At 48.9% G+C, this 136,921-nt stretch overlaps 10 protein-coding genes and 2 non-coding genes across 24 annotated transcripts; 2 read left to right on the forward strand and 10 right to left on the reverse strand.

Annotated features, from left to right (window-relative positions):
• Positions 1-14,633: 14,633 nt before the first annotated feature.
• Positions 14,634-16,896, reverse strand: RPP25L (ribonuclease P/MRP subunit p25 like). Of its 4 annotated transcripts, none has more exons than XM_019966448.2 (2): positions 16,761-16,896; positions 14,634-16,038 (listed from the first exon to the last, which is right to left on the reverse strand). In XM_019966448.2, the coding sequence occupies exon 2, from the start codon at positions 16,003-16,005 to the stop codon at positions 15,514-15,516; it is 492 nt and encodes a 163-aa protein (XP_019822007.1). In that variant the 5' UTR covers positions 16,006-16,038; positions 16,761-16,896; the 3' UTR covers positions 14,634-15,513. The 4 variants fall into 4 exon arrangements, with proteins under 4 accessions (XP_019822007.1, XP_019822008.1, XP_019822009.1 ...); XM_019966449.2 differs by having other exon boundaries at positions 14,634-16,035; positions 16,761-16,883; XM_019966450.2 differs by having other exon boundaries at positions 14,634-16,035; positions 16,799-16,859.
• A 1,686-nt stretch (positions 16,897-18,582) lies between these two features.
• Positions 18,583-27,008, reverse strand: DCTN3 (dynactin subunit 3). Of its 2 annotated transcripts, none has more exons than XM_019966451.2 (7): positions 26,853-27,008; positions 23,374-23,458; positions 22,458-22,544; positions 20,787-20,870; positions 19,760-19,818; positions 19,103-19,162; positions 18,583-18,910 (listed from the first exon to the last, which is right to left on the reverse strand). In XM_019966451.2, exons 1-7 carry the CDS (start codon positions 26,946-26,948, stop codon positions 18,821-18,823), a joined length of 561 nt encoding a protein of 186 aa, XP_019822010.2. In that variant the 5' UTR covers positions 26,949-27,008; the 3' UTR covers positions 18,583-18,820. The 2 variants fall into 2 exon arrangements, with proteins under 2 accessions (XP_019822010.2, XP_019822011.1); XM_019966452.2 differs by having other exon boundaries at positions 18,583-18,940; positions 19,066-19,162.
• On the reverse strand, positions 23,598-23,670 carry TRNAY-AUA (transfer RNA tyrosine (anticodon AUA)). Its single transcript has one exon. It is a non-coding gene; the product is annotated as a tRNA-Tyr (tRNA).
• A 1,154-nt stretch (positions 27,009-28,162) lies between the features above and the next one.
• Positions 28,163-35,342, reverse strand: ARID3C (AT-rich interaction domain 3C). 2 transcript variants are annotated; one of them, XM_019965728.2, is made up of 7 exons: positions 34,914-35,342; positions 33,008-33,080; positions 31,065-31,248; positions 30,632-30,915; positions 29,467-29,649; positions 29,149-29,238; positions 28,163-28,692 (listed from the first exon to the last, which is right to left on the reverse strand). In XM_019965728.2, exons 1-7 carry the CDS (start codon positions 35,244-35,246, stop codon positions 28,592-28,594), a joined length of 1,248 nt encoding a protein of 415 aa, XP_019821287.2. In that variant the 5' UTR covers positions 35,247-35,342; the 3' UTR covers positions 28,163-28,591. The 2 variants fall into 2 exon arrangements, with proteins under 2 accessions (XP_019821287.2, XP_070651124.1); XM_070795023.1 differs by lacking the exon at positions 29,149-29,238.
• A 6,878-nt stretch (positions 35,343-42,220) lies between these two features.
• On the reverse strand, positions 42,221-44,992 carry SIGMAR1 (sigma non-opioid intracellular receptor 1). The gene is made up of 4 exons (XM_019966453.2): positions 44,709-44,992; positions 44,376-44,576; positions 44,150-44,242; positions 42,221-43,246 (listed from the first exon to the last, which is right to left on the reverse strand). The coding sequence occupies exons 1-4, from the start codon at positions 44,857-44,859 to the stop codon at positions 43,020-43,022; spliced, it is 672 nt and encodes a 223-aa protein (XP_019822012.1). The 5' UTR covers positions 44,860-44,992; the 3' UTR covers positions 42,221-43,019.
• A 4,296-nt stretch (positions 44,993-49,288) lies between these two features.
• GALT (galactose-1-phosphate uridylyltransferase) lies at positions 49,289-52,739 on the forward strand. The gene is made up of 11 exons (XM_019966458.2): positions 49,289-49,457; positions 49,745-49,914; positions 50,202-50,277; positions 50,368-50,416; positions 50,541-50,670; positions 50,821-50,877; positions 51,037-51,159; positions 51,436-51,568; positions 51,671-51,754; positions 52,131-52,285; positions 52,567-52,739. Exons 1-11 carry the CDS (start codon positions 49,433-49,435, stop codon positions 52,645-52,647), a joined length of 1,083 nt encoding a protein of 360 aa, XP_019822017.1. The 5' UTR covers positions 49,289-49,432; the 3' UTR covers positions 52,648-52,739.
• Positions 52,740-54,371: 1,632 nt separating this feature from the next.
• Positions 54,372-63,979, forward strand: IL11RA (interleukin 11 receptor subunit alpha). 5 transcript variants are annotated; one of them, XM_019966454.2, is made up of 14 exons: positions 54,570-54,590; positions 55,383-55,498; positions 57,484-57,583; positions 57,875-57,935; positions 59,157-59,326; positions 59,461-59,575; positions 59,726-59,758; positions 59,844-60,010; positions 60,694-60,857; positions 61,940-62,081; positions 62,407-62,526; positions 62,645-62,741; positions 62,989-63,071; positions 63,568-63,979. In XM_019966454.2, exons 3-14 carry the CDS (start codon positions 57,484-57,486, stop codon positions 63,582-63,584), a joined length of 1,269 nt encoding a protein of 422 aa, XP_019822013.2. In that variant the 5' UTR covers positions 54,570-54,590; positions 55,383-55,498; the 3' UTR covers positions 63,585-63,979. The 5 variants fall into 5 exon arrangements, with proteins under 5 accessions (XP_019822016.2, XP_019822015.2, XP_019822013.2 ...); XM_019966457.2 differs by lacking the exons at positions 54,570-54,590; positions 55,383-55,498 and adding an exon at positions 54,372-54,390; XM_019966456.2 differs by lacking the exon at positions 55,383-55,498 and having other exon boundaries at positions 54,497-54,590.
• A 69-nt stretch (positions 63,980-64,048) lies between these two features.
• CCL27 (C-C motif chemokine ligand 27) lies at positions 64,049-66,878 on the reverse strand. The gene is made up of 3 exons (XM_019966459.2): positions 64,689-66,878; positions 64,419-64,551; positions 64,049-64,225 (listed from the first exon to the last, which is right to left on the reverse strand). Exons 1-3 carry the CDS (start codon positions 64,756-64,758, stop codon positions 64,069-64,071), a joined length of 360 nt encoding a protein of 119 aa, XP_019822018.1. The 5' UTR covers positions 64,759-66,878; the 3' UTR covers positions 64,049-64,068.
• Positions 66,879-67,026: 148 nt separating this feature from the next.
• LOC109563198 (uncharacterized) lies at positions 67,027-68,762 on the reverse strand. 4 transcript variants are annotated; one of them, XM_070795029.1, is made up of 4 exons: positions 68,744-68,762; positions 68,335-68,402; positions 68,029-68,088; positions 67,027-67,905 (listed from the first exon to the last, which is right to left on the reverse strand). In XM_070795029.1, exons 2-4 carry the CDS (start codon positions 68,379-68,381, stop codon positions 67,749-67,751), a joined length of 264 nt encoding a protein of 87 aa, XP_070651130.1. In that variant the 5' UTR covers positions 68,382-68,402; positions 68,744-68,762; the 3' UTR covers positions 67,027-67,748. The 4 variants fall into 4 exon arrangements, with proteins under 4 accessions (XP_070651130.1, XP_019822019.1, XP_070651129.1 ...); XM_019966460.2 differs by lacking the exon at positions 68,744-68,762 and adding an exon at positions 68,675-68,737; XM_070795028.1 differs by lacking the exon at positions 68,744-68,762 and adding an exon at positions 68,675-68,726 and having other exon boundaries at positions 68,335-68,462.
• Positions 68,763-89,919: 21,157 nt separating this feature from the next.
• Positions 89,920-90,026, reverse strand: LOC139184735 (U6 spliceosomal RNA). The gene has a single exon (XR_011568290.1). It is a non-coding gene; the product is annotated as a U6 spliceosomal RNA (small nuclear RNA).
• A 623-nt stretch (positions 90,027-90,649) lies between these two features.
• CCL19 (C-C motif chemokine ligand 19) lies at positions 90,650-92,593 on the reverse strand. Its single transcript, XM_019966462.2, has 4 exons — positions 92,374-92,593; positions 91,302-91,428; positions 90,983-91,076; positions 90,650-90,892 (listed from the first exon to the last, which is right to left on the reverse strand). Exons 1-4 carry the CDS (start codon positions 92,432-92,434, stop codon positions 90,866-90,868), a joined length of 309 nt encoding a protein of 102 aa, XP_019822021.1. The 5' UTR covers positions 92,435-92,593; the 3' UTR covers positions 90,650-90,865.
• Positions 92,594-117,225: 24,632 nt separating this feature from the next.
• Positions 117,226-118,408, reverse strand: CCL21 (C-C motif chemokine ligand 21). The gene is made up of 4 exons (XM_019966465.2): positions 118,252-118,408; positions 118,015-118,135; positions 117,738-117,920; positions 117,226-117,658 (listed from the first exon to the last, which is right to left on the reverse strand). The coding sequence occupies exons 1-4, from the start codon at positions 118,322-118,324 to the stop codon at positions 117,634-117,636; spliced, it is 402 nt and encodes a 133-aa protein (XP_019822024.1). The 5' UTR covers positions 118,325-118,408; the 3' UTR covers positions 117,226-117,633.
• Positions 118,409-136,921: the final 18,513 nt, after the last annotated feature.

Below are 136,921 nucleotides of genomic sequence, written 5' to 3' on the forward strand. Positions count from 1 at the left end.
CTAAAATCATCCACTCCTATGGCAGCTTCCCAGAAAGGGCGGCGGGAGAGTGGCCGGCGCTGTCCCGAGGCCCAGGACATGGCCCCCCTCCCCTGGGCGAGAAGCCTTCCCTGAGTTGTTTTCCTGGTCTCTTCCTCTTGGATGTTTTTTTGATTATTAATCACATTTTCCATCCGCAAGCTCGGTCCAGACCCCCTCCCCCTGGGGTCAGGGCTGGACACAGGGAGGAGGAGCAGTCTCTAGGACAGGATGGGCAGTGACCTGGTCTTGGCTGCCCTAAAAGAGGTCGACAGCAGCATGTCACAGATCACACCTCCACCACCCCAGGAGATAATAAGATGTCAATCAATACGAGCGGAGTAAACGAATGAACAGGTGTCCAGCTTTCACAACATGCAGCTGGTACTGAAGGCAAAGCCCCCAGTATCCCTCTCTTGATGGCACAGACAGGGAATCCGCTCAGAGAGGGAGAGTCATCTGCCCAGAGTCACACAGCAAGTTAGTACCAGAGCCAGAACAGGACCCCAGCAGTGCTGATGGTTCCTCCATCCATAAGGCAGTCAATAAATATGTATTGAACACTTAGTATATACCAGGCATTGACTTAAGTGAGAAGACAGTAGTGAACCAACCAGATGAAAATTTCTTCCCTCTCAAGGCTGTGGAGCAACTAAAACTCCACACGCTGCTGGTGGGTATATAAGTTGGTTCAACCACTTTGGAACACTGTTTGGTGGGATCTTCTAAGCTAAACATATGTATATCCCATGACCCAGCAATTCCACTCCTAGATGTATAGCCAAAGGAAATTATTGTGCATATTTACCAAGAATGTTCTCTGCAGTTTATTCATTATAGCCTCAAGCTGGAAACCACTAAGTGAATGAATAGATTGTGATAGAGTTCCAACAATGGAAAAGGACCAACTATAGCTACACACAACAAAAATGGATAAAGCTCACAACCAAAACATTGAGCAAGGGGGCGGGGAAACAAGAACCAAACAGGAAGGAGTATGTATTGAATGATTTCACTTCTATAAAGCTCAAGGCAAAGCTGATTTACAGTGAGAGAAGCCAGAATTGCAGTTACCTTTGCTGGGAGTTGAGGGGGGCTAGGGAGGGCAGGGAGGTTTCCAAGAGCATACATGCGTATGTCAGAATTTAAGTTGTGATCTTAAGATGTGCGCACTTTATTGTTTACTTTTTGCCTTTAAAAAATAAAAAAGATGTTTAAAAATCTCCTGGCCTCATGAGATTCACATTCTAGTCGGGGAAGATGAATACTAAATAAAATAGGTAAGTGTTAAGTCTGTCCATGTAAGAGTGCTGAGTCTGACTCCATAGGCCCCTCGGGGAAGGAGCGACAGCCTACATGTCACCTAAAAGAAGCCTGGATAAGCCCCTCTGCCCTTCCCCAAAAGGCCACACTCTTTTCCCCTAGAGTAGTGAGCGCTATGTTCCACTACCTATCTACTTGGATGGCACCTGTGAGCTCCATGAGGGTGGCCCTATGGCCGCCATCTCCAGGCACCTAGAGCTCCTACATGGGAAGAACAGATGCTCCTACCATGGGAAGCAGAGCTAAATAAATGTCGAATGAGTGAGTGAATGACTGATGCAAGCAGGAACTGGGGAAGTAGAGTCCCAGGACACAGGAGAGAGAGCCTGTCTGGATGGGTCACAACCTCCAGGGATGGGAAACAGGGTTTGGTATTCAGTAGGGGGTTGAGCAGAGACCTCGAAGGCAGAATGAGGTTTTCTGAGTGGCTCAGAGACCACATCCTGAAGCACCTCTGGTGCCAAGGCCACACAGGCCTGAAAAGGCATAAAGTAGGTAAGGAACAGACCCAGATTTGCCTTCTAGTGGGAAAGTTGAGCCTGCCAGGAAGAGGATGGCAAGAAGGTCTAAGACTGGAGGTGGGGCAGCTAGGGAGGAGGTGTTAGCAGTGACCAGTGGGAGAGAAACCTCCATCCTGATTAGGGGCAGGGCCATGGGGCAGAAGAGAGAATGCCGGGCTTTGGAGGAGGCAGGGAGCATGGGCACTCAGATTCATCTTCTTCAGCTGCTCCCATTACCACTAGAGGGAACCGCACCCCCTCCCCACCCGTTGCCCTATACACAGAGAGCAGGATCCCCAGACACTTAGTGTCCAGGGTCTCTTCTCCCGAGGTCCCGAGGCCCAGGTGATCCTAGGCTCTGGGCTATCTGGAAAGAGAAGTAGATGGTCAGGGATTGGGGAGAGGATCCAGAGCGGGTGGGGAGAGAGGGACAGAAGAGGACAGAGCAACTAGGGGTTAGCCGCTCTGTGTGTTGGAAGGTGGGAGCAAGAGCAACAGACTTGCACAATCACAGATGCAGATTTCCTCTTGTGTTGCAAAAAATGTGCATGAAACTAATTCCCTGCTCAGAAACACCCACCCCCATGGGCCCTGATCCCCCTCCCCTCCCCTTCTTCACAGGGGAGGCACACGTCTTTAAGGATTGTCCCCCTGGAGTGCCAGCCCAGAGTCTGCCCTTGATCTCTGCTGCTGTAGAGGTGCCTCCAAGATAAGAAAGAGGGCTGGGATTTCCAAACCAGAGGGCCATGTGGCCCCAAGACCAGCTCCCTCCCTTCATCTCCCGAAGCTCCATTCCTGGACAGCCTGTGATTCCCTGGGGCAGAGGGAAAGGGGAGAAAAGAGGCCCCACTTTCCCCCCAGAAACTCAACTGTGATGATTCAGAAGATAGAACAGGATTAGAGATTTGGAGACTGAATGCCAGAGACACCAAATCCCAGGGAAACAGACAGAGGCAGCAGGGGAGTTCAAGAGAGAAAACTGAATTAAATTCACCTCAACAGTCATTTATTAGCACCTATTGTGTGCTAAGCCCAGAGGAACATTTGTCTACTGAAGCACAGAGGACTCCCAGGTTTTTGGTATGTGGCTGGGAGATGATGGTGCTTTCCACAGGGCTGGAGAGGGGATGGGGCTTGATGTGGCCCGTGGAAGGGCCTGTGGGATGGTGGCCAGCAGGGGTGTGGATGGGGAGAGCAGAGAACTTGAGAGAGGGTGCGTTGCTGGCGGGTGCAGTCCCTGTCCACAGCTCCCCTACTCTCTATGCCAGCACGTGTCGGCTGCACGGACATTCATCTCAGACTGACCTGGGCACTATGAAGGTGCTGGAAGCAGGCAGGGTAGACCAGGGAGCAGGGAAAGGCAGTGATGAGGGGGAGGGGAGGAGAAAATTGAGGCTGAAACCTTGGGAAGCATGATTAAAAGACAGAGAGAGCAGAGAAAGGGTGGTAGCCCCAGAGGGAGAAGGACAGCCAGGAGGCAGGGTTGTCACAGGACCAAAAAGGAGCCTGGTGAAGCCAAGAAAGAGCCCTGGGCTTTAGCAGCCAGGAGTCAGGGGAGGCCAGCGGGGCCAAGCTGGTGCTCTGGAGTTCGCTGATACAGAGGCCTGTGAGCAGAGGGTGGGACCCCTTCCCCAGCCTCCCCGTTGTCCCCAGAGCCCTGCTTGGTCTGGCAGCACCTCTCTCAGCCAGGGCCAGGGGAAGAAGAGGATGAAAAAGCTCCCCCACCTCCAGACTGCCATCCCTGTGCCCCTGGACTTCCCAGGAGGGTCCTGAGCCCGCCTTGAGCTTGGGAGCCTGAAACAGTCTGGGACCCTTGGGGACCCCGAGGGTAATTAAAACCAGGGCTAAGACATTAGAAACCATAACGCCGACTCCCCGGCTCCCCCAGGCTGGCTCCTGGTTTTCTTCTTGCCAGATCCTCTCTGCTGCTGACAGCTCGGCTCTCTAGGCCCCCACCAGCTGGGCTGATGACCCTCCTCCACAAACCAGGGGCCTCTAACCAGAAGGCCCCCAAAGCCAGCCTGCAGGGACCTCCTTTCTGTGCTCAGACAACCTCAGTGTATACTAGGCTGATCCCCATATCAAAGCATCCCCCATTTCAAATCTGGGTCCCTTATTGCAGAAGCTATCCTAGGGTGCTGAAGGAAGACCATGGGAAGGGTTTCTTGATAGGGAAAGGAAGGAGAGAGGAGGAGACGTGGGGCAGAAGTGCCTCTCAACTAGAGGTGTTCCACAAGGGTGTGGGAAAGAAAGAATGAGTCTTCCAACCTGGGCCCCACCAAAGCCGGGTGTCGGCTGGGCCGAATCTGAAGCAGGGCCAGGACAGGCTGCACCCCAGGGTGGCAGGAAGGAGGGAGGTCCACTCGGTTCTATGGAGTTCCCCTTCCCCCCTCTCCCTGCCCTCATGTCTCTGACAACAAGGTCAGGAAGCCACATGTTTGCTGGTCTGATGGGAAGGGCCCTCCTCCTACACAGCTGTCTGGCGATTTCAGGATTCCCAAATTCCCTGGGAGTGCTGCCGTGGGAATCTGTCTCCCCCTCGGTCTCTAGGTCTGCCTCACTCCTTGGCTCTTCAGGGAGACCAAAGGGATCAAACACCTTGTTTTTGTTTTAGTCGCTGAGTTGTGTCCAACTCTTTTGCGACCCCATGGACTGATGCCCACCAGGTTCCTCTGTCCATGGGATTCTCCAGGCAAGAACACTGGAGTGGGTAGCCATTTCCTTCCCCACGGGTGTCTTTCAACCCAGGGATCGAACCTGAGTCTCTTGCATTGGCCGGTAGATTCTTTACTGCTGAGCCATCAGGAAAGCCCCGTCAAATACCTACTCCATCACTTACTGGCCTTGTGGCCTCAGGCAAGTGACTTACTGTCTTGGTGTCTCAATTACCCGAGGAGTGAAATGGAATCAGAATCGCGCCTAACACCTAGGACTGTTGTGGAGATTCAGTGAAATGAGATAATCCAGTCTAGTGATCCGGCACCAACCTAGTGGGTACTAGAGCCCCGTCTGGCTTGGGCTTTCTCCCCATCCATGTCTCCTCCTCTGTCTGTTGGTCTTTCTCTCCATCTGGCCATCTATATCACTCTGTTTCTCTCAGTCTTTGTCCACCTTTCTCTCTCTTGTCCTCTCCCCACAACCAGCTCTGTCCAGACAGCCCTGGTTGACTCTGCTCCAACCCATGTTGATACAACCAGCCCAGGCCGACGGAGGTGGGGTGTCCGGGAGGTTTTTAATTCAAACACGGAATTCCCAGCAGCAGGATCATGCCTGGGCCTGAACATGGGTGAATCACAGTTGGTGGGAAGAGCGATTATGTCTGTATCCTTTCTGGAGGGGCAGGACTGGGGGCTCAGTCTGGCAGCCTCTTGGAGGAGAGGGGACTTGCCCTGACTGCGCTAGCCGCCCCCACACCTGGGCTCAAGCCAGATCCCCCGTATTCAGGGCCTGTGTGGAGGTAAGGCAACCTCCCCAGAGCCCAGGACCAAAAGGGGAAGCCCTCCACTTCAACGTGGAGGTGGTTTGTGCAGGTTTAGTCTCTAAGTCGTGTCTGACTCTTTGCAACCCCATGGACTGTAGCCCGCCAGGCTCCTCTGTCCATGAGATTTCCCAGACAAGAATACTGGAGTGGGTTGCCACTTCCTTCCCCATGGACTGGTCTACCTGCCCTCAAAACACTCTCGTCCACCCTCACCCCCAAGTCTTGTTCTTAGCTTCCCATAGCCCATCCCGAATCCTGTATAGAGGCATGTCTCTGTCTCAACCTTGATCTGTGACTTCTGCACCCCCAAACTTAGGCTACCAAGGATAGGAAACTGTGGGGGTTGAAGAGTCTAGGTTCTTCACTTGGACCAAAGAGTTCCTTCTTGGGAGGGTTGGGGGAGACAAAAAGTCTAGATGTCACTTTTGATCACTGTGGACCTGTGAAGGCAGAAGGCATGCATGAAATAGGTGTTCTAGAAACATAAACCAAATGGAGGAGGGGGATACAAAGGACCCCAAACAGGGAACTGGATGGCTGAGGCTGCAGCAGGCAGAACCATGAGTAGGCTGTGCAAAGGCTGCTGTTTGATTCTGTGGCTCAGCAAGGAATCTTCTCTGGGGGCCAGGATTGGTCTCAACTAGTCCCAGATGCCCCCATACCTGGGTCCCCGCCAGGCCCCTCATGTCAACCCTTGGGAAGAGGGCCAGGGTTGAGGTCAATTCCCTATTCCCAGTGCATCATTGTCTCAAGGTGCCCACCAGCTTCGTGGAGCGGGAGCTGGAGCTACAGATCCAGAGAGGGAGACACACCAGGCAGGGTCACACAGCAGGCAGAGGCTGGGAGCCCTGATGTCCTGGCAGCCAGCCTGGGTCTGTCACGGGGATCCTGTGCCAACACTGTGACAGGGGCCAGACCAAAAACAGGCATTTATGTGGGGAGAGAGCCGAGGAATCCTTGAACATGTTGGCAGCTGGGCCAGGGCTAGAGCATCCCATCAGGCAAGGACAGATGTGCAGTTTCCTGTCTTTCCCATCAGATGGAGACAAGCACTGGGATAAGGGGTTCCGAGAGGCAGAGCACAAGAGAAGAGAGAGAGAACCTTGGGAGAGAGACCAAGAAATAGACACAATCAGAGTCAGACACAAAAATAGAGATATGGAGAAATAAGATGTGAGTCAGAGACACAGAGATAGGGAGATGCAGAAGGAGGGAGAGCTAGGGAATTAAAGACACAGAGACCAAGATTAGGCAAGACACAGAGTCAGAAAAAACTGTCTTCGAGTCTCAGAGGAACCATGACACAGTGTCAACAATATACAGACATAGACAGACACTCAGAGACTAGGGAGATGGAAAAGAAAAACAGGAGGGAGAAGTAGAAATGAAGATGATGGGGAGACAGACAGAAAGATCCAGAGAGGCAGAGCAATGGAGAGAGGGCAACGCAAAGGGGGACAAAGAGAGAATGAGGCAGAGAGTGAGGTCAGCAGCAGGCATGTGGAAAGCAGGTGACAGAGGAGAGTCTCCCGGTCTCCAGTCTCTCCAGCCTGGTCTCTCCAGGGTTTGGACCCCCCATCCCCTTGCTATTCTCTGGTTTCCATAGAAACAGGGAGGGCAGCGCTGAATTTGCATATACATCTACACCCTTTCTATCTGCATAATTCAACAGGTTTCCGTGCATATTCATGAGACCATGAATGAAGGTGACTCTTCCAGTCCCTGCTCAAAACCTGGCTGTGACGCCCCCTGGCTTGCAGTACACAGGAATGGCTCTGGGCCCAATCTCACAGGCACTGACTTGTCCCTGCCAGACCCTGCTAACAACATTCCCTCTCACCCTGCTCCCCAAACACTCCCCCTGTACTTCCCGACCTCCCGACCTTTCCTCAGGTGAGGCCCCTCTGCTTTCCAGGGACGCTGATGTCCTTTTCTCAGCATCAGTCCTGCCGACAGTACACACGCACACAGGCACTTCGCACACTCACTTGTGTGTGCACACATGAACTCTGGTGGAGGGGGCATGACAGCAAGGGAGCAGTGCTCACCCTGGTTCCCTGGTGGAGGAGACCCCTCAGTCACACTCCCATCTGGAGTCAGAGAAGAGAGTGCATGAAGGGATCACCTTCAAGAGGCTGAGGTCTAAGCAGAGCTGAAGGCCACAGATACACCAACAAAGAGGGACCGAGGACATTGTGGCCTCCACGTGGAAACTGACAGAGACCTGCAGTTCTGGCAAGAATAACCCGAGGAGCTAGAACAGAGCCTGAAGGAGTCTCCAGAACAGAAGGACTGAGGTGGCTCAAATGGTGGGGGAGAGGCTGCCTAGGGACAAGAACCCTTTCAAAGTGCCAAGCCTTGAAAGTTCTTGCAACCTGGGCAGGGCTTCTCCAGGGCCTTCTCCAGCCATAATTTTGGTGTCACCATCTCCCCTGGATCCCTGCAGCAGCCTCCTCACTGCTCACTCTGCCCTGTGCCCTGAGTCCACTTTCCACCCTGCGGCAGCCAGAAGTCTCTCTGAAACAGCAGTCAAGTATCCCCCACCACTCCCTCCTCTTCACCCTTCAGAGACTCTCCATCACTCTCAAGAAAGCGTGCAAGCTCCTCAGCCAGGCACTTGGGCCTTTCCAGTCTGGCTCCCACCCATCTCTAGCCTCATTCCTCATACTCCCTGCTTTGAATTTCACAGTCCAGTGATCATTTCTATGCTCTTCTCACTTCTATGCCTTAGCTCATTCCTGCCCTTTACACAGAACATCCTTTCCACTCTTCTTCCAGCTTTTTTGGGGGGCCATGCTACATGCCATATAGAATCTTAGTTCCCCAACCAGGGATCAAACCTGCATCCCATGCACTGGAACCATGGAGTCTTAACCACTGGACTCTCAGGATAGTCATAGCTCTTATTCGAGATCCTACATATGCACTACCTCCTTCTCTTTGAAGCTTTGCCTATTCCTAAAGACTGGATGAGGGACTCTGAACTCCTGAAGTCTAATGAACTTGCCTAATTTCTATACTCATCACACCAATAATGAAATCACTGATATATATGACTTATAGCCCTTATGGGGCTGGAGCTTCCAAGCCCAGTGACTATATTTGTCACATTATGGGTGATAATTAGCTATTTGTTGAATAACTGAGAAGTCACTAAGCCTGTGCTAGGTCGCTTCAGTCGTGTCTGACTCTTTGCGTCCCTATGGACTGTAGCCCTCCAGACTCCTCTGGGGATGTCCATGGGGATTCTCCAGGCAAGAATACTGGAGTGAGTTGCCATGCCCTCCTCCAGGAGATCTTTCTGACTCAGGGATCAAACCTAAGTTTCTTATGTCTTCTGCATTGGCAAGCGGATTCTTTACCACTAGTGCCACCTGGGAAGCCCTGAGAGGTCACTAATCCTATGGAAGGCCAAATTTCAGGCCTTGACTACCCTCTCTGTGTCCTAACTGCACAGATCCTGCAAACGGAAGAAATGCACTATTCCTTCGCAAATGATGCCATCTTGTGGACACACTCAAAAGTGCAGCCAGACATTACCTGGGAGTGGTTCAGTTCAGTTCAGTGGCTCAGTCGTGTCCGACTCTTTGCGACCCCATGAATCACAGCACACCAGGCCTCCGTGTCCATCACCAACTCCTGGAGTTCACTCAAACTCACGTCCATCGAGTTGGTGATGCCATCCAGCCATCTCATCCTCTGTCGTCCCCTTCTCCTCCTGCCCCCAATCCGTCCCAGCATCAGGGTCTTTTCCAATGAGTCAACTCTTCACATGAGGTGGCCAAAGTACTGGAGTTTCAGCTTTAGCATCATTCCTTCCAAAGAACACCCAGGACTGATCTCCTTTAGAATGGACTGGTTGGGAGTGGTTATGTTCTGTCAAACCGGGGCTGATCCTGGAGCTCCAGGCAAATGGTGGGGAGTGAGGAGCTAGGCTCTGAACAGGGAGTGACACTGGTGTCCTTTGAAAAATCTTGATGAGCTCTAAGCAGAAAGAATGGCAACACCAAAGGCTCAGAATCAAGACCAAAGGCTCAGAAGCAGAAAAATCTCATGACAAGTGGGAAGAGTAGGGAGTTAGTGTGGCCAGAGCCCAGGGTCCAAGGGGACTGAGTCAAAGTCCATCTTACTTCCAAGACTCCTGGATGGAGGGCTAAATTAGGATCTTGGGATTAAAACACATCTGCAAGCTAAGTCATGTTGTATTCAGTTGTGTTCAACTCTTTGCAACCCCATGGACTGTAGCCCGCCAGGCTCCTCTGTCCGTGGGATTCTCCAGGCAAGACTACTGGAGTGGGTTGCCATGCCCTCCTCCAGGGGACCTTCTTGACCCAGGGATCAAACCTGTGCTTCCTGTGTCTCTTGCATTGCAGGCAGATTCTTTTCCACTGAGCCACTGGAGAAGCCCTGAAGACTCTTGAGAGTCCCTTGGACTGCAAGGAGATCCAACCAGTCCATTCTGAAGGAGATCAACCCTGGGATTTCTTTGGAAGGAATGATGCTAAAGCTGAAACTCCAGTACTTTGGCCACCTCATGCGAAGAGTTGACTCATTGGAAAAGACTCTGATGCTGGGAGGGATTGGGGGCAGGAGGAGAAGGGGACAACAGAGGATGAGATGGCTGGATGGATCACTGACTCGATGGACATGAGTCTGAGTGAACTCCGGGAGCTGGTGATGGACAGGGAGGCTGGCGTGCTGTGATTCATGGGGTTGCAAAGAGTCGGACGCGACTGAGTGACTGAACTGAACTGAACTGAACTGATAGCTCCTCCAGTCATATTGTTCTGAAGTCCCCACTTCAAGGGTACTCACTGTGCATGCCATCTCTCAGGCAGGTAGTGAGAATGCTCAGCACATTCTATCCTGGATGGTCCCACCTCCTCAACATACCCATGATCGCCCTCCCCAGCCTCTTCAATTCCTCAACCTCATCTTCAGTGACTTTCCCTCTAGACCACCAGGTATCTACTCTCATGCCTACTATCAAATCCTGCCAGTTCCTAAAACTCTCAAACTCACTGATTTCATTTCATCCTTTGGCTACTATGAAGTGTTGAATTGCATCCCTCCATAAATTGCATCCCTCCATTATGTTGGAGTCCTAACCCTTAGTACCTCACAATGTGACCTTATTTGAAAATAGGACCTTTACAGAGGTAAGTTAAAATGAGGCCATTGGGATGGGCCCTAGTCAAATATGACTGGTGTCCTTATAAAAAGGAGAAATTTGGAGACAGAAACAGACACAAAGGGAAGACGGATGTGTCTAGAGTAAATGTGAAGACGGATGTGAAGACGGATGACTGGAGTAAAGCAGCCAAAAGCCAGGACCAAAGACTGCTGGCACACTGGAAGCTAGGAAGCATTAAGGAAGGATTCCCAGGCAGGTTTCAGAGGGAAACAACTCTGACACCTTGATTTGGGGCTTCTAGTCTCCAAAACTGTGAGACAGAACAGTTCTGTTGTTCTAAGCCACCCAGTTGGTGGCCCTTTGTTATGGGTGCCCTAGAAACTGGTACCACTATGATGAAACTGAAAGTGAAGTCACTCAGTTGTGTCCAACTGTTTTCAACCCTGTGGTCTGTAGCCCACCAGGCTCCTCCGTCCATGGGATTCTCCAGGCAAGAATACTGGCGTGGGTTGCCATTTCCTTCTCCAGGGGATCTTCCTGACCCAGGTATCAAACCTGGGTCTCCTGCATTGCAGGCAGATGCTTTACCCTCTGAGCCACCAGGGAAGCATACAATACTCTGTCCCACTTCTCTCACATAGTCTACCTCACTCCACCCCGTTTTTATAAGGACTTCTAGGCCACTGACCCCTGCCCCTTGCTAGCTTCACTTCTTTCCCAACCTAGGTTGGATTCCTTGGACCTTCTTCACATACACTGTCTTGCCAGTCTCACTATTCCTGCTTCCCCTGAGTCTTCACTTGGCCTGTGGGTGCTGCTGGAGTGCACTCTGACTGATGATATTACCAGTTCATGGGGCTTGTACAAGCTCATCTGGGCTTCTGGCTCTGCCTGGTCATCCTCCTATACCTCATTAGCTGCCTTCCCCAGTTGAAACAACTCTCTACCAGCCTCCTTGCTCCACTCTCAGCAGCAGAGCTGGACTTCTGCTTTGAGATTAGAAGCCTCTGAACTCTGAACTCCGTGTCTCACCTTTACCTCTATACCCACCTGCATGCATAGCCATCCTCAACTCTGTCCCTCCTGCTACAGGCAGACATCTCTCCTCTGCCCTTTGCGAGGCCCGTGCCTCCCCACTCTAAGACCCATTCCCTCTCATCGCCCCCAGGAGTCTCATTCTGAGTTAGCCACAATCCTGCATCTCCATGCCTTTCCCTACTGGCTTCCCCCATCAGCCTACAAACTAGTCTCTGCTAATTTATTAAAAATAAACAAGTAAAACTCTCTGTATCCCAGAATCATCTCTCTCCTCCCATCACAATAGTTTGTTGAAAAAGCTATCTCTACTTCCCTACCTTTTGTGCCAAGGTATTACCTTTTCTCGGAGAAGGCAATGGCACCCCACTCCAGTACTCTTGCCTGGAAAATCCCATGGATGGAGGAGCCTGGTAGGCTGAAGTCCATGGGGTCGCTAAGCGTCAGACACGACTGAGCGACTTCACTTTCACTTTTCACTTTCATACATTGGAGAAGGAAATGGCACCCCACTCCAGTGTTCTTGCCTGGAGAACCCCAGGGACAGGGGAGCCTGGTGGGCTGCCGCCTATGGGGTTGCACAGAGTCGGACACGCCTGAAGTGACTTAGCATAGCATAGCATAGCATTACCTTTTCTAAGAGATTATGGAGGAAGACGCTCAGAGTTGGTGATGGACAGGGAGGCCTGGCGTGCTGCAATTCATGGGGTTGCAAAGAGTTGGACACGACTGAGCACTGAGCGACTGAACTGAAGGAGAAAGTGAGAAGAAATTGAATTGGCAAATGTACGTAGTACTTATGCTCCCTCCCTCCTAAGCTTGGTCAGAGAATGGAGTTAGGGGACTGGAGGCCTCAATAAGGGCTTAGAGCAGGCATGAGGGGACCACAGGACCAGCAGGCTGTGGTCAAAACTTGGAACGCTGCATCTTTTTCTTTTCACAATCAAACTATTGTGATGGGAGGAAAGAGATGATTCTGGGATACAGAGAGTTTTACTTGTTTATTTTTAATAAATTAGCAGAGACTAGTTTGTAGGCTGATGGGGGAAGCCAGTAGGGAAAGGCATGGAGATGCAGGATTGTGGCTAACTCAGAATGAGACTCCTTGATTCTGAAGGCCTCTCTCTGGCTCCCTCCCTGCCATTCCTCTGGTAGGACTCACTTGGGCCCCCGCAGTGGCCAAGGAGGGAAAAGGCCCCAGATTCACTAGCCGTTGCTCCCCAAGCCTGTGTCCTATCTTCTGACTCTCCAAGTAGTGGCAGATCCTGTTCTTCTCAAGGGATTTTGACTGCAGCTCAGTTTCTCTCCACATTCCCCCTGCCATCATCAAGACCCCAGGTAGTGCCTTAATGAGGAGCTGCCCGGTGGGGAGTTCATCCTTCGAGTCCCAGAGCCTATGATGCTGCCTAACTGGATCACTCCCTCAACATAGTCACCACGCTTAGTTCACATTCTCTTTCCACCCTGGCCGCCACACACTGGATCAAGATGGGATGCTGAGCCAAAGATCAATAGTCTGCAAGAAGCCTGGTCCCAAATCTCTGGGGACCAATGATACACAGGGGACTGTTGATGGTAAAGGACATGCAAGTAGAGATGTTCAGAGAAATGGTGATATGCAGAAGCTGAGCAGGAGCAAAAAACGTGAATTAGACATAGAGAGTAAATCAGGCAGTTGCTGGTAGCCAGACACTGAGTCAGGACCACAGCCATTAGGACAGTATTAGATGCTTCATGACCTTCTGCAGTTGAGAGGCCCAGCTGGGAAGCTGCAGAGGGTTTTTCTGTCTTATCTAGTATGCCCTGAATCTCTCACCCCTCCACTCTGGGCAAGAAAAAGATGCAGTGTTCCAAGTTTTGACCACAGCCTGCTGGTCCTGTGGTCCCCTCATGCCTGCTCTAAGCCCTTATTGAGGCCTCCAGTCCCTTAACTCCATCTCTCCCAATATTTCAACCCCACCTGCCTGGACTCAGCCAGACATCACTTCAACACCCTCCAACTGCTGTGCCCATCCTGCTACATGGTCCCAGAAGAGTCCACCCTTTGTGCTTTCCTAGTGATTGGACACCCAAGCTGTGGACACAATGGAGAACATAAACTCCAGTGGAACACCCGATTTGCTCAGCTCCTTACTGAGTCCACCACTGCCACGATCCTGCTCTGGTCCCCTCAGCCTCCTGGCTACCACTGCAATCTTCACCTTTCCTTATGCTTCTGACCTGTCCCTGGTGAACCTGAGCCTACAGCCAAGGTGAGACAGAAGAGGAACCGCTAGGGGTACAAGGATGAGAACTGAAGGGGGAATGTGGAATTGAGCTTATGTTTTTAAGGAAAAAACATGTTTGTAAGCTGACTCATTCATAATGCGGGCAATGAACATTTACAGTCATCCCTCGGTATCCTCAGGGAACTGGCTCTAGGATCCCCCATGGATTTTTTTTACCAAAATACTCAAGTCCCTTAAATAAAAAGGTGGAGTACAATCAGCCGTTTGTATCCATGAGTTCTACATCCACAGATATGGAGAGCTGAGGGTATACAGGCCCAGGTGATATTTAAGAATCATATGTATATTTCTACATTTAATCCTCATAACAATCCTACAGGCAAGTATTACATCTTGTTCTATGGATGAGAACACTAAAGCACAGAGCAGTAACTTCCTAGTAAGTGGCAGAACCAGGATTCAAATCCAGACAGTCTGGTGACCAAGGCCATGATCTCAACCACTATACTGTAATACACGCATACCTCAGAGACATTTTGGGTTCAGTTCCAGACCACCTCAATAAAAGGAAGATCTCTATAGTGCGAGCCACAGAAGTTTACTGGTTTCCAAGTGCTTAAAAAAGTTATGTTTACCCTATGAAGTGAAGTGAAGTCTCTCAGTCGTGTCCGACTCTTTGTGACCCCGTGGACTGTAGCCTACCAGGTTTCTCCGTCCATGGGATTCTCCAGGCAAGAATTCTGGAGTGGGTTACCATTTCCTTCTCCAGGGGATCTTCCCGACCCAGGGATCGAACCCGGGTCTCCCGCATTGGAGGCAGAGGCTTTAACCTCTGAGCCACCAGGGAAGCCCTATACTGTAGTCTATTATGAGTGTGACAGAATTGTGGCTAAAAAACAATCTACATACATACCTTAATTTTAAAATATTTTATTGCTAAAAAATGCTAACCATCATTTGAGCTTTCACTAAGTTACAGTAGTAACATCATAGATCACTATAACAAATATAATAATAATTAAAGTTTGAGATATTTGAGAATTACCAAAATGTGACAGAGACACTAAATGAACACTGTTGGAAAAATGGCATTGCCAGACTTGTTCAATGCAGGCTTGCCACAAAACTTCACTTCTTATGTAAGAAATGTAATATCTGCGTGCAACAAAATGAGGTATGTCTCTATGCTGCAGGTGGAGAAAAATGCAGAGTCCTTCAACCAGCCCCAAACAGGAAGCAGACAGCTACCCAGGGATCTAGACAGTCAAGTTACTGTTTGAGGCTGCATCTTCAGTCCCAGCACCCATCTGAACCTACTTTTCTTGTCTCTAGACTGGGAGCTCCTGGGGGTCAAGGGCAGGAACTCCCACTCCCTTAATCCCACTTCCAACAGCAGGCCAAGCAGAGGTTCATCAGACAGACAGACAGAGCCTTTATTTCCTAACTCACTCCTTGAATCTCTGTCAGAAGACAGATGAGAGGCACTGTATGTAGAAGGCAAAGTAACCCTTCTTCTTTCTCTACATAATATTGTATTTTATTTATGCTGTGGCAAGTTGACCTACACACTGACTTAGGATGTTGCTTCTTAAGCAATCTAGAACCCGGCAGAGACTCCACACCTGTCACTCTTCACAAAAGTCCCTTTCCAGGAGCCAGAGGGAAGAGGAAGCAGGATAAGGAGGCCCACTTTCGTAAACTCAAGTTTTGTTGGAGACCTTGAGCAGTTAGAGGCTTCTCAAAAGTACAGCCATCCTAGACACTCAGTCTAGACAACAGCTTGCCCACAGGTCCTCAGAACCGGGTATCTCGAGCCCTTCTTCTAGGCTGAGGGCCACAGCTGGAGGCAGGTGTGGGCCCGAGGTCAGGGGGTGCCCCAGGGGGCTGGTAGCCATACTCATTGGGGTCCAGGGGGTCTCGGCTCAGCAGCACCCACACTGCAGGCACATGGCTGCGGACCGTGAGGGGATCCAGACCCGTGTCAGGTGAGGTAGGCACCCAGCTGTCCTCGGTCTGCAGGAAGCGCAGCTTGGTAAGCTGGTACAAGCCTGGTACCCGCCGTTTAACAATCTCAGCACAGCTGACAGCCTTGCCTGCAGCGCGGCCAGAGCCTGAGAATACCACGTGGCGAGCGCTGCCGCCCTCCAGCCGCTCCAGCGCCAGGCCCAAGAGGTTGCGGATCTTGCTGCCGGCTCGAACCCGCATCTCCAGGGTATCAGGAGGCAGCTGGGGCATCGGGGAAGGTGCGGGGAGTTCCACAGAGCCAGCTTTCCGATAGTGCTCCATCCAGCCTGCTGTCGTGTCCGCCTCGCTGCCCTGCTGCAGGGAAGTCAGAGGATGGTGGGCACTGTGTCCCAGGCCACCCCACCCTGCCTCCCTAGAGCGCTGCTCCGCCCAGATTTCCCAGAAATGGGACCTTAAACCCCTGATCCCCAGGACAAGGGGTCATGCCTGCCTCCCCCTAGCGGGGGATGTACCCCAGTCCTCTGGACGGGGCCATAACCCTCCACCGACCCTGAACACCGGCCAAGCCCCTCCATCTCTAGCTCCCTGGCACTGGGAAATGAACCTTCCTCATCTGGGGTTCCTGGGGACTGGATCCAGGCCCTCACCCAAGACTCCCTAAGCACAAGGCTGAGTGCTCCTCACCCTGGGCTCCCCACGGGGCGACAGGGCAAAGGCGCCTCACTTCGTGCTCCCAGAAATCAGGGCCAAGCACCCCCCACCCCGCCCCCCACACCCCATACTCCACCAAACGGAGCCAAGAGCCCTCATCCAAAAGCTCCTCAAAGACAGAAACGATCCCCTCCCCAACTCCTGGACCCCGAAGACAGGGTCGGGCACCGCTCTCTCATCCAGAGATTCTAGGGTCGATCCCCCCCAACCTAGGGTCCCTCAGACACTGGGAAGCAGAGGCTTGACGCCAACGGCTGCTCGGGCCACCCCTGGCGTCGGGGCCGCGAGAGGCCGGGCTCCGCGGTCCCCACCGCCACTGGCCACCGCAGAGGCCCAGCACCCGGCCTCCCCTCTCCTCCTCGCACCTCCAGGCGCCCCCGCCCCGCAGGGCTCCGGCTCTCACCGCCGCGGCCGCGCACTCCCTACGCTCGATTTGAAGCCAAGATGGCGCGGGCCGAGAGCGCGCCGAAGCCGCGGGGCCGCGCACGCCGGACGGGGCGGGGCCTGAGTCCGGGTTCGCAAACTGAGAGGTGCCGGACGCCGGGGAGTGAGCTAGCCCCGGACACGCGGATCCGCTGCACGCGGGGTGTCTTCGCTGTTATGCCCCGGGCAAGGAGCATTCCTTTGCAAGCGGAGAGAGCGCTGCGGGGGAGAGGAGCGGCCAGCAGAGGAGTCCCGCGTCCGAAGTCCGCGTCGGAAGGATGCGGAGGAGTTGGCCCTTAGACAATGCGCAGCGGGCGTTATCTGCTGAGCACACCGCAGTAGTAGAGGCAGAGTGGCGGGTTTCTCTTTGGACCGGAGCTAGAGGTGCCGGGTGCTGCGGCTACTGTGGGGGCGAGAGCCTTGATCATCGAGTTCTGAACTTTAACCTCACCCTGTGGGCACTGGCGAACCACAGGGGGCTTTCATCAAGGCGCAAGTCAAACCTGTTCGTGTGCGCAGCTCTCGGGCCTCCCTCTGGTGACTCCTGGCCGCATGTCCCAGGGGCCTGTCCGCGGTGCTTAGCAAATTGCCCCGCCTATAATAAGTGCTCGAATATTTGTTAAAGCATTTGTTGAAAGAATGAGCCAGAGAAACAGCAGTGGGAAGGGGGAAAAGTAAATTAAGTTGGAAGATACTACGAGGTGGGTTTGGCGACTGTTTGGATGGAGGAGGCAAGAGTCTAGGATGGCTCAGTTTCAGACGTGTTGGATTTGAAATGCCAATGAGACCGCCTCGGTACGGTGGCGGGCAGGCCGACGTAAAGGGGCCTGGAGCCGCAGCAGTCCCGGAGACCGCAAGGGGACAGCAAACACTTGGTGGAGTGAGGTGCCATCGGTTTCTTTGCTCTTTAATACGCCAACTCTCCCTCCTTTCCAGCCACAGCACCGCCCCGCCCCGTCCCCGCCCCAAAGCCCCCTGCATCCTCTTTTAGGCTCCTCTTCTCTTCTCATAGCACCAGGAGAGCAACATAGAGGCTCCCCTCTACTTTGCACATGCTGCTCCCTTGGTTCTCAAAGACCCCGCATATCACTCTCCAGGGCTACCAGCCACATCCCTTTTTCTTCTGTGCCCCCAAAGAACCCTTGTGCCACATGGTTCCCTCCCCTTTTCCATGACTGTTTCCCCAGCTATCCTGTACAGGGCAGGGATCAGGTGGACCCTACCTGTGACCTCCCCACCTGGTATGGCATCTGACATTTAGAGTGTACTTGGTAAATGTGGGATAAATGGATACAAAACCAAATGTTCCACTCAGATCAAGCAAATGAGAGCATTCATCCTGCTGCTGCTGCTAAGTCGCTTCAGTCGTGTCCGACTCTGTGCGACCCCATAGATGGCAGCTCACCAGGCTCCCCCGTCCCTGGGATTCTCCAGGGAAGAACACCAGAGTGGGTTGTCATTTCCTTCTCCAATGCATGAAAGTGAAAAGTGAAAGTGAAGTTGCTCAGTCGTGTCAGACTCTTAGCGACCCCATGGACTGTAGCCCACCAGGCTCCTCTGTCCATGGGATTTTCCAGGCAAGAGTACTGGAGTGGGGTGCCATTGCCTTCTCTGATTCATCCTGAGAGCTCTATATCTCCCAGGAAGCTAGACTAGAATGGGTATAGCTGGTGGTCCAGCTCCTAGGAAGATGGACAACTCTGGCCTCTACCACCCTCATCCCCACCACCATACCCATCCAAGACCAGGAAGCTAACACACTCCTGCAGTGATCTCTACAGTTTTATTGTCACTGGAACAGGACACTGATGAGGGGAGGAGGTGCAAAGAGCAAATCTCAAGTAACCAGACCTCTGACCTCAGAGCCCCACCTGAGTGCAGCCAGGTAGGTCTTGGATCCAATAAATACAGAGCCACCTCTTTTCTGCTCTGTTACAAGGGCAGGCTGGCACAGGTCCTGGAGCCTGGCTGCCCCAGCCCACCCAAGGATGGGACGTGCCATTCACTCTTCCACAGGCTTCACTTGCTTGGCAGCTTCTAGCTGGCAGAGAAGTTCATCCCATTGCACAAACTGCTTGGAGAGAAGCATTGTCTGGTCACAGGTCAAGGTGAGAATGAGAATCTGAGAGAGGGAGAAGAGAGATGTTTGCCTCTGCCTAAAGGTAGGGGGAGCTGGGGAACAGACAGACTGGTTGGGATGGGATGAGAGACAGAACTAGAAATGGAACAAAAGGCCAGGCTCCATACAGCACTCCTCAGGGGTCCAGCTGAGCAGAAAGGATACAGTCTTGTTGTATTCCTCCAGGAGCGCCTTGGACTCCTCAGTGATCTCCACACACTGGTCCTGTGGGGCCAAGGTGGGGCAAAGAAAGGCGTTAGACAGAGCCCACACTCCCCACTACCTGCCTCATCAGTGGCCCTTGCTCCTCAGAAAAGGTAATGTTTAACCTCAGAGCTAAAAGGAGCAAATTTCTAAAGAGGCACTTTCAGGCTCTGCTATGGGTAGCCTAACTGCAGTCCTGAGGCTGATGGAAGAGGGAGCGAACCACACATTTAAAGACCTATTCCTACTGGTATATGCCTCCTTCTCCCCTGTCCCCTATATCTGAACCCTCTTTGAACTTCACACTAGAGCCTGGAAATAGTGAAAAAACAGTTCCTCCACCTATGGTCAAGGACACATCATCCCCAGGAATTCTTGGGTACCTCCCAACATCAATCCTCTGGTGTCTCAGGATAGCCCTAATCTGGAGGCAGGAGGCCTAGATTTTACCCGAGGCAAGTCCCTTCCCCTCTGGAAGGTGCATGCAAGACAAAGGAGAAACCCTAAGTTTCCCCTGAAGCGGACATCAGCTCCTGAGGCTACTTTCCCAGGAGACAGGGGTGGGGACAAGGAGCCTCACCACCTCTACTTTCCCACCTGGCCTCTCCCCTCCAGTACCTGCTGCTGGATGTGGATCTGGGCCAAGCGCTGCAGGCGGGCAGCATGCTCAGGAACGGCTGTAAAACACAACGCACACTGCCCAATGATGCTTGTGTCTTCCCCCGGGACTGCTCAATAGTCTATTAGGTCTTCGGCAGGATTAGAGTATTGAGTGGAGAAGCTAAACAAACGCCAGCTTCATCGACCGCTGCAGCCGGAGGTGGTGGTGGTGGGGCTCCCTGTCCACCCCAGTCCTACTCTAGGACCCAAAGGGGAGGGGAAGATACAGGCCCCTAGAAGACAAAACCTTGGGGTTCCCAGAGTTGCCCCATATACCCACCCCAGTGCTGTGAGCAGGGCAGGTAAAGAAAGCTTTGATTATTATAGGATCTGTTCCTTTGCTCTCAGCCCAGCAGGACCAGAGCTGCCTGGCCCAGGGAACAGGGAGCCTGCAGGTGGGCTGAGGACAAATGCAAGGTCCCTAAGCTGGTCACTTGGAACCCAATACCCAGAGCCTCAGCCACCATGCAGGGCCCACAGCTTAAGGCTGTCAGATGCTCAGCAGAAAACTGATCAGGGGTAGGGAGGGGGAGCTGGAAAAAATACCTCCAGAGACAGACAAGATGGATATCTGGATTCAATTAAAGTCACTGTCTGCTTGTCAAAATCCGGGCCCAGGGACTGCCCTAGGCAGTGCGGCTGGAAGAATTCACACACATTCACATAAACCACCCCCGCCCCCGCAGGGACTCTTACAGAAAAACCTGGCCTCTGCAACACCCTGAAGGACAGATGCTGAGGGGTGGGGTAGAAAACGGAAGGAATCCTAGAGTGGGAGGCCACTGGGCTTACCTGAGTGTCCTTAGGGCCAAACTGCCTGAGTTCTGAAGCTGAGCTCTCTGCCTTGGCAATTTTAATCCAGTGCAGGTGGCCAGTACCCCCAGGTGAGGGTAAAGACAAGGAGCAGAGCCAGTCTGAGCCCAGGGAAGTCCTGCCCATCCTACCTCCCCACGTAGAGCAGAGGAGATGCAACCCCAGAAGGTACCTTTGATGTGAGTGCTGTCCAGCATGGGCACCAGAGCCTCCACCTGCTCCAGAAGTGCAACCTGCGAGAGAATGAACTGCTCCTCTGCGGCATGAACAGACAGAGAGTAGCAGTGAGGCAGGCCCAAGCACGGCCACTCCCAGGCGAGGAGCTGGGGACCAGGCCAGGGAGAGGACTGAGTCCTGGAGCCAGGGCAGCCACTCTGCCCACTGCCCCCTTCTTTCTGTGCACACTCCCCAAGTCTGCCTCCACCTCTCCTGGATGCCGCTGGTCTGACCTATCTTGAGCCCTATCTCTAAGTGCCTCCAAATCCAGCCTTTCTCCAAGTTTTAACTCTGAGGCCTCTCCCTCTAGCCTCCTATCCATAAATTCAGAGAGCCTCTCCTAGGCCACAGGAGACAAAGTACTTCAGACCTGAAGTAACCAAGGGCTCCTGGGAAAGTCTGAAAGAGGGGACTTGTGCAAGATACCAGGCAGGTAGTGCTCAGTGGGTCAGAGAGGCACAATTACAAGTTCCTGGACAGCTGGGATAGTAACAGGAGAGTCCAGTGACAAGCACAGCAGGACTGGGATGGCCCTGTGCACAGGGGGTTTCAATGACTGCAGAGTGGAAGGGCATTCAAGAAGGGAGGACTGTTACGTCAGTCATCTGACGGCAAGAATGCATGTCAATCAGTAGAGGCAAAAGAATTCAATTGGCTGAACTGGAGCAAGGAGAGCACAGGAAACAGCTAGATGGGAGGGGAGATCCGGCAGTCTATAGGGAGCTTTGCATGGTAGGCTAAGGAATTAGGAATTTATCCTAGTAGGAAGAGAAAGATACAGACACGCTGAGGTTCCAAAGTAAACATGGTGGCATGCTGGAAATGTGTTTTGGGAAGATGATAGTGAGCCACATGCAAGAAGTGGGAAACTGGGGTCAAGAAGAGGACTTAGGAATAAGCAAAGGGAAAAAAAAAGAAAGAAAAAAATAAATAAAAAAGAAGAGGACTTAGGAAACTGTTCAAGTGCCTGGGGATGAACACAGAGATAGTGTCACAGGGAGGGGTGGAGAGGCTGGACTCAAGAATTGGTGCAGGAGAAGACCTCCTGAACTTGGTGTCTGAGCCACAGCAGTGGTTCAGGGATGTTCCGGTTCACCGCTGTATACCTCACACCTTGGATGTCCGGATCACAGCAGATAAGCACTTGAATGCATGAACAAACACAGGGGGTGGCAAACCATACCTCGTGGAGTAGCTAACTAACTGATAAGCAAACACTGCTAAGACAATAGTTCCTGCCTAGAACTCCGAAATCCCAGCACTTTCCCACCTGCAAGATGCTGAAACCCATGCTTATATCCTCATCTCTCCCACGGCAATGCTCTCTGCCCCCACCCTTTCCTAGAAACTCTATGTCTACCGAGAAGAAGTAAGGAAGGTTCTAAAGGAAAATCCTAGAGGCATGCCATAGATAGAACACTGGAGTTGCTTCCACAGTGGACGGCACTCTGGTCTGCAGCTGGCTCCAGGGTCTACTGTACCCAGTGCCGACCACAAGTCCACCTCCAGCCACAGTCCAGATTCCAGAGAGCAGCTTCCCAGGCTGCATCCAGGAGAGGACTGAGAGGGAGGCCATCTCTGTGCCCAACTTCCCCCAGATGCATGTGCACATCCTACCCAGCACTACCTGCCAAGATGAACTGCAGCTTGGAGGCATCAGGTAAGGCAATGCGGTCAATGTACTCAGGATCCAGGTATTTGATCAAGTCTTCAACTAGAAAAGTAACAAGATGGAAAATGGAATAAGGCTGGGGAGTGGGGATCAGTCTTGTTAAGGAAGGATATCAGGGGAAGGGTCGGCCTTGGGGAGAGCCTTGAGTGAGGAACTGATACCCACAGGGTCCACCAGGCCCCCATCCCCACTTCCTTCTCTTCCCTCTGATCACCTGCTGTTCAGTCACTAAATTGTGTCCGACTGTTTGGACCCCATGAACTGCAGCATGCCAGGCTTCCCTGCCCCTCACTATCTCTGGGAGTTTGCTCAGATTCATGTCCATTGAGTCAGTGATGCTATCTAACCATCCTGCTGGCCAGAGTCAAACTTTACAGCTGGGAACACAACTGCCTCCAATACCCTGGGCCCTTAGCATTTTCACTGATCTGTCTTCAAGGGTAGAAGGTACCTTGCCCCTCTGTGCCACTAAGACATGCCAGAACTTTATCTGATTTCTAGTTACTGAACAGGTTGCTAGCTCTGACATGATCAAAAAGGCCTGGCTGAGCCAAGGCTGGGGCTCTCAGTGCCTGATTTCTTTCCTGCCTCTGAACCTTGCCTATGGAAATTCCATACTCCGCCTCTCTCCTTCCTCAGGGGACTTTCAGGCAGAGCTCTTATCTCATAACTTAGGACATTGCCATGGGCTTGGGGTTTAACCACAAAGTAGAAAGCATACCCCAATTCACCATTTCATCAGGAAAATGTCTTCACCTGCTATCCCCAAAGTGAAACTCCAGTGACCTATTGGGCTTAAGGGCCTGGGCAGGGAACCAGGAAGCATAGGCTTGAGAAGGAGGGCAGGCAGGCACCTCATGGAAACACTTACTCTTTTTGTACAGAACCTTCACCCTCTCCCTCTTGCTGGCGATGTTCCCCAAAGCCACCTGCACCTTGACCAAGCCATCAGCCACCTGTAAGGGGAAGTGAAGTCGCTCAGTCGTGTCTGACTCTTTGTGACCCCATGGGCTATAGCCTATCAGGCTCCTCTGTCCATGGGATTTTCCAGGCAAGAGTACTGGACTGGGGTGCCATTTCCTTCTCCAGGAGATCTTCCCTACCCAGGGATCGAACCTGGGTCTCCCGCATTATGGGCGGACGCTTTATCCTCTAAGCCACCAGGGGAGTGGAAGTTAATTCCAAGATTTACCACTTGGCTCGAGGCTTGGAAGAGATAAAGAATCTTCATTTCCTCAGACTCCAAACTTCCTTGTCCCTACAATTACCCACTTCTCTTGTATTAAGAGACCCAAGTCCACTTTCTGGGAATCCTCAGTATGAACGGGTAGATAATCATGTACTCCTCGGGGAGTTTCATGTGTGACTGGGGAAGTAATGAACTACTTTAGGGTTTATGGGGCACTAGCACATACTATCGGAGAAGGCAATGGCACCCCACTCCAGTACTCTTGCCTGGAAAATCCCATGGACGGAGGAGCCTGGTGGGCTTCAGTCCATGAGGTCGCTAAGAGTCGGGCACGACTGAGCGACTTCACTTTCACTTTTCACTTTCATGCATTGGAAAAGGAAGTGGCAACCCACTCCAGTATTCTCGCCTGGAGAATCCCAGGGACGGGGGAGCCTGGTGGGCTGCCATCTATGGGGTTGTACAGAATCAGACATGACTGAAGCGACTTAGCAGCAGCATCAGCAGCAGCAGCACATACTATTGGAGAAGGCAATGGCATCCCACTCCAGTACTCTTGCCTGGAAAATCCCATGGATGGAGGAGCCTGGTAGGCTGCAGTCCGTGGGGTCGCTAAGAGTCAGACACGACTGAGTGACTTCACTTCAAGCATTATTTAATACCATCCATTTTTATCACCCCCAAAGATGCACCATAGTCATTAACAATCACAGCCCATTCCCCCTCATCCTAGCCCATAGTAAACATTATTTTCTGTCTCTGTGGATTTGCCTTTTCTGTACATTCATATGAATGGAATGATACAATATGTGGTTTTTTGTGTCTGGCTTCTTTCACTTAACATAATGCTTTCAAGATTCACCCACCTTGTAGCAGGGTATCAGTACTTCATTTCTTTTTATGGATGAATAATATTTCTTTCTACAGATATGCCCCATTTATTAATTCATTCATCGTATAGCCTCTCTTCCTCTGGGCTATACGTCTCTACCATGTGCTTTTACAGCCCCCACCCAGTGTTTCCCAACCCCATCATAGGTCACTTAATATAGTAAATGCAGGCCTACGTACCAGTCTGTATGCCCTCTTAATAGTATGAAGTAATGTTAGTCACTCTGGAGAAGGCGATGGCACCCCACTCCAGTACTCCTGCCTGGAAAATCCCATGGACAGAGGAGCCTGGTGGGCTGCAGTCCATGGGGTCTCGAAGAGTTGGACACGACTGGGCGACTTCACTTTCACTTTTCACTTTCATGCATTGGAGAAGGAAATGGCAACCCACTCCAGTGTTCTTGCCTGGAGAATCCCAGGGACGGGGGAGCCTGGTGGGCTGCTGTCTATGGGGTCACACAGAGTCGGACACGACTGAAGTGACTTAGCAGCAGCAGCACATACTATATATTCGCTGATCCCTTCCTCTTGGCTGAATTGATCTAAGCTTTAAGGGTAGAGGGTGAGGAATTCCAGTATTAAAGGGTTGAACAGAGGGAGAGACTATGAAAGTAAATGATCTCACATAGGTTTTAGGTTAGAGGGTAAGGAATGCTGATATTCAAGGATGAAATACATGAGGAGGTAAATCAGTTCAGTCGTTTAGTCGTGTCGGACTCTTTTCGACCCCATGAACTGCAGCACGCCAGGCCTCCCTGTCCATCACCAACTCCTGGAGTCCACCCAAACCCATGTCCATTGAGTTGGTGATGCCATCCAACTATCTCATCCTCTGTCGTCTCCTTCTCCTCCTGCCCTCAATCTTTCCCAGCATCAGAGTCTTTTCCAATGAGTCAGCTCTTTGCATTAGGTGGCCAAAGTATTGGAGTTTCAGCTTCAACATCAGTCCTTCCAATGAACACGCAGGACTGATCTCCTTTAGGATGGACTGATTGGATCTCCTTACAGTCCAAGGGACTCTCAAGAGTCTTCTCCAACTCCACAGTTCAAAAGCATCAATTCTTTGATGCTCAGCTTTCTTTATAGTCCAACTCTCACATCCATATGTGACTACTGGAAAAACCATAGCCTTGACTAGATGGACCTTTGTTGGCAAAGTAATGTCTCTGCTTTTTAATATGCTGTCTAGGTTGGTCATAACTTTCCTTCCAAGGAGTAAGCGTCTTTTAATTTCATGGCTGCAATCACCATCTGCAGTGATTTTGGAGCCCAGAAAAATAAAGTCAGCCACTGTTTCCACTGTTTCCCCACCTATTTGCCATGAAGTGATAGGACTGGAGGCCATGATCTTAGTTTTCTGAATGTTGAGCTTTAAGCCAACTTTTTCACTCTCCTCTTTCACTTTCATCAAAAGGCTCTTTAGTTCTTCTACACTTTCTGCCATAAGGGTGGTGTCATCTGCATGTCTGAGGTTATTGATATTTCTCCTGGCAATCTTACTGAGTAAAAGCAGCCAGAGAGATAGGAGGAAAATCAGGAGGATTTGCATTATAGATGTCAAAGGGAAAAAAAAGTTTTGAGAAGTCAGTTCTCAAATGGGACACAGTCTGGTGACAACTAATACCACAAGCAGTGTACGCATGGACGTCATTACCTCTGAGGCACTTAACTCCAGGGTATGCCCGATACAGCCACCTTCAGTGAAAGGTCTTTCCATAGGTAAAAACGGGGATGGACGGGAAGTGAGCTATCAAAATTCAGCCACTAGAGGAAAGACTGTCAGTCCATATCTGAACACTCAGTATTCAATCCTTTTCCCTCCTAATCCTGGCCCTCTCAGACTCATCCCTAACTCCCTGGAGGCTTCCTTATCCATCTCTGGTCTGCCTCTTTTGGGGTCCCTTGGACCTCTCTTTGCACAATTCACTTAGCAATTAGGCAAGGCTCTACCACGTCCCATTCACTGTGACTTAGGCTCTTACTGAAAGCTCTTACTCATTAGTCAGTTTCTCGAGTGTGTCAGGTCTCCCCAACTATCCCGCGAGGGTAAAGACGGAGTCTCCTCTTTGAGTCCACCTCAAGCCCACAGTTCCCTCCATGGCAATGGATCCCGAGGGTCCGATATGCTCTGGGAGGTCTCGGACCTTTCCTATTTCAATGGCCTAGTTGCGAGCAACAGGGCTGGAGCTGCAGCATCCATCTCCAGGACCAGGCCAATAGGCCACTCCTCTTTGCCCCAGAGAGGGACCACTGGACCCAAGATCGCTCACCTTCCGCGAGCCCCGAGACCCGCCTGGTCCGTACACCCAGCGCTCCAGCTCCTCCACCCGGGCCTGTAGCCGCTGAACATCGGTCACAGCCGCCATGGCTCCCGCTGCCCCGCCTCAGCCAGGAATAGCCAGAGGGCAGGACATCCGTCCAAATAGAGAAGGCGGGCCAATCCGAGTGGACGGGAGCCCTTGCATACAGGAAGTGACGCAACGATTCAGCCCTTCGATGCGGAAGTGGCAGGCAGGGCCAACGAAAAGCTGCCTGGTATCCTAGGCAACGGCCACCTGTCAGGCGCTAATTTCCAGCCCTTGCTTGTCAAGAGGAACTTTGCCTCTCTTCTTCCAATTCCAGGGTACCAGAGAGATTTCCCCTGCCCTTTCCCCGAGGTTGCACATATAAATATACCCATTATTGTAAGATTGGTCCATTCCCATAGAATAGTAGGAAATTCCGTGAGATACTTTTGGAATCTTCTAAGAGACTTTATTTTTTTAGGCTCCAAAATCACTGTAGATGGTGATTACAGCCATGAAATTAAAAGACGCTTACTCCTTGGAAGGAAAGTTATGACCAACCTAGATAACATATCCAAAAGCAGAGACATTACTTTGCCAACAAAGGTCCGTCTAGTCAAGGCTTTGGTTTTTCCAGTAGTCATGTATGGATGTGAGAGTTGGACTGTGAAGAAAGCTGAGTGCCGAAGAATTGATGCTTTTGAACTGTGGTGTTGGAGAAGACTCTTGAGAGTCCTTTGGACTGCAAGCAGATCCAACCAGTCCATTCTAAAGATCAGTCCTGGGTGTTCTTTGGCAGGACTGATGCTAAAGCTGAAACTCCAGTACTTTGGCCACCAAGAGTTAACTCATTGGAAAAGATTCTGATGCTGGGAGGGATTGGGGGCAGGAGGAGAAGGAGACGACAGAGGATGAGATGGCTGGATGGCATCGCTGACTCGATGGACATGAGGTTGAGTGAACTCCGGGAGTTGGTGATGGACAGGGAGGCCTGGCATGCTGCAATTCATGGGGTCGCAAAGAGTCATACACGACTGAGCGACTGAACTGAACTGAACTGAAGGTTCACGTGATTAAGCACCTTGCCCAAGAACACTTAACACTGTACCGATGTGGCAGGATCGAGATTTGAACTCAGGTAGTCTGATTCATGAGACTGTGTTCTCCTATTCATGGCCTTTGCTATTCTGTCTTCCTCCTTGAAAACCCCTGGCCCAACACAGCCTGTGTATGCCACATAATTCCTGTTCCTCCCCAACCCACAGACCCAAACAAGAAGGAGAGGAGGCACTTGGGAGGGAGGGATCACAGCTTTATTATCCAGATATGAACTGAGGGACATCTCCTTTACAACAACCCAACCCATCCCTTCACCTGGCTCCTGAAGAGAAGCAGGTCTAACTTGAAGAGGTGGCGTTCTAAAGATGACATTGGCACAGGGGAGCACATGAGGAGATGATGGTAAGAACTCTTATTATTATTGGGGAAAGAACTCTTTGGTAGATGCTGCTGGAGTTGGCCAGGGAGGAAGTGCCCCCCTTTTGCAATGAGGTAGATGTAACATCAAAAGAAATCTCTTTGGCTTCAAGTCCATATGGCAGTGGGGGGTGGGAGTGGGTAGTGGTCACCTCCCAGGGCTGGGTCCTAGAATGGGCACGCTGGAAGAATGGGTCTCCTTCCCCCTCAGCAATGGAGTCGGGACTCTCAATTTCAAGTAAGAGTTCTCAGGGTGAGGTGCTGGAAGGGGGCCCTGTTGGGAGTTGGGGTGCAGGGTTGGTTGGGCCCTGGGAAGCTGGTACAGGCTGGCGACGGGCAAAGAGGACACCTAGCAAAGAGATGAGGAATTTGTAGAGGGCAAAGACAAGTAGGAAAAGGTAAGGCAAAGAAATAGAAGAGGGAAACAAAAGTCAGTGTCCTGATTGCTAGAATATCACACACAGAGCCCTGTCACAACCAACGAGCACAAGTCCCTTGAATCAGTTAGAGACTCTTGTGCCCGTATAGATACCCTCCAACATGTAAACAAGAAACATTTACACTGATACACAGCCCATGACGAGACATCCCATGGTATTCATGCCAGAGAGGTCATGCCTTGGACCCCATGCCATGTAGACATCCCCTTTAATCCAGGCCAGTGTAGCAATTCCCCAAACCCTATGTTACCCATGCAGGTTTGGATATCCCTGAACCTCATGCTAGTAGAAAAAGTCTAAAACCTCCATGCTGGCATAAATACCCCTGACCTCATGCGATCAGAAACAGCCTACAGGACCCATACCAGTGTAGACCACCCCGTTGATCTCTAGGGCCATGTTGATACTGCTGATACCAGTGCCTGCCAGACTGAGAGGCCCATCCAGCCGCTCTTCTGTCCCGGAGGGAGCAGGGAAGTCACATTTTGGGGAATTAGATTTTAGCTACAAGCTCCCCCCTCCATCCCTGTAGACAGCCCCCATCCCACTTCAGCCCCACACCTGTAATCACAGAAGTGTCTACTGAGGGATCTATCTGCCCCACCTCCAATGCCTATTGGGTGATGAGTCTGTCCTCCCTCATTGCACAGGCTAAGCCCTCTCAGCAACAAGTCCCTCCTCACCCCTAAGGGGAACCTTGCCACGGGGCAGGAAACTGGGGGGTGCGCTGTGTCGAGGTAGGTCCATGGGCCCCATCAGCACAGCCCTCTTCTCTGGGGGTTCCTCTGGTGCCACCTTCTCACGTGCAGGTCCAAAGGCCAGGCCCACAGGCAGTGCCAGTCGAGGGGTGGGAATTCTGCTCTCCTCTGAAAAAAAAAAACAGATCATTTAGCTCCCCTGGCCCAAACAACTTTGTCCCTGCATCTAGTTGTCCCCATAGCCTGGGACCAAGGGAGGTTACCCAAGTTCAAGCACCAAATTCAATCTCCCCTCCCATCCAGTCTCAGCATAGAGGCTCTGAAGCTGGAGAGCTCAAAAAGGCCAATATACCTGACTAGGTTGGTCCAATCTGGGGGAATTCCCTTGCTTTTTTTTAAATTTATTTTTTAATATAAATTTATTTATTTTAATTGGAGGCTAATTACAATATTGTATTGGTTTTGCCATACATTGACATGAATCCACCACGGGTGTACATGTGTTCCCCATCCTGACCCCTCCCACCTCCCTGCCCTCCCTTGCTTTTGATTGTTAAATAATCCAGGGGAAATAGCAGGCATAAACCACATGCAGATAGAAGCCATCACTGAACAGGTGTGGAATGAAGCTGCTCTGGATAAAGGACCTTTCTCTGAGCTTCAGCCCCACACCGCGCAGTAACCCATACCCCAGAGTTCCCAAAGTTTCACTGATCCCAAACATCACGACACCTAAACCTTAGCATGCACCAAACCTCAGTGCCCATCAGTCCTTATTGTCCCCATATTTCGATGCCTCCCAGACCTCAGAGTTCCCATATTTTAATGTTCCCTCTATCTCAGCACCCTTCTAAGTCTCTGCTGCTGCTGCTGCGTCGCTTTAGTCGTGTCCGACTCTGTGCGACCCCATAGACGGCAGCCCACCAGGCTTCCCCGTCCCTGGGATTCTCCAGGCAAGAACACTGGAGTGGGTTGCCATTTCCTCCTCCAATGCATGAAAGTGAAAAGTGAAAGTGAAGTCACTCAGCCGTGTCCGACTCTAGCGACCCCATGGACTGCAGCCCACCAGGCTCCTCCATCCATGGGATTTTCCAGGCAAGAGTACTGGAGTCTCAGAGACCCTCAAAATTCAGCCGCTCTACCCTCACACCTTTCTTAATGGGGCTCGGGCTTAGCTGAGCGCAGGCGTGGGCCGGCAGGCCAGAGGCGGGGCCTTGAGCAGAACGTGGGCCGGGCGTAGGCGGGGCGGGCCCGGGCTCAGGGGCGGGACCAGGAGTGCCCCGAGGTGGCTGCCCAGCCAGGCCGAAGAGCGGGGCTGCGGTGTAAGCCTGACGACGGCCCTCGCGCCGGTTGCTGTCGATGGCAGCCTGGAGCTCCCCAGGGGAGCTGAGCGCCCGCGTCTCGCATTCGTACGGGTACAGATACTTCATGTACCTAGGAGCGGACGGGGTGGGGTGGGGTGGGAGGCTGGGCCCAGCTGATCAAGCCTCACACCCGGACAAGAACCCTCGGGGGAGCCCCCCAAGCCCCCGGCCCCCAGCTCCCGCGCCTCTCTCCCACCGCTCGCGCGCGTCTAGCCTCACTGGGTGCGTAGAGTGAAGGCGGCCGACGTGATGGTGGTGGGCAGGCTGAGGCCGCGCGTGACCTCCCGCCACACCTTGCGATTGATGACTTCCACTAGACCGCCCTTGGCCGTCACCAGGCGGAACAGCGCGTACAGGTCCAGCACCTGCTTCGCCATAATGGGCACACGGTTCACGGGTGTCCCTGATAAGGGGTGAGCAGAGAGTCAGGACACTAAGACCCTGTCTGCCGGCATCCTCAGAGAGTGGAGGAATCGGCAGCCTGGACCTGTCTTGGCGAGGCCCTGGCGATGAGGAGGTGGGACTGCAGGCGGAGCCCACAGCCTCCAGAGCCTCCACTGTAGCAGGAAGGACGGGAGGCTAGACTAGGGGGTGGCAAACTTCTTCTGTAAAGGGCCAAATGGTAAATGTTTTAGACGTTCCAGGCCAGTCTCTTAGAGCTACTCCACTCTGCCATTGCAGGCTGAAAGGATATTTAAAGGAATAGAATACAGAGGATATTTAAAGGAATGAACGCGGCTCTAATCCAATAAAACTATTTTCACACTCTTAAATTCAAATTTCACACGTCCAGAAAGGTTATTCGTCTTTTAAATTTTCCCCTTATTTAAAAATGTGAAACCCCCTTCTTTTCTCGTGGGCGATTAGCTTTGGCCTCCTGGCTTTAGTTTGCCGCCCCCTGGGGTAGACCATAGGAAGGACTTCCTGACAGTGCTGAAGAGCCAGACTCCTCTAAGTAGCGGCCCCTGGGTGGCTGCAGAGGCCGGGGATGGTGAATGGAAGAAGCAGCCCCCCCCGCGGCTCGCCGACTCCGCAGTCCCCGCCGCCCCCGCCGGCCGGTCCTGACAAAGGGGCCTGTCTGCGCTGAGCGATGGGCCCCAGTTAATTCCTTACCGATCTCGGCCCCTTCCGCTGCCGCCTTTGGACCCGAACAATTAGCTGCGGTCTGATTAATGGGGGGAAATTATCGGCCCCGCGGGACACCCTCCCCCGCACAGGGAGCAGAGTAAGGCAGGGACCTGAGGGAGGCAGAGCTGGGGGGAAGAGGGAGCTGGGATCTGCTCAGACCACACTACCCCACCCAGTGGAGGGGATACCAGGAGGAAGGGTCAGGGAGGGGACATTGGGATCAGAATGACCCAGACTTCCTGGGGAGCAAAAGGCCCTGGAGCCCCACTGAGGGTCCCTGGTTGGGAAGGGACCTGCGCGGGGTGCTGGCCTGGCCCTGGGGTGGGGGCCTGAAGGACTTTGGCCGCCAGCTGCACTAAGGGGGTGGGGGTGGGGGCCAGTGCAGCCAGTTAATTAGCGGCTTATCAGGCCGCTCTAGGAGTGAGTTAATTAGCTTTGTAGAGAGAGATAATGAGTCAGTCTTCTGGACCCATGAATCTGGGGAGAAGCTGAAGTGATGAACTGCCGCCCACCCTGATCCCTTCATGGACCCTTGTTGCATTCACTTCTGGCTCTGAGATTTCTGGAAAGGAATTCCTTCTCCTCCACAGCACCTCCTACCCCTCAAGAAGTCCTTCCTTGGGTCTAATTCCAGTCCTTCCTGCTGCAAAACACATTGGATGTTTCCTGCCTGAAGCAAGGGGAAACTGAGGAGAGACAAGGCTGGAGGAAGGGCCAGGGAAGAGAACCAAGGCATTCCCAGTCCCCCAATTCTGGAAACCCCCACACCCCAGGCTAGCCCCCTACCACTTCACCCTCCCACCCTCCCAATTGATCCCACACTCATTAACCTGCCAGCGGGCTGCCCGCTAATTAATCCCTGGGTGGAGAAGGGGCGCAGGGTCAGAGGTTAAAGACGCTATTGAGGACCCAAAGGATAGGTGCTTCCAAGCCCAGATCTCTGCAAAGAGGACCCAAACTGAGGACTAAACCCTGGGGTTTCCCTTTCTTGAACCTGGTTCGTGAGGGTCCCTCCCTTATATCAACCCACTCACCCCTCTTCTGCATGAAGCTAAACAGGTCATCCAGAAATTCTTTCCTCTTGGGGTCTGCATCGAGCTCGTACAGCTGGGGAAAAACTGAGGTCACTTTCCAGCTCTGTATCCACCACCCCCCCCCTCCGCACTGGGACCCCCTTCAACTCGAACCCCTGGATAAAGGACCCCAGCTGAAGGGGCAAGGTGGTTCTGAAACATAGACTTTCTGAGAGAGCATTGAGCTCTTTGCCCTGGGGGCAGGTAGGGACACTTTTTCCGCCCCCGCCCCCATACATACAGACACCCTCTACTGGCTAGTAGTGCTGTGCCCTGGGCAGTTAACACCACCCACCTGGGGAGTAAGGGAAGAGAAAGCTGCAGAGGTTCTGCCTGCCTTCCAGAGCCCCAGGGAGGAAGTCAGGCTGGTGCTATGTTCTACATTGAAGAAATTGACAGATATGGCTGAATCACTCATTCATTTGTGCTAGGGTTTCTTGCCGCTCACACGTCTGTGTGCCAGGACTGGGGATGAGGGGCGGAGAGGCCTCTAACCCATCCCTCTGGCAGGATGGATGCTCAGGAAAGCTGGATTGAAACCTAGGGCCTCTCAGCCCACATTCTGGTCTGATCTCCTTCCAGGACCAGTTTCCTCTACTTCAGAAGCTGCCACAGAGCCAATGGCTCTGGACCACCCAAGACCTGTAGGGTGAGGACTTGAAAGGCCAGGGATCCTCCCACCCCTTCTCAGTCACCTACTTCCAGTATCAGCTCTCAAATACCCCAAGGAGGGACAATCCCTAAGGTAACAGTGTCTTTTACCCAAGTAACAATCCCTGAGAAACACCGACAGGTAACACTCCATCCCCCAATAGGAACTCTCAGAGTAAAAAAATACCCATGAGTAACAAACCCCAGAGATGCACCTTTAGCTCTACACTCCCACAAGAACTGAGCCCTAAGTCTTAAATGGATACCTGCAGATAACACGCATGCTTTCCAAGTAATAAGCCTCTGAATTACACCTAGGAGAAATAGTCACTAGAGCCACATCTCCAGAGTAACAGAACCCTGAGAAACAGTCCAAGTTTTACACAAAAGCCACAGAGTCTAACCACAGATTAACACTTCGGCAAAATACCCCAAACCAACACCCTATGAGTAACACCACCAGAATAGCACACCTAGAATCAGTGCCCTGCATAACACCTTCTAATGACAGCCTAGAGTAGTGCCTTAGAATAACATCCAGATGGGTTCCCAGGGGATGAAGAGCCTCAAATTAAGGCCCTGTGAGGAAGGCCCTGTCATTCCCAGCTGCCCAGGGGCCCTTCAGTCCCAATGTGACTGTAGTGGTCATCATGGGCTGGCAACTGTCACCCCATAGGACTCAGGCCAGAAAGAGGATTTGGATGGGGAGAAGGGGACAAGAAAGAGACGAGGTGGATATCAGCTTGCCAAAGGAGTGGCAACCTCCACTCCACTTTTAAAGATGGAGGTAGGCATCCCAGGACACCCCAACTGGTCCCTGGACTTTGACCTTGTGACTTGATGTGGAGAAGGTGGCATAGTGCTGGCACTGGAATCCCCAGTTCCCAGATTCCCCTCCCTCAGAATTTTTGAAGATTCCTACACCCCTCCCACTTGCCCTTCCAGCCTCAACAACAAGTGCCTTCAGTCTGTCGGCCTCCATTTTTCTGGGTGTCTCCTGCACCTCGTGGTGTGCACCTTCTTTCTGTCTCTCGGCATGTCTGTCTCTCCCTCCCTGTCACTGTCTCTCCCTGTCTCCCCACTGTCTCTCTCCAGGTCTCTATCTCTGTCCTTCCATCCTGCAGAGCACAGTGGGGGTGGGTGTGCTATTAATCCCCTTGCTCTGTTTTGCCCAAAGACTAGGGAGGGGGAGGGCCTGACACTGAGAGGGTCCTACCTGCTTGAACTGCTCCTCGTAGGTCCACTCGTGGGGATGAGGTCCAGGGGGCTGGCTGGAAGGTGAGCTGCTGCCCCGGGTCCCTGGCCGGCTCTCCTTGGCTGCCTCATCTTCTGCCCCAGCTTCTTCTTCCTCCTCATCTTGGCCATCCTCTTCTTCCTCAGCTCCAACCTCCCCCAACCCCTTCTCAGGGGCCTCCAGGGTGTGGGATCCAGGAAAGGAAGGCCCTGGTGGTGCTGCTGGTGGTGGTGGTGGTGGTGGTGGGTGTGGAGGGGCCAATGGCCCCACCCCCTGGGCCAGCCTGGCTGCCTGCTGTCTCTGCAGGGCTTCCATGACAGCTTCCAGGCGCAGTCCCCCCACGGGTGGAGGGGCTGGCACCAGGCGGGTCCCTGAGGAAAGGGCTGCCTGTGGGGAAGGGAATGATGGGCTTTGGATCCAACCAAGGGGAGGTGGTCATGGATTCAGGGAAGCACCAGGGGGGGCATGGGGAAAAAGTCAGAAAGATCGCTTTCTCAGAAATCCACCGAGAGGTAAAAAGAGCAGGAGAGGCAGGGACCGGGCCCAGAGAGACAGAAACGGACATTGACAGAGCACAGGTAGAGACTGAGCAGATCAAAGAGGGTGACAAGGACCAAGAAACGGAGAGAAATGGAGGGGAGAGAGAGAATGACAGGGAGATGTGAGGATAGAAATGGAGATGGGACCGAGAGATGGGGAGAGACAAGAGACTGAGAGGGACCAAGGTGGAGAGAGGCAGAGATAGCAGGCAGAGACAGAGATGGGGAGAGATGAGATTAATAGAGACATCAGAGAGAGAGACTGGGAAGGTAGGAGATAGAGGAGTAAGAGAAAAAAATCAAAGACCTGAGTGACAGGCTGTCCAGGGAGAGTCACAGAGAGACAGAGGCAGACAAATAGTAAGACCAGGGTCGAGAGGGACCAGAGAAGACCGACGCAGCAGGAGACAGAGACAGAAGAAAGACATTAGACAGAGATAGGGCAAAACAGTTAATAGGCAGGAGGGCAGAGACAGGGGAGAAGACGGAGACGGGGCAGAGAGGCTGAGGACTAGAACCAAGGAGGAGCGGGAACAGAGGATCCCCGAGACAGACCCCGGGAAGGGGCCGGGGACGCCGGGGTCTCCTCGCCCGCTCCCTGGCTCCCAGCTGCCACACTCACCAGCCTGGCGCGGCCCGCTGCTCCCGTAGTCTCCACGGCGCTCCCTCCGTTCAGCCCGCCTCTCGGGCGGCCCCTGTCGCGGCTCGGTTCCCTGCGCAGGGTCCCTTGCCGTGCGCTCCTGCCGCCGCGCGCCCCTCCGGCCTCCGTGCGCTCACTCGCTGCTCTGCTGGCGGCGGCCGCGAGGGCGGGACCCGAGCGGGGCAGGGCGGGCGGGGAGGCAGGGGGAGGCCCCGGGAGGTGGGGGGGCTCTGCGGCTTCTAGCCCCCCAACAGGTGTCTCCCACCCTCCATACAGCCAGATTCGAGGAGGAGAGGGCGCTGGAGAGCTGCTAGGGATCGTGCAAAGGAGAGTGAGGCGTTCCCCATCACTGAACTCCGGTCCGGGGTCCTTCCCTGGCCGCACACGTCCGGGGTAGGGGCCCCACACCAGTCCTCCGTGCCCGGCATCCAAACACCAACATTCGTGTTCACACACCAACGCACCCTGTCCCGAGTTCAAGGCACACAGCCGCCGTGTCTCACACACTTGACTACAAGGATGCTGTGGCGCCAATGCCTAGACTGGCTGTGATCAGGAGGGGAATCGCTGCAGGGTTCTGGGGTGACGGTGCAGGGCCTGGACAGAGCAGAAACTTCCCCTTGCCCTGCTTAGGTGCTGGCCCCAACTGCAGGCACGCTGCAGCTTGCACCATACTCGCACATGGTGAACTCGCTTCTGCACTCACACACTCAGAGGTCTCTGAGCTGATTGCACACCAACATCAGGGCACACATACCACCTGCAGGTACAAAGCTACACCCCATTTAGGTCTTTTGACGTTCTATTATGGAAAATGTCAACATATTCCCAAGAAAAGTGACTAGAATAATGAGCCTCTGGCACTCCTCACGAATTTCAGTGGTGATCAGATTTTGCCCATTTTTCCAGACACCCTCTACCCATGTTTGCATAACTATCTCCAACTGCTCCAGGCTCACCTCAACCCCCGGTTATCCTCCAGATGAGGAGATGCCATTCCTTAGCAACCTGGACCCCACTCTTAAGCACCCTCATACATTCCACAGTTTCTTCCTATGCCCAAGGAAATCCGACCTACTAAAAGCACCGAGGGTCACCCAGAGGTGATGCCAAGTGCGTGAGTGAACATCATGCCTCTGTAGGAGTGATAGCTGGCATGGTTGTGAAACTCTGCTGCGTCAAACGCAGCACTCGGCACCTGACGTCATTCATACTCACTGAGGTACACTGGTGCCAGGGCCAAGATTCCTCTAGGAGGCAGAAATTCGGGGGTGAGTTTTACCTTCTTCTTCTTCCTCCACCCTCTCCCAATCAGTCTGTTCCTCTCAGGTTGCCCTGGCCTGGACCACCAACTCTTCTTACCAGGATCTTGTGATGGGTAACACCCCTGTACTCTCCCTGGCTCCAGCCTCCACCCTGTCCCCAGCTCATTTCCTGCTATGGCACGAAGTCCTTGTTCTCTTTTAGCCCACCCCTGGTCACAGTAAGACTCAGTCCTGCTCATACCCTTGGATCACTCCAGTGCCCACATGCTCAGATTTCAGATCGGACAGCCAGTCAGACACCACCTCCACCAAGAAGCCTTGGTGATCCCACCACTTTCAAATCCGAAGCCCCCCTTCCCCCACGGCTTTGTGTGGTGTAAGTTCTCCTAGGGCAGAGTCAAGCCCCTCTGCTGCCCCACCTCCAAGGTAATTCCTGTGCTCAGCTTGCCTGCCTCCCTCCCCACCCTCTAACTTCCCAGGCTGTTCAGAGGAGAGGAGGTGCCCGGAGAGGGATAAAGGTAAGGTTCCTATTGGAAAGGTAGGAACTGGCTTGAGAGAATTCCAGTTCTGATGGTTTGGAGATTGCTTTGGAGGCGATGGAGAGGGATAAGGGACTGGGACGCTACTCCCCAAGGAAAAGAATCAAGTGGGGCTTCAAGAATAGTGGGGCTTCCCTTGTGGCTCAGTGGTAAAGAATATGTCTGCTGTTGCAGGAGACACGGTTCGATCACTGATCCGGGAAGATCCCACATGCCACACCACAACTATTGAGCCTGTGCTCTAGAGCCTGGGAGCCACAATTCATGAGTCCGTGTGCCACAAATACTGAAGCCCGAGTGCCCAAAGCTTGTGCTACGCAACAAGAGAAGCTACTGCAATGAGACGCCCTCGCACAACAACTAGAGAGTAATCCCAGCCCGCCACTAGAGAAAAGCCTGTGCACCAACAAAGACCACACACAGCCAAAAATAAATAAAATTATTTTTTTAAAAAAGAAGCATAGTAAATTCACCTTTGGGTCTAGGTTAGGAAGGCACAACGGGGAAGGGCAGAGGAGAAGGAATAAGCTGACTGGAACCTGGTTTCTCTTTCTCTCTCTCTGTCTGTGAAGAAGAAAGGCATCTTATACCCATATATAGCCCCCTCTGAGCCTGTACCTCACACAGACAGACAGATCTAGATCTCCATTCATCCAACACATACTTATGGAGCACCTACTTTATGTGAGGCACTGTTGGACACAGGAGTAAATATAGCAAAGTCCCGATTATAATGGAATAATTCCAGTGGGAGAAATATATAGTGTGTATAATAAGCAAAATGGAGAAAAATAAATCTGGGTTGAGGGAATAGAAAGGGAATAGTGTATTTGTTACCTATTGCTGCTGCTGCTGCTGCTAAGTCGCTTCAGTCGTGTCCGACTCTGTGCGACCCAATGGACAGTAGCCCACCAGGCTCCCCTCTCCCTCGGAGTCTCCAGGCAAGAACACTGGAGTGGGTTGCCATTTCCTACTCCAGTGCACGAAAGTGAAAAGTGAAAGTGAAGTTGCTCAGTTGTATCCGACTCTTCTCGACCCCATGGACTGCAGCCTACCAGGCTCCTCTGTCCATGGGATTTTCTAGGAGTTACCTATTACTGTGCAACAAATTACATTCAAACTTAGCAGCTTGAAACAGCATTTATTTTTTCACAATTTGTGGATCAGGAATTCGAGAGTGGCTTAGCTGAGGGGTGCTGACTGTCTTTCATGAGGTTGTAGTCAAGATGTTGGCTGCAGTGATTTGAAGGTTTGGCTGGGACTAGAGGATCCACTTTGCTCACATGGCTGTTGGCAAGAGGCTGTTCTCCCCAGCTGGGCTGCTCCATAGGAGAGGACCTCATGTCGAGTGTCCTCCCAACCTGGCAGCTGGTTTCCCCCAGAGAGAGTAACTAGAGGGAAGAGAGCTTTTTATAACCTAGTTTTAGAAGTCACACACTGTCACTTCTGCCATATATTATTTGTTAAAAGTACATAACTAAGTCCAGCCTACACTTAAGGGGAAGGGAATTAGGCTTCACTTCTTAAAAGGAAGAGTATCAAAAATTTGCTATTTGAAAACCAACACAGAAGGGCTGATATTACCCAATGTTAAGGGAAGGACTCACTGAGCAGGAATTGAAGGAGGGGAGGAAAGGCCATCCAGATACGTAGGGAAGAGCCTTACAGTCAGAACAGCAGGTGTAAATATCCTGAAGTGGAAGTTTGATGTGTTGGAAGAAAAGCAAGGCCACTGGTCTAGAACACAGTGGCCAAGGTGACCAGTTGGATGTTTGGTCAGCGGTAACATGGATCTTGGAGTAAGTTCTTGGAGGCAGTGAAAGGACTGGATGAGATGGGAAGCCATGGGAAATGGCTGAGCAAAGAGTGAAAGTCTGACTCTGGTTGTTGAGTCTGGCTCTGACCTTCCACAATGGATGTAAGCGTGAGGCTCAGTTAGGAGGCCATTGCAGTCATCCAGGCGAGAGATGATGATGGCTTGTACCAGGGTGGTAGCAGTGGAGATGGCAAGAAGTGGTAAGATGCTGAATATGTTTTGAAGATAAATCTGACAGGATCTGTTGATGTCTTGAATGTAGAATGTGAGAGAATGAAAGGTATCCAAGATGACTCCAAGGTGTTTGGCCAAAGCACCTGGGTAAGTGGAGCTGCTCTTAACTGAGGCCATAAAGACTGCAGGAGGGGCAGGATTGGGAGAGAAATCAGTTTGTGTTGAACATTTTGAGATGCCAATTAGATGACCAAGTGAAGAGGTCAAGTGGAGATGAAAGTAATCAACTATCTGAATCTGGAGCTCAGAGGAGACCAAAAAGGACGCATCAAGACACATAGATGGTCCTCAAGTTCCAACCACTGTTGCAAATGGCAGGGTTTCCTTATTTTTCATGGCTGAATAATATTCCTTGTAGATATATACCACATTTTCTTTATCCATTCATTCTTTTTTTTTTTTTTATCCATTCATTCTTGAGAGTATTATGTGAAATGAAATAATCAGATAAAGACAAATGGTATACATTCTCACTTAAATGTGGACTCTAAAAAAACCCAAAAAACTGAACTCATAGAAACAGAGAACAGATTGGTGGTTGCCAGAGGTCAGGGGTAATGTGGGGGCAGGGGAGAAATGAGAGTTGTCAAAAGGTAAACTTCCAGTTATAAGATCAATAAGTCCTGGGGATGTAATGTACAGCATACTGACTATAGTCAACAATATTATATGGCATATTTGAAAGTTGCTAAGAGAGTAGATCTTGAAACCTCTCATCAAAAGAAAAAAATTATGACTGTGTGGTGATGAATGTTAACTTGTGGTAATCATTTCATAATATAGACATATATCAAATTATTACATTGTATACCTTAAAATAAAACCTTGCATATCAATTGTATCTCAGTATAACTGGTATATAGACATATAGGTAGTACTTATTTATAGTTGTCCCGTGTGGCTTGTGGGATCTGTTTCCTGACCTGGGATTGAACCCAGACCCCAGCAGTGGAAGCCTCAAGTCCTAACCACTGGATGGCTAGGGGATTCCTTAGATGGTATTTAAAGTCATGAAATGGTTGCAATCACCTCAGAGCAGTATAGACCTGGGAAGTCAGAGGTTGAGGAAATAAGCTAGATCTAGCAAAGGAGGCAAAGAAGGAAGAGTAGTGTCCTCTAAGCGACATGAACATTTTAAGATTGTGTTAAGTTAAGAGAAGAAATAACCACTGGACTTAGCAGCAGAGATGGGGAGGAGCCTCGGAGCTTAGTCCTATGTGAAAGAAATGACACAGGGAGCTGGGGCGTCCCTAATAGATGTGGGCTCTAAGCCTAGAGGCAAAGGTGGGTTTCAGGGTGAGAGAAATTCTGAGGCTTGACTTTGCAACCTGTGACCAAACGGAGAGGCTGCAGCCAGGGCCTGGTGTGGCTGACACGGTGGTGGTGGACTCTCAGGAGGCCACCTTGCCTGGGCCTCACATGCATTCTCTGTGACCAATTTAGACTTTTGATGTTCTCAATGGTTATATATGTAGTCTTTTGTATTTTTGTTCATTAGAATGTCAAATTTTTAGTATAAGACTTTTTTTATAACCATGTTTCTTCCATTTTAAATATATTAGAGTGCTAAGAAATGAGGCATGAGCCTTGCTTAACCTCAGAGCAAGGTAGGAGGGTGAGGCAAGTGCAGGGCCTGTGGGAGTGTTCACTTCAGGCACCTCTCTGATCTCACCCTAGTCCCAGCCCTCACTACCTCAGACATCACCAGACAGTGTGCCTGATGCCCACTCCTGGGAGCCTCCACTGAAGTAAGGGGTCCTGGAAAAAGCAGACTGGAGAGGAGAACTCTTGCTCTGGGTGGAGGTGAACATGCTACCCTGGAAACCTAGTACAAAGCAGATGGAGAATGACGCTGCCTTACAGCTCAAAAGTGGCTGCACACTGCCACCCAGTGATCATTCAGAGTAGGAATCCCAGGACTGTTCCCAGAACAGCACTAGCAGAGGGAAGACCAAGACACCAAGAGGAAGACACACACCTCAGTTAGCCTTGAATTTCTTGAACTGTGGCATTCAACCTTGGTGGAGAGAAACTTATTAAACATGCTGATCTCAAGGCCTCAACCCAGAACTGATCTCTGGGGATTGGGCATAATCATCTATAGAGTCAATGAGCCTGCGGGTGATTCCTGGGAACACTGAAGTATTGAGTAAAAAGCCGCTGTCATAAACTGAATCACACAGTGAGGGAGAGACCTTCTTGAGGCCTCCAGGAGTTAGAGGTTTTCCTGCTGCTCAGACACAAAAAGAAATGAAATTGTTCAATAGGTCTTTATTAACAGAGATAGACAGATGGACAGAGAATGCAGCAAGGGCAGTGTCCAGAAGCTGTGATGGGTGTGTGCGCAGAAAAGGCTTTCTCTAGGCCATCGACGGCCCCTTGAACCTGGGCCCACCTGTCCAGGTACTAGTCCCAGCAGTGGGCCCTGGGCTGAGGCCAGCTTCCCCATCATACCCTGGAGGGAGGTGTGACCTCAGCATTTTCCGTTCTCCAGAGGGTAGGGGACAGACCATGAAGGTACTTGCATAGCAGGGGAACAAAAAGGGGTAAGGCATATGGTGAGGATGGGAAATGAAGGGGAAGGGAATCATAGCTGCAGGTGAAGGGAGCCTCCAAAGGCAGCCCCTCTTCTCCCCCATCCCCCCTAATCAATGGCTGCTGGGCTGAAGGGTCAGACCCAGGCAGTTTGAAATAGCCACCCCCATCCCTAACTCCAGAGCTCTGACTAGGGGCAGAGAGGTTCTGGAGAGGCCTGAGTTAATCTGTGGGATGTGTGTTGGAACATGACTGGCTCCCTTGGTACATGTGGGGCTCCCTCTCTGGATGGGTGTGAATGCTGCCGTACACACAGGATTCAGTATCTGAATGTGTGTCTCATGTGTTCCCATGACTCTCTATGTTTGGTTGTATAAGCATGTATGTCCCTGCTCATACATCAGGAACTCAGTATCTGCATGTGGTATGTTCTTGTCTGTTCACATGGGCTCCAGCAAGTGGATGTGTGCGGGCCTGCCCGCTCCTGTCCATCCACAGGTCCTCCTTCAGGCCTGGCTGGTCAGGCATCCTGGCCGAAGAGGTAGGTGGTGAGTTCCAGCCGGAGGCCCCGGGCATAGGCTCGAAGAGTGTAGAAGAGGGTGAGGAAGTCCTGGGTGCTGAAGACAGTGTCAGCCAGTGCGAAGCCCAGGGTAGAGGGGATGACACCCCGGCCATACTCCACCATCCATGTGTTTGGCCCCCACTCCACAGCCGTTGCCTCACCAGGCCCGTGCACCACTGTCTCCCCTGGTGGGACAGGGAGCAACCACATGAGGAACGGGGCCCTGCCCTTCCCTTCCACGGCCACCTCCACCCCTGGCCTATAGGCTCTCTAGGGGTAGGGAATGGACAGGCAGCTTCAGGAAAGGAAAAGCTTTACCTCAATGGTTTGGTTGGGTAAGGGGCTAAGGTGGCCACTCCTGAACTTTCCTTTGTGGCATCACCTGGCTCATGTCCTCTAGTGGGGAAGTCTCACTTGGCCCCGCAACACTGTCTGGGAGCCATGGAAGTCTGCATTCCCAAGCCTCACTCATGTCAAGAAGAAGTTTAGCTAAACTTGGGCTGGGCCTATTAGATAGGGTGAGATGAATATGAAACTTGCTAGGCTTTCTGAGAAATGTAGCTATTCAATTACAATGTCTGCCACACTTTTTTTTTTTTTTGCTGTGCTGTGCAGTATGCAGGATCTTAGTTCCCCGACTAGGGATCTGACCCGTGCCCCCCTACACTGGGAGTGCAGTCATAACCACTGGACTGTCAGGGAAATCCCATGCCTGGCATGCTTGTAACATTCAACACCAAAGTTACTTAGCAGTCCAAACGCTTCATTATACAAAAAAACTGTCTGCCTCGTCTTTGGGGCATGACAGCATTTTTGATTACCCAACTGACTCCAGTAACTGCTGGGAATACTGGATGATTAAAAATCAGACATGGTTAACAGGAAGTTATGTTTCCACTTGGACAGGGGAAAAGTCACAGAAACCCTCAACACTGCCTCACCAACCACCTGTGGCTTACCTGGAGGGCAAAGGAACGAGGTGGAGGGCCCCTCAATGCACCCCCTTTTCCATGGCATGGCTCCTTCCCCCAACTACAGGCACCCAAGAATGAAAAGACCCACCTCTCTGACAAAGTCACCCAACCCACCTGGGTAGAAGACCTCACTTTTAGTAGTACCCTCTCTCCACTGGTGGAAGGTGCCAGAGATGATGGTATCCGAGATCTCAGCCCAGTAGCGCCCTGAGGAACAATCAAATGGACACTGAATACCAGGGTATCCGTAGCATCCTACGGCTTGGCCAAACGGCAGAAAGGAGGGCATGGGCCTTTGTACAGCCCCAGTCTCCCAGTTCGGCCCGCCGCCAGCACTGACCCGAGTGGCCGCTAGAGCCCAGAGCGGTGCCGAAGAGCAGCACGTACTCGGACAGGGAGGCGTGCAGAAGGCACATGGCGCCCATCCAGCCTCCCGCGTTCACGAACACCCACTGCAGGTCCTCGTCGGGCAGCACGTGGCCCGGGTGCAGCCGCCGCAGCTCCACGATCAGCCGAGAGAAGGCCAGCTCGTGGTCCAGCCCTGGCGGGGGTAGAGGAACAACACAGTCAGGGCCAGCACCAGTCCGAAACTGGGAAACGGTGCCCCTGGAACCTCCAGCTCGGCCCGGCCCGCCCCAACCCGTGGTCCTCCACCCGTTCACCCCCGGCTCACCCGCGTACTGCCGAGCCAGCTGCGCGATCTCTTCGTGCTGGAAGACGAAGCTCTGAGTTCCCAGCCAGAGCCAGACCACCTGGGCCAGCACTGCCGCGACCGCCAGGAGCAGCGCGGCCCACGCCCACCGCCGGCCCACGGCCCAACACATCCCAGTGGGTGGCCTGGCACAGTGCAGCGCTAGGGATTGCCGAGGCGGGAGGCTGTGACTCTTTCTGCCTCCGAGTCTGCGGCGCGCGGTCCACTACCCGTTCCCCCGCCACTGCCGTGGTACGGCTCGCCCTGGCCAATCGGAACTGCCAGGGCGCTGGGGCACCGCCTCTCGGGTTGAACCATTATCTCTCCGTGAGCGGGGAGCCGGGAGCTTCGAGGGGGCGGGGCGCCGCCGCGCGCGTCAGGCGAGGGGGCGGGGCTAAGCCCTCGGAGCTGCCGGCCTTCGGTCCTCTAGGAGGGGTCTCTCCTACTGCCGTCCTACTTGGGGTAGGAGAGGATGGCGGTGAAACGCAGAATGGACTGGCCCCTCCTGGGCTCACTGACTGGTGAAGCAGGTGAACCCGGAAGCAGAGCCTTCCGGGACTTGTGATGGTAAATGCCCGCCTTTGTTAGCACAGAAGGTGGGAAGGAGGCTCTTCAACTTGGGAACGTATGGAAGGCTTTTGGAGGCGGTGACACTTGAGCAGTGTCTTCAAGAGCGATGGGAAGGGCACTGCAGTGAGCCAGTGAGACCTTCTCCAAGAGCAAAAGCACGGAGGAGAGACACAGCGTGGGGTCTTCCGGGGGCCGACAATTCTTTCTTTATTCAGAAGCACAAAATGTGAGAGGAGGGGCTTGTAAACCAACTGAAGGTTATCAGCCGCGGGGGAGTGATAAAGGAAGAGAAGCAGAAGAAACAGAAAAAAGGCAGCATAGTGCGGTGATAAGACTGACTGGATTAAAAACCTGGCCCCTGCCACCTACTAATTGTGTGATCTTGGACAAGTTGTTTAAACTCTTTGTAACTCAATTTTCTCATCTGTAAAATGGGTTGAATAAAAGTACATAGTTTATTGTGATGAAGACTAAACCAGTTAATATTTACAAAGCAATTAGAGTCTGGCATGTGGTGTCATGTGCTAGTTATATAAATAAAACATAAAGGAGAAGAGAATTGGAAGACTGTAGCCTCACACATGAGAATGATGGAATGAGAGGTCAACACAGTCAATATAACTGATATTGTTATAATAAATATAACTGAGTGGTCCTATTAAATGATGGGAAATGGTCATTGAGTTTCTCAGGAGGGACATGTAGCAGAGAGGTGAATTTACATTCACAAATCCATTCCTTTTGCTCTTGGGCAGCCAGATTATATTCCAATCTACTCAGTAGTTAGGTGAGAAGTATAGGCAGAAATGATGTATGCCACTTCAAGGTCTGGCTCCTAAAATCTGTGAAATTATTGACACACTCTTCTTGCCTTATCTATTATCATAGTTACATACAGTTAAGTAGTTAGTAGAAAATTCTGAATGTTGCATGGGACAGAGCGCTTCCTCTCTCCCACAGTGGACTCTGGTGCTAAGCCACTGAGTTTGCGGGTTGTTTGTTACAGCAACTAAGATTATTTATCCTGATTACTGAAGAGCAAAAGACTTGTTACAGTGTACTGTGCAGATAGAGTAGAGGCTGGGAAGATGGACTATTTTTTTTTTTTTTTTTTTTGAGATACTTTTAACTAAGACGGGAAAGATTTAGAAAGGGGTTATTGCAAGACTGAGGGAACATGTTTTTGTATTGGCTCTGGCTTCTGTGACACTCCTGAATTGACCATTCTTTAGTATCCCAAGTAGCAGGGACTACCCCAAAACTCTGGTCTCTGCCCTGCTGTTTTAGGAAGAGTCCTCTGGGACTGTCTAGGTCTTCAGCTCCCCTACCTGGTCTTTCAGAAATCTTCTCCAGCACACACTGTTTTAAAAAAAGAGAAAGGCTAATTATTAGAGAGATGCAAATCAAAACCACACTGAGGTATGACCTCACACGGGTCAGAATGGCCATGATCAAATCGTCTATAAACAATAAATTCAGGACAGGATGTGGAGAAAGGGGAACCTTCCTATCCTATTGGTAGGAATGTAAACTGGTACAGCCACTATGGAGAACAGTATGTAGGTTCCCTAAAAAATAAAAGTAGAGCTACCACATAATCCAGCAATCCCACTCCTCGGCATATATCCAGAGAATCATAATTCGAAAAGATGCTTGCTGACTTCTCTGGTGGCGTACTGGATAAGAATCTGCCTGCTAATGCAGGGGACACGGGTTCAACCTCTGGTGCAGGACGATTCTACATGTGGCAGAGCAACTAAGCCTGGGTGCCATAACTACTGAGCCCACCTGCTGCAACTACCAAAGCCTGAGAGCCTAAAGCCTATGCCCTGCAACAAGAGAAGCCACCACAAGGAGAAGCCCATGCACCACAACAAAGAGTATCCCCTGCTAACTTCAACTAGAGAAAGCCCACACAACAAAAAGCAGTGAAGACCCAACACAGCCAAAAATAAATAAATAAAATTTTATTAAAAAGAGAAAAGATGCAAGTACCCTAATGTTCATTGCAACACTCTTTATAATAGCCAAGACATGGAATCAACCTAAATGTCCATTGACATGGATAAAGGAGATGTGGTACATATACGCAATGTAATATTACTCAGCCATAAAAAAAGGATGAAATAACAGCAACACAGATGGACCTAGAGATTATCATACTAAGTGAAGTAAGTCAGACAGAAACCAGTAACCAAAGCATATATTGCTGGGACTTCCGTGGCAGTCCATTAGTTAAGACTTCATGCTTCCAATGCAGGGAACGCAGGTTGGATCTGTGGCCCTGGAACTAAGATCCCACACGCTATGGCAAAAAAAAAAAAAAAAAAAAAGGCTGAATATTTGGAAATTGCCTGGTAGTCCAGTGGTCTGTGCTTCCACTGCAGGGGGAATGGGTTTGATCCCTGGTCAGAGGATTAAGATCCCATATGCCATGTGGTATGACCAAAAATAAATAAGTAAAATAAACAAATAGTTTTTTAAAAAAGCGCAAAACCCTTCCTGTTTTTCTTCATCCTGAACTCCCCTCTGGGCACACTGTTGTGGGGTCAGCTACAGTGGCTGCTGTAGTGGTAATATTTATTGTTAGCCGACAACATCCCCTTTCCACAAAAAGCAGATTTTTTTTATCCCTTTCCCTCCCTATTTCATGGGCAGCCAATGGGATATATAAAGCTCTGGTTTCTCAGCTCCGTGCCCTCTAGTGGTGGGCTTTAGATTTCAGTCTGGGGCAGAGATAAGGTAAATGACCTAAGACCCAGTTTTTACATCTGAGCTCAGCAAAACACCTGGCTTGACCTGGTGTGGCTTGGGGGAAGGGGCCTTCCTGCTACTGCCCAGCTCCTAGCTCACTAGGTTTCTATCTTAAGGTTCACGGAGGGAGTTTCCTGGTGGCCCAGTATTTAGGATTCTGGGCTCTCACTGCCATGACTCAGGTTCAATCCCTGGTTAGGGAACTGACCATCCTGTGCATGGTGTGCCAAAAAAAAAAAAAGAAAGGAAGGAAGAAAGGCAAGCTCACTGAAGTCTCAGAGACATTTCTAAGCATCAGGAAGAGCCTGTGAACTTGGGTCCACATCTCAGTTTGGCCACTTATCCTCTGGATGACCTTGAGGTCTCTGTTCTCCACTGCCAAATGGGGAGGATGTTCAGGCAATATTTAGATGACTCTATAAAGTGCCAGGGGAGGAATTAATTTGAAGTTTATTCTAGTTTTAGCCAACTGGTTTAATCCAAGGAAAAGTTGGAGAAGGGACAGGATTGTGCAAAGGAAACACCCCTGACCTCACCCAGATGGTTGTTGGAGCTACTGATAGTCCTATTCTCCCCACAATTTCAGATTTCTTACAGCCTTCTTACCCTGGCCACTTCCTGTGCTTTGTGTGTGTCTGTATATATGACACACAGAGAGAATATGGTTAGTTAGCCCCCTTTCCCCAAACCTGTTTCTGCTGCCTGGTGGGGCTAGCATATGGTTACAGTGAGGTACCCATTCCTTCAAATAGTTCCTGAAGCCAGGGTTTAGGTGAAGCAGCTCAAACCCCACAGCCCCCTATCCCATCCCCTTGCTTTTCCTCCACCAGAGTCACTGAACAGGTAAGTGAGGTGATTGTGGATCCAGGGTTATACCCTTACCTATCCTAGAATGTAAGCTCTGGGAGGGCTGAGACTATGACTTGTGCACACATGGACATCCTTTTGTGCCACATGGAGCCTAGGTTCCTGGCACGCGGTAGATGCTCAGTAGGTAAATATTTGCTGAATGAATGACCAAATGACTTAATGCAGCAAAGAAGTCTTTTAAGCATCCCAGAGCTGAGGGATCTGTAGTAAGCAGTTTCACAGAGGCTGTTTCAGGATAGTTAGTGGCTTTGGCCCTAGACTGGGATCATCAAAGTCGCCCCCTGTAGGGGTAGTCAGTCCTGAGCCCCGCCCCCAGGTGGTAGGGCGGACCCTCGGGATGTCACGTGCTGGCGGCTGTCCAATCATCGAGGCCGGGGCGGGGCGAGACAGAGAGGCGATGGGGGCGAAGTGAGCAGGCTCAAAGTTCCAGACGATACCTACCCCGCGGTGGCCTCCAGTCGCGTCGCGGAGCGTGTCCTGAGCAGCGCCAGCAGGCGTTAGAGGCGGACGCCATGGCCACAACCTTCCGGGCAAGCGGTAACTGCAGGGCGGCCGGGACTCGCTGGGACGCGAAACTGAACCCTCCCCTTCCTTAGGAAGTTGTCGTCCCTGCCCGCGGGTCGGCGCGCCCACCGGTCCAGGCACGCGCGGCGAAGGGACACGCCGGTGTTGGGGCTGCAGGCTAATTGGCGCTGGGAACGCCCAAGCTCCGGCCTCTAGCTCTTGAGCAGGGTGGGGCCAAGAGGTTGCATCCGAGCTTGGGCCTTCTGCAGGGGAGAAGGGGGCGAAGAGCTTTGTGACTGATCTGGACTCTCTGCCGCCAGAGCATCAGCATATCCGCTACAACCCGCTACAAGATGAGTGGGTGCTGGTGTCAGCGCACCGCATGAAGCGTCCCTGGCAGGGGCAGGTAGAGCACCAGCCTCTGACAACAGTACCCCGCCATGACCCCCACAACCCTCTCTGTCCGGGGGCCACACGGGCCAATGGAGAGGTCAGTCTTTAAATCCTACATCTGCAGGCTTGGCGGGGGGGTGGGGGGGGGTGGTTGGGAGTAGGGGGAGTAGCTCCATCTCCTTTCCCTTACGGCTCCCCTTCACCCCACAGAGGAATGGACCCTAACCCTTCACCTCACAGGGGGAGTGGACCTCCTTCTGGGTCATATCCCACCAAGTCTTTCTGACCTCAGAGTGGCCTTCCCCACCTACTTATAACCTTGGGACCCACCAGATGACTGGTGATATAGGCCAGCAAAGGCTTCTAGCCCATCCTTGTCTGTAGGTGAATCCTGACTATGAAGGCACCTTCCTGTTTGACAACGACTTCCCAGCTCTGCAGCCTGATGCCCCTAGTCCAGGTAACCTGGCTCTGGGTGCTGTTGGGGAGCAAAGAGGTTGTACCTTGTTGGGGGACTTCTACTGCATAGAGTGATACCCCTTTATCTTAGGACCCAGTGATCACCCCCTTTTCCAAGCAGAGGCTGCTCAAGGAGTTTGGTAACAATAAATTTCTACTCTTACACCCTTCAACCTGGGGCCTGGACTGAATACTAGGATTGGGCCCTACCCCCAACACAGCAAGCCCTATACCTATGTCATCTCTCCTTCCTTCACCACCTAGTAAGGTCATGTGCTTCCACCCCTGGTCGGATGTGACACTGCCTCTCATGTCGGTCCCTGAAATCCGAGCTGTCGTTGATGCTTGGGCCTCAGTCACAGAGGAACTGGGTGCCCAGTACCCTTGGGTGCAGGTCTGTGAGGTTGCCCCCTCTACTAGGTGGTCAGGGAAGGGGTGGTAAAATTTGGTTCTGGGAATTGGCACTTTTATTTCCATGGGCTGTGGTCGGGAGGGGTTGACTTGGTGTCTTTTTGGCTTAAAGCTCCCTGCTTCTACTTCGTAGATCTTTGAAAACAAAGGAGCCATGATGGGCTGTTCTAACCCCCATCCCCACTGCCAGGTAAGAGTGTGAGGGGCTTCCATAGATCATCTGGGCTGAGTCCAACCCAGCACTGTGAATTGGGGAACTGGAGTAAGGGAAGGGCCAGAGGAAGTATGCTACTGATGAGGAGGCTCAGGGGGTGAAGGATCTGTCTGCTCTTCTACTGCCCCTTGACAGGTGTGGGCCAGCAGCTTCCTGCCAGATGTTGCCCAGCGTGAGGAGCGATGTCAGCGGGCCTATCAGAGTCAGCATGGAGAACCCCTGCTTGTGGAGTACGGCCGCCAGGAGCTGCTCAGGAAGGTGGGAGAAAGCCAAATCTTGTGTCCCTAAGAAGCCCTTAACCTCACCCCAAAAGGAGAGGTGTGTGAAGAAGGGTAGAACAGAAGTAGCAGAGAGACTTGCTAGGGGACACAGCAATAAGCTAAAAGAAAGATAATGAAGACTTAGACTAGGGTGATAGTGACAGAGGTGGTGAGAAGCCATCAGTTTCTACATAGGTTTTTTGGTCTTCCCATACCTATTTGCTGGCCTCCTCACACCCACCTTGATGACATCATTTCCATTGGGTTGGCCTAGGAACGTCTGGTCCTAACTAGTGAGCACTGGTTGGTGCTGGTCCCCTTCTGGGCAGTGTGGCCCTTTCAGACATTACTGCTGCCCCGTCGGCATGTGCGGCGGCTGCCTGAGCTGACCCCTGCTGAGCGTGACGGTGAGTCTCCCAGCTGGGCCCCTGGGGCCAGGCTTTGGCTGGGGATGGCTCTGGTGGGGACAGCATCTGTGCCCCAGACTGAGAGTTAGGCTCTGATTCCAGATCTATCCTCCATCATGAAGAAGCTCTTGACCAAGTATGACAACCTATTTGAAACATCCTTCCCCTACTCCATGGGCTGGCACGGTGAGGCTTCCAGAGTACCTATGTCTATCCCCAACGCCATTTCTGGGCTCCTGGGTCCCAGCTTAGTGGGCTGCAACTCCCAGTAGGCCTTGGAACACTTGCTGGGGAAGCATTCAGAGCAGATATGCCAGAACTGAGAGTGGAGACGCAAACTTAGTGAAACTATGTCTCCCAGTGCACTTTCTGGTGCCTTGTCTCTCTGGCAGAGAATGCGGGAAGATGTAGTTTTCAGGTACCTGCTATGGTTTGGGGAGAAGGCAACGGCACCCGACTCCAGTACTCTTGCCTGGAAAGTCCCAGGGACGGAGGAGCCTGGAGCTAAGCTGAAGAACTAAGAAAGGACCCTTCCCAACCATCTCTGCCTTCTTTTTGTCAGGGGCTCCCACAGGATCAGAGGCTGGAGCCAACTGGGACCACTGGCAGCTACATGCTCATTATTACCCTCCACTCCTGCGCTCTGCTACAGTCCGGAAGTTCATGGTTGGCTATGAAATGCTTGCCCAGGCCCAGAGGGACCTCACCCCAGAGCAGGTCAGGATTTGGAACACCCTGGATCCTTGGATCCCCTTTTCTCTCCTGTTTACTCAAGGGATCCCAACAATCATGACCCTAAAAACCCCCATAACTTGGGTATTCCTGGGGACTCCAGAGCTGCTCAACTCCTTCATCTCTGGCTATTCCAGCAGTCCTTCTCACCAACCTCCCTGCCCCACACACCCTCCCCAGTGTCTAGTGTCTTCTCACATTCAGAACTCCATACCCCATTCTGGGCAAACATTACCCTCCCTAATTATCCCCTTTCCCCCTTCCAGGCTGCAGAAAGACTAAGGGCACTTCCTGAGGTTCATTACCGCCTGGGGCAGAAGGACAGGGAGACAGCAGCCATCGCCTGACCACGCTGACCACAGGGCCTTCTGTCTGAGGAACCAGGGCTTAGAATTTGGGCAGATGTGGGATCAATAAAACTATGCTTCTCAAACTTTAATCACATATTCTAATGCCAGATGAGTGTGAACTCTGATCCCCTGGGGGTCTGGGGTTAAAGGCTGAAGGCATAGCTCCAGCCACAACCTTCTTTGTCAACTTTTTTGCTTACTCAGTCACTCAGTTGTGTCTGACTCTTTGCGACCCTTTGGACTGTAACCCACCAGGTTCCTCTGTCCATGGAATTTTCCAGGCAGGAATACTGGAGTGAGTTGCCATTTCCTCCTCCAAGTGGAACTTCCCGACCCAGGGATTGAACCTGTGACTCCAAGAGATGTGCAAAAATTTAAGAGTGCGACCTCCCCACCTCTCCTTCGCCCCAAATCTCTGAACAAAATTAATACTCAATGTCATGTGTGGCTTATAGAGTCTTTTACTCCTAGGGTAACAAAGGCAGCCCAGTTTAAAATTGTTTTAGAATCCTTTGTTCTTATCTTTGGCTGAGGGAAAACCAGAGCCTCCCTTGCACCATCCCTAGGGTGTCAACTCACCAAGCCTGGGACTGAGGGTTTAGTGGGCATCAGGCGAGGAGGATCCTAGTCCCAGTGGTCAGTGGCCAGGCCCTGGGCCGCTGGCCAGAACCCTGGCTTTGTGAGTGGCTGCATCTTGGCTCTGCTCCAGCCCACAGGGGCTGAATGGGCGGGCAGGGAACGTGTACGTGGCTTTTTGTCCTTGGCCTTTCCAGACTCCCACATGCAGCATGTATGCATAGTGTCTGAACACCTCTGTTGCCCCTGTGCCCCAGTCATTGCAGAGGACAGAAGATAGCCCTGGCAGGGAGGGGCTGCCAGAGTTAGGAGCCCTGAGGCCTGGAAGGAGGGCATGGTTTGCAGACTGACCCTGGGTCCAGCCACACTTCTCTGGACCTGTTTCCCTGGCAAGACTGTAACTGCGGGAATAACAAGTCATACAACCCAGGAGATGTGATGCACCTAGGGTCCTCCAAACATTTAGGTGAAGTCAGGAGCTTGTGAGTGATGCAGGAATGGCCAGAACACTTTTTGTCTCCTTTCTTTCCAAGGGAATTGAGACTGTGGTGGGGGGAATCACATCAGGCAGGACCGTAATACCCTAACCCAGGATAACCTTCACTGCCTTCCAGCCCGGGGTCCTGTCTTCCTAAGAGACCCTGGAGGGGAAGGGTCAACTTGGAGTGTTGCCCTGTTTTGAAGACGCTCAGACAAACGTGGCACACATTTTCCTTGAGCCCCCATTGACTGGGGAATGGAACCCTAGATGGGCGGCTAGTTTCTTAAGACATACATTCCTACTACCTTTGAATGGCCTGCTTTTGGAGTCATCTGGGGAGTTTTAAACAGTACTGATTTAATTGCAGTGTGGCTTGGCGGTTATAAAACCACGATGTCCAGTGACGTTTGAGACCCACCGCCTTAACAGCGGTCCACCTCCTTGTCTTATCTGGAGTCAGGGGCACCTTCAGCTTCCCCGGTCACCTGCCCAGTAGCTCCTAAGCCACAAAACCTGAGGCTTTGTTTGCGGACAGCTGGGAGGGGGAGGGGCCTGGGAGCTTCGGATCCCGCGGTCCCAGGAGGAGGGGCTTTCGGGGCCTGGACCCAGGAACCCAGCTCCACGCTCCGTCCCCCGGCGGCAGCCTCCTCAGTCCCGGACGGGACAGGAAGTGTCCGGCCGAGGTGGGGGTGGAGGTGATTGGCAGTTGGAGGCTCCAATGGGCCGAGACCCCCCCTATTTCACCCTGCTCCTTCCATTGGCGCCTGGGCGGAGCCGCCCCCACGGCGGGGCCCCAGGGCGGGAGGGAGTCGAGGCCGGGGCAGAGGGCGAGGGTGAGGGCGAGGGCGAGGGCGGAGGGCGCTGGCGGCGGCGGCCGCGGAAGGTGAGGCCTGATGGGGCCGCGGGTGAACTGGCGGGAGCCTCGCCAGGAGAGGGCGGGGCAGGGGGGTGTGGGATTGAGCGACTGACGGACTGTCAGTGTGCGTGTGCGTGTGTGTGTGTGTGTGTGTGTTTGTGTGTGTGCGCGCGCGCGCGCCTGTGAGACTGCCAAAGCTGTGTGTGACGATGTCAGTGTGCGAGACTTCACAACAGAGTCGCTTGGTGCAACTGTCAGCTAGTATGCCTGCGGGTGTCGCTGTGCTTGTGGCTGAGTCTGCATGTGGCTGTGCGGGTGTGCGATTCCGTGTGCGTGTGTCAGTGTGCAGTGTGGGGGCAGAGATTGGGTCAAGCGTTTGTGCGGGTGAGACGGCCCGTGAGCACAGCGGGGCAACTGTGTTTTGGGAAGGTCTCTGCAGGATCTGAGATCGTGTCTGCCAGCGTGAGAGTGCGTGGCTGGGTTTATGTGTGCTCAGGTGTGACTTCAGCCGTGGCAGAGTAAGAATGGGACTTGCACTCCACGTGTATCCTGTGTCCTGACTGTTAGACCGGGGAGGGGTGGAGCTGGGTTTGCATCTTGGGGACCCACTTCGGTAGGTAGCTGATGACACTGACCTTTCTACTCAGTGGCCTGCGTGGAAGGACCCATCCCAACACACTTGACTTGCCCTTCTTTCAGTGCTCCTGTCACTGGCCCTTTGATTCGTATTTTCTGTTTCCCTGCCTGACTCAGTTTTCTATGTCTTTTTCTCTCCCTATTACTTTCTTCCTAGAGCTCACACTCTATGTCTCTTCACAGTTTCGTCTCTCCAGGGATCTCTGCTAAGAGCCCCTTGGAAGAAGAAGCTTAAACCATGATGAGGAGTTGCTCACAGGGAGTGCTGTGACCCCCATCCCAGGGGCGGAGTGCTAAGTGTATGTGTGACTGTGCAAGGAAGACTTCGATGTCTGTGCCTTTGTGCGTGTCTGGGTATGTGTAAATGTACATGTCTCAGTGTATCGGTGTAACTGAGTGGCTGTACCTAAGAGTGTGTGTCTGAGGGTAAGTGTGGGTCTTGTGAGTCTGGCACCAGGGACCAAAGGCATTTCCTGGTGCTGGGGCCTGAAGAGGAGAGCGGGGAGGTGGAGGGAGGTGAGAAATGGCTGGAACATCCAGGGGAGGAGGAAGCTGGACTCTGGCTTTTCTTTATATCCCTCAACATGGGGCCTCTCTTCCCCTTAAAACACAGCCAGCTGTACCCTAAGGAAATATTTGCTGGGAAGTTAGTATGAAAAGAGTGGAAGCACAAGTGTGTGTCTGCTTTTTCATTTGAGTGTGTCCACGTGTGTTCAGGGGAGTGTCTTTGTTGATGGTGCCTAGGGAAGCCCCCTTGAGTGTGCCTGTGTTTGGCTGTGTGAGAACACAGGGAACCTCTCACTGACAGAGACAGAGCAGCCCTCCTTTCTCTCTGGCTGTGCCTGCCTGTGCCTGTGGCTTCCTTTCCAGACTTGGGGGAGGCCTCTTCCCTTCCCAGGGCCTTGGGTGAGAGGGGGTGGGAGGGGAAGAGGGAGGAGGGGGAGGGGGCCTGGCTAGGGGACGGCAGAGCTGCGGGGGCGCAGAGGGGCGGGGGCAGGGAAGGGGAAGGAGGGGACGATTCTGGGGTCGCAGAACTGAGTGGAGCTGAGACGGTACTGTAGCTGGTGGGAGGAAGTCCTGGAGGCCATGGACGGTCAGCCACTGGGATCACCGAGGTAGGGCAGGGCTGAGCAGGGTAAATGTGGCTGGGGGGCTGGGGTAAGCCACTGGACACACTCGGACAGACACACAGACCCATAGAGGTCCCTGCTCAGTTCTGTGGGTGGAGGGATTTGGGCTCTCCCTCTTCTAGAGCCCTTGCCTGGGGCCCTTTCCCCATCTGCCCCTTCTCCTGCCCCAGTTCCCACCTCCCCACTGCCTTTCTCCTCCTGTTTTCTCCCAGCCTGAGTCCCTCTCTTGTAGCACCCCAATCCCCCACACATACACAGTTGGTTATGTTTTCAGCCTTTGTGAGATCCTGCTGCCCTAGCCCAGCCCCCACCGCCTCCCGGTCCTCATCTCTGGGCATCTCTGGTCCCGTGGCCCCCACCCAGCCTCCTGTTCCCCCGGGCTCCTAGCTCCCCTCAGCCTCCTCTCCCCTCCCGCCACCCTGTCTCCATCTGCTGGCTCCTCGCCCGCCCCAGCCTCTGGCAGCAGCTCGGGCATCTGGATCTGCTTAACTCTGCAGCCTCAGCCTGCACCCTAGCCCTGTCCAGCCTCCCAGGCTTGAGACCAACAAGATTCCAGAGTCAGGCTCACAGGAGCGGCCCAAATAGCCAGAGCAAGGGGCCAGGCTTGGCAGCCAGCGCAGGGCTAGGCCTCATGGCAGGGGAGCAGGGTGGGCTCAGACCTACTCTTGACAGTCCCCGCCCCAGGGTGACAAGGATGGCCACAGGTCAGTCAGAGGCAGCGGCTGTCCCTGGGCCAGTTGGGGATGGACACGAAATTCCCAACAGCTGGATTGGAGGAGTTAATGGGAGTGATGGAGCCTGAGCCAGCGCTTGGTGCCAGGGGTGGGCGCCAAGGGTGGTGTGGGGGGCGGTGGGGGGGTGGCGGTGCTGGCAGAGGCTGTTGCCTCCGGCTTTTGTTCTGGGCCCTAAGCCCATGGCTGAGAAGGAGGGTGTGATGGTGTGTGATGGGGTGTGTGTGTGTGTGTGTACTCACACACAGCACTAGGTGTATGGTGGAAAGGGGACCTTACATCAGATCCTCCAATGATGTCTGATAGCCTTACCCCACATGGATCCTCTTCCTCCTAGAAAGCCCCAGTTTGGAAGAGGAGGAGGCAGGCTTTAGCCTCCCGTCTTGGGCATGTGGTATCGCTGACCTTGCTTTTCTCCTGCAGATGAGCAGCAGCTGCTCAGGGCTGAGCAGGGTCCTGGTGGCCGTGGCTGCAGCCCTGGTGTCTGCCTCCTCTCCCTGCCCCCAGGCCTGGGGCCCCCCAGGTAAGAAGAATCCTGCTCTATGACCCCCCAACTCTGATTTGTGATGCCACCAGCACTGTAGCCCCTTCTCAGGCCTGCCCTGTGACCCTCGCAACCACTGACATCCAACCTGGCAACATTCTCTCTCCACCCTGCCCTTTGAGCTCTCTCCAGACTATAACATGATGCTTTGACCCTATGACCCCACGCGGGTCTTAAAAGTCCATCCCTTATCCTGTCATTCTCACAAAGTGTGGGGTAGGATGGGAGAGAGGGAAAGGAAGAGCCTCTGCTCAAAAGTGCCTTCCACAGGGGTCCAGTATGGGCAGCTTGGCAGGGCCCTGATGCTGTGTTGCCCTGGAGTGACTGCTGGGTAAGTGTTCCACTGGCCTGTTGGGTTGATGGAACCCTCTCATGACGCTTTCTTGACCTTGCCCTGTCCTCAGACCCCTCCCATCCTTGCCCCTTGTATCTGTAACCTTCATCTCTCTGTCCTAACCCTCAAACCATCCTTATTCAACTGAACCTTCAACCTACATATACTGAGCACCTGCTAATTGCCTGGTCTCTTCTAGCTAGACCTGGGATACAGCAGTGCACAAGCCAGGCAAGATGCCAGGTAGTAATACCTGCAGGGCAGAAAATCAAAAGGGAGTGATGTGGAAGAGGAGAACTGAATGACCACTTTTTATTGGTCATCAGGGAAGGCCTCTCTGAGGAGGTGATATATATATATTTTATTTGGTTGCACTGGGTCTTAGTTGTGGCATGTGGGGTCTAATTCCCTGATGAGGGATCAAACCTGGGGGCCCCTGGGCCCCCTGCATTGGGAATGTGGAGTCTTAGACACTGGACCATTAGGGAAATCCATGAGGAGGTGATATTGAAGCTGATTTCTGAAAGTGAAGTGAAAGTGAAGTCACTCAGTCGTGTCCGACTCTTTGCGACCCCATAGACTGTAGCCTACCAGGCTCCTCTGTCCATGAGATTTTCCAGGCAATAGTACTGGAGTGGATTGCCATTACCTTCTCCAGGGGATCTTCCCAACCCAGGGCTCGAACCCGGGTCTCCTGCATTGTAGACAGACACTTTACCGTCTGAGCCACCAGGGAAGTCAAGGTTATGGTATAAGCAAGCATTCCTGACAGAGGGAACAGCTAGTGCAAAGCCCTGAAGTGGGAGTGAGTTCCATACTTTTAAAAAAAAAATCACAGTTTTATACTTTTAAACTTTATTTATTTTTGGCCATGACCTGGCTTGCAGAATCCTAGTTTCCCGACCAGGGATCGAACCTGGGCCCTCAGCAATGGAAGCACAGAGTCCTAACCACTGGACCACTAGGGAATTCCTGAGCGCCACAGTCTTGAACTGAAAGAAGCACAACCTAACTGAAGTGCAGTGGTGGAAGGGGAGAGAGGGAGGTGATGAAGAAAAAAAGTAAGGTGAGGGCTAGATCACCAGGGGCTTTGTATGCCAGCAAACGGAGTTTGAATTTTACCACAAGCATACCAAGAAGCCAGGGGAGGGCTATGGCATGGTCTGACGCATACTTTGACTCTTCCTTCCATCTATCATCATCTCTTCTCACCCTCAGGGCCCCGGTGTCCTGGTTTCGGGACGGGGAGACAAGGCTGCTCCAGGGACCTGCCTCTGGGCTAGGGCCCAAACTGGTCCTGGCCCGAGCAGAAAGCACTGACGAGGGCACCTATACCTGCCGGACCCTGGACGGTGCACTTAGGGGCATGGTGACCCTGCGGCTAGGCTGTGAGTTGGGGAGGAGTGTTGTGGGGGAGTGATGAGAAGTGGGGCTCCTGAGGGACTGCAGGCCCAGAGGAAGCCCTCTGGGATGGGGAGGGCCTGGGGGCGTCTCACTCTCCAGCTGCGCCCTCTGCCTCTAGACCCCCCGGCCCGCCCCGTTGTTTCCTGCCGGGCTGCTGACTATGAGAACTTCTCCTGCACTTGGAGTCCCAGCCAGGTTAGCGGTTTACCCACCCGCTACCTCACCTCCTACAGGTGTGTCCAGCATCGGCTGTCTATGCCTATATATTTGGGTGTATAGCAAAATGTGGGTGTGGGAGTAGGTGGGGAGGTATTGAAGGAGGCCTGAGAGAGAGGGAGGACCCTCCTTTCCTTCCTGACCTCAGATGACCTCTTCCCTGCCAGGAAGAAGACTGTGCCGGGAGCTGATGGCCAAAGGTAGGATGTGAGGGGGAAGCTGGGGGCTCCAGCTGGATCCCACAGTGAGCATTTCCAGAGTCCAAGACCACATCCTTTCTCCTAGGATGAGCCCATCCACAGGGCCCTGGCCATGCTTACAGGACCCCCCTGGGGCGGCCCGCTGTATAGTCCATGGGGCAGAGTTCTGGAGCCAGTATCGGATCAATGTGACTGAAGTGAACCCCCTGGGGGCCAGCACCCGCCTGCTGGATGTGAGCTTGCAGAGCATCTGTGAGTACCCAGTCCTAGAGGTCTCCCCAGATCCCTACCACAGAGACCCCAGACTGGACCCCAGAGTATAGATAGCCCCGTAATTCATAACCCTCCTTCTGCTGAGCTCCCACACAGTTCCCTCCCAACACAGGTCTATTTCAGCACACAGATGGCCCCCAGGGAGACTTCAGCAGAATCCAAAGAGATCAGAACCCTAGGAGGCAGGGTTCCTTCAGCTTCTAGAGGTTACTGCCACCACCCCTTTCCCTTTCAAGTCCTTCCTGGCTGCCCAACCCCAGTGCTGCCTCTCTGCTTCCAGGCCCAGTGCTAAATGCAGCTCCATCTCACATCTTCCCTGCCCAGTGGAAACCCCTCACTGGCTTCCTCTTGACTTGTGTGTGGGAGGGGATCATGAAGGCTCTGGCTGGAATTTGGGCCAACTCATCTTCCTTGGAGGGAAAACAGATCACTCTTTAACTCACTCAATAAACATTTCAAAAATCCATCCTCAGATAACAGGGATGACAGATCCTGAGCCTAAGGGATGATCAAGCCTAAGATTTCCCCAAGTTCCTTGGCAGTGCTGCCCCTTTGGGACTTTTAGGCACACACCTGCCTTCCCTCTGGAGGCGATGGGAGAAGGATGAGCCCTCTCTTGTGCTCTGACTTTGTGTCCCCCCTCCCCCTTCACCTGCCCTCAGTGCGCCCTGACCCGCCCCAGGGCCTGCGGGTAGAGTCAGTGCCTGGCTATCCTCGCCGCCTGCGTGCTAGCTGGACATACCCTGCCTCCTGGCCCCGCCAGCCCCACTTCCTGCTCAAGTTCCGTCTGCAGTACCGTCCAGCACAGCATCCAGCCTGGTCTACGGTGAGGCCTTGGAGTGCACCCTGGTCTGGGGCTGTGTGTCCTGTCTCTAGATCCTCCAGATCTCCTCAGATCTGGGAGGTCACTGATACCCCGTGGGCTCTCCGCCTACAGAGCACTCTCCCTAGGCCAGGCCTTGTCACAGGGACTGCGCCTCCTCCCTCCGCCCTCCAGGGCTATAACTGATGTCAGCCCATCTGTGGGTAGATAGCAGTGACTTTTTAAAAATAACTTTTCTAGGAAAGGGAGGGCTTTTCACCCAGAGGCACAGACACTGATATACTCATGTGTGAATAAAGGTGAATTCCCGCCTCTGGAGGTGGCAGAGATTGCTAGCATCAGGCCCAGGGAGCTGCTGCCTCAGATAATAACCAATATTTACTGAACACTGTCTACCAAGCACTGTGCTTCACATTTACTATCTCCTTCAGGTGTACTTTCAGAGAAGGCAATGGCACCCCACTCCAGTACTCTTGACTGGAAAATCCCATGGACGGAGGAGCCTGGAAGGCTGCAGTCCATGGGATCGCTGAGGGTCGGACATGACTGAGCGACTTCACTTTCACTTTTCACTTTCATGCATTGGAGAAGGAAATGGCAACCCACCCCAGTGTTCTTGCCTGGAGAATCCCAGGGACGGGGGAGCCTGGTGGGCTGTCGTCTCTGGGGTCGCACAGAGTCAGACACGACTGAAGTGACTTAGCCTTAGGTGTACTTTAGGTGTACACATGTACTATCTCCTTTAGGTCTATTCACCTCTGTTTTACAAATGGAGAAACTGAGGCACAGAGAGAGGCCCAAGGTCACTCAGTAAGTGGCACAGCAAAGATCTGAACCCAGGCAGTCAGTCTGAAATCACAGCCTATCTACAGAACCACTATGCACTTTTGTCTTGTGAACGCTAGGTGTAGACCTAACACCACCAGCCACCCTATATGAAGCTCAGAAGGCTGCATCAGACTGACAGGGACTGGACTGGGAGGAAAGGGTGCTTTTTGCAGACTGGGGCTGGAGGCGGGTGGGAGGGCAGGAAGGCTGAGTGCTTATAACTGGATAACCTGCCAGGGAACTATCTGCACTCCCAGGTGGAGCCAGCTGGATTGGAGGAGGTGATCACCGATGCTGTGGCTGGGCTGCCCCATGTAGTGCGGGTCAGCGCCCGGGACTTTCTGGATGCTGGCACCTGGAGCTCCTGGAGCCCCGAGGCCTGGGGGACTCCAAGCACTGGTGAGAGACAGAGCCTAAGGAAAGGGCAGAGGCCAAGCCAACTAGTATCTATCTGCAGGGACTAGCTGGCCACATTGCAATTGCGGCCCCAGGCTTCAGCTGTACTGCCTGCAGCCCTGCCCTAGCGTAAGCCCCGCTCTAGCTTTAACCCTGTCTCTCAGCCTTTACCCCTGCTTACTTACCGAAAGCTGGCTCTGCCCCTTCGAGCTCTGCCTCCTAGGCGCCGCAGGGTCCAACCCCGGCCCTGGCCTCTCCTGGCACCTGGCAGGCTCTGGCCTCTGTCCCCACCCCTCGTGGACACTTCTCAGGTCTCATCTCCCTCCAGAGCCCCTACCGAAGGAGATGCCAGTTGGGGACCAGCAACACACACAGACAGAGGAAGAACCTCAGGCAGACAGCCCCGCTCCCCCAAAGCCGTCCCTTCTACCCGACCCACAGCCACTTGGTGAGCTTAAGCAGATGGGCAAAGGTGGGAGAGAATGACACAGCCCCAGGGAAAAGGGGACACCGAGTCTGGTCAGGCAGGCTTGCTCTTGCAGCTGACATCTGACCCTCTGCCTCAGACCACAGAGACCCCCTGGAGCAGGTGGCCGTGCTGGCATCTTTGGGAATCTTCTCTTTCCTGGGACTGGTGGCTGGGGCCCTGGCATTGGGGCTCTGGTAAGTGACTGGCCCCTTAGCCTCTGATCCTACACAGATGCTCTGATACTCACAGACCACACCCATTCCTACCCCTCATGACCCCAATCCCAGCATATCTGATTCTGGAACCATTCTTCCTCCCTCTTCCACTCCCAACTTCATGATTCTACTCTTTGCTCTCTTGATCCTTTACTAATAAAACCTTTTTGGAAGAGTCTGAGATGCCCCACATTGTTAGGGAGACAACTTCTTTTTTGTGCTCTAGGCTAAGGTTGAGACCAGATGAGAAGGATGGACCCCAAAAATCTGGGCTCTTGGCCCCAATGATTTCAGTGGACAAGCTTCCAGGTGAGTGTGACATCTGGGAGGTTTGGACTTGGGAGATGTGTGACCTCATTTTGACTGTATGGATTAAGAGCCACATGCCTTAATCCTCATAAGGGTTTTGGGAATCAAAGGTGGGTCTCCTCATTCTTATGACTTCTGGACTCAGAGAGGGGCCTTTCATTCTTGAGTCCCTGGGCTTAGAGCTGGGTCTCTTCTGTCTCTTGCAGGATGCTGGGGCTCCTAGATGGGACTCCTTCATTTTCAGGGTATTATGCTCTGAGCTGGATGTCCATCTTTATTCTTGGGGTATCTGGATCCCCTCCCCTATTTCTTGATGTGCCTGGGCCCAGAGCTAGATCTACTCCCTCATCCCCAGGGTGTTGGGGCTTACACAAAAGTGGCTGCCCTATTCATTCTTGGAGTGTTGGGCTCATAACTGGGTCCCCTCCCTCATTCTCAGGGGATCTGGGACAAGATCTAGTCCTACCATCTCCCTTGATTTTCCTCTTTCTTGCAGGAGTCCCAAACCTGTAGAGGACCTTGGAGGCCTTCAGCTGATTCCACCCAATGCTGGTGTGGATGGATGGACAGACAGAACCCAGGCAGGACAGCAGATCCCCATGGAGGCGGGTTCTCAGCTGGAAGTTCTGTTTGGAGCCCATTTCTATGAGACTCTGTGTTCCCAACTTGCCAGTTGAAAGGTGCCTGGACCTCTGACTTCATCCCAGAGCTGGAGGTCTACCCGAAGAATGTGTGTAGATGTGTATGGCTGTGTGTGTCCAAGTGTATGTGAGACAGGGGACATGTGTTCTCTGCATGTATGTATATAGGTACCTGGGGAGTGTGTGTGGGTCTTATGCTCTTGGCTTTGCCCCTGGAGGGAGTTGTGAGGGTGTGAATAAAGAGAATGAGGAGGTTCTGTCTATTGACATGTCTCACAGCTCCAGATTCAGGACTCACAGGAGAGTGCATCAAACTTGGAGACCACAGTCAGAGACTATTATGCATCACTGCTTTATTACTTTGGCTTCTGGGGGCCCCAGCCCATTTTCCCTTTGAGCTCCAAACTCTGGTTGGGCTGAGTTCCCTGGAGCATCTTCCCTTGGCGTTCAAACCACCGAATCAGGCTGCGGTTCTGGGGGTGGATGCAGACCCTGCGTTGAGACAGGTGAAGCCTGGGAAAGGAAAGGTTCAAAGCTACGGTCATAACTGGGGGAATGAGGGTGAGACCCAGGAGTTAGAGGCAGAGGCCAGACGAAAACCTGAGTTGGCATCAGAATTAGCAATCGGGATGGGGTTGAGATCAGCATCCGGGGTTGGGACTGAGGTCAGAGTCAGGGACAAATCAGGGGCAGAGTCAAAGCTCACACGAAGGCTTGGAGGTGACAGTCCCCGTCAGCTTCCTGAAGTTCCACTCGGATGACCCTCCTCAGTAGCTTGTTTGGGAGTGGCTGTCGGTAGAGCTGAGTACAGCATGCAGTGCTGAGTGCCAGTGGGAATGCTAGGGGAACAGGACCATGTGTTCAGAGGGCTTCTGACCCCAAACTCCATCAGAAGGCTGGAGGCTGGGCTTCCTGGGCCCCTTTCCCTCCATCCCATTCATCCAAACCCAGGCCTTCTAGACCCCCACTCACTCACCTCCTCCAGGGCCTGGGCTCAGGAACAACAGGAGCAGCAGGAGGCTGCTGGTGGGTGAGGGCCCCTTCATGATGCTCAGCCTGGATACTTCCTTCTCTCTCCTCCTCCTTCCCTACCTTTAATCTGGGTGCCTTTTATACCTGGGGCACCAGGTGAGTCAGCCGCAGGTGAAGATGTATTGCTCATCTTGTGACATTCCTGGGCTCTAATTACCACAGACCCCTCCTTTTTTAGGACTCCCGTTTTCCATGGACTCCTAAGTCCTGGGCAGAGAAGCTGGGGAGATGGGTTATGCACATGGGGGCTGATGGTACAGTAAAGGGGGCAGAGGATCCACAGTGGCATCCAGTGAGGACATTCACACTCATACCTGTAGTTAACACATTCACAGTCACACCTGTCACTGGATCAACCTCACATGGTCAGACAACCCCAGACAGAATCATATAGCCCCAGTTGTACTCAAAGTCCCACTCCCACACAGTTGTTTTTTCACAGTCATCCCACCACACAATCACACTAGCACACCCAAATTCTGATGGGGGCACTGTTGGTAGGGTGCGAGCACAGGGCAGGCTGGCACCAGCTTGCTTTCGTTTTCCCCTCCCTGTTTCCTGTCTTAGCCTGCTTGTCTTATCAGCAGACATTGATGGGAATGGGTCCCAAAAGCAGACTGAGTCGTCGTCTCTCCTGGGCCAGTCACATTCAGAGTGAGAAGCTGGGAGAAGTCCCTTTTGGGTGGTAATGCGGTGCCTTGGGGATAACTGAGGTGGGGGTTGCTTTTCCAGGAAGATGAGACAGAGGAAGGATGAGGTAGATAAGTGCACCCGAGGGAAGATCAAAGTTCTTTGGTGCCAGGTTGCTGCTGTCAAACAGATAAAAGACCCAAGAAATCTTACCTTCCTGTTTTTGCCAAGTCCTGTTCCAGAAATGCCAGCCTCCTACCAGCAGGGGCCTGGGGCTTCCAGTGCTTGACTTTTTGAGACATCAGATTCCAGAGCTCAATTATCTCTCCTTTATTCTATTCAAATTCCTGTTTCTCTCTATTGTTGGCCTGGAAGACGCCCCCCCAACCCCAACACAACCAACCCTTACACCCTCTGCACCCCATACTCTTGCTCAAACCCCAAGCTTCCATCTCCTTCCTGTCCCTTCTCTTTTAATCCTGTATCCGGTCCTTAACTCCTCTTCCCCTTAATCCCTCCACCCCAATGCAAAACTATGCCTCCTCTTCCTCCTCTTGTCCTTTCCAGGAAGCTGGGACCAGCAAAGGGTGGGGGCAAGCTGCTAAGTTTAGTGCCCTTGGCACCTTGAAGAATTTCCCACTCTCGGTCTGGAGATTTCAACCCTCCTGTCCTGCTCTCTATGTGAAATGTAAACTGAGTCATAACCCAATAATCCAGCCCTTATCTGGTTGTTTCAGGGATGCCGTCTGCAACCTTGTGCTCTGTGACCAGCTACCTACCCTCTGTGGGGCCGGCCTACTCTTGGGACAGGGACTCACACTTCCCTGGGCATCTTCCTGCTGCACCAATCAGAAGGCACCATCAGCTCCCAGAATAGGGACTAATTCCCTCCCAGGCTGAACAACTCGAGCTTCTCCTCGTGCTCCTGTCCAAGTTAAGGCTCAGAGGTCCTTCCCTGGAGTCTGTTTTGTGGATATTCAGGAAGTCTGAGTATCCTGAGGATTCTGAGGTTTAGGTCCAGGGTTGGACAGGGTGCTCCACTTTGGTCAGGGTTCTTGATGCAGACATTGTGAGGAAATGCCTCAAGAGCCTGCATCCATTCTTGAGGGTGGCCACAACCCAGAGGTCACTCATCTTGGAATTTCTAATACCAGAGGCCTTACAGTCTTTTACCCACCCTCCAGTATGGACTTGTGCCCCAGAGCTTGGTGCAGCCACTAAGGTACCATCATCTTGTCACAAATCTTCATCAGCTGGTGTCACACACCGTGTAGTCTTTTCCAGACCAGTCAGTCCAGAGGGCTTGGAAGGAAGAAACCAAGTCTTCCAGATATGTACCCATCTCTCCCTTCTGGCTTCTCCAAAGACAGGGCCAGCTATAGCCTGCTATGGCAGGGTTGGCCCAGGCTGAAAGCCAGCTCTGCCCCCACTCACAAACTGAGCTCTCTCTTTAGCTTAATTCTTGGTGCCCTCCCTGGTGCTGGGGCAAGTCCCTAATTGAAAGAAGGTCCCCTAGGAGTCCCTGACCCTTCATCACTTTAGGAACTAGTGGATTTCAGGCCAACTAGATGACAAGACAGACAAGGAAGGTAGGGAGCAGGGGCCACTAGGTTCTCCTAGGGAGGTAACATGGGGGACTGATGCCAAGAATCTTTGTACTTCATTTATTTATTTATTGGCTGTGCCACACTGGCATGCAGGATCTTAGTTTCCCAACCTTGGATGGAACCTGTGCTCCCTATGGTGGGAGCACACTAATCTTAACCACTGGACCATCAGGGAATTCCCTGATGTCAATTATCTTTAAACTTGGGATCAGAGTGGAGGAGCCAGTAGCTGGGGTGTTAACTGTAGGAAAGACCTTCAACAGTTCTAAGTCATTCCCCTATGGCAGGCTGACAGCACAGCTTCTATGAATCCTTCCCTCCTCTCACAGCCTACTTCCTACAACTATGGACTTGAAAAATATTTTAGATCCTCTCCCAGGAGAAGATTCTTCAGACACCTGGCAAAGTCCTGTCTAGGAGGAAGGTGGCAGCAGAGAGCTGGGGTTGTGAGAATTTAGGGATGCGGGGATCAGGTTGGGAGGAGGACCAGGTCAGGATTATTCAGTTCCCTCCATACAGGGCACTCAGAGTGATGAGTGTGTGTGTGGCGGGGTGAGGGATTAGGTGGTGGAAGGCAGTCATTGATAGTAAGGGGAGGTTGATTCTGATGAGGGACCGTTAGGAATAATGGGAGCCTGTACACGGAGGGGCACTCTATCAGGGAGAGAGGCCCTGTCAGTAAGGAAAACAGCCGGCGTGGAGAGGGGCTCCCAGCCCGAATGGCGGCAGCGGCGTCAGAGTCAGGAGGGCAGCACGGTGGCTCTGGTTTAAATCTTTAATGCACCGGCTGGCTGAGTAGTGGCGGCGGGGGTGCGGCGGGGGAGGCTGCGGCCGGAGCGCTGGGGAGCAGTGCCCAGGCCACTTGACAGACAGCTCATCAGGCCCCGCAGAGGCTCCAGCTTCTGCTCCCGAGGGTGCGCCGAGCTGTGGGGCGACCCGACACTGGCATGAGATGGGGCGGGGGCTCCTAGCTTCCCCCCGATCGGTTCTCCCGGACTGAGCTTCGCCCATTCCCCGGGCGGGTCCGCGGTATCGCAGGCCCCTCACCTCCGCTCCCTTCGCCACATGCGCAGCCAGGGGAAAAAGTAGAAGCAGCCCCAGTAGATCCTGCAAAGAGAAGGCAGAGCCGGGCGGGGCGGAGCGGGGCTGACCCCACAGACTCCGCCCCTTGGACGCCTGGCCCTTCTCTTGGAAGGCTCCGCCCCGCCCCCTAGAGGCGGTTCTCGATAGCCCACGCCCCTAAGAGGCCCCACCCCTCCCGCTTCTCCCGCCCCCAAAGAACACGCGCCCTCCCCACCCCCCAACCCCGGAGCGGCTTAGGTTCCTCCTCCGCAGAACCCCGCCTCCACTCACTCCTCCTCCGCCTCCAGCGCCACCTCGTATCTCCTCAATCCCGACATGTCCTGGGTTCCGAACGTCTCCTGGGGAGCGGCATGATTGGATCAAGAATTCCCCAACCCCAGGTCCCCTTCTCTGTCATTCTGTGGACAAGACTGACTTGTTCTCGGGTAATATGAGACAGGTGCCCTGGGAAGACTCGGGACAGGGCTGAAGATCTGGGAAGCACTAGACATTAAGGGATTGGGAGGTCGGTCACCTCGGGGGCATGGGGCATTTAGGTGGATAGGGCTTGGAGGTCATAGGGCCGGGATATTTGGGGCCCCGGGTGAGGATTTTCGGGGGATAGGGTCACCTGCAGGGGGGCTGAGGGGTCGGCGCAGCCTAAACGCCCACCCTCCCTGGCTCCACCCCGGAAGCAGACCTTTACGTTATGTCACAGTGACGGCGTCACGCTCTAGGGGTGGGGCTTACCTATTACCCGGAAGGGGCGGAGCCTTAGCATCTCTTCGGAGGAGGCGGAGACCAGATGTCACACTAGGAGGTGGAGCCAGAGTCTATGTCTAAAGCGGGGAGGGGGTGGTGTGGGGAGAGTCGGTATTTATTACTAAGGTGCAGGGCACAGAGCCCTCTTTTATAAGCATGGAGCCAGATATTGGAGCTCCACCCTGGGAAGACGGAGACCTCAGCATCAGGCAGCAAGAAAAGAGCTCTGCGACGCTGTCCTGTACTGTTTTACCAATCCCCTCTCCTCTCCATCTTGGCTTCTTCTCTGACAGTTGCCTTTCTTGTCTGACCCATTCTATGTATATTATACTGGGCAGAGGAGGAATAGGTCTCCAGAGAGGGCCCAGTCTAGACAGGCCATGCTATAGGAATACTTGTTGGCTGAGTGGCATGGGTCAACAGACCTTCCTCTCTGAACTGAGACCTCGTTTCCGGAGATTTTTGTTCCTGCAGTCATAACCAATATTTATTTAGTGACTACTCTGTGCTGGGTAATGTGTGTGGGCATGAGGAAACAGCAGTAAAGAAGACAGGCACAGATTCTGCCCTCAGAGAGCTTATCATCTGGGTTGGACCTGCACGGGGTGGGGTGGGGGTGGGGGTCAAAAGAGACAATAAGATCACATAGAGGAAGCTAACTGGCTGGGGGCTGTAGAGGCTATTCGACTAAAGGCAGGAAAGAGCAATTAACTTAGTGTGGGAGGTTGGAAATAGCTGCCCTAGTTGGTCTGGGGAGTCTGGGAGAGAGCCTTGTGGCTGGACAGTATGGGAGAAAATGACCAGAAATGAATGAAGTAAAAGTTCCCTTAAGCTGAAGTGTGGAGAATAAATTCACCTCTCCTCTTCCCACCACCCCATACTCTTTTTCCCTCTTGTATCTATCTTCCCCTGCTTGAACTACATACAGACAGGTGACAGACAAATCCACTGATGCCAGTTGGAAGCATTGCAGTCTGGGCATGGAGAAGCTGTGCCTCTACCACACTCATCCTTACTAACACTTGCTCTCACACCCACAGTGGCAGTCCTGCCCTGCTGCAGCCAAGTCATGTCTGCAGGAGGCCTGGTCCCCACCGCTTTGGTGATTCACATCCCTTCACTCAGATGCAGGGCTCTGTCTATTGTATAATAATTTGGCCTTTGTCCCTATTCCTGAAAGGGAGACACTACATCTTTGGAATATCCCAACTAATACAAGTTCTTTGCTATTTGTGAGCCCCTTGGGTCACACCTGAATTTATGCTAAGAGACGAGGTGACTTGGGATAGAGGCTGGTCAGCAGAAAGACCAACCGTATCATTGCAGAATTGAGGCTTTGAGCCAACTTGGCTGGGGAGATAGAGTTATGTCACCAACAATTCATTCTTGCCTATGTTTGAAGTCTCAATAAAAATTCTGGACACCAAAGTTCGTGACCTTCCTGTTTGGTGAACATGTACTGTTGGCGAACACGTACTAGGAGGGTGATGTGCCCTTTGTGTCTCCATGGGGAAAGAGCATGGGAGCTCTGCATTGAAATCCTCCTTGTGTGTCTTTCCATTTGGATATTCCTGATTTATATTCAGTTCAGTTCAGTTCAGTCACTCAGTCGTGTCCCACTGTTTGCAACCCCATGAACCGCAGCACGCCAGGCCTCCCTGCCCACCACCAACTCCCAGAGTCCACCCAAACTCATGTCCATTGAGTCGGTGATGCTATCCAACCATCTCATCCTCTGTCGTCCCCTTCTCCTCCTGTCCACAATCTTTCCCAGCATCAGGGTCTTTTCCAATGAGTCAGCTCTTCATATCAGGTGGCCAAAGTATTGGAGTTTCAGCTTCAACATCAGTCCTTCCAATGAACACCCAGGACTGATCTCCTTTAGGATGGACTGGTTGAATCTCCTTGCAGTCCAAGGGACTCTCAAGAGTCTTCTCCAACACCACAGTTCAAAACCATCAATTCTTCGGCTCAACATTCAGAAAACTAAGATCATGGCATCCGGTCCCATCACTTCATGGCAAATAGATGGGGAAACAGCAGAAACAGTGGCTGACTATTTTTCTCGGCTCCAAAATCACTGCAGATGGTGATTGCAGCTGTGAAATTAAAAGATGCTTACTCCTTGGAAGGAAAGTTATGACCAACCTAGACAGCAAATTAAAAAGCAGAGACATTACTTTGTCAACAAAGGTCCGTCTAGTCAAGGCTATGGTTTTTCCAGTGGTCATGTATGGATGTGAGAGTTGGACTATAAAGAAAGCTGAGCGCTGAAGAATTGATGCTTTTGAACTGTGGTGTTGGAGAAGACTCTTGAGAGTCCTACTTTATTAAAAACTAATTGTGAGTATAGAACTTCTGAGTTCTATGAGTCATTCTAGTGAACTCTTAAATCTGAGTTTAAGAACTTCCTGGACTTGTAGCTAGTTAGTCAGAAATGCAGGCAGCCTGAGGACCCCACTTGTTGCTGGCATCTCAAGCAAGCTTGTTGGGATTGTGCCCTTAAACCTGTGGAATCTAACACTAGATCTGGGTGGTTTGTGTCTAAATTGAATAGCAGTTGAATTGAAAGAGCTCCTGGGCTTCCCTACTGGCTCAGCGGTAAATAATCCATCTGACAATGCAGGAGACACAGGTTTGATTCTTGGGTTGGGAAGATCCCCTGGAGAAGGAAAAGGCAGCCCACTCCAGTATTCTTGCCTGGGAAATCCCATGGACAGAGGAGCCTGGCGGGCTACAGTCCATGGGGTCACAAAAACTCAGACGGGACTTAGCAACGAAACAACAAGAATTGCTATCAGAATACCTTTCCACTGAATACACTCCCCACTCTCTCCATCTGTCTGGGTGAACCTTTTTTCCCTTTCATAACTCGCTGTTCCCATAGCTTCCCTGTTCCCATTTCCCACTGTTTGTCTTTAGCTCTGAGAACCTCAACATGCAACTTTTTGGACGAGGGAAGGGGACTGAATTGCCCTATTAGGGGAAGGTTTGCAGTGTCATCCTCTTGAAGGCATTTGAACATCAGTTTTTTCTTTTAATTTATTTATTTTGGCTGCGTTGTGCAGCATGTGGGACCTTAGTTCCTGACTGGAATCAAACCTGTGTTCCTGCCTTGGAAGCTCAGAGTCTTAACCACTGGACCACCAGAAAAGTCTCTTGAACTTCAGTTTTAAGGCTAAGGGTCAGAGCTTAGTTCAGAATTAGAGATCAGAGCAAGGGGAGTGCCTCCCTCTTTCTCAGGTTTCTCCTCACTCCTGCCTCTTCTCTGTGGTCCTAAGATTACTGGAGTGGGAAAGATGGCACCCCGCTGGTCCCCTGGATTCCCTGAGGACAATCACAAGTAGCAGGTTAAGCTACTTGGAGAAGGTCTCCCAGGTGTCCCTAAGCCCATCACAGTGCCTACACATCCATCGCCTGAGACATGTTCCTCTCTTGGCTGAGCAGGGCTAAAGCAAAGGTTCTTTGGAAGCAGGTCCAGCTCTCGGGGCCCTAGGACTCTACCTCCTGGCCCAGCCAGTACTGTCCCTCTCCCCAGCTATTTTCCTAAGCTCCAAGCTGAGCCTAGGCAGCGGAAGGAGCATAAGGGCGACTTGACTTAGAACACCCCCTTCCGCCGTGACTTCCCTATCCTCAGAATTGGGAGGGGATTTCTGAGGAGAAGGGCTGGTCAATTCACAGAGATGCAAGAAAACTAGAGATGAGGATGGGGAGCAAGTGTTTCCCTAACCTGATCAGAGGGACCCAAGAGACAGACCAGAAGAGGAGACCTCTCAGGAGACACCAATTGTGGAGTGCCGTTTGTTTCCCATTCCCAGCCCTAGAACATGTGATGTGACAAACCTAACTGTGGGCCCATTTTTGTCTTTCCATCATCCATCCATCCATCCATGTGTCTGTATGTCTCCCCATCTTTGTCTCTTTATTCTCCCATCTTGCCTTTCATCTATCTTTTCACATCTTCATCTTCATTTATTCATCTGTATGTTTAAACACTGGAAGGACTGATGCTGAAACTGAAGCTCCAATACTTTGGCCACCTGATGTGAAGAGCCAACTCATTGGAAAAGACCCTGATGCTGGTAAAGATTGAGGGCAGGAGGAGAAGAGGGTGACACAGGATGAGATGGTTGGATGGCATCACTGATTCAATGGACATGAGCTTGAGCAAACTCTAGGAGGTCGTGAAGGACAGAGAAGCCTGGTGTGCTGCAGTCCATGGGATCGCAAAGAGTTGGACATAGCTTAGTGGCTGAACAACAACAACAATGTTTAACCATTAGCCATCTATTAGTACATTCATTCATCTATCAAGTTATGGTAATAATTAATGTTTGTTGATACTTAAGTGCCATGCACCATGCTAAATGCTTTAAAATAATTTTCTCATGGCAGATCTCTGAAGTAGAATTCTGTGAGTGATATTTTTGTTCATGCAGACATTTTTCTATACTCCTTTTTCTGGCTTCTTTAGAGAATTTCTCTCTCACTTCATGTGGTCCTGGTGGCTTTGTCAGTCATAGTGTCCTGCCCAGAGTACCTCATTGCCTGGCCACTGTAATATGTTGAAGAACTGAGTTTATGTCACAAGCACAGTTCAAAGCTTTGCATGAGATTTGATGTTAGGAGAAAGAGAGCCTGTATTTTGGATCACTTACTATTGCAGATTTAGACTTGAGGCTTTCAGTGGCCATATTTTCTGCTGCTAGAAGACAACCTGTTTATAATAGGAATAAGGCCCCCACATAAAAAGGATTAGAGAGAAGTCAGGTTAAAAGATGGAGATAACATCATTTGAATCCCTGGGTCCAACCAGGGCTGAAGTAGACTAAATCGTAATCTGTGATATGACATATTTAACTTTTTGCTTAAGCTATTTAAGTTGGGTTTTGTCATTTTCAACAGAAAAAGCCCTGGATAATGATCATTGTATTATTATCCCCATTTTACAGATGAGGAACTAAGACCCAGAAAGATTAACTTGCCCAATGTTTCACTGCTTATAAATGGCAGAAAACTGGTACCTATTTGGAGCCAAACTCTGATATACTACCTATATATGTCTGTCCATCTGTTTGTTCATCCATCCATCTATTGATCTATCCCATTTATTTATTTATCTGGTCATCCTTCAATGCTAAGACACCAAAGGCAATAAGACTTGTTAACTCCCATTTGAGGCTGGGTTTGGATCAGAGGTTAGCAAACCTTTTTGATAAAGGTCTAGATAATAAATAAGGTTTTGCAGGACATACTATCTCTGTAGCCCCAAAGTAGCCATAGACAATACGTAAGTGATTAGACATGACTATATTCCAATAAAGCTTTATTTACAAAAACAGGTAGCAGGCTGGCTGGGCCATAGCTTGCCAATCCCTGATCTGGATCAGTGGGGAAGATACAAACATTCTGTCATTGTTGGGAACATGAGTAAGGAATGGAAACCTGTATCCCTTGCATTTGCCATTACTCATGTAGTGGAAACAACAGAATTTTTTACTCAAACTCTTGTATTTGAATCCAATTTTAGAACCCTGGACAGTCAAGGAAATGGGATCTGTAAAATGGGAATAATTTGTATCTTGTGAGGTAGTCCATGTGCCTGACTCACAGTGAGTGGGTGCTCAGTGGTGCTTAGGTCCATCCCCCTTTCTCATTTATCACCTCCCATGAATGACCAATATCAGAAGGCTTCTCTGTTTTGAGAGTGTCTGGAATGCGGTAGGGTTAGTTTAGTCTGGCTTGCTGAGCTCAGGAGCTTCTAAGAATGAGCTTCAACTTCTAAGAATGAGCTTTCATGCAAGTTATATAGATTAAGCTCTTGCATACTCCAAATTTCTTTTTACTAGCTCTACCTCAACTATTAAAAAAATTCATTTTATTTATTTATTTATGTATGGCTGTGATGGGTCTTCCCTGCCGCACTTGCTTTTTTTCTAGTTGTGGCAAGTAGAGGCTACTCTTCCTTGTGGTGCACTGGCTTCTCATTGCGATGGCTCCTCTCCTTGTGGAGCGTAGGCTCTAGGTGCATGGGCTTCAGTAATTGCGGCATGTGGGCTTAGTAGTTGTGCCTCACGGGCTTAGTTGCCCCGTGGCTTGTGGGATCTTTCCAGATCAGGGATCAAACCAGTGTTTCCTGTATTGGCAGGCAGACTCTTTACCACTGAGCCACCAGGGAAGCCCCTACCCCATCTCTTATCTGCACTATTCCAAAACTATAACCAGCCTGCCAGTGCCTAGCAAAATAGAAGGCTGTCTAGTCAACAGTCCCCATTAGGACTTCCCTGGTAGTCTAGTGGTTAAGAATCCACCTGCCAATGCACGGGACACAGGTTCAGTCCCCGGTCTGGGAAGATTCCACATGCCGTGGGGCAGCTAAGCCCATGTGCTACAGCTACTGAGCCTGCACATCTAGAACCTGTGCTCTGCAACAAGAGAAGCTGCAGCAGTAGGAAGCCTGAGCTCCACGACTAGAGAGTAGCCCCCACTCACCACAACTAGAGAAAGCCCACAGACAGCAAGGAAGACCCAGTGATAGCCAAAAATAAAATAAATAAATTAATTAAATAGAAATACCTTCTTTTATTAAGTCCACAATTCAGGTTATTACCCTGTTCCCCCGGTAGCTTTTTAACTTTTTCCTTCCAAACAAATACCCTTCTCTAGGAGGAAAGATTATGTTCATGTGTGTTTCTGTGCCTGCTCCCATGACAGTGTGTGTGTGTAATAATGTATGTGTGTCTATATGTGCCCTTGTGTCCACATTGTGATTATGTACTTAAGTGTCTGTGGTGTGTCCTTGATAGATGTGAGTGGTTGGCTGTGTGACTGATTATGTGCCTGTATATGTGTGTGGGTATGGACATACGCATGTGGGTAAAGGTGTCCCCACCTGTGTGTTCATGTGTATGTGTGTGTTCTGTTTAATCCATCTATTGACCTCACATGGCCTGCAGAGGGCATCAGTGCATAGGGAAAGGGGGTGTGAGGCTCCTGGCCTGAGTGCCAACCTCCTGGAGCCTGCAGAGGGCGTCTCGTGTACAGAGAAAACGGAATGTGTGGCTGGTGGAAGTGGGGCTCTAGCCTGAGGAGCCTGGGCCCTCTTTATGCCAGAAAGAAGCTGGAAATGAGCAAGAAATCAGATGACTCAGCTTCTGGAAGTCCCCGATCCCAGGAAGGGGTCTGCTTCACCACCCCACCCTTATTCTCCAATCCCTCTATCCCTGTCCAGAGGGTCCCGGCCCAGCCTACAGGGCAGAAGTGGCCCTTCAGTTCAAGTGTGGGTAGATGTTGCACAGGACTTCTGGAGGTGACGGTACATCAGAAGGGGAAGGGAGTCTTAAGCAATAGTGCACCCTCCTCCCTTGACTCCTGCCCTCGGGAGCTTCATGTAAAGCCCCTGCCAGGATTTCCTGAACACCCGTTCTCTTTCATTTTCTGCAGTTTGGGCCACTCTGGGCCCTAGGGTTTCTCAGCTTGAACTTAGCTTTCTCAGGAGAAGTGCAGGAGACAAGGGTCTCTGAAATCAAGCAGAAGGTGGCCTGTGTGGCTGGTGATGAGCCTCAGGATTGGGAGGACAGAGGGAAGGCAGGAGAGGTTATGCAGAGGAGGGACCTCCACAGAGCCTTGAGGAAGGGTGAGGCAGGAGGGAGGACATTCCAGGCAGGATGAACAGCAAGCACAAAGGCTAAGAGGAGGGATGGAGTTTGTGATCCATCCTGATGTGGGTATGGCAGGGGAGGGCGAGTGCTGTGAGAGGCTATGTATGTGGGGAATAATCCCTGGGGTACTTAGGGCACTTACTGGTGGTGCCATGCCCAGTGGTCAAAGTTCATGGAGGATCCTGTGGCCTTAATGAGGGAGGACCATCAGGGGTTAGTATCCTTTGGGTGTGAAAGTTTGGGTCTCTTAGCAGGTATAGGGACTTCCTAGCTGGCTCAGTTAAAGAATCTGCCTGCCAATGCAGGAGACATGGGTTCTATCCCTTGGTCAGGAAGATCCCTTGGAGTAGGAAATGGCAACCCACTCCAGTATTCTTGCCTGGAAAATTAAATGGACAGAGGAGTCTGGCAGGCTGTAGTCCATAGGGTCGCAAGGATTCAGACTTGACGGGGCAACTGAACACACATGCGCACACACACACACACACACAGAGCAGGCGTAGAATGTCAACCAGCTGAAGTGGCAGTTGGAGATAAAGGGAATAAATCATGGAGGGAGTGTGGTAAACAGAATTTAAGATTCCTCCTTAATGGTGTGCATGCCCTGTCTGATCTCCTTGCTTTGAGGGGATTAATCCTCTTGGCTTCTTGACCTGTGAATACGGTGGGATATCAATGATGTGGTTAGGTTATACTATATGGCAACAGTGAACGGATTTTGCAGATATAACTAAGGACCCCAAATTAGTTACCTTTGAGTTAGTCAAAAGGACGATTACCCTGCATGGGCCTGACCTAGTTAGGTGAGCCCTTAGGGAAAGTGTCCAGAGCCAAGAAATAAGCAGCAGCAGCAGAAGCTCTCACATTGCCCTTGAAGAAGCAAACTGCCATGTTGTGAAGACGGCGTGGAGCAGGGAATTGCAGGCAGTTCTAGGAACTCAGGGCTTCAGTCCTAAACCACAGCTGTCAACACCTGGTGAATTTGGAAGAGGACTCAGAGTCCAAGATGAGATGGCAGCCTGGCTGATACCTGAGATCAGCCTGATGAAACCTGAGCAGAGGACCCAGTTGATCTGTACCTGACCGTTGGCCCACAGAAACTGTGAGACAATACATTTGGACTGTTTGAAGCTGCTAAATATGTGGTGATTTGTTACACAGCAGTAGAAAGCTAATATAAAAAAGAAATAATAAATTCTAGTTAAGCCCTAGGACTAGTTCCAGAACTACTGACTACAGCTTTTATTCATACTTCCTTCCTGGCTGTGAAATTCCCTATTTCTTTCAGTTCAGTTCAGTCGCTCAGTCGTGTCCGACTCTTTGCGACCCCATGAATTGCAGTATGCCAGGCCTCCCTGTCCATCACCAACTCCCGGAGTTCACTCAGACTCACGTCCATCGAGTCAGTGATGCCATCCAGCCATCTCATCCTCTGTCGTCCCCTTCTCCTCCTGCCCCCAATCCCTCCCAGCATCAGAGTCTTTTCTTTTCCAATGAGTCAACTCTTCGCATGAGGTGGCCAAAGTACTGGAGTTTCAGCTTCAGCATCATTCCTTCCAAAGAACACCCAGGGCTGACCTCGTTTAGGATGGACTGGTTGGATCTCCTTGCAGTCCAAGGGACTCTCAAGAGTCTTCTCCAACACCACAGTTCAAAATCAGCAATCCTTCAGTGCTCAGCCTTTATGGTCCAACTCTCACATCCATACATGACTACTGAAAAAAAACATAGATTTGACTATACACACCTTTGTCAGCAAACTGATGTCTCTGCTTTTTAATACACTGTCTAGGTTTGTCATAGCTTTTCTTCCAAGGAGCAAGTGTCTTTCAATTTCATGACTGCAGTCACCATCCACAGTGATTTTGGAGCCCAAGAAAAAATGATCTGTCACTGTTTCCACATTTTCTCCATCTGTTTACCATGAAGTGATGGGACCAGATGCCATGATCTTCGTTTTTTGAATGCTGAGTTTTAAGACAGCTTTTCACTTTCCTCTTTCACCTTCATCAAGAGACTCTTTAGTTCCTCTTTGCTTTCTGCCATTAAAGTGGTATGGCCCGCATATCTGAGGTTGATATTTCTCCCAACAATCTTGATGCCAGCTTGTGAGTCTTCCAATCCAGCATTTCACACGATATACTCTACATATAAGTTAAATAAGCAAGGTGACAATACACAGCCTTGATGTACTCCTTTCTCAATTTTGAACCAGTCCATTGGTCCATGTCCAGTTCTAACTGTTGCTTCTTGTCCTGCATGTAGGTTTCTCAGGAGACAGGTAAGGTGGTCTGGTATTCCCATTTCTTTAAGAATTTTCCAGTTTGTTGTGATCACACAGTCAAAGGCTTTAGCATAGTCAGTGAAGCAGATTTTAGAATTGTAGAATTCCCTTTTTCTATGATCCAGAAAATGCTGGCAATTTGATTGCTGGTTCCTCTGGCTTTTCCAAATCCAGCTTGTACTGGAACTCCTCAGTTCACATACTGGTGAAGCCATTCTTGAAGGATTTTGAGCATAATCTTGCTAGCATGCACAATTGTATGTTAGTTTGAACATTCCTTGGCATTGCGTTTCTTTGGGATTGGGATGAAAACTGACCTTTTCCAGTCCTCTGGCCACTGCTGAGTTTTCCAAATTTGCTGGCATATCACATGCGACACTTTAACAGCATCATTGTTTAGGATATTAAATAGCTCAGCTGGAATTCCATCACCTCCACTAGCTTTGTTCATAGAAATGCTTCCTAATGCCCACCTGACTTCACACTCCAGGATGTCTGGCTCTAGGTGAGTGACCACACCATTGTGGTTATCCAGGTCATTAAGACCTTTTTTGTACAGTTCTGTGTATTCTTGACACCTCTTCTTAATATCTCCTGCTTCTGTTAGGTCCTTGCCATTTCTGTCCTTTATTGAACCCATCTTTGCTTGAAATGTTCCCTTGGTATCTCCAGTTTTCTTGAAGAGATCCCTAGTCTTTCCCATCTGTTGTTTTCCTGTTTCGTTGCACTGTTCACTTAAGAAGGCTTCCTTATCTCTTTTTGCTATTCTCTGAAACTGCATTCACTTGGGTATATCTTTCCCTTTCTCCTTTGTGCCTTTTGCTTCTCTTCTTTTCTTAGCTATTTGTAAGGCCTCCTCAGACAACCACTTTGCCTTCTTGCATTTCTTTTTCTTGGGAATGATTTTGGTCACCACTTCCTGAAAGGTTGCTGTTGTGAGCTGTGAACTACGCCGGTTTCATGACCTCTGGAGGAGAGGATTTCAATCCAGGGCCAGAGACGAGACTTGATCACTTGGAGCTTTTGTGTAGCAGAGTTCTATTAAAGTATAAAAGAGATAGAGAAAGCTTCTGAAATAGACATCAGAAGGGGGCAGAAAAAATGCCCTCTTGCTAGTTTTTGAGAGTTGAGTTCACTTGCTCAGTCCTGACCCTTTCCGACCCTTTCTGACCCGATGGACTGCAGCATGCCAGGCCTCCCTGTCCCATCACCAACTCCCAGAGTTTACTCAAACTCATGTCTATTGAGTTGGTGATGCCATCCAACTATCTCATCCTCTGTTGTCCCTTTCTCCTCCCACCTTCAATCTTTCCCAGCATCAGGCTCTTTTCCAATGTTTTATGTCTGTTCAGTTCAGTTCAGTTGCTCAGTCGTGTCCGACTCTTTGCGACCCCATGAATTGCAGTATGCCAGGCCTCCCTGTCCATCACCAACTCCCGGAGTTCACTCAGACTCACGTCCATTGAGTCAGTGATGCCATCCAGCCATCTCATCCTCTGTCGTCCCCTTCTCCTCTTGCCCCCAATCCCTTCCAGCATCAGAGTCTTTTCCAATGAGTCAACTCTTCGCATGAGGTGGCCAAAGTACTGGAGTTTCAGCTTCAGCATCATTCCTTCCAAAGAAATCCCAGGGCTGATCTCCTTCAGAATGGACTGGTTGGATCTCCTTGCAGTCCAAGGGACTCTCAAGAGTCTTCTCCAACACCACAGTTCAAAAGCATCAATTCTTCAGCGCTCAGCTTTCTTCACAGTCCAACTCTCACATCCATACATGACCATTGGAAAAACCATAGCCTTGACTAGACGGACCTTTGTTGGCAAAGTAACGTCTCTGCTTTTCTTCCAAGGAGTAAGCATCTTTTAATTTCATGGCTGCAGTCACCATCTGCAGTGATTTTGGAGTCCAAAAAAATAAAGTCTGACACTGTTTTCCACTGTTTCCCCATCTATTTTCCATGAAGTGATGGGGCCAGATGCCATGATCTTCATCTTCTGAGTGTTGCGCTTTAAGCCAACTTTTTACTCCCACTTTCACTTTCATCAAGAGGCTCTTTAGTTCCTCTTCACTTTCTGCCATAAGGGTGGTGTCATCTGCGTATCTGAGGTTATTGATATTTCTCCCGGCAATCTTGAATCCAGCTTGTGCTTCTACCAGCCCAGCGTTTCTCGTGATGTACTCTGCATATAAGTTAAATAAGCAGGGTGACAATATACAGCCTTGACGTACTCCTTTTCCTATTTGGAACCAGTCTGTTGTTCCACGTTCAGTTCTAATCATTGCTTCCTGACCTGCATATAGGTTTCTCAAGAGGCAGGTCAGGTGGTCTGGTATTCCCATCTCTTCCAAAATTTTCCACAGTTGATTGTGATCCACACAGTCAAAGGCTTTGGCATAGTCAATAAAGCAGAAATAGATGTTTTTCTGGAACTCTCTTGCTTTTTCCATGATCCAGCGGATGTTGGCAATTTGATCTCTGGTTCCTCTGCCTTTTCTAAAACCAGCTTGAACATCTGGAAGTTCACGGTTCACATACTGCTGAAGCCTGGCTTGGAGAATTTTGAGCATTACTTTACTCACGTGTGAGATGAGTGCAATTGTGCGGTAGTTTGAGCATTCTTTGGCATTGCCTTTCTTTGGGATTGGAATGAAAACTGACCTTTACCAGTCCTGTGGCCACTGCTGAGTTTTCCAAATTTGCTGGCATATTGAGTGCAGCACTTTCACAGCATCATCTTTCAGGATTTGAAATAGCTCAACTGGAATTCCATCACCTCCACTAGCCTTGTTCGTAGTGATGCTTTCTAAGGCCCACTTGACTTCACATTCCAGGATGTCTGGCTCTAGGTGAGTGATCACACTATTGTGATTATCTGGGTCATGAAGATCTTTTTTGTACAGTTTTTCTGTGTATTCCTGCCACCTCTTCTTAATATCTTCTGCTTCCGTTAGGTCCATACTATTTCTGTCCTTCATCGAGACCATCTTTGCATGAAATGTTCCCTTGGTATCTCTAATTTTCTTGAAGAGAACTCTGCTGCTGCTGCTAAGTCGCTTCAGTTGTGTCCGACTCTGTGTGACCCCATGGACTGCAGCCCACCAGGCTCCCCCATCCCTGGGATTCTCCAGGCAAGAACACTGGAGTGGGTTGCCATTTCCTTCTCCAATGCATGAAAGTGAAAAGTGAAAGTGAAGTTGCTCAGTCGTGTCTGACTTAGCAACCCCATGGACTGCAGCCTACCAGGCTCCTCCGTCCATGGGGTTTTCCAGGCAAGAGTACTGGAGTGGGGTGCCATTGCCTTCTCCAGAAGAGATCTCTAGTCTTTCCCATTCTGTTATTTTCCTCTATTTCTTTGCATTGATTGCTGAGGAAGGCTTTCTTATCTCTTCTTGCTATTCTTTGGAATTCTGCATTCAGATGCTTATATCTTTCCTTTTCTCCTTTGCTTTTCGCTTCTCTTCTTTTCACAGCTATTTGTAAGGCCTCCCCAGACAGCCATTTTGCTTTTTTGCATTTCTTTTCCATGGGGATGGTCTTGATCCCTGTCTCCTGTACAATGTCACGAACCTCATTCCATAGTTCATCAGGCACTCTATCTATCAGATCTAGGCCCTTAAATCTATTTCTCACTTCCACTGTATAATCATAAAGGATTTGATTTAGGTCATACCTGAATGGTCTAGTGGTTTTCCCTACTTTCTTCAATTTAAGTCTGGATTTGGTAATAAGGAGTTCATGGTCTGAGCCACAGTCAGCTCCTGGTCTTGTTTTTGTTGACTGTATAGAGCTTCTCCATTGACTCCTATTTTCTTTCATCCCCCTTTATTCCATTCTTTTTTTAAAATGAGAGGTTTATTTAATGTATTTATCTGTTTCCTTATTTATTTGCTCTATTTTTTGCCGTGCTGGGTCTTTGTTGCTGTGTGTAGACTTTCTCTAGTTGTGGCAAGTGGGGGCTTCTCTGTGGTTGACGTGCGTGGTTTTCTCATGGGGGTGGCTTTTCTTGTTGTGGCGCACCGGCCCTAGGGACCATGGGCTCAGTAGTTGTGGTGTATGGGCTTAGTTGCCCCATGGCATGGGGAATCTTCCTGGAGCAGGGACTGAACTGGTGTACCCTTCATTGGCAGGTAGATTCTTTTATTTTTATTTTTGCCACTTTATTTTTTAAATTGAAGGATATTTGCTTTGCAGAATCTTGTGGTTTCCTGGCATACATCAACAAGAATCAGCCATAGGTACACTCATGTCCCCTCCCTCCTGAACCTCCTTTCCATCTCCCTCCCCATCCCACCCTTCTAGATGGTAGGTTGACTCTTTTTTTTTTTTAATATAAATTTATTTATTTTAATTGGAGGCTAATTATTTTACAATATTGTATTGGTTTTGCCATATATCAACATGAATCCTCCATGGGTGTACACATGTTCCCCATCTTGAACCTCCCTCCCAGTAGGTTGACTCTTAACCACTGAACCACCAGGGAAGTTCTATTCCATTCATGAATACAGGTTTTTGTGGTGATATTACTACCACTCACCAAGATTCTGGTTTGCTTCCCCTCCTGGCAATTGCTCCCTTGAAGTTGGGCATGGGTGTATGACCCACTTTAGCTGGTGAAATGTGTGCAGAAATGGTGTGTGTCATTTGTGGATAGGAGCATTTGAAGAAGGGTTCCCCTTGCTGTCTTGCCTGGCTGGAGTCATCATGGAAACATGTGTTGATCTGAAAGAACCTGCCAAAGGATTGAAGCAGCCTGGAATGTTGAGCCGAGCCACCATATGGAGCACAGCTGTGCTAGAGATCGCCTAGACTCACCACAGGCCTTGTATGTAGGTGAAATAGAATTTTGTTGTGTTCAGTCACTCAGATTTAGATGTCTTTTGTTATTGCAGCATCACCCAGCCTATCCCGGCCAATCAGGTGTGCTGCTGATGATCACCACGTGTTGTAGAATAGGGAGATGAGATTACAACAAGACTAGAGGAGGGGTGGATGTCATTCTGAGTTCTTGGATTTAGATTTGGCTTTTGCTGTAGGATGAATTATGTCCTGTGACCCCAAGAATTCATATGTTGAAACCCTAAGCCTCAATGTGATGGTGTCTAGAGAGAGGGTCTTTTAAGGAGTAATTTAGGTTAAATGGAATCATAAGGGTAGGGCTCTAGTCTTATAGGACTGTGGTCTTCAAAGAAGAGGAGGAAAGAGAGAGATCTCTGCCCTGTGATGACATAGTAAGAAGGTGGGCATTGCACGCCAGGAAGAGAGCTCCCAAGAGAAACCTACCATGCTGGCACCTTGTTATTGAATGTCTAACCTCCAAAACGGTGAGAGAATAAATGTTGTTTAAGCCATTCAATCCATGGTATTTTATTATGGCAGCCCAAGCTAAGACAGATGTGGCAATTGCCAAGGCTCTGAAGAGTCTATCTTTGGGAATCAGTGAATCTTTTTGGTTGTATAGACAAAAGTGATCTTACATTAGATGATAGCCTTAAAATGTTAAGTCTAGGGTTTGGGAAGAAGGATGCATGTTGTTGTTGGAAAGCCATAGGATGACCTATTGAGATATTTATCTTTTTTTTCCCACTGCACACAATATTAACCCCTTTGTATGTTTAAGGGATTTCCTATTATATTAGTCTCAGTTATCAATAGAGCTTATCTTTCATTGTAGAATCCCCAAAATATTACATTAGGCTCCCTGAAGCCCAAGATAGTATGTCTTGCTGGCTGTTGTACCACTAGCACCTAGAGCAGTGCCTGGTATGAATAAATATTCTGAGTTCCAGACAGTGATGTGGCATCACTTTAGACACAAGGGTTCACCAGGGCTGGGGCTCTATGTCATGGCAGCCTTTAAATCACTGAGGACCCTGCATTAACAGATACTCTGACCCTAAGGGGACTCATTGATCCCCTTAGGGCTGCCATGCCAGGAGGTGCCATTTACATGGGCTACATGGAAAAATGGTGTCCTTGTAGCAGTACATTGCTGCCGTCCTGCCTGACAGGCTGGGGTATTTCTGACAGGCATAGTATTTCCCAAGAGGAATGGTGTCCTGATAGTAATGAGGGGACCTTGACATGAATGGAGATCTTGTCAGCAATGGGGACACCAATATGTATGGGATGTCCTGCCAGGATTCCTTAATTGATGAAGGGCTTTACAGTATTGGGCCCCTACAGGTAGGAAGGGGTGCCTTCCTCTTGGGGGAGGATCCTTGAAATCATGGTCTGACAGGTATGAGGTTGGCAAGGTGATAGAGGTTTTGATGGTGATGGGTCCAGATTTCCAGTGAGTGTGATTCTGAGATCCAGAACTGTGGGGACGTGGGGTGGGGTGGGTCCTGTTATCTGGCAGGGCAGTGTTGAAGCTTCTAGGGTTATAGCCATCCTACTTTGACTGGACTACTTTGCAGGGCAGCCCATATCTCCTGCTTCCCCTTTGAGCCATGGAAGATTCAACGATTCTAGGGATGGAAGTAGGGTGGGAGGTCTGACTTCCCCATCCACTCTGATCCTCAGACTCTACCCTCACCCTTGTCCTCCTCCCCATCCTGCCCATGCCTGGCCCTTCAGGAGATGGAAGTAGCTGTCAGAGTGGCTCCTTCAGGAGTCTGATCCCACCCTTGCAGCCCCTAGATGCTCTGCCCTGCAGGGGTTCCAGCCAGACTGGATCAGAGGCCCCCAAGAGGCCTACTCCTTCCAGAAGTCCTGCCCACCAAACCCCTAGACAGGCTCCTATCCCTGCCCTCTGGGTCCCAGCCCTGCCCTCCATTCCCCCTTTCATTTCAATGTTACCAGGTCCTGGCCTCTGCTACTCCCCTGGGAATGGAGGTAAGAAGATAGGCACAGTTGTAGCCTAAGCCCCTTCTCCACTCTCCACTCTTGGGAAAACTGAGGCCTGAGCAGACCTGGAGAACCTGTGCCCACTTTCTCCTGGATGCTCAGGGGAGGGAGGCTCCCCTTCTGCTGGAGAGGTCAGCCCAGGAGGCCTCCAAGGGGCATGTCTGTGTCTGAGCTCTAGCACTGGGATCTTGCCCAAGGTCTCCAGCTTCTTCTGTCCTTTTTAAAATAAAATATTTATTTATTTGGCTGTGCCAAGTCTTAGTTGCAGCACCCAGGATCTTTAGTTGTGACCTGCAAACTCAGTTGCGGCATGTGGAATCTAGTTCCCTGACCAGGGATCAAACTTGGGCCCCCTGCATTGGAGTCATGGAGTCTTAGCCACAGGACCAGCTACTTCTTTTATGTTTTCCCAGCTTTTCTTAGGAAACCAAGCCTTTCCACCCAATCTGGCCATCCCAGCTGCCAGCCCTCAGCTCAAGTGCTACCCGCCAGGCAGACTTGGACTGCAGTCTCAGCTTTACTACTCACTAGTCGAGTGGACTCGAGAGCTCATTCTATCTCTCTGTGCCTCAGTCTCCTCATATATAGAACGGGATGAGTGATCTCACCTCATAGGGTTGTTTGAAGATGCAGTGTTAATGTACATAAAGGACTCAGCATGGAGTCTGGCCCAAAGCCAGCCCTCAAAGCCGTGGCTCTCATGTTCTCTGAGGGCCCCTTCCTCAGACCTGCCCCTGCTGTATTATTGCCCATTTTTTACTTAGGAGGTGGGTCACCTCAGCGAGGTGTTATGTGTGGTAGCTAAGAGTACAGATTCTGGAGCTGAACTGCCCAGCTGGGATCCCCCAGCTCTGCTACTTTACTGGCTGTGCAGCGTGGATAAGTTACTTAACCTCTGCAACTCAGTTCCCTCAGCTACAACTTAAGAATGATACCAGCACTTGAAGAGCAGTGTCCAGTACTTAGTAAGCACTGGGGGTGGTTTAGCTAGTACTACCAAGCCAAGTCCTCCCACATGGACAAAGAAAGTCTCAGGGACCATCAAGAAAGTTCTCTGACCAGAAAAGTGCCTGTTTATTACAGCAGAGAGGCTCTTGGAGGAAACTCCCCACTTGGGAGTCTTGCTCTCCAATGAAGTTCTTATTTCCAAGGTTTTCTGTCTGTTTCTGAGTTTCCCGGATGCCAGAGAAGGGGTTATGTGGTAGGGGCTTGCCGAGAAATTGAACACGAGATGTTGAAAATCTGATCAAAACCGTATGGAGCTGGCTCTGAGCAAACACTTAGCCATGTAACAGAGACAGCCCTGCTGTCTGGAGAACTGGATGTGCTCCAGGTGTGAGTGGTGGGGGGGTAATCGTGGGAAAGGGTCAAGTTTAATTCCATTGTTTGATAATCATTTGTGCGCTAGGCCTGTTCTGTGCCAGGCTCTGGGCAGGACAATGTTGGCAATGGAGATGGACAGGCCCAGTCCTCTTCACTGGCAACTGTTTCATGGAGGTTTTTCTTTTTTGGCTGTTCTCAGCTTGTGTGGTCTGAGTTCTCCGATCAGGGATTGAACTGGGGTTCCAGCAGTGAAAGAGCCAAGTCCTAAGCCCTGGACTGCCAGGGAATTCCCCTGTGGACAGGAAGCTTTTTGTCCACCATATTCACCATTTGTTTGTGTTGTTCGGTCGCTCAGTTGTGTCTGACTCTTGGCGAGCCCATGGACTGCAGCACACCAGGCTCCCTTGTCCTTCACTGTCTCCTAGAGTTTGCCCAAACTCATGGCCTTTGAGTTGATGCCATCCAACCATCTCATCCTCTGTTGCCCTCTTCTCCTCCTGCCCTCAGTCTTTCCCAGCATCAGATTCTTTCCCATACCGTTCACCTCCATATTCACCACGGAGGTGGATAAAAAGGCTGGGAGCTCCTTGAGCAAGGATGTCATGTCCCTTTAGGGAGATGTAAGCTGCTGGGACCACAGGCCTTCAGGTAGGGAGCTGCCACTCAGTTGCCGGCCTTAAACCCATAGCAAGTATCGTGTGCCTAAGAGAGGAAGGTATCCACTTAGAAGCAGGCAGCAGGCTCCCATATCCTGGTAAGGGAGCTAGAAGTCCACCCCATCCCTCAGACAGAGACCTGGCAGCTTCTTCGCTGTCATGCAGGTAGGTCGGCAGCTGGCCCTTCAGAACTTTGGGAGAAATAAAGTCTCAGCATTTGTCAGTGAATCATAGCGAAACAAGACAGGTATTGAAATCAGATGCTGAGAATTTTGAAGTGGATCTGGACAAGTCACAGACTGCTGGGCTAAGCCCTCCTGTGTCTGGCAGGGAGATAAGGGAAGAAGCCCCAGTGCCCAGGAGGCTTGGTAGCTAGGAGTGGGGAAAAGAGGGAGGGAGAAAGCCAGGAGGGAGGGCACTGGCTGGAGGAGAGCTGGGAGGGCTTGGGCTTCTTGGAAATTCTTCTCCCTCCAGGTCTCCAGGGTTCAGCAGGGGGCTGTTTAAGCCACTTCACCAGCTCCTGGATCGGTTTCTCTCTTCCTGAACCTCAGCTTCATTCCTAGAGGGTGGTCCCTGGGTCCCCAGGGAAATGGGGACCTTTCTGAATGTGCATGACTTTGGGGGAGCCTGTGTGAGTGTTGGGAGGGTGGGTTAGCCTAAGACTCAAATAGTCAGGAATTAAGTCTTTTCTGGAGTGACTCTTAAAAATTCAGCACCCTCTCCTGCTGCCCACACATGACAGATGTGGGGAGGAAGGCCTTGGAGGGGGCAGTGCAGGAAAGGACTTGCCTGGATTTGCACAGTGAGGGATAGAAACAGGACTGGGGAGTTGTGACCTGTTTCTGTGTCCCCTCCCCTGACAGTGGCAGTATGAGGGAGGTGGTGTGTTTGGGGGCGCTCTGTCCTGGTAATACCTCCTCAGGACTCCTACCCTCACCTTCTCTACTCCATCTGTTTATTTTCTCAAGCCTCCAGAAGGAGAGTTTGTATCTGCCCCAGTGGCAGACTGAACTCCGCTTTGCTTCACTGGGAACTGAGGACGTGTGGGGATGTGCCTGGCTCCCACCTGTGTTTGTCCTCTGTCTGCTGTGGTGCAGGACCCAGGTCCAAAGGGATCTCTGGGGCTTCATGGTTGGCTGACTTAATGGATGGGTTAATGGACGGATGAGTTGGCGGGGAATGAGTGGGTGGATGGGTGGAGTTCTAATGGGTGCAGAGACAGCTAGATGGATGGCTGCATGGATGCATGAATGGATGGGTAGTTTCCCACAGGTAGCAGAGCCAAGTTTCCTGGCTATACCAGTTGTTCTTGCAGACTATTCCTTTCCCACCCACTCCTGTGTCTCCGAGGTTTTTTCAGGTTTTGAACGCCCACTCTTAGGAGCAGAGGTGAGAAAGAAGCTTCTGTGCTGTCAGTCCAGTGAGGAGGGCTGGCACAACCCCTTCACCTCTGCTTCCCTCCCCTATCTGCCCAGGTCTGCCCAGGTGTGACCAGATGAGGAATATGGTATGGTGGTGGCCTCTGTTCCTAGACGAGGATGCTCAGTGTGGTGTACTAGCTGTCATTCCCAACCCCAAGAGCACAGACTTGCAGCTTCCTGCCAGACAAGCCCTTAGGGGCCAAAGTCGGGAGACCAGCCAGCCTCCCCAGGGGACTTCCTGAGCACGAGGAGGTCATTCCTCCCAGAGAAGCCTTGTGGGATGTTCCACGAGTCAAGGGCTTTCATCTCCCAGAGCTGAGACTCCTTCCCTGCGACTCCACTGGTCTCAGTCCCTGGAGCCCATGTGGCTATGAAGTGGTGGTGGGTGCCCTCAAGCTGAATCTTCCCAGCTCTGTGGCTGCTCCATTTTCTTCCCTCTCCCACTCTGACCTCTGACTCCTAGGTCTGCCTGTTAGTATCCCTGAGAAGCAGGGCCCCAGTATTGCCATATGGACCCAGTTGGGGCTGGAACTGGGTTAGACTGAGTGGGTGACGGAGGAGGCTGGTTGGGAGGTGAGATTCTATCTGGACAGATGGGCCCTCACCCCTGGCTGCTGAGCCTTTTCTTACATATTTATCTGTTCTCCAGACAAATATTTATTGACTGATTACCTTGTGCCAAGCAGTGTGCTGGACACCAGGGAGACAATGGAAACCAAAATAGATGTGATCCCTGTTCAGGAAGGCTGACAACTAGCAATTATTATTATTATTTTTTTTTGTTTGGTGAATAATCAAGTTTATTTAGGTACAGTCTATGTACGAGAGAAGTTGAGATGTTTCTAATTTATTCTTCATTATAGTCCAGTCTTTTAGGGACTTCCCTGGTAGTCCCAGTGGTTAGGACTCTACACCTCCACTGAAAAATATGGAACGCTTCACGAATTTGCATGTCATCCTTGCGCAGGGGCCATGCTAATCTTCTCTGTATCGTTCCAATTTTAGTATATGTGCTGCCGAAGCGAGCACGACAACTAGCAACTATAACTCAGCATCTTGAGTGCTGCAAGAGGAGAGGAGCAGAGGGCCCTGGGAGCTTGGGAGGAAGGAAGGCTTCCTAACCCTGTGTGGAGGAGTCAAGGAAGGCTTCCTGGAGGAGGAGTCATCCAGACCTAGATGGGAAGCCAGGCAGGCAGAAGAGAGAGGAGTGTTCCAGAGAGTGGGAATGGTGTGGGTGGATGGGTCCTCACCCCCAACCCCCTCACCTCCAACAATAGAGTTGGGCCCCTGCCCTTACCCTAGCCATGAGAGCTGGTTCCCAACCACTCCCTTCCCTGCCCCCAGCAACACCAGATCCCTGAGAGACCTGGATGCTTGAGCACTTGTCCTGGAGAGCAAAGACTCGGAGGCCTGAGAGAGTTTTGGGTCGTTCAGGGAACCGGCACAGGTTTAGTGTTGCTGAGCCTTGGAGTGTGACAGGGCTGTGAGGAGAGAAGAGGTGGGGCCTGATCCTGGGAGCTTATCCTGAGAACACAGGGTGTTAGGTAGAACTTGCTCAGGCTGCAGAGTGGAAACTAATCCTGCCGTTCTGTCTCCCCTTTCCTATCACTGTCCTCCCTGACAGGCAGCAAACACATGGCAGACAGACAGACTCGTGGGTACCAGCTGGGCTTTATTGGAAACATTGCAATCTTTACCACACATCCTCACTCACACTCACACTCACAATGACACTCCTGCCCTGCTGCAGCCAGGCCAGGTCTGATGCAGGAGGGCAGGGGGCCTGGTCTCTCCCTTCTAGTCCTTGGTTCCCCAGGGCTTCAGTGATTCACATTCTGTCTTCAGAACACAGAGCTCTCTCTGGGCTGTCATAGGGTAACTGCTGGAACACTTCTCTGGGGGAGGAAAGAGAGGCAAGGTCACGGACTGAGGTCTTGGGCAGGGGCTTGGAGGGAGGAGGCAGGGCTAGGAAGGGTCAGGCTTGCCCTGGCAGAGTTCTTCTTCAGTCTCCGGATGATGCGACCCACCCATGGCTGGTCTGGGGGTGCACAGAGCTCGTGGCCTCTCTGCGTGGTGAACCTGGAGACAAAGGTCAGAGATCAGAGAAAACAGCCCTGGAACCCAGTTTCCCAGCAGGCCCAGGTGGGAAGGTCAACGACTGGGGACCACATCTGGGAACCTATTTCAGGGACTTCCTTGCAGGGGTTTAGCTTGGCAAGGAGAAGAGAGATAAGGAGGTGAGAGTGGATTGCACCAGGGGCAGATGGGGGAGGTGAGGCCAGACAGGCTCCTTCTAAAACTCACACGACGGCAGGCAGCCTGCAGCCATCCTTGAGGAGCAGGTAGCGGTAGGCTCGCACCAGGAATACAGGGATAGGGCGCTGGGTCACAGACAGGCAGCAGTCTTCAGCGTCGTTGGCACCTCCCAGAGCTAGGGTGGGATTAGTGTCAAGATACAGGGATCCTGAGGAGGGGAGGTCATAGCCCTCACTGGTGTTAAGGACATCTGTCTGGGTGTGGCGGCAGCTAGACCAGATTAATCCTCATCCAGTAATGAGCCAATATGGCCCTGCATGTTAAGCTGCTTTAGTCATGTTCGACTCTTTGAAAACCCATGGACTGTAGCCCACCAGGCTCCTCTGTCAGTAGAATTTTCCCGGCAAGAGTACTGGAGTGGGTTGCCATGCCCTTCTTCAGGGGATCTTCCTGACCCAGGGATCAAACCATGTCTCTTATGTCTCCTACATTGGCAGGCAGGTTCTTTACCACTAGCGCCACCTGTGGTTGCTAAATAAATTGAAGCGCTATTTGCCAACAACTGCTGTTCTGAGCCCCGCAGATGACTTTCTGCTACCTGGATCACCCCAACTTCTTCTCTCCCAAGTCCTTTTAACTTCCCCACAGGAAGTTAAGATGGAGAATTCATGCTGGTCACCGTGTCCGTGGAGGGATGAATGTGGATTGGGGAGCAGGCTGGGGGCAGGGTCGCAGCAGGAAGCTGACATTAGTAGAATTTAGGAATTGTTAAAATTTTTGGTCATTTAGCCCTGGCTCAGTGTCTCCCATTCTCCCCACCTTAAACAAATATAGACTGTTCTCTCCTGCCTGGGAAACTGAGGCAGCAGGCAATAGAGCCTGCAGAGAGAGAGGGAATCGTAGGTTCTGGATACACCAAGAGACAGACACACACTGGAATTTGGGGGCTCAGGTACACTCCCACTCACAGGCACAGGGAGCCGCCAGGTTCACTGAAACATGCAACCCTGACTCACACGGTCCCTCACATCCAGTGGCAAGCAGTCTGAGCTCTAGACATCCCGCTCCTTTCCGCCACCAACCCCGCCCCCGCCCCTGCCATGCTTTCCCTCACTCTTACCAGGGGAGACCCAGAGGATCAGCAGGCTGACGGCCAGCAGTGAGGCTGTCTGGAATGCCATGGAGAGTGAGCGGAAGGCTGACTGCTGGTGAGCTGTGAGCTAGTGAACTGAGCAGAGTCCCCGTGAAGTCAAGGCTCAGCTGGCAAGTGCAGGGTGTGAAGGGATCTGGGAACGTGAGTGTGGCAGCCAGAGGAAGCTGGGGCCTCCTTCTATTTATGGCCCGGAACTTTCACTTTCCCCACTCAGAAATCCCCTCCAAGTCCCGTCTGTGGATTCCCCTCTGGCCCCTTCTGTCTAATGGAACCTGACCCTGCCCCCCTTCCTCTCTCTGTTTTCCTTGGCTTCAGCTCTAAGAACCCAGTAAGCAGGCTGTAGTCTGGCTGAGAGCAGAGGACCTTGTGCTGTCAGCTCAAGAGAGAGAGAGAGAGAGAGTTCACATTGTCACCTCTTTGGTGGCATTTGCATCATCAGCCACTGGATTGGCCTCCAGAAGTGATACTTAGTTTCAAGGGACCAGAGTGAGGAGGCGTGCCCCCTTCCTTGGGTTCATGCCTTTTCCACTCTTTTCTCTGTGGTTCTTGTCTCTGGTGCTGATGGTGGTACAGAAACCCCCCTGGTGCCTTCAAAACAACCATGGATCCAGGAGAGCCTCCCCAGGTCATCACAGTGCCTGCCCATCCATCATCTAGGAACCCGTCTCTCCCTTGGGACAAGAGAGTTGCGAAGGAATGTTCCTTGGAAGGAGGCCCAGCACCCATTCCCACATCTCAGGCCCCTGGGATTCGACCTCCTGACTCAGAAAGCACTGCCCCTTGCTCTAGTTACCAATTTCATGTGCTCAACACCTGGGTCAACAGAACAGCTGGACAGAGCCTGGCCTGGCAGAGTCCCCTTCGGCTTTCCCTTCCTCTGGCTCCTGGGAACCAAGAGGGGATTTTTAAGGAGAGGGGGGTGGCCAGCTCATATTCACACAAATCCCCAAATTTCAAGGAATAGACGGATAGGGAACGGGACAAGTGATTTCCCATCCTTAGGAAAGAGACCAGAGATAGACCAGAAAAGAAGGCCTCAAAAGAGAAGTTAATATGTGGGACACCCGTTCAACCATCCTTACCCAAGTCCTGGACTCTCTTTTGGATGGGGGAGTGTTTCCCTCACAAGTTTCTGACTTATTTTTCTTCCTACACTTGATCTTAGCCAAAAGGCTGCAAAGGGATCTTATTTTTCTTTTTATCCATTAATAATAAAGTAGTAATAGTATTTCTGATTGTTTACTGTATGCTAGATTTCGTACCGAGGAGCTTACCACTATTACCTTGCTTAACTTTCCCAACAAAACTAGGAAGTAGCTATATTATCATATTATTATCGCCTTTAAAAACACATAAAGAATGAGGCTCAGAACACAAGGTCACAAGGCAAGTCAGTGTCTTGAACCAGGTATCTTTAAGATTTACACTCTTAAAAAATTATTTATGTTTATTTTTCATTGCACTGGGTCTTCATTGCACACATCCTGTCTCTAATGAGGCGCGTGGGGGTTTACTCTTCTCTGTAGTGTGTGAGCTTCTCCTTGCAGCGGCTTCTTGCATTGCGGAGCACAGGTTCTTCAGTAGTTGTGGCACACAGGCTTAGTTGCTCCACGGCATGTGCAGTCTTCCTGGATCAGGGATTGAGCCTGTGTCTCCTGCATTGGCAGGTGGATTCTTATCTGCTGTGCCACCAGGGAAATCCCAGATCTACGTGCTCTCTCTTTTTTTTAAAATTAATTTATTATTTATTTGGCTGTGCTGGGGTTTTAGTGGTGGCACCCAGGAATCTTCAGTCTTCACTATGGCTCGAGGGATCGTGGCATATGGGATCTAGTTCCCTGGCCAGGGATCGAACTTGGGCCCTCTGCTTGGGGAGCATGGAGCCTTTGCCTCTGGACCATCAGGGAAGTCCTAAGATTTACGCTTTTTCCTTCCACCCCACACTGCCTACCATTGATCACAGAGCAGCACAGGGGAGTGAGGCTCTATAGCTTGCATGCCTAGGTTGGGATTTAGATTCCATTACTTGCCAGCTGTGTGACCATGTGAACAGTATCTAGTTTCTGTGTCTTAGCATCCTCATCTGTAAAACAGGAATCCTTCTTAGGATTAAATGAGGTAGTCTGAGCAAAACCCTTAGTTTAGAGGCTGATACACAAGAAACACTCAATATTAACCATTATTATTATTCTATCCTTTTACTCATATATCTGTTGATTCATCTATCTATCCATTTTTCCGTGGATCCTTATGGTAGTTCTGATAATTCTCTGTTGTCTCACCCCACTCCAGTCTCCACTCTGCTCTGCTCTGTTCTCTAGAAGGGTGACCTCTACAGACAGTATCACTCAGGATCCCTTATCCTTTAGCTTCTATTTGGGTTTGGTCCATGGCAGGCAGCAGTGGGAGATCAGTGGTAGGAGAGAGAGGTTGGGGTGTGAATTCTCCAAATCCTTCATCTTGCTATAGTTCTCAGAGTGAATGATTTACTCTCTGGCAGTTGTTCTCAAAGAGCTGTCTTCCGGCAGCATCAGTGTCACCTGGGAGCTTGTTAGAAATGCAGAGTCTCAGGTCCTACTCCAGATCTACTGGAGTAATTGGTATTTTAATGCACCCTCGGTGACTCTGGTACTTGAGGGAGTGTGAGAACCACTGATTTACAGTTACAGATTATTTTGACTGGCTCGTCTCCATGGGTTTATCTCTAAGACTCCCAAAATAATGTTTCTTCCTTTGGTCCCTCAGGCCTTGGTGTGATGGTTTCTCGCTATTGCTAAACCCTAAATGCCTCACCATTCCGTGTTGGTTCCTTAATCCTAACTCCCATCTCTTAAAATCCCCTTAATTGAAATCTTTCTGGCTAGATCTTTTTTTTTTTTTGACTGTGCTTTCTGTTTCCTGCCAGCATCCTGACCGATACAGTAAATGGTACCAGAAGAGATCCCAGGAATAGATTCCCCAAATGGGATCCTGGGATTGGGTTGCTTATATATTTGCTGAGTGCACAAACCTCCTTGCACGACGAGAGAGGACATGAGTAATCTGGAGCATGATGGAGCACCACCATCACTTAAGACTATCCCTAAGTGAGGTGTGGGGTGGGATGTTGATGTAGGGAAAGACATTAGGAGATAAATGCCTCAGTACTTAATTACTACGGCCGCAAATGGTGATTTCAAATGGTCATTACATATATTGTTGGATGGTCTGCTTGTTTCTAATTGTGCTGGCACAATTACATAAGGAAAAGAAACGTTTAAGAACATGAAATTCCAATTCAAGTTATAGGTAGAGATTCAGACAACTACTGTGAAATTCTTTTGTTTTTAATTGAATTATAGTTGATTTACAATGTTGTGTTAGTTCCTGGTGTACAGCAAAGTGATTCAGCTATGCACATGTATACAAAACTGAATCATTTTCATATTCTTTTCCACTATAGGTTATTACAAGGTATTGAATATAGTTTCCTGGGATGCCCAATGTCCCAAATGATGTAGTTTGTAGCAAGCCATTTTAGGAGACTTGCCATGGTTTGGACATCCGTTGGCCCAATTTCCTGTCTGTCTACAGATTAGGCATTTGCCTCGTGCCTTGTCCTTCAAGGACTTGGGGTTTGCTATAGGGCTTCCCTGGAGGGCAGCCAGCATCTGGGCATGGCTTGTCTTTTTCCTTCTCTCCCTTTCCTGGGCCTTGGCCTCCCTCTCCTGTTCTGTTATAAAAGGTATTGGTGGCTTTCTGGACCATTTCATCTAAAGAGGCATCAGAGTCCTGCTGCTGTTGCTGTTGTAACTTTATCCTTGTCACGCAAGTGTATGTTCCCCGGTTCTTTGTCTCATCACAACAAAGATTTGGAGCAACGGATATTAAAGCCCTCAGCGCGTCACAGCTCTCGGGTCTTGGACAAACCATGCTACAGCTCTTAGGCAAATCAGTGTTACAGCTCTATTTTATTTAGAAGATAGCAGGAGAGAGAGAGAGAGAGAGAAAGAGAGAGAAAGAAAGAAAAGAGCACGTGCACTCGGGAGAGAGAGAGTCCGTGAGAAAGCGCTTTGGCTCCTCCTTTTATATGTTTTTTTTTCCTCCACCTGGGCCTGCCCTATGCAAATTGGGCTTAGCCAGGACTGCTGTTTGTTCTGTTTGTTCTGCCTGAAGTCTTCACTCTGGTCCTCGGACCTTCCTTGTCTTTTAGCCACTGCCATTTTGGACTCCTTTTCCCTATTCTACCTACCTAATATCCTGATATCTGATGCACATTGGGACAGGAATTTGTCCTTTAAAATCACCTGTCCCTCATAAGAGTCTAAGTCCGGATTGTTATACTTTTGGAGGGCTTCTTTGAGACTTTCCAGAAAGGCAATGGGGTTCTCACTGGACTCCTGAGTTATTGCTGGCCACTGCTGTGGACTGGCCACAGTTCCACAACTAATGGCTTCCTTCTATTTGCCTGGGTGGTCTTCCTTAGGGGTGAGTCTTTCTGAAGCCTATCCTACCCAGTATTGTTGCAACCTGAGAGCTGGGTGTCCCTGGGTCTGGGTGCAGATCCCCAGGCAGGTTGAGGTGTGACAGCCTCCTGGAGATTGAATCCCTGGGCATGTCAACCTCCTGGGACCCTGGGCTGGTGGATCCCCAAGCAGGGTGAGGCATGACAACCTCCTGGGGACCCTAGGTGAGAGAGTCATTTCCTAGGCAGGTTGATAAGGAGTCTAGGGGTCCCCAAGGAGAGAGGGGTCTGGAAATCTCAAGGAGGAAGAAAGGAAAAACTTTTTTTCTTTCTCCACATTCCTTAGGATTATATAACAATAATGTTTCCTGCCTAAGGACAGTCTTTGGATTCAACCTTCTCTTATCTTAAAATGTTAATTATGGGAGTAGACCTGGTCTTTACAAGGATGTATCTTGCCTGAGGACAGTGTTATCTTAAAATGTAAATTATGGGAGTAGGACTGATGAGGTCTTTACAACCTCCAGATATTCTTTGGATTATATAACTTCATTGTTAACACTAGCAAGCGGGTACTCTTTCTACCCCCTTCTGATGCCTATGTCAGAAGCTTTCTCTATCTCCTTTATACTTTAATAAAACTTTATTACACAAAAGCTCTGAGCGATCAAGCCTCGTCTCTGGTCCCGGATTGAATTCTTCTCCTCCGGGGGCCAAGAATCCCAGTGTATTCGCGTGATTCAACAGCAACCTTTCTTCTTGGGGGCTCGTCCGGGATCCTTCAGGACAAGGTAAGGATGCTTGGAGCTTTAGTTCTTTGTTCTCTTAGTGAACACGTTTTCTGCTGTGCTTTACTAACTCTACCATGTGCTTGTGTTAATGAATGGCATGCTCTGCGTGAAGCAAGTAAGGAGCCCTGCCCTGCGGTTCCACGGTGATCTCATACGGCTTATGGCAGAAACCTGTCGGGGCGTTACACCGACCTGCCAATGCCAGGAGGCACCCAATGTCTCCTTCGGGAACCGACCAGAAATGGGCAAAGCGTGTGGACCGAACTCTCCTTTCTTGGTCAAGCTTTTCGGTCTCTTTGACCATTTCATAACTCCTTGGGAATTAGAAGTACTAACCTAATCTATCGGATCATAGACTTTCAAGAGACTTGTGATCTATACTGTTATTGTGTACTGTGGCTTAGGTCCCAAACTTGGATTGGTAGTCAAGAAAGCGCCTAGCCTCGCTAGGAATCGAAAGTTCGGAAGCTAGATGGAGCTCTAGCTCCCAGAACATCTCTGAGGTTAAAGGTTACTCAGATTGGGACTGCGATGGGTTTTTTTCTTTGGTAACGCCAGCTCTTAGTAGATCAAAGGAGGCTGTTATACTGGTGTGGTGATGCTTGGAAAGAACATCTCAGTTTTATGTTCGCGTCGGTCTTATTGTAGTTTTTAAAGATTTTAATCCATGAAATTATCCCCAGGTTTGGGCTGCCACAGAGCCTTCAGAGTGACAATGGCTCCGCCTTTAAAGCTGCTGTAACTCAGGGGGTATCTAAAGCTCTAGAAATAGAATATCACTTACACTGTTCCTGGAGACCCCAATCCTCTGGAAAAATTGAAAAAGCTAATGACATTATCAAAAGACATCTGTGCAAATTAACTCAAGAGACGCAGGACAAATGGATTAAAGTCCTACCCATAGCTTTAATGAGGGCTCGAACTACCCCCCAAAAGGAGGGACTGCCCCCCTTTGAAGGTATTTATGGAAGGCCTTTCTTACGCACAGACATTGTTATAGACCCTGAAGCCTTGGAATTAACTAATTATGTAACTCAGCTCTCAGCTTTTCAACAGGCATTAACAGAACTCCGGGAGACGACTCCTGACCCAGCCTCTGAAACAAGCAAGCCTCTATTTGAGCCAGGAACCGAGGTCCTCATAAAAACATTGGGATCTGGGGGCCCATCCCTCGAGCCTCTTTGGGAAGGTCCTTACCAGGTTATTCTTTCTTCTCCCACAGCTGTCAAAGTGCCAGGAATTGATTCGTGGGTACATCATACTCGAGTTAAGAGGTGGCACCCTGACCAAAATTAAGTGACTTTATTTTATGTCTTTACTTTCTATGCTCTGACTTTGTACCTTTTAGATGGACCTGATAACCTATGTGAGCTTACTTCTGCTGACTCCAAATATCCTGAGTCTGCCGTTGGATCCTCAAGACAATGTCTTCCCGTCCTGGGCTCACTCCTATGCTGCATTCCACAATCGATCTAACTGCTGGATCTGTGGAGCGCTCCCCTCTTCATCAGTGGAAGGCTTCCCATGGTGGACATCCCCATTTCAAGGAAAAGACTTTCTCCAAGTCTGTGAATACCTTCGACAACAATCACATGTGATGCCTCTTCTTCATCTGATGACATCTACCAACCCTAAAATGGACTGGTGCAACACTTTGTACTCTAACTATGGACATAATGTGACTTTTAATTTTGATTATACATTGTCTCGGTTCAATGACTATTTTGCTACATATAAGGTAAACGGGTCTAGATCTAATGGTTTTTTACCTGATGTTTATCAAATATGGGATGAGGTTACATGGCTAACTCCTGAAAAAGGACGTTTAATATCTACTGCCTCTATATGCTGTGAACAAACAGAGCTGTCCCCAAAAGTTAGCCAACAACTTACTTACAATGATTGGAAACAATTGGGATATTTGTCTCAGGAAACATGCAATGTAATCATTCCCGTGTTTTCCAATTCCAGTTCAGGTTCTCCCTTTGTCTGGCCAGGCATGAATTGGGACTGGATATCTCAGTTGCACTGGCTTGCTCCAAACGGGACTTATTGGATATGTGGCTCTTACCTATGGTCATGGCTTCCCCCTGGTTGGATAGGGAGATGTACCCTGGGTCTAGCCTTTACTCACGGCTTTATATTTTCAGAGCTTCCAGAAAAGCCTGCTAATTTATCCCACCTTAAAACTCGGTGGGCAAGGTCTGTATTTCATTGGTATGATTATTTGGCTGCAGCGTTTGTTCCCTCTTTGGGAACTACAGATGTTATGTTACGAGTGGATGCTTTGACTAATTTTACTCAACAGGCATTACAAGATTCTCAAAAGGCTATTTCAGCTCTTAATGCTGAACAAGCACAAATTAGAAAGGTGGTTTTACAAAACAGATTTGCTCTAGATATTCTGACAGCTACACAAGGAAGAACTTGTGCCATTGTTCATACCCAATGCTGTACATATATACCTGATATGAGCATGAATGTTACTCATTTTACCAGCCACATGAACAAGATGATTAGGGCCATGGATACTCCTGAAGCCTCAATTGCCTCACTTTGGGAGATGTTAACTAGTTCCCCATGGTGGACAACTATCTTAATTACAATAATTCTGGTTGTTTTGTTCTTGCTGTTTGCTCCCTGCATCTGTAATTGTATAACTGGATTTGTTTCTAGCCGCATGAAAGCTTTTAAGTTACACGTGGTTGCTCAAACTCCTGCTACTGCTGTAGCTTCCTACAGCTACTATTTGGGGCCCCTGGATCATATATCCTCAATATGAGGATTAGGAGAATATGTTGCCTCACCAATTTAGGGACAACGCCCCTGGTCAGCTAGGAAGCAGTTATGGAACGAGAACGATGCCCCTTTTCCCTAGGCAACATAATTCTCCTAAAAGAAAAGGGGGGAATGAGAGAGTCATTTCCTAGGCAGGTTGATAAGGAGTCTAGGGGTCCCCAAGGAGAGAGGGGTCTGGAATTCTCAAGGAGGAAGAAAGGAAAAACTTTTTTTCTTTCTCCACATTCCTTAGGATTATACAACAATAATGTATCCTGCCTAAGGACAGTCTTTGGATTCAACCTTCTGTTATCTTAAAATGTTAATTATGGGAGTAGACCTGGTCTTTACAAGGATGTATCTTGCCTGAGGACAGTGTTATCTTAAAATGTAAATTATGGGAGTAGGACTGATGAGGTCTTTACAACCTCCAGATATTCTTTGGATTATATAACTTCATTTTTAACACTAGCAAGCAGGTACTCTTTCTGCCCCCTTCTGATGCCTATGTCAGAAGCTTTCTCTATCTCCTTTATACTTTAATAAAACTTTATTACACAAAAGCTCTGAGTGATCAAGCCTCGTCTCTGGCCCTGGATTGAATTCTTCTCCTCCGGGGGCCAAGAATCCCGGTGTATTCGCGTGATTCAACAACAACCTTTCATAGGCAGGTTGACCTTCTGGGACCCCAGGCTGGAGTTGGGCATCTCCGAGGTCTTCAGCGTGACTAGTGCTGGGTAGGATTAAGGCGTTGTAATCTTAACTCACTGCCAGTTTGTCTACATGGATGGGAATAGATACCATGATGTAAGGCAATCCAAGCATGTGCCCTGAGACTGGGAACCTGGAAAAATAGCCATGTCTTATCCTCTTCTTGCTCTGAGGGACTGTAAGTCACTGATTTCCTCCCCTAGTCCTCCATAAGAGCAGTTTAGGGTGTCTCCAGTGGTAAACATTTCATTGTCATAGGCACTCTAGGTAATAATAGAAGTAATGACAAAGGAGTGGGTTATCTGGTCCTCTTAGGGGCATTAAGAGTGCTTTAATAATAAGCTGGGTGGAGCAATGTTGCCTACAGAGGGGGCAGAGTTAGTAAGTTTCAGGAGTTAGTAAGTGGCTTAAGAACAAATTGATAAGAGGCAACAGACCAGATGTTCCATAAAAGTGGAGTGGAGATTTGATCCGGGGGTATGTTTGTAACTTTAGGAGAAGGGTGGTAAGGGTTTGGGCCCAAACGGCCTACAGGCCTAACTCCCAAAGTGGCAAACGTTATCCTTGGAAGCCCAATTGCCCTGGAAGGGATGCCACCAGCAGATGGACTCCTAGCAAGCATTGTGTGCCTGTCACCTGCCCTGGCAGGTCCACTGAGAGGTGCTGTTGTTGCACATGTTGTAGGAAACATGGAAGATGAAGGCCTGAATATCTAGAGGGATTGGATATTATACAGTATTTTCCTCCCAAGGTCAGCTATTTTCTGGTTGTCCCGCCAGAAGATTGTAGATGCAATATTATGGGCCTGGATGGGGCTCAAGAAAAGAGCATAAAACAGGACAGAAGGGGGGCGGGGCACAACTTTTGAAAGAACAACATAGCCCAAGAGCATAACATAAACTCATTAACGTCACATGGGTCCAAGATGGCAGTCAAGTTAAATTCAACTAAACCTGGATCCTCAATCTGCAAGCTAAATGCCACACCCAGAGGCACTGTCAAAAGACCAAGGAGTGGGTGGTTCCCCAATTGCTGGAATGATCCTCCCACTCATTAGCATATGAAATCACCCAGCTTACAAAAACTAACCACACGTTTCATGGTCACCACATACACCTTCTGTGATAGCACACTTTGTGGACTGTGCTTCTCTCTGAATTCAAACAAATCTACCTCTTACCTATCACTGTATCTCTCACTGAATTCTTTCTACAATGAGACATCAAGAACCTGAGCTTCATCAGGTCCTGAAACCAGGCACCATGTGTTTTGATTGGGTGTGAGTCCCTGCCAGACACCACTGAGTGACCAAGCACAGCACAGAGTCCGTGCCACGTGAATTTGAACCCCAATTTTAAACAGTTTCAAGACAGTTTTCAGAAGTGGAAAGATAATGGCCTGCCCAATACTTTGTTAACAGTGGCATAGATGGAGAGAGGAGCTGAAGGATGGGAGGAAAAAGCAGTGGGAAAAATGTACTAAGGAACCCATTTCATTACTTGCTGGAGAAACTGCTAAATGCCTGACCTGTGCCCACAATTTTCATTGGCTTTATCCTTGGCACAAAGGCGATTAAGGACAGAAGAACCCTCACCCGCTTGGGCAACAGCTACTGGGGAGCAGAGAATAGTGGAGCCTTTGGGACAGACTGGGGAGTAGCTCCTGCCAGAGTGCCTCAATTGCACCCACTGCCACTAGCCTGTTAGCTGGGGGTTCGAGGAAACAAGAAATGAGAGATCACAAAAGAATTAAGATTTTGTTAGCCACATGTCCTTCCAGCCATAGGGGCGAGGACCTCCTACCTTAACTGGAGGTCTTCCGGAATCTGAGACTGAGCTGTGTAAGCTTTCTGCCAAGTTTGTTTTTCTGTTGTTTTGGTTTCCAGCACACTAGGCTTCTTGCTACTTCCACTGCTCTGGGTTTCCTTTGTGTTCAGTTTCCACCATGTGAGTTTTGCCAAGTTGGGGTTCTGCTGTGCTTGGTCTCTGCCTAACTGGGGCTGAGCTGAGGTTGTTTTGGCCAGGTTAAATCTGAGTCACGGCACCAGATATGTCGAGGGAGTGTGTAATTTCCTCGGTTCTGTCTTGCTGCAGCAAAGATTTGAAATGGTAGACCAGTGTTACAGCTCAGTTACAGCTCAGAGTTTTATTCAGCAAGCAAAGGAAAGTATACCCTCGAGGCATGAGGGCAGGCCAACCGGAAAGGAGAGGCCTCAATCCAGCTTGGCTTCCTCTTTTTATATGTTTTGTCTCCTCCCGCCTATAGCCTGCCCTATGCAAATTGGGCTAGCCAAGAAGGGAGTGTGTTTGTTTCACCTGAACTTTTTACTCAGAAAAAAGTGGATTTTCTTTTGTTCCATTTTCATGGGCTTTTCCCTTTCTTTGTCTTTTAGCCATTGCCATTTTGTACTCCTTTTTCCTATTCTAACTACCTAATAGCTCCAAGAACAAAAGCATATTCACTGAAGGAGCTGTAAGAACTTGTCAACTGTATTGGGAGAATCCTGGGGACCGTGAGGACAAACTTATTGATATGGATGCCCTTATCCAGGATTTGGGTATCAGTGTATTAGCCGAGCACTTGGGAATGGTGTTAATAATCTATTGCGTTGGTTACTGGAAGCTTGGACTCAACAGTGGCCTGTGATCATGAGGTTGAGATGCTAGAACCTCACTGACATATTGTAGAATAGTCTTCCTCAAACTGTGATGTGCATATGACCCACTGGGGGATCTTATTAAACTGAAGATTTTGCTTCAGTAGTTCTGGATGAAGTCCATGATGCTCTGTTTCTAACAAGCTTCTAAGTGATGCTGATACTGCTGGTACTCAGAATATACTTTGAATAGCAAAAGAGAGGGAGGGGTGCAAAGATTACAGAGATGGGAATGTTGGAGGGCCCTTCTTTTTAAAAATTAACTTATTTTAATTGGAGGATAATTCCTTTACAATATTGTGATGGTTTTTGCCATGTGTCAACATGAATCAGCCATGGGTGCACATGTTTCCCCTCATCCTGAACCCACCTCCCACCTCCCTCCCTACCCCATCCCTCTTGGTTGTCCCAGAGCACCGGCTTTGAGTGCACTGCTTCATGCATTGACCTTGATGGTCAACTATTTTACACATGGTAATATGCATGCTTCAATGCTATTCTCTCAAGTCACCCCACCCTTGCCTTCTCCCATATAGTCCAGAAGTCTGTTGTTTACATCTGTGTCTCTTTTGCTGCCTTGTATATATATATGATCATTGTTAGCATCTTTCTAAATTCCATATATATGTGTTAATATACTGTATTGGTGTTTTTCTTTCTGGCTTACTTCACTCTGTATAATAATAGGCTCCAGTTTCATCCACCTCATTAGAACTGACTCAAATGCATTCCTTTTTATAGCTGAGTAATATTCCATTGTGTATATGTACTGTAACTCCCTTATCCATTTGTCTGCCAATGGACATCTAAGTTGCGTCCATGTCCTAGCTGTTATAAACAGTGCTGCAATGAACATTGGGGTGCCTGTGTCTCTTTCAATTCTGGCTTCTGGAGGGCTGCTCTTGTGTGCAACCACTAACTCTGAAGGGCCCAGGAAGACAATTAGTTCTTCAAGGACATAAGAAAAGTATTGGTGATGGGAACACTAACTTTGAAAAGCACTGTAGTGGTTTCCTTGGTAGGCAGGAGATGAGGGTGAAAGATATTTTCTTAGGACTGGGCAGTCTTATTTTGAGGAGAATGGTGGAATCCTTGAGTGGTAGAGTCCAGATGCTCACGTTCTGAGCAATAAGATGAATGAAATTAGTAAATAAGCTGCAGGTGTAAGTGTGTGTATGCATGCATGTATGTGTGTGTGCACATGCGTGCATGCAAATGCTCAGTCATGTCCAACTCTTTGCCACCCCATAGACTGTAGCCCATCAGGCTCCTCTGTCCATGGGATTTTCCAGGCACGAATACTGGAGTGGTTTGCCATTTCCTACTCCAGGGGATCTTCCTGACCCAGGGATCTAACCAGTGTCTTTTGCATCATCCTGCATTTGTAGGCAGATTCTTTACCACTAGTGCCACTTGGGAATCCCAAGCTGCAGGGACACCTGTTAATCATTGTGCTTTGATTTGAGCATGAGGATCTGTGGTAGCAGTTAATTTATCATAGTGTTCCTCCGAATGAAATAGACGGACAACTTACTGATGTGCTACTTGACTCATATAAGTGTAAAATGTCTAGTCCTGGTAGGGAGAAATTTGATTCAAATTGTATTGTGGATTTACAGTCTTTTGCCCAGTTCCATGACTTAAATCAATTCCCCAGACCTGAAGCCTTTTGATCGGGTGTTGAGGGGGTGAGTGGTGGGAAGGCCTGAGTCTTTTCATAGGTGGACTCTATAGATCTTTCTCAAAATGTGATCCTTGGGCCAGCAGTATTGGCATCATCTGGGAACTTGTCAGAAATACAAATTCTTGGGCTCTGCCCCAACTCTACTGAGTCAGAAACTCTGGGAGTGGCCTAGCAATCTGTATTTTAACAAGCCTTTCTGATGGTTGTTTTTGATGTATGCTAAAATTTGAGACTCACTGCTCTAAGCCTTCCTTTCCCAGAGAGATCTGTAACCATTTGCCAGAGTGACTATGAATAGGGGAACAGAAAATATTCGATCTTTGGGTAGTGTCTCATGTTAATATGAGTCTTAGGGACCCAAAACCCCACTGTGATACACTAGTCAGAATGAGGGTTTATGGAGTTGAGGTGACAGAAGGATCTTGATCCAGGTCCATTTCACATGAGTCTGTAAGACTTATCCAGTGGTTATTTATTTAGTTTGTGTTAGTTTCTCAGTTGGAGAAGGCAATGGCATCCCACTCCAGTACTCTTGCCTGGAAAATCCCACGGACGGAGGAACCTGGTGGGCTGCAGTCCATGAGGTTGCTAAGAGTCAGACACGACTGAGCAACTTCACTTTCACTTTTCACTTTCATGCATTGGAGAAGGAAATGGCAACCCACTCCAGTGTTCTTGCCTGGAGAATCCCAGGGACAGGGGAGCCTGGTGGGCTGCCGTCTATGGGGTTGCACAGAGTTGGACATGACTGAAGCCACTTAGCAGCAGCAGCAGCAGCAGCAGGAGCTCTCAGTCGTGACTCTGCTCCTCTGTCCACTGGAATTCTCCAGGTAAGAATACCAGAGTGGGTAGCCATTTCCTTCCCCCAGGGGAATCTTCCCGACCCAGGGATCTAACCCAGGTCTCTCACATTGCAGGCAGATTCTTTATCATCTGAGCCATCCGGGAAGCCCTCAGAATGTATAGTGGAGATAAGTATACTTAGTGATTAGCAAAGTCTCCACACTGGTTCCTTGACCATGGAGGGAGGAAAATTATGGCAGGAAGGCCATGTGGGAGTTCTTTGAATGGGGCCTGTCCCAACACATTCCCCACTACAGTAGTAAACTTAAAGCAATGCTTTGTTGCTAGATAAGGTGCACAGATGAGAGCACCTTCAAAGATTTAAAGAGAATTTGTATTGCCGCCAATTAAAGCTACTTTGGCATACTATAGCTAATAAACTAGCATGTGCCTTATTCTGTACCAGCTACTTAAAGACTGATGAAATCCATTCCTTTCCAAATGTAATGACAAAAATACCCCTGCATTGTTTACCTCAGGGATATGTCAACTTTCCTGCTCTGACTATCATAAGATAATCTGGGTATCCCAAGGATATCAAAATGGTCCTTTAAACTGATGGCATTAGGTTTACTGGTGCATAAGAAATAGCATTTGCCTTAAATGCTTCAGTAAGACCTACTATGTATGACAGAGGGAGAGAAAAAAATCTTCCAAAACTTCAGGATTCTGCCACATAGGTAAAATTTCTAGGCTACTGGATGGCTCAGTGGGTGCAGAATCTGCCTATAGTTCCTTACAGGGAGACACAAAAGATGCAGGTTTGATCCCTGGGTCGGGAAGATCCCCTGGAGGAGGGCATGGCAATCCACTCCAGTATTCTCACCTGGAAAATTCGATGGACAGAGGAGCTGGGCGGGCTGCAGTCCATGGGGTCGACAGAGTTGGTCACGACTGAAGCGACTGAGCACACAGCCTAGGAAGTAGGGAGGAGCTGAGAAACAGTGGTCTGGGGAATGTTGCACCTTTATATGAAGAGGCACAATGCTTAAAGAGAAGCTTGGATTTGGGAGGCAACATCTATCCTATTTAGGAGTAGTACAGCAAAATATTTACTGGATACGGCATAAAGCTGGCAGTTTTGACTGAGGCCTAGAGCAAGGAAGGGGTCTGCAGCAGGTCTAGGCTCTGGAGAAATTTGCCTGGCTACTTGAGGCTTTGACTCATAAATCCAATGAATTTCAGATTGTCTGTGGCAGAGAAGGGTGCTGTAGGAGCCCCAGTAGGAGGCTTACAGCAAAGCCTTAGGGTGTTGGAGGTAGCTCCAACACCCTAATGATTATTTTCTACTTGAAAATCAGTTTCTGATTTACCACTGGACCCTGGTCTAAAACTTAGACTATAGTCTAAAACTATAGATCACCCAGTAGCAATACAACCTAGGGTGTTATCTATAGCAAATTGTATAGTTAGATGTGCCTGATAGTATTCTACTGTCAAATGAGCATTGTATATTTGAGATCAGGCCTTAGAAGTTTCAGAAGGCATGGATAAAACATGGCTGGGTGACTCAGATTCCTACTTGTTTTCTACCTCTTCTTCTGATCATACTTGTGCCTTCACGGAGAAATTTTCTACAAACAGTTACTACAGAGAGAAAATTCTTGGTCTTGATTTTCAGATGGGTCTCTAAGGTATGCTGGCATCAGTCAGAGATAGATGGTTGTTTACCTTCAGGGGTGGCCCTGAAAGACAGCAGTGAAGGGAAGTCTTCTCAGTGGGCAGAATTTCAGGCAGTGTAGTTAATATCACTTTGTTGAGAAGGAGAGATGGCCTGAAGTTTGGAGCTATACTCATTCATGTACAGTGGCTGCCCACCGTAACCCTGCCCTCACCTCTGTAAATGGACACTTCACTAAATTTTTAAAAATTAAGCCTTTTAGGTCATGCCGTTTATTTCCCACCAAGATCTTGTATGATACAAGAGTATCATGCTGACCTGGCATTAAGCTTTCAATTAAATTTTAATACTCTCTTCCTGGAATTTCTGTTGGGAAAGATCTTGAGAATCAGCAGCAAAATGTGAAATAGTGAAATAATTATATACAAGGGATTTATACCACATTCATTCAACAAATATTTACTGAGGGCGTCTTATGTTCCAGACTTTGTTCTTGGCCCTGGGACACAGCAATAAACCAGAAAGACTCCTGCTCTTGTGGAGTTTTTATTCTAATGAAGGAAACAGCAATAAGCAAACAAGAAAAAAAAAAATAGTATGTCAGATGGCAGTAAGTGCTATAAAGAAAAATAAAGAGGGCCAGAGGGATAGGGAGTATTGGGGAGGATGGTCACGGAAGTCTTTTCTGATTACATTTGAGGAGAGAGCTCATCTGAAGTAGGTGAGGGAGAGAGCCATGTGGAGATCTGGGGAAGATGCTCTGTTAGAGAAAATAGCAAGTGTGAAGGTCTTGAGGCAAGAGTGTATCTGAGGAATAGAAAGGAGGCTATTGTTATGGGAGGAAAGTGAGCAAAGAGCAGAGTGGTAGGAGATACAGCCGGATAACAATATGGGACAGATAGTGTAGGGCTTTGTAGGCTATTGCAGGGTTTCTGTTCTCTGAAATGCGTTGGGGAAAGCTTTGGAGGGTTTTTAACAATGACATGATCCAGCATGTGTTAAAGGCTCCCTCTGGCTGTCAGATGGAGGATAGAACCAAGTGGTGCAAAAATGGAAGCCTAGAGACCAGTTTGGAGGCAATTGCAATAATCCAGGGAGGACATGAGGTTGCTATGAGTTGGTGAGAAGTGGTCAGATTATAGAAATATTTTGAAGTAGAGCCAAATAGCTCTGCTGAGGGGTTCAGCACAGGATATTAGAGAAAGACAAGAAAAAGAGAAAATAGTGCAACGGTTTTGGCTTGAGCAATGCGATGGTTGGAGTTATATTTATCAACATGTGAAGAGTTGTAGAGGAGTAGGTTTGTGAAAAGGTCAGGAGACTTGTTTTTTTTTTTTTAATTTTATTGAAATATAGTTGACTTAGAATGTTATGTTAGTCTCAGGTATACAGCTAAGTGATTAGGTTGTATATATATATATGTGATTATATAGATATATATATGTATATATTCTTTTCCACTATAGGTTATTACAAGATATTGAATATAGTTCCCTGTGCTATACAGATTCTTGCTGGTTATTTATTTTTTATATAGTTCAGTTCAGTTCAGTCGCTCAGTCGTGTCCGACTCTTTGCAACGCCATGAATCGCAGCACGCCAGGCCTCCCTGTCCATCACCAACTCCTGGAGTTCACTGAGACTCACGTCCATCGAGTCAGTGATGCCATCCAGCCATCTCATCCTCTGTCGTCCCCTTCTCCTCCTGCCCCCAATCCCTCCCAGCATCAGAGTCTTTTCCAATGAGTCAACTCTTCATATGAGGTGGCCAAAGTACTGGAGTTTCAGCTTTAGCATCATTCCTTCCAAAGAAATCCCAGGGCTGATCTCCTTCAGAATGGGCTGGTTGGATCTCCTTGCAGTTCAAGGGACTCTCAAGAGTCTTCAGGGCTTCCCCAGTGGCTCAGTGGAAAAGAATCTGCCTGCAATGCAAGAGACACAGGAAGCACAGGTTTGATCCCTGGGTCAGGAAGGTCCCCTGGAGGAGGGCATGGCAACCCACTCCAGTATTCTTGCCTGGAAAATCCCACGGACAGAGGAGCCTGGCGGGCTACAGTCCATGGAGTCGCAAAGAGTTGAACACAACTGAACACAACATGACTTAGCTTGCAGATGTGTTTTAATCCCAAGACCCTAATTTAGTCCTCCATCCAGGAGTCTTGCTTTGACTTTTTAAGATGAAGCTGAATTTTGGACATATAAATGGAGATGTTAAGTGGGTAGTTGGTAGTATGAGTTTAGAGTTCAAGGGAGAGATTCTAGCTGAAGATAAAAATTTGGGAGCATATGCCTGGTAGTTAAAACCTTAAGACAATGAGATCATCAAGGGAGTGAGTGTAGACAAAAGGGGTCAAGTTCCAGGGCCTGGAATCCCCTAGCACTGACACATCAGGGAGATGAAGAGGGATCAAGGAAGGTGACAGCTGTCAGGTGTTGTGAGGGTACCCTCTATAATGGCAAAAAAGTGAGGGGATACAGGACCTGTGTGTGGAAGGTGTTAAAGCACCAACTCCCCAGTCGTTGGTTTAAATGATCCAGGGAAGGAGGGGGTGGGGCTGGAGACCAGGGCGGTGGGTTTGTAACGGTGTCTGACCATACACCTAGAATGTGCTTCGTGCTTCACCTATTTCAGTCTTTTCTCAGCCAAGTGACCTTTGTGGTGATCCTGGTTTAGTGTTAACTCTGGACAAATCTCCCAGCTTGGGGTGGCTCATACTCTTTCAAGGAGCCCACTCGGCCTTCATGCTCCTGGTGTGACCAAATCCATGTCCCAGGGGTCGCAGATCTTGGGTGGAGGGCACTTTAGTCACCGGGCAAGGGAGAAAGCTGCGGGACCTGGAAAGTCAAACAAGGGCATGGTAGGAGTGGGAGTAGAGGGGGGTTGGGGATTGTGGAGAGGAGCTCCATTAGACACTTAATAAATGTTTGTTGAATGGATGAATGTGCATATGTGGCTGAGCGTGACTGGTGTGCCTGTCACGTGTGTGTGTGCGCGCGCGCGGGCGCACACGCGCTGTGATTCAGTCTTCACTTCTGCGTGCCCGATGTGTCTCCCTGCCCAGGCCTGCAGAGGGCGCTCCAGCCTGGGAAGGGAGGTTCTGGAGGGAGCGCCGCTGATGCTCTAGCAAGGGCGGGGTGCGGCCGCGACCCGGCAGGCTCCTCAGAGAGATTGGGTAGGGCGCTGGGCCCAAAGTCCGGGGGCCTGGCACGGCTTCTGGTGCTGTCCCCTCTCTAGGCCCCCGCTGGTCCCCGAGGCCAGGGGTCCCGGCGCGCGGTCGGAACGTGCGGAAAGGAGACTCGGGCTGTGCGCGGGACCTGCAGCCCGGGGGACTTTGGGTCAGAGGGAACCTGGGAAGCCCCCCGGGAGGCGGTTACCCCGGGCTGAGCACAGCGGCCGTCTGGCCAAATCTTCGCCACTCGGGCCACTGAACCCGCAGGTACCGGGCGGGGCAGACCGGGGCGCGTGGGCAGCGGGAGGCGAGTGTTGGTGAGTGTCTGCCCCACCCCAAACATTCCCGACTTATCCCGAGTCCAGCCTCAACGTGGAGGACATGGTCATGTTTGTCTTAAAGCTTAAAGGCTGAAGAAAGTTCACTATGTCTCCGGGACTTCCTTCGCAGCATAAATAACCCGCACACGTAATTACTGAACTCTGAGAAGGGTTTCTTTCTTTAACGGAGGTTTTCTGAGCGCCTCTGTGCGGGGCTCAACCCTCCGTGCCGGAGGATGAAGTGGTTTCACCCGGACAAGGGCGGAAAAACGAGTTTGTCCTGCTCATCAGTGCACACAGGAATTTCTGGCCTAGCATGAGACAATTTGAGGAAAATAATTTAAAATATGATCCCAGAAAGATGAAGGAAAAGAGAACAGTTCAATGTTACTCAACTCACAAGCCTGTTTGCCTTTAGAGGACCAAGGACCGCGGCGACGATGCTGCCTCCTGGTGGCGGAGTCGGGCAATAAAACCGAATGGAGTTTGACATCCGTTGTCGGGTATTCAGTTTAGTTCAGTTCAGTTGCTCAGTAGTGTCCGGCTGTTTGCGACCCCATGAACCGCAGCATGCCAGGCCTCCCTGTCCATCACCAACTCCCGGAGTCCACCCAAACCCATGTCCATCGAGTCAATGATGCCATCCAACCATCTCATCCTCTGTCTTCCCCTTCTCCTCCTGCCCTCAATCTTTCCCAGCATCAGGGTCTTTTCCAATGAGTCAGCTCTTCGCATCAGGTGGCCAAAATGTTGGAGTTTCAGCTTCAACATCAGTCCTTCCAACGAATACCCAGGACTGATGGACTGGTTGGATCTCCTTGCAGTCCAAGTGACTCTTGAGAGTCTTCTCCAACACCACAGTTCAAAAGCATCAATTCTTTGGCTCTTTCTTTGTAGTCCAACTCTCACATCCATACATGACCACTGGAAAAACCATAGCCTTGACTAGACGGACCTTTGTTGGCAAAGTAATGTCTCTGCTTTTTAATATGCTGTCTAGGTTGGTCATAACTTTCCTTCCAAGGAGTAAGCGTCTTTTAATTTCACGGCTACAGTCACCTTCTGTAGTGATTTTGGAGCCCAGAAAAATAAAGTCAGCCACTATTTCCACTGTTTCCCCAACTATTTGTGGGGTATTATGAACTGAAATTGGTGCCTGCTGCTCAGGTAAATCACAGGTGGAGTTCGTTTAATATTAGACTAAAATTTATTATTAGCACAATCCATGTCTGTAAAGCAAAAGTCTTCAAGAATATGTCAGTAGAGTTTCCCTGGGGAGTTTTGATTTGCCACCAGCTGGGAAATGGATATCTTGAAGAAAATAAAGTTTTCAGCTTCTTCACATAGCTAGCACAATTTCTGTAGGGGAACTGCAGAATAACCGTTACTAGGAGGATTCCAAATATAGGCATTAGAAAAATATTTGGCAATTTCAGCATCCATAAAAATGGTAATTCATTGGTCAAGATTGATACCAAAGAAAAGAAACCCTGATTTTTTTTTTAAAAAAAACAAAACAGCATTACTTTGTCCCCAAAATAGAAGAAATAACACTCAGATATGGGAAAGGAAAAGAACTTCACAAAAGAGGTCAGTGGAAGCTGAAGACATTTAGTCACATGTAAATGATTAAAGCTAGGAGACAAATTACTTTTGAGCTTTCATAAATAGCAAGTATAGATCTAGTTTCGCTGACCTTCCTATGCCTTAAAGCAGGATAGGAGGTGCCAAATATGTCAGTTGTGCTCTGCTGGTAGCTCCATAATACCCCATTTTTAATTTTTAAAAGGAAGAAGTCAAAAGAAAGTTCCTGTCATTGGTAATCATGTCCCTCTAAAGGCTGTGTTGATAAGTAAAGACTGAAGTAGTGGCTAGCTAAAGTGTGGCCCAGGTACCATGGAGGGAGGTGGGTGTTAGAAATCTGGTTGCTTAATTTGGCATTCGTTTCTGAGGTTAAGACATTTTTATTAGCTGTAATTCTGGGAAGTCTTACTTGCCCCATCCATCCTTTACATTTGTGTCAAAGGGGCACTTAAAGATTTACAAAGGAGTGAACCAGGGGAAGCGGAAAGTTTAAGGTTTTGAGGCAACACTGACAAGGAACTGGCCCACCATTTCATAAGTGTGTGTGTGGTTGTGTTATCATTTCATGGAAGAGATACTGCTAAATAATCATTTAAAAACATGGTATTATTAATTTTCTGGATAACAGTGAGGATGATTTATTGTTAGACAATTGTAATTGTCTATTAAGGGAAAACCAGGATTCTGGGGATTACAATGAGTTTTCGTGTTTATGGGATGATGGTTTTATACATTTTGGGGATGACTGATGTTTAGAATTTTTTCCTTTTCACATTTCCGGTAAAAGCCATTGATTGTCTTACTATTGAACACTGGCATACTGTACTAGTATTCAGTAAAATATTTTTACTGTATGCATGAGCATAAATTTGGAAATCCTCCAAATTTATAATTTCATTTTAAGCTTTGTACTTTTTTTTTTTTTACTAAAATGTTTGCTTATCTAAGCAGCAATCTTCTGGAAAGTTTCTTTTGTCTCCCCTCCCATTTATATTGTTGTGATTTGATGCCTTTATAAACATATACGCACACCAGAAACGTTTATTATAGTTTTAGTTGGGACTCAGGAAGGAGTGAAAATAAATGCATGTGTTTAATTTGCCATCTTTACCCTGAATTCCTATTTGTTTTTGAATTCAGTGGTATTGATCTTTCCCCCTTATAATTTGTGTTTTATGGCTTTATGTTTAAAAAGTTTTTTCTACCACAAGTTTATAAACACATTTATATTTTCTTTTATAACATATATTTTAAACATTAGGTCTTTAATCCTGTGATAAAATGTTTGAAAAATATTGAGGCTGTGATAATGGGAAAGTAGAGGTATTTTAAAAAAGGAAGAGCAATTAGAATCTTAAAAAAAAAGGCTGAGTGACAAAAGGAGAGTAAGCAAAGTATGCTACTTTTCTCTGCAATGAATAACACATGGTCATTACAAAGTAAATTCTGATCATTGCCTAATTGTAGTTGTTGTTCAGTTGCTCAGTCGTGTCCAACTCTGTGACCCTGTGGACTGCAGCACGCCAGGCTTTTCTGTCTTTCACCATTTCCTGGAGCTTGCTCAAACTCATGTGCATTGAGTCAGTTATGCCATCCAACCATCTCGTCCTCTGTTGTTCCCTTCTCCTCATTCCTTCAACCTTTTCCAGCATAAGGGTCTTTTCCAGTGAGTCGGGTCTTCGCATCAGGTGGCCAAAGCATTGGAGGTTCAGTTTCAGCATCAGTCCTTCTAATGAATATTCAGGATTGATTTCCTTTAGGATTGACTGATTTGATCTCCTTGCAGTCCAAGGGACTCTCAAGAGTCTTCTCCAACACCACAGTTCAAAGTATCAATTTTTCAGCACTTAGCCTTCTTTATGGTCCAACTCATACAGCCATGCATGACTACTGTATGGTGGTATAGGTGTTTTTAGAGGATACGGTGACAGGGGAAGAGGGTTAGTAAGAGAGCTAAATCTTCACTTTTTGTAATAGGAAATCAACTGATAACTTTAAAAATAAGTAAATTAAAAAAAAACAGAGGTATGAACAAAGCATTTAGACATATGGCACTAACTCCTAGAAGAAGTAGCTTAAGAGTTAAAAGTTGTAGGAAATTGTTGTTCAGAATAAGTGCTTTGGTACTTTCTGATTTTATTAACCATGAGTATGTATTATTTGGTTTTTTTGAATGATACATCTTATAGAAAGAAGAAAGAACAGGATAGTATTGTCAAAGATGAAGGCAGAAAAGGAGAGTAGGGACTCATTCTCTGATGAGATAAATATTATATTACATGCCTATTCAGGTCAGGGCTTGAGGCAAATACCAGGTATGCAATGTGGTAGGATAATTTAGTGAAATATGAAGCTTTGTTTTGCCTGTGTTTTTCTTTTTTTCTCTTTTTGCTGATCATTTTCTTTTCTCTTTAGAGCAAGTGAGGATTTTGGTAGCGTTGAGAGTATCAGCACCCTGATGTCAGAATCCCTTTTACTTTTGTGAAAGTCTAGAGTAAACCTGGGAAGAGGTTTTACCTTGGAGGGACTGAAAAAAGGGAGGGTTTTGGAGAGAATTCCTGAAGACTGTGGAGGGGATTGGTGTGTATGTCTAGCCACTGTGGGCAGTGGGCTCTAATCCCTGACTGGGATGAAGCAAGTGGTAGGACCTAAGTAGATGGCTCTGGGGGGTGTCTGGGGAAGCCAGGACCAAGCCCAGAGGCTCTCACAGCTGAACTCCTGTGGCTCAAATGTGGCACAGAGCTATGAGTTGGGAGAGTCCAAAACTCAGGGAGTTGTACCTGCTGGGAACACAGGGGTCGCGGCATTCACTGGTGAGACAAATCCCCTGGTGGAAGGGTGTCAGGGGCATGTAGGAAGCCTCCCCTGTGCCTTGCTATTTCTTTGACCTTTGCACAGCCCTTGGCAGATGGGATCCTGAGAGTGTCAGCCCTCCAGTGCAGGGCCTTGGAGTAGGTTCATTGGAAGAACATTTTATATTGTGTCTTTGGCCATGCCATGCAGCTTGCAGGATCTTAGTTCCCCAACCAGGGATGAACCTGGGTCCTAGAAGTGCTGAGTTCTAACCAATGGACTGCCAGGGAATTCCTGAAAGAGCATTTTAAAGTGCAGTAACTCTTGCACATCTGAGTTTATAGACTAAGATCACACCTGCTGCATGATGATAGGTAGGGAGCAGCCCCTGTCTTCACTGGCCTCAGGAGGAGCAGACAGCAAATATTTTCATGACTTGATAATAAGTGGTTAAGTGCTCTGGCATGCTCAGGCCCCAGAGGAAGAACAAGGGGATGCAGCAGACACCTCTAGCTCCTTGTCCCCCTCCCAGGAACTGTCCCCTCCTTTATCACTTGTCCTGGCCCCATCTAATGGTCTCTCTCCCCTCCCTTACCTAAGGGTGAAGTGGGGAATTGAGGGGTTCTCTGCTCTGGGAAGGGAGAGGTATAGGAGAGCCAGGCTGGAGTCTTCTTGTAGAAGAGACTAATTTACATCTGATTTCTGGGGTTCCAAATACCTGTCACTGGAGACTCATTCCATGGGCTCAAGAGGTTAAAGTGGCTAAAGTACCCTGGACTCCAGCTAGGGAAGAAAGGAGAAAAGAAGGGATGAGGAGGATGCATTCCTAGCTGGAAGGAAGCTGAGGCAGGACTTGAGAGCCCAGGTAGGAACAAGAGCACACAGCCCCATCGGGCAAGGAGGAGAGGCCATGCACCCCCTTTCACTGGTCAGGGTGGAAGGGAATCCTCTGGGGTCTTTGGGAGGAGATGGGAACTCTGGGTAGGGCAGGTTCCAGTAGAACTTGTGTTTGCCTGTGTTACAGGCGGGCTCAGGCTCCCACCTCCCTCCAGTATGCCAAAAGACAAGAGTGGACAGCCTCTGGTGAAGCTGAGAGTGAGAGTGCTGGGCAGAAGCAGAGTAAGTGGTGTCTTCAGGGTCTCAGAGGCCTGCAGAACCATTGAGGATGTGTGTCCTGGAGCCACCATCTCTCCATGGGCTGGGATTTCTCCTAGACCCGGAGCAGCCCAGCTCCCACCCCGCCAGTCAGCTTCTCTTTTACTGCCTGCGGGTCTGGGCACCTGGGAAGCAAGGAAAGTCTTGGGGTGGGCGAGAACATAGAATTTTTCCAGCCTGAGCTCCTGATTGGGACCTTAGAGTGTGTGACTCCCCCCCTGTGGTGACAGTGGCTTCTCTGCGGACACAAACACACAGAAACAGAAACATGGGAAGAAGGCCAGAATGGCTGTTTATTCAATTGGGTGTAAGTCATATTTACAAAGGAAAAAAGAGCTGGGTAGTGTGTAGTGTGGAGCAGGGTCAGGTCCAGGACCCTGGGTGACCTTTCCTCGGAGGGGCAGGCCTGCTGCCACCTCTCACACTGCCTAGGGGACATGCCCTTCTCTGCCTGTCTAGGCCTGGCCTGATGTGGGCAGTGCAGCCGTGCAGGGTAGGGTGGGAATACAGAAGGGGTGGTTGAAGCTGGAGAAGGGGTGAGGCAAGGCCAGCATGAAGTGGCTGCTCTGGGGCCCCCGGGTCCTCCCTCTCTCCTAGCCTCTCTTGTCCCTTTGGTTGGGGCTCCAAGCCCTGGTGAGACTGGTGGGGACCTCCTGGGCTCCGGGCTGGTCACTGGGCTATGGCCCTTTTGAGATCTCAGTCCTGGGAGGGCAGAAGAGTGGTTTGAGCATGATCGAGGCTCTCCTTCACCTCCCTCCCCCTGTCCCTTTAGCTCCCTTACCTCTTACAGCCTTTGGAACCCTTTCCCTTCTTGCCAGACTTGGGGGCCCCCTTTTCCTTCTTACAGTCCTGGACTGGTTTCCGTGGGGCTGATGGCTTGTCCAGATGCTGCATCAGTTTCTGCACCCAGGCCTCTTTAGGGTCTGCACATAGCTCTGGCTGAGAGCGTTTCCGAGGCGAGAACCTAGGGTTCGGGGGTTAGCAAGCCTGTCCTAGTCTTGCCCATCATGCCCTCCCACTCAGGTACCAGCCTGCACCCACCCTGTGTACCTACTTACAGGATAGCTGGCATAGCGCAACTCAGGGTTGGGTCCTGCTTCCGGTAGCTGCGGACAATGTTGGCGGGAATCTTCTTTCGGCTGTACCTGAGGCAACAGTCCTGTGCCCCTCCATCACTGCCTGTGGGTGGGGTTCGCAGGGAGTGAGAGGCTGCTTGTAGACTCCTACCCAGGCCTCTCTAGCTCTTCCCCGACCCTGTCCTCCTCCCCCTACCCCCGCAGGCAACTCCTTGATACCTTGGACCTGGAGGATGCAGAAGGCCAGGACCAGGACAAGGATGCTCAGGACCAGTGACTGAGCCATGGCCATGGCAGAGCTCAGGCGAGGTGGGCAGTTTCAGTCTGGGGGTCCGTGTGTGGACTACGACTGGTGTGCTGCCTATTTATGCAGGCGGACACTTTCGCTTCCCCCATCCCTAGGCACTCAGTCCAGGCAAGAGTAGGAATCTCCCTCCTTCCTTCCTGAAAGACACCCAGATCCTGTCCTGGCACCCAGCCTCACTAGTATGCGGAAATTAAAACTTCACACAGCTAGTCAGTCCCCAAGCCGACCCTGTCTCCTGCTCAATAAAAGTTGAATCTGAAAGGCCCGCTTTCTAGCCCCAGCCCCTGTCTTGATGGAGGACTTACCACCTCTCCTCTGGAACACTGTGACTGCCTCTTCAGTTCACTCCAGGCTCCATGTTCTTCCATTCCTTCAAGCAGACTGAGGACTGTTACTAAAATACAAATCTGATTAATGAGTTGTAAGAGTTCTGTGTACATTCTGGATAATAGCCACTTATCAAATATATGATTTGCAAATTTTCCTTCCATTCTGTGGGTTGTTTTTTCACTCTCTTGATATCTTGATAGTGTCCTTTGATGCACAAAAATTTTAAATTCAGTTGATCTAATTTTTCTTCTGTTGTCTGTATTTTTGGTATCATATTTAAGAAACCATTGCCAAATCTAAGCCCTTGAAGGTTTCCCCTTAGGTTTTCCCTGCAGCATTATTGAGGTATAATTGACAAAATTGTGTATGTTTAAAGTGTACAATGTGATGAGTTGATATATGTATATATTGTGAAATAATTACCACAAGTTAATTAATACCTCCACCACTTCATGTAGTTATACCTTTTTATTTTTTGTAGTTAGACAGTTTGAGGCCTATTTTCTTAGCAAATTTCAAGTATAGTATAAATGAAAGTTGCTCAGTTGTATCCGACTCTTTGCGACCTCATGGACTGTAGCCTGCCAGTCTCTGTCCATAGAATTCTCTGGGCAAGAATACTGGAGTGGATAGCTATTCCCTTCTCCAGGGGATCTTCCCAACCCAGGGACTGAACTCAGGTCTCCCGCATTGCAGGTGGGTTCTGCACTGTCTGAGCCACCAGGGAAGCCCACGGTACAGTATTGTTAGCTATAATCACCATGTTGTACATTTGATCCTCAGAACTTACTCATTTTATAACTGAAAGTTTGTAGCCATTAAAACATCTCTCCATTTTCCCCAGCCCCTGGCAATCACCATTCTACTTTCTTCTTTGTATTTGACTTTTTTGTTGATTCCCCATATAAGTGGCACCATACAATATTTGTGTTTCTCTGACTTATTTCACTTAGCATAATCCCCTCCAGGTTCCTTCTTTTTCTTATGGAAGTTTTCTCTCTTGTTGTGTCCAACTCTTTGCAACCCTATGAGCTGCATGAGCTATTAGTATATTTTGGAGATTAATACCTTGTCAATTACTTCCTTTACAATTATTTTCTCTTATTCTGAGTGTTGTCTTTTTGTTTTGTTTGTGGTTTCCTTTGCTGTACAAAGCTTTTAAGTTTAATTAGATCATGTTTGTTTATTTTTGCTTTTATTTCCATTACTCTAGGAGATGGACCATAAAATATCTTATTGTGATTTATGTCAAAGAGTAGTAGTCTTCCTATGTTTTCTTCCAACAGTCTTATAGTGTCGGTCTTACATTTAGGTTTTTAATCCATTTTTAGTTTATTTTTGTGTATTGTGTTAGGGAATGTTCTAATTTCATTCATTTACATGTTGCTGTCCAGTTTTCCCAGGACATTTATTGAAGAGACTGTCTTTTCTCCATTGTATATATTCTTGCCTCCTTTATCATAGATTAGGTGACCATACATAGGTTTATCTCTGGGTTTTTTGTACTATTCCACTGATCTATATTTCTGTTTTTGTGTCAGTACCATATTGTTTTGATTACTATAGCTTTGTAGTATGCTCTAAAGTCAGGGAGCCTGACTCCACCAGCTCCATTTTTTTTCCTCAAGATTACTTTGGCTATTTGGGGTCTTTTGTATTTCCATACAAGTCATAAAGATTTTTTGTTCTAATTCTATGGCTGCATTAAATCTGTAGATTGCTTTTGGTAGTATAGTCATTTTCACAATATTTATTCTTCCAATTGAAGAACATGGTATATCTCCTGATCTGTGTCATCTTTGATTTCTTTCATCAGTATCTTATAGTTTTCTGAGGTCTTTGGCCTCCTCAGCTAAGTTTATTCCTAGGTATTTTATTCTTTTTGTTGTGATGGTCAATGGGATTATTTCCTTAATTTCTCTTTCTGATCTTTAGTTGTTAGTGCATAGGAATGCAAGAGATTTCTGTATTAATTTTGTATCCTGCAAGTTTGCCAAATTCATTGATGAGTTCTAATAGTTTTCTGGTAGCATCTTCAGAATTTTCTATGTATAGTATCGTGTCCTCTGCAAACAGTGACAGTTTTACTTCTTCATTTCCAATTTGGATTCCTTTTCTTTTTCTTCTCTGATTGCCATGGCTAGGGCTTCCAAAACTATGTTGAATAATAGTAGTGAGAGTGGACATCATTGTCTTGTTCTTGATCTTAGAGGAAATGCTTTCAGTTTTTCATCACTGAGAATGATGTTTGCTGTGGGTTTCTTGTATATGGCCTTTATTATGTTGAGGTAGGTTCCCTCTATGTCCACTTTATGGGGAGGTTTTTTTTTTTTTTTTGCCATAAATGGGTATTGAATATTATCAAAACCTTTTTAAGCATCTATTTCCCTAGTTTCTTATTGTCATCAATCTTCATTAGGGCCTCAATCAACTTGACACATGTAGGTTCATCATAGTTGGATGCAAGCACTCAAAGATGGGCATGGCACTGGTCTAATGCTTTGCAACTTTGCAAATCCATGTGCTAAGTCATTGTGATGAGAGTGGTCTTCAACACTTCTTGCAAAACAATATTAATGTCCATTACCCTCCAGCACCAGTGCCTTCCTTGGCCATAATGGTGGGTAATGGGTGGAGCTGAATCTTGAATGTACCCCAGGCTCCATCTCTGAGCTACTCAGAGGTTGCAGGAAAAGAGCCTCCAGAAGTTTTTTAGTTTGATGTACTCCCACTTTGTTTATTTTTAAAAGTATTTATTTATTTATTGGCTATGCTGGGTTGTCATTGCTGTGTGCAAGCTTTCTCTAGCTGCAACAAGAGGGGCCACTCTCCATTGTGGTGCTCAGGCTTTTCATTGTGGTGGTTTCTCTTGTTACGGAGCATGGGCCCTAGGTGCTCAGACTTCAGTAGCTGTGGCGCTTGGACCCTAGAGCATGCAGGCTTCAGTCGTTGTGGCATGCAGGCTCAGCAGTTGCAGCTTGTGGTCACTAGAGTGTGGGCTCATGGAGTTGTGGTACATGGACTTATTTGTTACATGGTGTGTGGAATCTTCTTGGAGTATGCATGTACCCTGCATGGGCAGGCGATTCTCAACCACTGAACCACCAGGGAAGTCCCCACTTGTTTATTTTTGCTTTGTTTTCATAAATTCAAAAATATCATCGCCAAGACCAATGCAGAGGAGATTTTCTTCTGCGTTTTCTTCTAGGAGTTTTATGGGTTTAGGTCTTACATTTAAATCTTTAATTAGAATTAATTTTTGTGGGTGGTGTAAAATAGGGGTCCAGTATCATTCTTGTACATGTGGCTATCCAGTTTTCTCAACACCATTTATTGAAAAGACTATCCTTTCCCCATTTTGTATTCTTGCTTCCCTTTCAAAGATTAGTTGACTGTATATGTGTAGGTATATTTCTGGACTCTATATTCTATTGCATTGGTCTATGTTTCTGTCTTTATGCCTGTACTATACTGTTTTGATTACTAGAGCTTAGTAATATAGTTTGAAAGCAGGAAGCATGATGGCTCCAGCTTTGTTTTTCTTCCTCAAAATTATTCTATTTGGGGTCTTTTGTGGTTCTATGTGCATTTTAGGATTTTTTAATATTTCAGTGAAAAAATGCAATTGGAATTTTGATAGGGATTGCATTGAACTACTTTGGGTAGTTATGGACATTTTAGCAATATTAACATGCCAATCCAAGAATATAGGATATCTTTCCATTTTTGTCTTCTCCAATTTCTTTCATCAGTGTCTTATAGTTTTCAGTGTATAGGTCTTTCACTTCCTTGGTTAAATTTATTCCTAGGTATTTTATTGTTTTTGATGCTATTGTAAGTGGGATTGTTTCTTAATTTTTTTCCAGATACTTTGTTGTTAGTGTATAGAAACACAACTGATTTTTTATGTTGATTTTGTATTTTACAACTTTACTGAATTTGTTTATTAGTTCTAAGAGGTTTTTGGTGGAGTCTTTGGGGTTTTATATGCATACATAAATTTTCTTGCCTGATTGCTCTCCCTAAGACTTCCAATACTAAGCTGAATAGAAGTGGTGACGATAAGCACCTGTCTTTTGTTCCTAATATTACAGGAAAAGTTTTCAACTTTTCACACATGAGTATTATGTTAGCTGAAGGCTTGTCATATATGGCTTTTATTATGTTGAGGTACATTCCTTCTATACCCAGTTTATTGAGAGTCTTTTAAAAAAATCATAATGGGTGTTGAATCTTGTCAAATGTTTTTTCTGTGTCTATTGAGATGATTGTATGATTTTTATTCTTCAGTTTGTTAATGTGGTGTATCATACTGATTGATTTGTGGATGTTGAACCATCCTCATATCTCTGAAATAAATCCCACTTGATAGTGATGTATGACCCTTCTAATCTGCTATTGAATTTGGTTCTAGTATTTTGTTGAGAATTTTAAAATCTCTGTTCATCAGGGATATTGACCTGTATTTTATTTTCTTATAGTGCCTTCATCTGGCTTTGTTATCAGGGTAGTGCTGGCCTCATAAAATGAGTTAGGGAATGTTCCCTCCTCTTCAATTTTTTTTGGAAGAGTTTGAGAAGGATTGATGCTAATTCTTCTTTAAATATTTGGTAGAAAAAATATTTGGTCGTATTCATTAATTAAGCTATCTGGTGCTGGGTTTTCCTTTGTTGGGATATTTTCATTATTGATTGAATCTCCTTACTTGTTATAGATCTATTTAGATTTTCTATTTATTCTTGAGTCAGTTTTGATAGTTTATATGTTTCTGAAATTTATCCATTTCATCTAGGTTACCCAATTCATTGATGTACAATTGTTCATAGTATCCTGTAATAACATTTTTTGTGTTTAGAAAATTGATAGTAATGCCCCCAGTTTCATTTCTGAGTTTAATAATTTGAATTATTTTAAAAACTTGAATTATTTAAAAATTCTTTCTTTTTTCCTTAGTCAGTCTAACTTCAAGTGTGTCAATTTTGTTGATCTTTTCAAAGAACCACCTTTTGGTTTTGTTGATTTTTCTCTATTTTTTGTATTCTCTATTTCATTTGTTTCTGCTTTACTATTAGTTCCTTCTTTCTGATATTTTGGGTTTGGTTTTATTGACTTTTAGTTTCTTAAAATGAATAGTTAGGTTATTGATTTGAAATATTTTTAAATATAGGCATTTATAGTTATAAATTTCCCTCTTAGCATTGCCTTCATTGACTCTCAAAAATTTTAGTTTATTATGTTTTTCTTTTTATTTGTCTGAAAGTATTTTCTAAGTTGCCTTGTGATTTCTTCTTTGACTCTTTATTTGAGTATATTGTTCAGTTTCCACATATTCGTGAATTTTCCACTTTTCCTTTTGTTACTGATTTATAGTTTTATTCTACTGTGATCAGAAAAGATACTCTGAATGATTTCAGTCTTAACATTTTCTTAAGATTTGTTTTATGGCCTATCATATGATTTATTCTAGAGAATGTTCCATGTGAACTTCAGAAGAAATCGTATTCTTCTGTTTTTGGTGTGTATAAATGTCAGGTCTAATATATTTATAGTATTGTTCAAGTTCCCTGTTTCCTTATTGATCTCCTGTTTTGTTATCCATTATTAAAAGTGAGGTATTAAATTCTACAGCAATTATTGTAGAACTGTCAACTCTCCCCTATAATTCTGTTAGTTTTTTGCTTTATATGTTATGAGGCTTGGCTGTTAGTTGTTTATAACTGTTATAACTTTCTGTATCAAACATTTTATCAAAATACAGTCTTTTTTATTTCTTAAAACCTTTTTTACAAAAAGTCTGTTTTTTTCTGACAGGAATAGAGCCACTGTAGCTCTCTTTTGGTCACTGGTTGCATGGGATATTTTCCCATCCTTTTACTTTATTTATTAAAATATTTATTTATTTATTTGGCTGTGCTGGGTCTTAGTTGCAACATGTTCAACTTTGTTGTGGCATGCAGGATCTGTAGTTGTGGCATGTGGAGTCTTTTTCTTTTTAGTTGCCACATGTGAACTCTTAGTTGCAGCATGTGGGATCTAGTTCCCTAACTAAGGATCAAACCCAGGTCCCTTACACTGGGAGACCAGAGTCTTAGCCACTGGACCACCGGAGGAATCCATCCTTTTACTTTAAAGCTCTGTATTTGTGTCTCAAGTTAGTCTCTTATAGATAGCATATAGATGGATCATGCTTTTATTTTTTCAATTCATTCTGCTAATCTCTGCCTTTTATTTATTTATCTACATTCATTTATACATTTTATTTATTTTTGGCTGTGCTGGGTCTTCATCCCTGCATGCAGCTTTCTCTAGCTGTGGAGAGTGGGGACCAGTGTCTGTTTGCGGTGCTGGGGCCTCTCATTGCCATGGCTTCTCTTGCTGCAGAGCACAGGCACACATGCCTGTGTAGTCGTAGGGCACATGTGCCTTAGTAGTTGTAGTGAGTGAGTTAAGTAGTTGAGGCTCGCAAGCTCTAGAGCGTGGGCTCATTAGTTGTGCCATATGACATGTCAGATCTTCCTGGACCAGGGCCTGAACCAGTGTCTCTTGCATTGCAAGAAAAGTTCTTAACCACTGGACTACCAGGGAAGCCCCACATTTTATTTATTTATTTATTTTTTATTGGTGTATTTTTTTTTTTAGTGGTATATTACACTGCTGTGGCAGTTTCTGCTACACTGTGAATCAGTCATATGTATACGTATATCCCCTCTTTTTTTGGATCTTTTTTCCTATTTAGGTCAACCATTTAGAGCACTGAGTTCCCTGTGCTATACAATAGGTTCCCATTAGTTAGCTGTTTTATACAAAGTAGTGTATATATGTCAATCCTAATCTCCCAATTCATCCCATCTCCCCTTTTCCCCTTGGTGTATGTTTGTTCTCTATGTCTGTGTCTCTATTTCTGCTTTGCAAATAAGATCATATATACCATTTTTGTAGATTCCATATATATGTGTTAATGTACAATATTTGTCTTTCTGACTTTGTATGACAGTCTCTAGGTCTATGCATGTTGCTGCAAATGGCACAATTTCATTCCTTTTTATGACTAATATCCCCTTGTATATATGTACCATATCTTCTTTATCCATTCCTCTGTTGATGAACATTTAGGTTACTTTCATGTCTGAGCTGTTATAAGCAGTGCTGCAGTGAACATTGGGGTGCATGAATCTTTTTCTTTCCTTGACTCTGTAAGGTCTTAGTTGTGACATGTGGGATCTAGTTTGCTGACCAGGGATTGAACCTGGGCCCTCTGCCTTGGGAGCATGGAGTCTTAGCCACTGGACCATCAGGGAAGTCCCTGCTTGTATCTTTTTGAATTATGGTTTTCTCTGGGCCCCAAAGTGGAATTCTGGGTCCTGTGGTAGTTCTCTTTTTAGTTTTTTAGGGCTTTCCATGTGGCCCTAGTGGTAAAGAATCTGCCTGCGTAAGAGACACAGCTTCAGTCCCTAAGTTGGGAAGATGCCCTGGAGAAGGGTATGACAACCCATGCCAGTATTTTTGCCTGGAGAGAGGAGAGAGCATATAATATCTATACACTATCTGCAATCTCCAGAGACAGAGGAGCCTGGCAGGCTATGGTCCTTAGGGTCACAAAGAGTCGCACATGACTAAAGAGACTTAGCATGCAAGCACACAAGCTGTTCTCCATAGTGGCTGTATCAATTTACATTCCCACCAACAGTGTAAGAGGCTACCCTTTTTTCTACACCTTCTCTAACATGTATTGTTTATAGATGTTTTTGGATAATGGCCATTCTGACCAGTGTGAGGTTATACACCATTGTAGTTTTGATAATCTCTGCCTTTTAATTAGAGAGTTGAACTCATTTTTTTCACTTTTTTACAGTTTTATTGAGATATCATTGACATATAGTACAGTATAAGTTTAAGGTATACAGCATAAATATTTGACATATATATCATGAAATGATTATCACAAATCATCTCATATAGGTACAAAATAAAAGAAAAAAGTTTTTCTTTGTGATGACAGCTCTTAGGATTTACTGTTTTAAAACCTTTCATATACCACATATAGTAATGGTATTTGTCTTAATTTTATTGTATATCACATCCCTGGTACTTGTAACTGGATGTTTGTACCTTTTGACTCCCTTCAATCCAGTCCTCCCTGCCCTTATTCTACCTCAGGTAACTACAAATCCAGTCTCGTTTTCTATAAGTTTGTTTTTGAAGCACAGTTGACCTGCGACACTGTTAGTTCCTGTAGGAACTATTTCTGTACAGTTCAAAATGATCACCACAATAAGTCTAGTTAGCTTCTGTCACCATATAAAATGTCTTATACTTATTGACTATATTGACTGTGCATTTCATACTCATGACTCATGTAGCTAGCTTGGAGTTTATAATTAACATCTTAAGCTTATAATAATCTAGTTTGAATAATATCAGCTTTGTTTCAGTAGTACAAACAAATAGTACTCTGCTCCTGTACATCTTTGTTCTACCTCCTTTATATTGTTACTGTCACAGATTACATCCTTATATACTGTGTACCCATTAACATAGATTCATAATTATTATTTTATGCCTTTTAAATCACATAGGGAAAAGAGGAGTTATAAACCAAAGATATGATATACTATCATTTATATTTGCCTGTGTTGTTAACGGCTGTAGCTGTCCATTTTGACTTTTCCAAAAACTTTTTGCCAAGTGCACTCTTTGATGTGTGTGGTCCCTGAAATTTCTGTTCTCTAATCTCTGTGGTCAGCCAATGTCCTGACAAAGATTTATCTCTCCCTCTCTCACAAGAGTTCAGTTCAGTTGCTCAGTCGTGTCCGACTGTTTGCGACCCTATGAATCACAGCATGCCCCTTAAATATTCTGATATCTGCTACTGTGGAAGCTGCTGCAGCTCAAGAAGGCAGAAACCAAGGCAAACGTCTGCACCTATCTCTCAGGGAACCCCCAGACCAACCAAAATATAAAACCCCAATTTTTGGAGGACATGATTCTCTGCCACCAACCAGCCACTACGGGAATGTGGGCTGCCATCCCCTAGCATTGACTAGTAGCTAGTTCATGTATGATCTCTTCTGAAAGATCAACATCCTTGGCCTTTATCAAGCACTCCTCTCAATGTTCTGTGTCCAGTTAGGTTCCAGAGTTCTGAAATAGGGGGTTCCAATTGCTTTTTTCAGCCCAATGGTTGCTTCAGTGGAGGGATTAACCCTAGAGTTTTCTACTTTGACATTCTGCATGCTGTCGTTCTTGTAGTTGAATTTCTAACATTTAAAATCTTGAAACCATTTGGAATTTATGCTGGGATACAGTGTGTGAGGATTATTAGGTCATAGGTTAGAATCTATGTTTAAAACCAGTGTAGAATCTCGAGTTATGATCACCAGGTTAGGACTAGAAAATTCATCTGGTTCCCAGGGTGCTAAACCCAGTATGCCCCTCACCCCCAGGCTTACCCCAGCTTTGTGGAAATAGAAGACCACAGGGAGGACAGGACTGGGAGGGGTGCAGTCAGGACAGCGCAGGCCAGGCACAAGGTAGTGACAGAAAGGTTGTGCCTGAATAGGGGTGGTGCTATTGGGGAAGGATGGGATGCAGAGGGGATGGGATTAGAGATGGAGATATGGCTGGGATGGGGGCCCCAGAAGAGAGGGGCTGGAATCTGAGTACATTAGAAGAGAGATACTTGAGATCTTGGGTTGGAGATTTTACAACAGGCTGAGATCTTTAGCAGGGCAGGGAGTGTCCCAGTTGGCAAGAAGCTGGCATTCCTGGAACAGGACCGGGCAAAAAGAAGGAGATAAGATTTCTTGGGTCTTTTACCTGATCTTATGGCAAATCCTGGCATGAGAAAGCTTCTAATTCCCATCTCTAAAATCTCCCCTTCCACAGCTGCCCTACCTTTTGTGGAAGTGTCTAAGTAAATAGTGAACTGCCTGTGTCTGAAGAGTTCCCAGAGAGGTGGGATAGCATGGGCCTGGGGGGACATGGAACTCATACCAGAGGCATATCATGTTAGATTGTTTACACTGTTTCCAAACTTGTCTGCACTTCGAAATCATGTGAAGAGCTTAATAAACATACAGAATTAGAGGCACCACCCAGACCATCTTAAACAGAATCTCAGAATAGAGCCAAAGGATATGTATTTTTATCAAGCTGTCCAAGTACTTTCAAGAATTTGGTGGGGTGGGGCTGGGAGAGTAAATAGTGAACTCATTCCAAACTCCAGATGGGCACAGAGCCATGGGAAGGGAACAAAGGTGGTCCGGGGGAAGAGGACGCTGAGGTGATATACCCCTAATCTTCCTGAGGGGGGACCTTCTGCCCTGGCACAGCTTGTGGAAAGAGGGAGAACATGAATGGGGAAGAGATGGGGACTGTGCAGTCTCCTCTCCTAACATCCCAGGTTCCCTGGCTCTCCCAGGACATCCTGCCCCATTCCCCTTGTTGATGCCATCATGGGGCCTCTTGTTTGTTAGATGGTGTCCGCAGCCTCCTTGGGTCCCATCCTCAATTATCTTTCCCTCAATTTGGGAAACTTCTGAGGATTTGCCCTAAGTCCCTACCTCTGAACTTGTGCCTGTAGGGGTAGACCAGCCTCAGGGAGATGTTCCATACTGGAGGTACTGGGACTTCCTTACTTGCTACTGTGGCTCGGAATCTAAGTTAGGGGCTCTAAAGGGAGGGAAGGAAAGAGTGGGGATTTTGCCAGAGGTATTAATAGATACCTGGCTGGACCTAAAGCCAGGTTGGGAAAGAACTGCTCTCAGAGCAGGAAGGTGACAGAAAATCGCTGCCATACACTGGCATGCATGCAGATGTCTGACTTGATGGGTGAAGGTGGGAGCCTGGAAAGAAGTGGGGCTCAGGTACAGATGCAGTCCCCAGGAAAGGGCCTCAGGTGGTGAGAGGAGTTGTTATCCTTATCCTTATCCTTCTCTGGGGCCTCAGGTCTGTCACCTAGCCATTCCTCTGCCCTCGGATGCTGGCCTGGGCCCACCCAAACCCTAAGCTTGGTGTAGGAGCCTGGAGCTTGCAGCCGTGAACCAACCCCTCTCTTAGTCCTCCAGCCAGCCTGGGTGTAGACATTAAGGAAGGGGACACAGAGACTCAAATGGCTGCACATATGACATGTGAGTAGCCACCTAAGTGTTCTAGTCTGTTGGGTGAAGATTTGGGCTTGGTGAGCTCTTGAGGGAGCCTAGGTGGTATTGGACAGTCTCTGCGGTGGCTGAGGTACAGAGGTGTGTTACACCAGACGTCCTGTGCTGAGGGAGAGGGAGGTGTATGTGATTCCCTTCAGCTTTACTTGCCGATGAGCACAGAGTGAACACACTCTGTCACCAGATTGAGACCCTGGAGGACAGGGAGAAGGTGTGCCGTCCACTCCTTCTCACCCTAGTGTTGGCAGGCTGCTACTTCTTTAGGACAGGCACCTGGGCCAGGCTCTGGGGTAGCAGTAGCGGTCCTAGGTGTGGGTTCACCAGTCTGGAAACCCCCACATTGGGAAGAGCCCGCATTCCCTTCAACCCCAGGCCCATTCATTCTTGCTTGATGGGGGTTCCAGTGCAACAGATGCTCCCAGCTTGGCAGGCGGGAGCCGGGGAGGGGTATGGCAGGAATTTTAGCTCAGAAGCCAAGCTAGTCCCGGAACAGGGCTTGGGGTGAGCTGGGCCCCTGAGGGCTAATACATCTAACAAGGGTCAAAGGACCTGGGTGCACTGGTGCTCCTGGGCTCCCAGATGATCACTGAGGCCTCCAGGGACAGGCTGCCCTGATGACTGTGCAGATGTTACTGAGGGAGCTATGGGATCCCAGGACTGCAGATGACCTGTTCCTTCATTAGTGTGTGATGTTTGTGCTCAGTGTAGTTGCAGACATTACCCGATGTGTGGCTGCCTAGGGTCAGGGTTAGAGTTCAGACTATGCTTGGAATATGACATAGTGGTTACAGATTGGAAGTAGACAGTGGTCAGCGTAGGACTAGAATAATGGTGATGGTAAAGTAGGATTTGGAATTGCGTTTATGATTCCTATTGATAGAGCTAGTTCATCTTGGATTAGGATTGTGTTCAGATTGGAGTAGGGTACTGTTTGAGTTTAAAATTGGGATCAAATGGGACAAGGAGATAAGTTTTATGTTGGGGGTGAGTTTTAAGCTTCTAAGATGGTCTGAAGAGGGACTTAAGCTTATGTGTATTGTGTGATATTGATTTGGTTTAGATGAGAGGTTTTGGATGTTTTATGGCCCTCTGCCTTTGAGAGTTATAAATGGCTGTGATTCCTGAAGCTGCAATCAGACTGGAGGGTAGTAGGGATCTAGCTCCTGGGGAGAGGGAATATCGCAGTTTTCTTTCCTAGACTTACCTGATCATGTAAACAGTTTTTGGGTAACACTCTAGCATTACCTTTCTAAGGTACAGTGTTCTGAGGGTCCTGCTTGAAAGACTGTGGTTTTAGATTGTTTGTGATTGAGGTTAGAATTGTAGTTAGGGTTAGGGTTAGGGGCATGGACTACAGTTATTGTTAAAAGTTTAGGGCAGTGTCATGTGGTACATCCTGAGTCAAGGGCTTTTTCCTGAGGAACCAAGAATGGGTTCCTCACAGTTCCCTGAGGCAGATTTTGACAGATAGGTCTGGCTGGTAGACTCTTCCTTTAGATTCTGTTTCTGTTGCGTCAGAGACTGAGTGAGGGTCAGGGCCCTGCTGCAAACTGGGGACACTCCTTGGGGTGGGAGGGGGTGTGTCGTAAGTGAAGGATGAGACTGCTGAAGAGGACAGAGGACTCACTTGCTGACTGATATTTTTTTAAAGCACACAGCCAAGTTATTAAGGGCAGGGGTGTGCACGTGGATGCAAGACTGTTTTTATTAAAGGACAGGCAATGGGACAGAAATTCCAAATTGGAGTTTAGAGGTGGATCAACAGGCCTGGGCTGAGGTTTTATGGAGGAGAAAGACTTTGCAGGATGGATTTGGAATGCATTTGTGTTTTTGTGGATTTGGAATGCATTTGTGTTTGTGGCCTGTGGGATGGGGGCTATGTCTGTTCCATGTGTGTGGTGCCAGAGTCTGTGGACACATCTGACACTGGGCGTTCATGAGTCTCTGAAGGTGTGTTTTCTGAATGGCTACTCCAAGTTAGTCTCTGAGTGGCATCACTGAAATTATGTCCTCTTGTGTCTGTAACCATGTGTCTTTGACTGCAGTGAGGCTCTGCTCTGGCCTCTCACTTTCCCCTGCCCCTCTCCTCTGATGCACCCCAGCTGCCAGTGCTGTTTACCACAAGAGATGGTTTCCTTTCCCTTCCCGCTGTCTGGATTCCCATGTGTCCGGCTGCCTGCCCGGGGCCCTGCCCCTGGGGCCTCAGTGTGGGGCTTGACCTTGGGAATGATACACTTTGGAAAGCCCCCAGTATGCTCTCTGCCTGGCTGTGGACCCAGAGACGTTCCAGTGGAGGAGGGGGACAGGGTGGGAAAGGGGGGCAGCTGGCAGCAGGCACCCCTCCTTCTGGAAACAGATCGCCTTCTGGCCCCTTCTCAGGCCCCCTCTCTTCTCCCGTGCTCCCATCAGAGCAAGTACGCAGGGTCCTGGCCTCACTGTGTCTGTGCCTGGGAAGGGACAGTCCTCTCCAAGCCCCGTTAGGGATGGGTCCTCGGCCTCCCCCAGCACCTTGCATGCCTGCACTGTTCTCACTCCTCATGTCCCCGCCTGCACTCGGGGCTGTCCTCCCTTCTTTCCTCTCCCTGCAGTGGACTCTGTGCTTCCTTCTCCGACAGCCCAGGCCTCTGCCCTGAAGCAGGTGCAGCAACAGGCTTGGCTGACTGGGGAAGAGCAGAGACTCAGCTCCTGTCACATGGCACAGGAAGCAGCATCTCCAGTGGTGTTTATTCCTGTGCCCACCCCGTGTTTGTTGAGGTGGTACAGAAACGAAGCAGCCACGGTCCTTGTTTGCTGAGACTCAGTGTTTTACAGGAGAAGTGATTCTGTGGAGAAGCCATCCCCCCACTGCAGGAAGTTAGTTGCCTGAAATCCTCTCTCTAGAATTCTTTTTGTAAAAAATATAAATTTATTTATTTTATTTGGAGGCTAATTACAATATTGTAATGGTTTTGCCATACATTGCTGTGAATCTGCCACAGGTGTACATGTGTTCCCCATCCTGAAACCGCCTCCCACGTCCCTCCCCATCCCATCCCTCTGGGTTATCCCAGGTGCACCAGCCCCAAGCACCCTTTCTCATGCATTGAACCTGGCCTGGCGATTAGTTTCACATATGATAATATACATGTTTCAATGTCATTCTCCCAAAGCATCCCACCCTCGCCCTCTCCCACAGAGTCCAAAAGACTGTTCTACACATCTGTGTCTCTTTTGCTGTCTTACATATAGGGTTATCATTACCATCTTTCTAAATTCCATATATATGTGTTAATATACTGTATTGGTGTTTTTCTTTCTGGCTTACTTCACTCTGTATAATAGGCTCCAGTTTCATCCACCTCATTAGAACTGATTCAAATGTATTCTTTTCAATGGCTGAATAATATTCCATTGTGTATATGTACCACAGCTTTCTTATCCATTCATCTGCTGATGGACATCTAGGTTGCTTCCATGTCCTGGCTACTATAAACAGTGCTGCGATGAACATTGGGGTACGTGTCTCTTTCAATTCTGGTTTCCTTGGTGTGTATGCCCAGCAGTGGGATTGCTGGGTCGTATAGCAGTTCTATTTCCAGTTTTTTAAGGAATCTCCACACTGTTCTCCATAGTGGCTGTACTAGTTTGCATTCCCACCAACAGTGTAAGAGGGTTCCCTTTTCTCAACATCCTCTCCAGCACTTATTGCTTATAGACTTTTGGATAGCAGCCATTCTGACTGGTGTGAAATGGTACCTCATTGTAGTTTTGATTTGCATTTCTCTGATAATGAGTGACGTTGAGCATCTTTTCATGTATTTGTTAGCCATCTGTATGTCTTCTTTGGAGAAATGTCTGTTTAGTTCTTTGGCCTATTTTTCGATTGGGTCGTTTATTTTTCTGGAATTGAGCTGCAGGAGTTGCTTGTATATTCTTCAGATTAGTTCTTTGTCAGTTGCTTTGTTTGCTATTATTTTCTCCCATTCTGAAGGCTGTCTTTTCACCTTGCTTATAGTTTCCTTTGTTGTGCAAAAGCTTTTAAGTTTAATTAGGTCCCATTTATTTATTTTTGCTTTTATTTCCAATACTCTGGGAGGTGGATTATAGAGGATCCTGCTGTGATTTATGTCGGAGAGTGTTTTGCCTATGTTTTCCTCTAGGAGTTTTATAGTTTCTGGTCTTACATTTAGATCTTTAATCCATTTTGAGTTTATTTTTGTGTATGGTATTAGAAAGTGTTCTAGTTTCATTCTTTTACAAGTGATTGACCAGTTTTCCCAGCACCACTTGTTAAAGAGATTGTCTTTTCTCCATTGTATATTTTGCCTCCTTTGTATAAGGTGTCCATAGGTGTGTGGATTTATCTCTGGGCTTTCTATTTTGTTCCATTGATCTATATTTCTGTCTTTGTGCCAGTACCATGCTGTCTTGATGATTGTAGCCCTGTAGTAGAGCCTGAAGTCAGGCAGGTTGATTCCTCCAGTTCCATTCTTCTTTCTCAAGATTGCTTTGGCTATTCGAGGTTTTTTGTATTTCCATACAAATTGTGAAATTATTTGTTCTAGTTCTGTGAAAAATACAGTTGGTAGCTTGATAGGGATTGCATTGCATCTATAGTTTGCTTTGGGTAGTATACTCATTTTCACTATATTGATTCTTCCAATCCATGGTATATTTTTCCATCTATTTGTGTCCTTTTTGATTTCTTTCATCAGTGTTTTATAGTTTTCTATATAGAGGTCTTTTGTTTCTTTAGGTAGATACATTCCTAAGTATTTTATTCTTTTCATTGCAATGGTGAATGGGCTTGTTTCCTTAATTTCTCTGTTTTCTCATTGTTAGTGTACAGGAATGCAAGGGATTTGCTAATTTTATATCCTGCAACTTTACTATATTCATTGAATAGCTCTAGTAATTTTATTGGTGGAGTCTTTAGGGTTTTCTATGTAGAGGATCATGTCATCTGCAAACAGTGAGAGTTTTACTTTTTCTTTTCCAATCTGGATTCCTTTTATTTCTTTTTCTGCTCTGATTGCTGTGGCCAAAACTTCCAAAACTATGTTGAATAGTAGTGGTGAGAATGGGCACCCTTGTCTTGTTCCTGACTGTAGGGGAAATGCTTTCAATTTTACACCATTGAGGATAATGTTTGCTGTGGGTTTGTCATATATAGCTTTTATTATGTTGAGGTATGTTCCTTCTATGTCTGCTTTCTGGAGGGTTTTTATCATAAATGGGTGTTGAATTTTGTCAAAGGCTTTCTCTGAATCTATTGAGATAATCATATAGTTTTTCTCTTTCAATTTGTTAATGCGGTGTATCACATTGATTGATTTGTGGATATTGAAGAATCCTTGCATCCCTGGGATAAAACCCACTTGGTCATGATGTATGATCTTTTTAATATGTTGTTAGATTCTGTTTGCTAGAATTTTATTAAGGATTTTTGCATCTATGTTCATCAGTGATATTGGCCTGTAGTTTTCTTTTTTGTGTGTGGCATCTTTGTCTGATTTTGGTATTACGGTTATGGTGGCCTCATAGAATGAGTTTGGAAGTTTATATTCTTCTGGAATTTTCTGGTAGAGTTTGAGTAGGAAAGGTATTAGGTCTTCTCTGAATTTTTGGTAGAATTCAGCTGTGAAGCCTTCTGGTCCTGGGGTTTTGTTTGCTGGAAGATTTCTGATTACAGTTTCAATTTCCGTGCTTGTGATGGGTCTGTTAAGATTTTCTATTTCTTCCTGGTTCAGTTTTGGAAAGTTGTACTTTCCTAAGAATTTGTCCATTTCTTCCAAGTTGTCCATTTTATCGGCATATAGTTGCTGATTATCTGTATGTAGTCTCTTATGCTCATAAGAAAGAATGAAGGGATGGAGCCAAAGCAAAAACAATACCCAGCTGTGGATGTGACTGGTGATAGAAGCAAGGTCCAATGCTGTAAAGAGCAATATTGCGTAGGAACCTGGAATGTCAGGTCCATGAATCAAGGCGAATTGGAAGTGGTCAAACAAGAGATGGCAAGAGTGAATGTCGACATTCTAGGAATCAGCGAACTGAAATGGACTGGAATGGGTGAATTTAACTCAGATGACCATTATATCTACTACTGCGGGCAAGAATCCTTCAGAAGAAGTGGAGTAGCCATCATGGTCAACAAAAGAGTCTGAAATGCAGTACTTGGATGCAATCTCAAAAACAACAGAATGATCTCTGTTCGTTTTCAAGGCAAGCCATTCAGTATCACAGTAATCCAAGTCTATGCCCCAGCCAGTAACGCTGAAGAAGCTGAAGTTGAACGGTTCTATGAAGATCTACAAGACCTTTTAGAACTAACACCGAAAAAAGATGTCCTTTTCATTATAGGGGACTGGAATGCAAAAGTAGGAAGTCAAGAAACACCTGAAGTAACAGGCAAATTTGGCCTTGGAATACGGAATGAAGCAGGGCAAAGACTAATAGAGTTTTGCCAAGAAAATGCACTGGTCATAACAAACACCCTCTTCCAACAACACAAGAGAAGACTCTATACATGGACATCACCAGATGGTCAACACCGAAATCAGATTGATTATATTCTTTGCAGCCAAAGATGGAGAAGCTCTATACAGTCAGCAAAAACAAGACCAGGAGCTGACTGTGGCTCAGACCATGAACTCCTTATTGCCAAATTCAGACTGAAATTGAAGAAAGTAGGGAAAACCACTAGACCATTCAGGTATGACCTAAATCAAATCCCTTATGATTATACAGTGGAAGTGAGAAATAGATTTAAGGGCCTAGATCTGATAGATAGAGTGCCTGATGAACTATGGAATGAGGTTTGTAACATTGTCCAGGAGACAGGGATCAAGACCATTCCCATGGAAAAGAAATGCAAAAAAGCAAAATGGCTATCTGGGGAGGCCTTACAAATAGCTGTGAAAGGAAGAAAAGTAAAAAGCAAAGGAGAAAAGGAAAAATATAAACATCTGAATGCAGAATTCCAAAGAATAGTAAGAAGAGATAAGAAAGCCTTCTTCAGCGATCAATGCAAAGAAACAGAGGAAAACAACAGAATGGGAAAGACTAGAGATCTCTTCAAGAAAATCAGAGATACCAAAGGAACATTTCATGC

This window comes from Bos indicus, chromosome 8, assembly GCF_029378745.1.
Source record: "Bos indicus isolate NIAB-ARS_2022 breed Sahiwal x Tharparkar chromosome 8, NIAB-ARS_B.indTharparkar_mat_pri_1.0, whole genome shotgun sequence".
Taxonomy (NCBI): Eukaryota; Metazoa; Chordata; class Mammalia; order Artiodactyla; family Bovidae; genus Bos; species Bos indicus.

Coding starts and splice junctions, on each gene's coding strand:
- IL11RA (XM_019966457.2), top strand. CDS start 57,484: ATGAGCAGCAGCTGCTCAGGGCTGAGCAGGGTCCTGGTGGCCGTGGCT. Junction 59,759..59,843: donor CCGGGAGCTGATGGCCAAAG/GTAGGATGTGAG, acceptor CCTTTCTCCTAG/GATGAGCCCATCCACAGGGC. Junction 62,742..62,988: donor GCCCTGGCATTGGGGCTCTG/GTAAGTGACTGG, acceptor TTTGTGCTCTAG/GCTAAGGTTGAGACCAGATG.
- LOC109563198 (XM_070795029.1), bottom strand. CDS start 68,381: ATGTCGGGATTGAGGAGATACGAGGTGGCGCTGGAGGCGGAGGAGGA. Junction 68,089..68,334: donor GCGCTGGAGGCGGAGGAGGA/GTGAGTGGAGGC, acceptor TTCTCTTTGCAG/GATCTACTGGGGCTGCTTCT. Junction 67,906..68,028: donor ATGTGGCGAAGGGAGCGGAG/GTGAGGGGCCTG, acceptor GTCGCCCCACAG/CTCGGCGCACCCTCGGGAGC.
- DCTN3 (XM_019966451.2), bottom strand. CDS start 26,948: ATGGCGGCTGTGACCGATGTTCAGCGGCTACAGGCCCGGGTGGAGGAG. Junction 20,871..22,457: donor GCTGCAGTTCATCTTGGCAG/GTAGTGCTGGGT, acceptor TTCATGCCGCAG/AGGAGCAGTTCATTCTCTCG. Junction 19,163..19,759: donor AGATCCACATCCAGCAGCAG/GTACTGGAGGGG, acceptor TTGGCCCCACAG/GACCAGTGTGTGGAGATCAC.
- CCL21 (XM_019966465.2), bottom strand. CDS start 118,324: ATGGCCATGGCTCAGTCACTGGTCCTGAGCATCCTTGTCCTGGTCCTG. Junction 118,136..118,251: donor CTGCATCCTCCAGGTCCAAG/GTATCAAGGAGT, acceptor CCCCACCCACAG/GCAGTGATGGAGGGGCACAG. Junction 117,659..117,737: donor GGTTCCAAAGGCTGTAAGAG/GTAAGGGAGCTA, acceptor CTGCCCTCCCAG/GACTGAGATCTCAAAAGGGC.
- SIGMAR1 (XM_019966453.2), bottom strand. CDS start 44,859: ATGTGTTGGGCCGTGGGCCGGCGGTGGGCGTGGGCCGCGCTGCTCCTG. Junction 44,577..44,708: donor GCTGGCTCGGCAGTACGCGG/GTGAGCCGGGGG, acceptor TACCCCCGCCAG/GGCTGGACCACGAGCTGGCC. Junction 44,243..44,375: donor GGGCTCTAGCGGCCACTCGG/GTCAGTGCTGGC, acceptor ATTGTTCCTCAG/GGCGCTACTGGGCTGAGATC.
- RPP25L (XM_019966448.2), bottom strand. CDS start 16,005: ATGGAGCACTATCGGAAAGCTGGCTCTGTGGAACTCCCCGCACCTTCC.
- ARID3C (XM_019965728.2), bottom strand. CDS start 35,246: ATGGAAGCCCTGCAGAGACAGCAGGCAGCCAGGCTGGCCCAGGGGGTG. Junction 33,081..34,913: donor ACGAGGAGCAGTTCAAGCAG/GTAGGACCCTCT, acceptor GTTTTTCCCCAG/CTGTACGAGCTCGATGCAGA. Junction 28,693..29,148: donor CAACGGGGTGGTCTACACTG/GTATGGGTCCTG, acceptor TCTCTTTGCTAG/GTGTCCTCTTTGCCCGTCGC.
- CCL27 (XM_019966459.2), bottom strand. CDS start 64,758: ATGAAGGGGCCCTCACCCACCAGCAGCCTCCTGCTGCTCCTGTTGTTC. Junction 64,552..64,688: donor GAGCCCAGGCCCTGGAGGAG/GTGAGTGAGTGG, acceptor CTGTTCCCCTAG/CATTCCCACTGGCACTCAGC. Junction 64,226..64,418: donor TGTCACCTCCAAGCCTTCGT/GTGAGCTTTGAC, acceptor TTCCTTTCCCAG/GCTTCACCTGTCTCAACGCA.
- CCL19 (XM_019966462.2), bottom strand. CDS start 92,434: ATGGCATTCCAGACAGCCTCACTGCTGGCCGTCAGCCTGCTGATCCTC. Junction 91,429..92,373: donor GATCCTCTGGGTCTCCCCTG/GTAAGAGTGAGG, acceptor ATCCCACCCTAG/CTCTGGGAGGTGCCAACGAC. Junction 91,077..91,301: donor TGCAGGCTGCCTGCCGTCGT/GTGAGTTTTAGA, acceptor CTTTGTCTCCAG/GTTCACCACGCAGAGAGGCC.
- GALT (XM_019966458.2), top strand. CDS start 49,433: ATGGCCACAACCTTCCGGGCAAGCG. Junction 49,458..49,744: donor CACAACCTTCCGGGCAAGCG/GTAACTGCAGGG, acceptor CTCTGCCGCCAG/AGCATCAGCATATCCGCTAC. Junction 51,755..52,130: donor CTACTCCATGGGCTGGCACG/GTGAGGCTTCCA, acceptor TCTTTTTGTCAG/GGGCTCCCACAGGATCAGAG.